General features: G+C 44.8%; 5 protein-coding genes across 7 annotated transcripts; 2 read left to right on the forward strand and 3 right to left on the reverse strand.

Annotated features, from left to right (window-relative positions):
- Positions 1-18,348: 18,348 nt before the first annotated feature.
- On the forward strand, positions 18,349-20,627 carry CAVIN3 (caveolae associated protein 3). The gene is made up of 2 exons (XM_036746000.1): positions 18,349-18,816; positions 19,950-20,627. The coding sequence occupies exons 1-2, from the start codon at positions 18,445-18,447 to the stop codon at positions 20,361-20,363; spliced, it is 786 nt and encodes a 261-aa protein (XP_036601895.1). The 5' UTR covers positions 18,349-18,444; the 3' UTR covers positions 20,364-20,627.
- Positions 20,628-44,968: 24,341 nt separating this feature from the next.
- CCKBR (cholecystokinin B receptor) lies at positions 44,969-59,497 on the reverse strand. The gene is made up of 5 exons (XM_036745936.1): positions 59,347-59,497; positions 48,317-48,568; positions 47,834-48,083; positions 47,022-47,209; positions 44,969-46,422 (listed from the first exon to the last, which is right to left on the reverse strand). The coding sequence occupies exons 1-5, from the start codon at positions 59,495-59,497 to the stop codon at positions 45,857-45,859; spliced, it is 1,407 nt and encodes a 468-aa protein (XP_036601831.1). The 3' UTR covers positions 44,969-45,856.
- A 5,711-nt stretch (positions 59,498-65,208) lies between these two features.
- CNGA4 (cyclic nucleotide gated channel subunit alpha 4) lies at positions 65,209-75,442 on the reverse strand. Its single transcript, XM_036742560.1, has 7 exons — positions 74,641-75,442; positions 71,534-71,671; positions 71,189-71,290; positions 70,891-70,997; positions 69,640-70,285; positions 66,959-67,308; positions 65,209-66,489 (listed from the first exon to the last, which is right to left on the reverse strand). The coding sequence occupies exons 2-7, from the start codon at positions 71,593-71,595 to the stop codon at positions 66,068-66,070; spliced, it is 1,689 nt and encodes a 562-aa protein (XP_036598455.1). The 5' UTR covers positions 71,596-71,671; positions 74,641-75,442; the 3' UTR covers positions 65,209-66,067.
- A 98-nt stretch (positions 75,443-75,540) lies between these two features.
- Positions 75,541-97,267, forward strand: FAM160A2 (family with sequence similarity 160 member A2). Of its 3 annotated transcripts, none has more exons than XM_036747193.1 (12): positions 75,541-75,673; positions 81,167-81,448; positions 81,814-82,452; positions 82,687-82,845; positions 83,125-83,211; positions 83,490-83,657; positions 88,157-88,236; positions 88,600-88,763; positions 89,236-90,057; positions 93,814-93,992; positions 94,407-94,569; positions 96,719-97,267. In XM_036747193.1, exons 2-12 carry the CDS (start codon positions 81,218-81,220, stop codon positions 97,087-97,089), a joined length of 3,063 nt encoding a protein of 1,020 aa, XP_036603088.1. In that variant the 5' UTR covers positions 75,541-75,673; positions 81,167-81,217; the 3' UTR covers positions 97,090-97,267. The 3 variants fall into 3 exon arrangements, with proteins under 3 accessions (XP_036603088.1, XP_036603090.1, XP_036603089.1); XM_036747194.1 differs by having other exon boundaries at positions 75,578-75,678; XM_036747195.1 differs by lacking the exons at positions 83,125-83,211; positions 83,490-83,657 and having other exon boundaries at positions 75,568-75,673.
- Positions 97,268-97,588: 321 nt separating this feature from the next.
- Positions 97,589-99,400, reverse strand: C2H11orf42 (chromosome 2 C11orf42 homolog). Its single transcript, XM_036747197.1, has 3 exons — positions 99,251-99,400; positions 98,303-99,146; positions 97,589-97,719 (listed from the first exon to the last, which is right to left on the reverse strand). The coding sequence occupies exons 1-3, from the start codon at positions 99,398-99,400 to the stop codon at positions 97,589-97,591; spliced, it is 1,125 nt and encodes a 374-aa protein (XP_036603092.1).
- Positions 99,401-117,078: the final 17,678 nt, after the last annotated feature.

A 117,078-nucleotide genomic window follows, 5' to 3' on the forward strand; every position in this document is an offset into this window, starting at 1 on the left:
GTGAGATTATGAGACTATCTTTAAATGATGTCAAGACATTCTTCCTGATATCTAGCTTAAAATTTTTCTTGCTGACTCCCTTATCATGATTCCCATAGATCTCGATGGGCTGCTAATATGGAGTTTTGAATGGAGAACAGGCAAAGAGCTGGTCTTGGGAAGTTCTGGTCTGTGTAGGGGGTCAGTGTGTAGGGCCCTTATTTCTGCATCAGACCCTTGCTATATATAGGGCTGAAGGGCTCCTATATCTGTCTTTACTAACTTCCTACCATGTCATATTTCCCTCCTATCCCCAACATCACCATTAGTCTGCCTTTTTATCTCCCCCATCAGTCAAGATTCATATTTTCCGTTCACCTCTTTCTACCCTTCCATTTTAGAGTAGTCATAAGGACAAGGGTGGGAAGCATTGTGCCCCCGTTGGAGGGGCACAATATTCAATGATATTTCATCATAAGACAGGAGCCATTCAAAAAGTGATACTATAAACGTCTCTCTAGCTTCCTGAAGGACTCAGGGGGCACAAGGCCTGGCCCTTACAGAATTGTCTCTTCTCTACATTGACTGGGGACTTCTAGAGTCCCCAAGGCTATACCAATTACTCATTGTAATCAGTAAATTGTAATGACCCATTCCTGCTAATTGTCTATGACCACAGCTGCAGCCACCAATTTGAAGGGGACCCAAGAGGAGGGGGAAATAGGAGTGAGAATTCCCTTGTCAAAAAGCCTCAGCATTTGCCTCCTTGGGAGTTCTGAGGGGGATAGGGAAGGCTGGCTTGGGGAGCAGTGGGAATTTGCCTAGGTTTCAGTGAAAACAGATGGCCACGTAGCCTCCTGACCCCCAATGCCACTCCTTTCACCTTTCTGACCCCAACTTTACTGGAGCTGACAGTGGTTGGGAATCCTGAATGAAAGAGTACCCTGGTTTATAGATAACCTTAAATGAGGGGGACCTGAACATAGGGATCCCTGAATGGGAGAATTCCCCCAGGAGGGGGGTCCTGAGCTAGGGGTTATTGGCTGTGAGGAGCCCAGAGTTACATGATCTTGGGCATGAGGAACCCTGAGTGAGGGGTCCCTCAATGTGGGCAGCTGTAGAATGTAGGAAGCCCCAGCTATCAACCTTTCTGAGATGGCTTAGGCTATGAACAGCCTTGAATGAGATCCTTGGTAGTGAGAAATGATGGGTGAGAATGAAAAAGCCCTAGTTGTAAGGAGCCCTAAAGGAGGTGATTCTCTGACAGAAGGTCTAAAGTGAAGGATCCCCAGACATGCGCAACCTTGTGACAGGTCACAAGCTGTGTTGCAACTAGGTGGCACATGGATAGAGTTCTGGGCCTAGAGTCAGGGAGAACTGAATTAAAATTCAGCCTCAGACACTTTCTAGCTGTGTGATCTTGGCACTTAAACTCTCTCTGCCTCAATTTCTTCAACTGTAAAATGAAGATAATAATAACACCTACTTCATATGGTTGTTCTGAGGATCAAACGACATAATGTTTTTTAAAGTACTTAGCATAGTGTGTGGCACATAGCAGGCACTTAATAAATGCTTGACCCCTCATCTCCCCTCTTTCCCCTTCCCCTTCATTTAGTAAAGGGACCCTGGCCACAGGGAGTTCTGAGTAAGAGAACTCTGACTGTGGGAAACTCTGAAGTAAGGGGGCACTAAGTGGGTCAGCCCTAGGACAAAGATATCTTGGCTTTAAGGATGCCTGAGAAGCCCCTGGCTTTGTTTAACTCTGATTCAGAGGACTCTGGCTAAGAGAAACCCAAAAAGGAGGGCATCATGAGACTAAGAAGCTCTGACTGACTTGGGAGGGGCTGATCTTAGAGATCCTGCTTAGTGAGGAGGCCTTGACTATGAGGACCCCTGAGTGAAGGGACTCTGGTTTTAGAAAGGCCTTAGTGAGGGCCCTGGCTGTAAGGGCCCCTGAGTAAGGGAACCCTGGTTATAGAAGAACCTTCAGTGAGGGGGGCCTAGCTGTGAGGACCCCTGAGTGAGGGAGCCCTGGTTATACAGGACCCTTCAGTGAGGGGGGCCTGGCCATGAGGGCCCTTGAGTGAGGGAACCCTGGTTATACAGGACCCTTCAGTGAGGCGGGGCCTGGCTGTGAGGAGTCTCTGGTTATAGAGGACCCTCAGTGAGGGGGCCCTGAATGTGAGGACCCCTGAGTGAGGGAGCCCTGGTTATAGAGGACCCTTCAGTGAGGGGGCCTTGGCTGTGAGGAAGCCTTGAGTGAAGAGGTTCTGGTTATAAAGGCCTTAGAGAGGGGGTCCTTACTGTGAGGACCCCTGAGTGAGGAGTCTCTGGTTGTAAAGGCCCTCAGTGAGGAGGCCCTGACTGTGAGGAGGCTCTGATTATAGAGGACCCTCAGTGAGCAGGTCTTGGCTGTGAGGACCCCTGAATCAGTGGGCTCTAGTTATAGAGAGGCCTTAGTGAGAGGGCCTTGGTTATGAGGACACCTGAATGAGGAGGCTCTGGTTACAGGAACTTAGAATGTGGGGATCCTGGTTCTGTGGACTTTAGGGTGGGGGATCCTAGATACAGGGAGCTTTGAGTGAGGGAACCTGACCTTAGGTATTCTGAGGAGGAGGATCTTGGTAATGGGGGGTTCTTAGAAGACCCTTGCCCAAAGGGAATTCTGAGTTAGGGAAGCCCATGTATGTAGAAACCTGCGTGAGGAAACCCTGAACATGGGGAGCTTTGGGTTGGGGGAACCATGGCTATGGGGAGCCAGCACTGAGGGAAAGGAATCTGGCTATGGACAGCATTGACATGAGGGGACCATGGGTGCAGGGCACCTCTCGCCCAACCTGGGTTAGGTAGTATGTTGGGGATGTCAAGTCAAACCCAAAGCTCCTAATCTATGGCTCCCTCTTATTTCCCAATCCACCCCTACCCCACCACCGCCCATGATGAAGTCATGTGCTTTCACTGACAGCAGATGGCATTGCAGTCTAACTTAAAATCTGACTTCTGGCATCAGCGGGCAGGTGGCAGGGGGTCCCAGGGGCTGGGCCAAGTACAGGCCCCAGGTGAGGTGAGAGTCTGCTCAAGGAGAGACCGAGGGGAGGCAGGATTATTGGACTCCTCAACACCCCCTCCCCCCTCCTTCTTAACTTCCACCCACTGGAGTCTCTAGGGGAGGTGGAGCCAGATGGGAAAGCCCAAAGCCCATCTCTTCTGCGCAGTTTCCTAAGCTAGCTATTCATGATACCTGTCATAGCCCCAAACACAGGACATCCCAGACTCCCCACACAGACTTAGGACCCAACTTAGTCCAAATTCTTTCCCACCATACCTTGTCATTATCCTGGCCCGCATGCATGCCCCATCACTACCCAGACCTTATAACCATGGGGATAATGTCACACAGTCCGGGCTCTGTCCATTCCAAACCACATCATTACCCAGATATTGTAATATTTGGAACTGTGACATCTCTAAAATCTCCACCCTACCCTGGGCTCCGTAATCTCTAAGAACATGTCTCAGGCAAGGCCCAATTATTTTCCAAAACATGTCACTTCTCAGGCCCTGTAACTTCTAAGACTATGTCAGAGTCCAGGACTGTTTATTTTCCAAACCCCACTGTTACCCAGGCCCCATAACATCACAACCCAGATTCGACTCAGAAGGCCAGCCTTAGTTTCCAAAAGCACTCAGACCCCAGGACCTCTGAGACCCTACCATGTTTCAGACTCCAGAGCCCAACAGGACTTCAAAGACATTCTAGGGTCTGGTTTGTAGTCCAAATATCAATCTACCAAAAGCCTCACTGCTCCCCGGTTCCTTTCCCCACTCCAGATTCCACCTGCACCAAATCTATGGAACCAATGATCACTAGGATAGAAGAATCTAGTTCAATCACTAATAATCCATAGTTAGGCATTTTGTGGAACATTAATAAGAACCAGATACTATAGGAAATACACAAACCAAGAGAATAAGAAAACAAATTCTCTGATGTCTAGCCTTTCATTCATATAGCACTTACTATGTGCAAAGTGCTGTGCTAAACGCTTTACAATTATAAAAAGACAAATATTCATGAAGCAATGGCTAATACAAGATCACGAGTTAGTGTGATATAGAGAAAAGGAGTTAGAGTTAGAGGAACTGGGTTTGAATTCCAGCTCTATCATGTACTGACTGTGTGACCTTGGGCAAGTTCCTTAACCCTTCTGGGCCTCTGTTTCCTTATCTATCAAATTAGGGAGTCAGACAAGATTGTCTCTAAGGTTCCTCTTATTTTTAAATCTATGATTTTTATCAATGGAAATGGAACTAAGGAATATATATTGCCATCTGATTTGCTGCAGCTACCTAAGGACCCCTGGCCTTTTCCATCTAGTTTGCAACTAAAACCTCCGATATTTGTGGTCTCCCTCTATTAGAATGCAAGTGCCTTGAGAAAAGGGATTATCTCACTTCTCTATTTGCATCCCCATTGCTTTGTACATAGTCAGTGATTAATAAATGGCTTATCACTCATTCATTCATTTTATAACCCTATAAATGTGAACTAAAGGGATGAGCTCTGTGGTTCTGACTCCAAATGCTATCGGCCTAGCCTCTGATAGCTGTGCCCCTTCCCCTGCAGAGACTGACAAGGGTGGGTTTCTTTTTTTTTATTCAAGATCTTCAGAGATGTAGGTGATGCCTCTTTACTCCTTTAGGTCATAGGCAGCACCAGAAGGCAGGATCAAAATCACCATCCAATTCAGCCTCTGCCTTTTCTATTATGTCTGCAAGCCAACTCTCAGAAACATATTTACGTACCCTATTTCTAAAGTCCTTATGGGACGCAGATTCCCTTCAATTTCCCATGGTTATATGCTCTATCATTTGTTCAAGGCCAAATGCAAATCCTTGCTGAGTCTTCCCTGCAATGGAGGCCCAGTCTTATGCCTGATGATAACATCAAAGTCAGCCTATACATAGTTCTTCCCACATCTGTGCTTGTTTAGCTGCTCTAAGTTAGTGTGCCTTTCCTGTACTGGCCCTTCATGAATCTCATCTGTTTTTGTTTACTTCTCAAACCCATTTCCCAAAATGTATATGTGTTAGAGATAGAAAGGACATGAGACAAGCACAGGGCCTTTCTAGATTGAGGTTCCCACGTCTGTAATGGATCACTCAGAATCTGAGGGTTCAAAGAAAAAAATTCATTTAATAAAAATATATTCAAATAATCAGTGTTTTTTTAAACCAATGATATATGTATTGTAACAGATAATTAGGGGGCACTTCTCCCCTTTCCCTGATCCTCTGGATTGAGGACCTTTTCATGGCACTACTCCCTTTTCTACAGGGTATGTGCTTTGCTCCCTTACTAATGACATGAGTGACCCAGAAACAGACAATAAATGGCAGCATTCACACAGTCACAAAATGGCAGTGTATTTACCTGGACTTTTACAATAGCCTCTTAATTAATCTTCCTACTCCCAGTCTTTCCCTTCTCTAATCCATGTTTCATACAAGTTGTAAAATAATTCTCAAATGCACAGGCTTAACTCTATTACTTCCCTGTCACCAAACCTTTGATGGCTTCTGATTGCCTAGAGTTTCAAATACAAGCTCATTAATGTGATATGGTCAGGCCTGTGCTTTAGGAAAATCATTTTGGTGGTTATATGGAAGAAAGATGGGGATGGGGCAAGATGTGAGGGCTTTAAATAGGGTGGTAACCATGTGAGTAGAAAGTAGGGGATGTATGCAAGTGATGTTATGGGGCAGAAATGCTAAGATAAGGTAGCTGATTAGATAGGTGGGATCAGTTAGACTGAGAAGTTTAGTATGATGCATGCGTGGTCCATCTGGGTTACTGAAAGAATCATGGTAATCTCAGTAGTAATAAGAGAAGTTTGGTAGAGAGATGGGCTTTGGGGGAAAGATGGTGAGTTCCATTTTCAAACTGTTGAGTTTGAGATACCTAGGAGACCTCCAATTAAAAATGTCCAATAGGCAGTTAGTGTTATAGGACCGTACCTTAGGAGAGAGTCCAGGGTTGGATGTATAGATCTGGGAGTCATCTTCCTAGAAACGATAAAACTCTTGGGAGCTGATGAGGTCATGAAAAGAGAGTATGTAAAGAGGGAAAATAGGGCCCAAACAGAGCCTTGAAGTATCCTCACAGTTAAGGGGTGAGATAGGGAGAAAATACACTAAAGGAGACTGGGCAGGAACACTCAGAGAGGTGGGAGAAGAACCAAGAGAGCAGAGTGCCGTAAAAACTCAGAGAGGAGATGAAGCCTACCTTCAACAACAGCCTCATGGGTTCGTAGGAATATATGTGTGTGTGCATATATATACATATATATATATATGTATAACTGGAAAGGACCTCAGAGACCATTTAATCCAAACTCATCATTTAACAGATAAGGAAACTGAGGCCCAGGGAGATAAGTGTTAAGCCTAACATCAGACAGGTGGTAGTCATCACAGGTGGGATCTGAATCCAGATCCCCTGATTCTGGAGCCACTGTCCCATAGCTGTACTTGGTTCACTGGAAAAAAATTAATAAAGGGGCTCATTTTTAGCAAAAAGCTTTGTTCCAAAGTGCTGGTATGAACTTTGTCATTCCCAGGTTAGCTCTCAAGGTGATTGAATTTTAAGCTATAGTAACTCTTAAAGACCAGCTGTTAAGTTGTAGAGGGGTAGCCATCTGTATCACTGGAGAATTGCCCACACTCACAAATTCATGGCTCCTTTAAGAAATGAAGTAAATTTGTGCCAACTGTGAATCCAAGAGGGAGGTGTAAAATGAGACTATTTGTGACTGCAGCCATAAAGCCAAGACCATCCACTGAATGTGCAGCACGGAAAAGACTGATCACCATTAGCAACAGGAAACTTAAATAAGGAAGGCAAGCTGGAGTTGGGGGAAGAGTGGAGGGAAGAAAGGGGGAGGGGGATTATTCTGATAGGCTCTCTGCTCCAGGGGCAAATTGTAGGGTACATTCTCAGGTTCCTCTACTTTGAACTGGATGGTCTGAGTCACCCTGTTGGCCTAACTCTCAGGTTTTGCTGGAACAAATGTCTTCATCACAAAAATGGGCAGGGTATGAGAACATACAGGATGGGGGCAGGGTCAGATTGGAAAGAAAAGGCACCTAGTGTATTCCAAAAGGAAAAAGTGAGTCAGTTGAAGGAACAGCTGAATTCCTGTACTGTTTATTCTATTAGAAACCGGGTCCAGCCAAGCTTTAAAAGAACAGGTAGGACCAAAGTGTGAAAGTGGAATATAAAGCTCATATATTCTCTAGCAATTAGTGTATACAGTTGACATTTTTCATAGTGTAACTAAATAGTTGCTGGTCCCAAAAGGACTGAGGCACATGCTTGTTCTTTCTAAAGGGGCTCCTGGCTAGCAGCCAATGCTGTAGACTAGGTTCAGTCATGGAGGAGCCTGGCCTCTGAAGAAAGTCATCAAGCGTTTTCCTCACATTCTCTGGCTCTTTGTGCCTCCACTTCCAAAACTCATGGAAAATCCCTTAAAGCATACGTTTGGTTCATATCTAGGGTCTCTTATAAGTTATTGCTTTACATTTAAGTCTTTGTCAATTTTTTTTTGGTAAGGAAAATAGCTGTCCTATACCTGATCTACATTGTACATTAAGTACCTTCATACACTCTTTTGAGGCAGTTGGTTGTAGTAAACATAGGAGAGGTTGACTTCCAAAGTGTCTGAGCCCCAAGGTCAGTGGAGATTTGGATTTGGAGTAAAGGACAGCGCAGAGCCAAGATGAAATGTGGATGGCCTAATAGGCATTCCCACAACCGATTTACGTTCTGATAAGTTTAGTACCATCCTCCCAGCAGATTGTATCAGTAGTTATACTGAATTTGTTCTGTGATGCATGTTTGTGAGTCTTTAGCATTTCTTGTGTGTCTAGGAATAAACTACCTGTCCTATATCCAATTCATGTTGTTCACTGAACAACTTTTTACTCCCTCTTATTTGAGGAGATCCTAGATATAAGGCCTAAGTAAAACCATCCACCCTGGAGTGCTGGGGTGAGGGATTTAAACTAAAGAGTTTTAGAAAAGAGAGACAATTCACTAGAGTCAGGCTCTCCCCGGATTGAACCTGGTCCAAATGGCACCCCCGAGTACAAGATAGGGAATAGATTTAATATGCCCATCTCCATTGGTGACCAATAGTCTTCCTCAAGGTTAGAGGTATAAAAGGCATGATTTGAACCTGCAATCTATTACTCCAGTTGTACTATGCTATGTCTGGAGGATCTTTCCCACTAACTCATCAATATTCCATTCAGTTCAGCAAATATTTATTAATTGCCACGATATAGTTCCCCAAAACCCTTTTTTCAGAGGGGGGAAGCAAGTCTTTCCTGCAAGATTCTGTCTCTGCTCAAGACCCATCCCTCTCCTTCTGTATGATGTCACCCTTTTCTTGAATCTTTTATGCCTGCAGCCTTCCATGATAGAAATTTCCATCTCCCACATTGGTAATTGGTGCCTCCCTGCCTGAGATGTCAGAAGTGGGAAATCAATCATATATGCCTGCTAGAGCTAACCCCACTCCAGCTTAATCATTGAGCTATCCAGATTTATTAATGACTGTGGACCTAGGAATCCAAACTGGAGGGAATAATGATGAGAGTTTAGTGAAACCTGGATGTAACAAGACCAGAGGGCAACTGTCCACAGAACTATCCAGGGCTCCCTTTTTCTTCTTTCCATGACCTAAAGATCAATGCACCAAGTCCCTGTTGTATCCATAATTCTATCACTTCCCTGGTATGCTTTGGAGCTGCTAGCCTGGCATCTTCCCCTATTTTACTGCACTTGCCTCCCCAGTCTGAGCTCTCACACCTGGACACCCTTTTAAGCCTCAGGCCTTCCTTTGGGCAAATTAAAATGAGTCAAACAAAAGCTTTTTGCTGCAGATTCTGTGACTGGTCTAATTTTTCTGGGAAGCTTTTAAAAATCCCATAGCAACCACAGTAGGCTGGAATATGCCTATGATGTACAAGACAGAACCACTCTAGTGTAGGCCCTTATCACCTCATGCCTGAACTATTGTCATGGACTGCTGGTGGGTCTATCTGCTTGAAGTTTCTCCCCACTCCAATCCATCCTCCATTCCTAGCAACTAAAATGATTTTCCTAAAGCACAGGTTCAACCATGTCACCCTCCTGCTCGATAAACTCAAGTAGCTCCCCATTTTGCCTCCAGGATCAAACACAAAATGCTTTGGCATTCAAAGCACTCTATAACCTAGCCTCTTCCTACCTTCCCAGCAGTCTTCTTACACCCTAATCCTCAATATAAATTTTTTGATCCAGTGACCCTGGCCTCCTTAGTCTTCCATGAACAAGACACTCTGTCTTAGCTCTGGGCATTTTCTCTGGCTGTTCTCCAAGCTTAGAATGCTCTCTCTCCTCCACTCCAACTACTGACCCCCCTGACTTCCTTTAAGTTCTAAATAAAATTCCATTTTTTAATAGAAGCCTTTCCCAGCCCCTTAAATCTAATACCTTCCCTCTGTTAATTATTTCTCATATATCCCACATATATCTTGCTTTGTGTATGTTTGATTGGATGTTGTTTCCCCATTAGATTGTAAGCTCCTTGAGAGCAGGGACTGTCTTTTGCCTCTTTTTGTATCCCCAGTGATTAGCACAGTGCCTGGCACATGGTGGGTTATTAATAAATGTTTCTTGATTGATTGATCCTAGGCACTGGAGAGTTAAAATTTCATTTTTTCAGTATCTCTGATGTGGACATTCCCACCCCCAGTGCATTTTGCAACCCATCTATACTGTCTTATTCTATTTAATTTTCATCCATGATTTCCTGTAGACAATCCACAGAGGATCTAGCTCTTTTCCTCCAATTAAATTCTGGGCCCAGCTCATTGTTGATCTGCAATACCTATCCTAGTTCTATGCACTGATGGACTGATCACCTAAGCATATTTCATAGTCTAGGCCACAATCCATTTGTTATGTTTTGTTTTCTGAATAAATTATCAGGCTAATCTAGTTTGAATAAATATAGATCTTGTTCTGGAGACACTGCAATGTTCCAGGGCTTGATATTATCAGTATAAGGTCGATCATTCACAAAAAGGGTCATTTAGATACGAAGACCAAATAAGATCCAGATTCTTTATAATTTAACGCAAATTAGGGGCTGGGTGATGAGAAACCATTCTTACGGGCATACACAACATGGACTCTGGATCACTTGAGAGTGTTCTATGATCATCTTGCGATTGTTTTCTCTCTGACAACCATGTGGTAAAGAAGTGGGCCTCTTTGAATGGTTGCTGGGTTTGAATTGATCCTACTTTAAAAAGATTTCCACAGGGTTAAATTGCTCCCTTTTTCCTTGTGGTGAGTCAGGCAAGGACTACTGTAAGTGTCTAGGTATGGAGAGAGAACTAGCACCAGTGACCTGCTTTCCCACCCAGGCTGACATGAAGCCATGAGCACATTGCCCTGCTGTTGCTACTGTCTCTCTTGTGTCTATCCTTTCCTGCTCTTAAATTAAGAAGTATTAGAGAAAGGATGGACTAGGCTGTGACTCTGTGAGTTTTAAAAGGTTAGGAGAGTTCTAGAGAACCAGAAACTGGAATCTATGCCAGAGGATACCAGTGGCGTGGCCTGGTAAGGCATGGCCAGCCCAGATGGAGTGTCTTGTCTATTAGATTAGCTGTGCCACATTCAGAAATGAACTTTGTAGAGTCAATGCTTTGTAGTAACCGCTTTAGGTTTGAACACATTTTTCCCCAGTGTCCAAGAAGGTATAGGGGAGAATTTGCCTGCCCCCACTTTTTGAAGGGAAGATTTGCTTTCTACATATTCTCAATAAATATCCTGTTTTGAATAGCTAATTTATATTAAATAGTTAAATTAATACTGGGACACTAATAAATGGTAACAACAATATAAGGGAGATACTAATCATAACTGGTAATTGATGTTGGGGAGAATATATTGGAATAGAGGCATGAGGCAATAACATTAGAAAGACAACCCCTAAGATGGGGTACCCTTAAATCCCTGAGGCAGAAATACAATGATCTGGTTTTGTTTTTTAGGGCCTGACTTATCAGTGTGAGTGGAATTGGGATGAGAACTATGAGACAGAGGGAGAGAGAGGAAGAGAGGGAGAGAGGGGAGGGAGAGAGGGGGAGAGAGGGAGAGAGAGAGAGAGAGAGAGAGAGAGAGGGAGAGAAGCATTGGTAAACTCTGGGGATAGAAATACAAGCAAACAAGATAGCCTCCACCTTCAAGAAGCTCACATTCTAGAAGGGGAAGATGAAAGGGAGCTTCTTTGCAGGGGAGATGACATGGTTTGGAGTTAATGGCCAAGAAGTGCAACAGAGGCCCAGTTCTGGACAAGATAAAGTGAAAATTCACCTATCAAATCCCCAGGTAGTTCCTGGGGCAGAATCCAAGTTTGTGGCAGAGAGTAGGTAAGAATGAAAGCTAGTTTGGAGTTGGTGGCCAAGAAAGGAGGGAGGATAAGACCCAAAAATAAATGATTCTGATAAAGATTAAAATGAACTAAGTGTGTAGGAGAGGTCCAAGCAGAGTGCTATGTGAAATCTGAGGTGGCAGAGAGGACTTTCAGTGGAGGGATAGGAGAGTGGGCAGGGACTGATTAGGGAAAGCACCTTTAAGATAGTAAATATAACCATTTGTTAAACATCAGTACATGTAATGAATGCACCTGAAGAAAGAGGGATTTTTAACATGGAAAGATGACAAGGGGGGTGGGGAGGCACATAATAGTTATGGTGGAAAGTCTGAACAAAGGTCTTAGACCAGAGACAGGAGAGAGCAGGATGACACTTACCACAATGTAGCTCAAATGTTTGAATGGAGATAACATGAGATACACTGGAATGGTGAATTAGAGCTGGCTTGTGGCAGGCCTTGAATATTAGAGTAAGGAGTTCATATTTTATATAGCAGCAGATGACAGATAGTCACCGACACTTTTGAGTAGCACTGTAGAATTATCTCAGCAGTTCATTTGGAAAATTACATAGGCAGCAATGTGAAGGACAGGTTGGAGATGAATAGACAAAAGACCTGTTAGGAGGATTTTACAATAATCCAGTCAAGAGGATCTGACCTAGGCTAGGTGCAGTGGGAATAGAAAAGAGGATGCAGATGTGAGAAATACCTAATGCCACAAAAGTGTTGAGGATGAAGACTGAAAAGAAGTCCACCAGATTTGGCAGTAACGACACTGAGCAGCTGGGAGATAGCTGTTTTGCATGTTTAGCATGGTGATGGGGAGGAGGAAAACCAAATTGATTGAAGGCAGAGTTGGAAGAAAAGTAGGAAATGCAAAGTTTAATTCAAGATTTCAAGCCTGGGTGATTGGGAGGTCAGTGATGCCATCAAATAGAAATAGAGACATTAGGAAGAACAACAGGTCTTGGGGGAAACATTATGAGTTCAGCTGGGGACATATTGGATTTGAGATGCCCATAGGACATTTGGAAATATAGCGGACCTGTTTAGCTGTGTCAGAAGCAAGAGGAAAATCAAAGAAGAGATAAAACTGCCACTGGAGGAGTGTATGAGGTCGTGACAATAGAAAAATCATTTTTTTCAACTTATTTGGCTTCTGTAAATAATAATCATATTACAAAGTTTGTAAATTAAATGGTTAACAGGAAATTGAAGCACAAGGTAATTGAGGAGATGTTGAGACATTTGAATAACACTTTCAGCCTTGCACTTCATATATATTATCTCATTTGCTCCTAACAACAATTCCCATTTTACAGATGAGGGAACTGACATTGAGTGAGGTTAAGTGAATTGCCAAGGATCATACAAGTGGTAAGTGTCTGAGGCCAGACGTGAACTCTCCAAGCTTAGCACTCCATCCACTGCCTCACCTAGCTGTTCAATAATTATTTTTATTATCATGATCAAATGAGATACATTTAGCACAGAACCTGGCACAAGCTTGGTGCGTAATAAATAGCTGTTCCCTTTCCCTTCCTGATTATCATCTTTTACAAAGGGCTTCAAGAAACAGACATTATTATCAATATTGCACATTTCTATTCCAAATTAAGTTCAAACATTTAATAAACATTTATTATTAACAATAGCAATAGCTAACATTTATAAACACTTGCTAAAGTATACCTCGGTGATATTGCAGGTTCAGTTCCAGATCACTGCAATAAAGCAAATAAAGTGAGTCACACAATTTTTTTGGTTTTCCAGTGCATATAAAAGTTATGTTTACACTATACTGTAATCTATTAAGTATGCAATAGTATTATGTCTAAAAAAAAAGTATGTACCTTAATTAAAAATACTTTATTGCTAAAAATAAAAATGCTAACCATCATCTGAGCCTTCATTGAGTCTTAATCTTTTTGCTGGTTGAAGGTCTTGCCTTGATGCTGATGGCTGCTGACTGATCAGGGTGGTGGTTGCTGAAGGATGGAGTGGTTGTGGCAATTTCTTAAAATAAAACAGCAAGGAAGTTTGCCTTATGGATCAACTCTTCCTTTCACTTGAATACTTAGAGACCATTTTAGGGTTATTAATTGGCCTAATTTCAATATTGTTGTCTCAGGGAATAGGGAGGCCCAAGAAGAGGGGAGACAGACAGGGAAGGCCAGTTGGTGGAGCAGTCAGCATACATACATTTATCGATTAAGTCCATCATCTTATATGGGCTCAGTTCGTGGGGCCCGATAGTAACATCAAAGATTATCGGTCACAGATTGCTATAACAGATATAATAATAATGAAAAGTTTAAAATATTGTGATAAAATATTAAATATTAAAATATTGTGGGCTTCAAAGCGCTTTACAATTATGATCAGACTTTATCCTCGTAACAACCCTAGGAGGTATTTTATTGTATTATTTTCATTTTACAGATGAGGAAACTGAGGCATACAGAGGTTAAGTGACTTGCCAAGGTCATACAGCTAGTAAGTGTTTGAGGCTGGATTTGAAGTCAGGTCTTCTGGCTCTACAGTGGATATAGCGCTGGGCCTGAAGTCAGGAAGTCCTGAGTTCCTCCCCAGACACTTATGATCTGTGTGACCCTGAGCAAGTCACTTAACTCTGTTTCTCATCTGTAAAGCTGGAGAAGGAAATGACAAATCACTCTATTATCTTTGCCAAGAAAATCCCAAATTGGGTCATGACGAGTCAGACATGACTGAATAACAACTTCCTAACTCCAGGCCCAGCACTCTAACCACTATACCACCTAGCTGCACCATTAACTTCCGTTACATGCAAGGCACTGAAGTAGGCTCCTGGGACACAAAGAAAATGTTGAACAATCATTTCCCTCAAAGAGCTTACATTCTACAAGGAGGAATAAAGCTCCTAAGGGCATACAAATGCCTACTAAAGGCAGAGAGTGATGACAGAAGGGGTGTATGTGTGTGGGACACAAAGGGTCACAGGAATATCTGAGGAGGGAAAGAGAAAGAATGTGGTCAGTTGAGAGAATCTTGGACAGCTACATGTAGGAGGTGACAAAATAGCTGAGATATGAGGATAAGGATTCTGGAAGCAGAAATGATTCAGTTCGTTCCAGGCACAGGGGACAGCTTGTGCGAACGCATGTACAGAGGTGGGAACATCTAGGAGTCTAGTTTGCCCAGAAAATATAGTATGTTAGAGGGTATAATGTGGAATATGACTGGGAAGGTAGGTTGTAGCCAGATTGTCAAAGGCTTGGAATATCAGACTGAGTGGTTTTACTTGCATCCTACAAACAGTGAGGCTTTTAAACAGCGGAGGGACGTAGCTACCTTGTCCCTTAAGAAGATTACCTTGGCAACGGTGTGAAAGTTGAATTTAAGTGCCTTAAGGTTTGCAAAAACATATTCCTTACCTCCTAGAGCAAATATTATCTTCATTCTACATATAAGGAAACTGAAGTGCAGAGAGGTTAAACAACTCTCACGACACTAAGGGTCTGCTATTTGAAAGGCACCGTGCCAGGCTCTGGAATACACATGATAAAGGCAACAAGCCCAGAAAAACTCTATCCCAAGAAACAGAAAAAAAAAAAAAATAAAAGGGAGGCAAGGGGCTCAGTTCCTTCATTTGTAAAAGGAAGGTGTTCATTCACTAGTTGATCTCTAAACTCCCTGCCAGCTCTAAATCTAGGATACTACATTTGCTGAACCACTGTCGGTAATCTTTGAATAATTTTAAAGAATTACGAGATACCTCAGGACAGAGGCAGGCAACATTTATTCCGATTTTCCAAAAGAGGGAGAATCCTTAAACTATAGGCCAGCGACTTCATTTTCTGACAAATTTCTAGAATCCATTATTAAAGGGATAGTTTACAGACCCTCAGAAAGAGAAGTCGCGACCACCACCAAAGCCAGCATGGGGTTCATCCAGAACAGCTCATGCCAGACTAATCTCATTTCCTTTTTTTGAAAGAGTTACTAGACTGGTAGATGAGGAGAATATAATTAGTCATAGTATAACTGGATTTTAGGAAGGCATCTGACAAAGACTCTCGTGACATCCTTCTGAAAGGATATTGAGAGATAAGGGCTAAGTAATAGCATAATTATAAACCTTTGGAGGCATCTGAACAACCAGACCCAAAGAATGGTGATTAATGATTGAGTTCAACAGGGATGGAGATTTCTAGAATTCTTCAGGGTTGTTATTAATCTTGTCTTGTTTAATATTTTTACTGATTCAGATAAACAAATAGAGGGCATGCTTTATTAAATTTTTAGATATCATGGGAAGCATTGCTAATATATACATGTATGTATACATCTATATAATACAGACATATATCTATATACCTATACATATATCTATAGCTGAGGTAAAAATGAGGCAATGTATGCATATATACACAAACAAAAATACATATATATGTGTATTTGTATGTACACATGCATATGTAATGCATACAGATATGTGTGTGTGTGTGTAACCGAGATCAAAAAGAGGCAATGTAGTTTAGTAAGAAAAACTGCTGGATTTGGAGTTAGAACTTAGCTTCAAATCTCAGTTGACACTCCCTATGTGGTTTTAGGCCAGTTCTTTAACCTCTCTGGGCCTGTTTCCTCATCTATAATATGAAGTTCTTGGATTAGCCCAGAATTACACAGCTAATAAATGTCTGATGTCAGATTTGAACTAAAGAAGATGAATCTTCCTGACTCCAGACCCTGAATTCTACCCACTGCATCATCTAGCTGCCCTGCGATGTCTTGCAGACATCTTAAACTCAATATGTAAAAAAATGGAACTCATTCTCTTCCCCCTAAGCCCTCCACTCCTCACTCCCTTATTACTGTAGAGGGCAACAGAATCCTCTCATTTTCTCCTGATCACAACCTAAGAGTCATCCTGGACTCCTCACTCTTATCCCATCCCCAACATCCAGTCTGTTGCTAAGGCTTGTCAATTTCACCTTTACAACATTTCTCATGTGTGCCCCTTTACTCCTATGACACTGCCAACCCTCTAGTGCAGGCCCTCATCCCCTTACATCTGGACTACTGCAATAGCCTACGGATGGGTCTGCCTGTCTCAGGCCTCTCCCTGCAATAACCCACTCTCCATTCAGCCACTAAAATGATTACATTAAAGCCAAGGTACAGTCACGTCACTCCCTACTCCATAAACTCCAGCGGCTTCCTCTTGCCTCCAAGGTCAAATACAAAATGGTGTTTGTCTCCTTCTACCTTTCCAGTCTTCTTATACCTTTCGGCCCAGTTATACTGGCCTCCTGGCTGTTCCAGGAACAGGTTATTTCATCTCTCTGTTCTGTGCATTTTCTCTGGCCGTTCCTTATGTTTTGAACATTCTCTATTTTCTGTCCTAGCTACTGAACTCCCTGGATTCAAGTCACAACTAAAATCCCGTCTTTTATAGGTAACCTTATTCAACTCTTCTTAAATCCAGTGCCTCCCCTCAATCATCTCTTTTTTTTTTTTTGGAGGGGAGAAGGCAGGGCAATTGGGGTTAAATGACTTGCCCAAGGTTACACAGCTAGTATGTCTCAAGTGTCTGAGGCTGGATTTGAACTCAGGTCCTCCTGACTCCAGGCCCTATGCTCTACTCACTGTGCCACCTAGCCGCCCTAATCACATCTTTCTTATCCTGTATATTGCTTGCTTTCTATAAATTTGTTTGCATGATGTCTCCTCCATTAGATTATAAGCTCTTTGATGGCAAGGACCGTTTGTCTTTTTTTTATCTCCAGTGCCTGGCATAGTAAGTGCTTATTTATTTATTTTTTGATTGACTTTGTTGATTGACTCATCTCCCTTTTCCAATCATCCATTTTCTTCAGGGAGGCTGCCTGGTCACAAGCCTGGGGTCTGGTGGCCCATTTAAGCCATTTTCAGGTGTTGAATAGATCAGAAAGATTGGGGCAACACAGCTGTGAGGCTGTGGTATCAAGGCTGGCTTGTTTCTGTGAAATAAATTATTCCTTTGGCTATAACTGGGCTGGAGATGAGCATTTCAGCAAGCCAATTCCAACCAGAACAGATGAGACTTCAAAAGAAAGACTAAGTAGGGGAACAACCACATTTTAAGGAACGACAACAAATGACAAAGTGCTGAATGGGAGAAGAAATTAGCCTGCTAATCAGGAAATCCCCAGGAGGCCCAAATGGGAAACATGGACCGGGGTCTGAGTGACAGATAAATGAACACATTACACAGTAACCAAACATTAGGAGTGGTGGGAAAACCGCCCTACAGCAACGCCAGCACAGTCTGAGAAAGTCGGAAAATGCCCCACAATGGGCTGGGCCCATAGGATCCTCCCTGGAGGATCGATATTCGGGACAGCTGGTACAAATGCACAGAAGGAATGCCGAGCAGGCGGAGCAGTCAGTTTGGTTGGAATGTTAAGTATGTGAAGACGAATAACGTAAAAATAAATCTGAAGCAGTGGACTGCTGCTCCCTCCCCCCACAAAGGGCTTCCGACTTCGAAGGTGGTCCTTGGGAGTCGGGCCTCAAACAACGCCGTAACCCCGAAGGGTCTGGTCTCCCCGAGCTAGCGTTCCGCTCCTTAGGCAGGCAGAGTTAGAGGGAGATGCTGATGCCCCCGGCGCCCCAGCACGGAGCGAGGGCACAGGCTGTTTCCCAGGGTGTGTCCGCCGGAGGAGGCATGTTGGGGACCAGAGCCCCCCAGCTGCCCGCCTCCCTCTGCAGGAGGAGCCTGCAGGAGGAGGAAGGGAGGGTTGGTTAGGGCGTGGCGGCTGGAGAAGGGGCAGCCCCTAAAGACCCCGGCCCCGCCCGTCTGAGTCACGGACCCCGGCCCTCCAGCTGCGCTCCCCGCCCCCAGCGGGAGGAGCCCAGGAGACCGCTGGGAAGAGCACAAGCAGCGGAGGGTGGAACGGGACTGGACCAGATCCGAGCGGGCTAGGGCGCGGGCATCTCGAGGGGCCATGGGGGAGGGCGTGCTGGCGGCTAAAGCCGCGGAGCCCGGGCCAGTGCACGCGGTGACAGTGGTGACGCTACTGGAGAAGCTGTCCACTATGCTGGAGGCGGTGCGGGAGCGCCAGGGCAGCTTGGCCCGGCGGCAGGGCGGCCTCACGGGCACCGTGCGCCGCATCCAGAGCAGCCTGGGCGCGCTCAGCCGCAGCCACGGGGACACCAGTAACACACTGGCCCAGCTGCTGGACAAGGCCGAGCGCGTCAGCACGCACGCCCACGCCGCCCGCGAGCGCGCCGTCCGCCGCGCGCTCCAGGTGCAGCGGCTCGAGGCCAACCACGCGCTGCTTGTCGCCCGCGGCCAGATGCACGTCCAGCTCTTCAAGGTCAGTGAGGGCCCCTGCGTAGGCCCGCAAACCTAGGCCCTCGGGGCACCCCCTGGTCCCTCCGACCGCGCCTACATTCCTGGCCCCTAATGTGAGGCTTCAAGCCGCACCCGTGCTTACGTCATCCTTCGACGCCACGCCCACAAGCCCTTAACCGAGTAGATGCTCCGGCTTGTCACGGCCCGCCCAGACCCATACTGTAATTCCACGTTGACATAGACGCAGATTGAGTGCTGGAAGGGACTTTAGGGCACTTTGGGGTCCAGCGCCCTCGTCTTACAGATGAGGAAACAGCCCCGAAGAGAGGAAGGGACTTAGCCAGATAGTGGCATTGGTGACACTAGAACCCAAGTCTCTACTCCTTGGCTTAGTGTTTCTCCCTCAGTACCAGGGGTTCTTCTTTACCTGGGGTCCACAGACTCATGGATGGATTTAAGAAGGTCCATGAACTTGGATGGGGAAAAAAATTGCATTACATTAATTGGTTTCCTTTATAATCCTATATATTCTATGAGTTTTAAAACATTCTGAGAATGGGTTTGTGGATTGCGTTTGAATGACAAAGGGATCCGTGAAACACCAAAGGTTAAGAGTCCTGCTCTACAGTGTTGTTCGTTAATGTGGATGATTGGCATCCCCTGGCTTGTAAGGGACATAACCCCCCAACCCTCCTCCTCCCATCCCCATGTGGAAAAAGTTATGGGAAGGATTATTCTTTCTTCTTTCTTAATAAGTCTTCCTGGTTATACCGCTGGGGGTAGCTTTCTACCCAATACAAACCTTCCTGTGACTAATATAGACTCAGCCTTAGTGGAATGACTTGGGCTTGATGACTTCTATAGGCACTACAAGGACTTAACTCGTAAGGCCTAGATTCTTGCTCATAGTTAGCTTCAGTCACCTTTCCCTAGGGCTCTCCCACACATTCCATCTACTTTTGGGACTGTAGAAGGGAGGGGGCAGGCCAAATGATGACAGAAGTATTTCCTAGGCAGGAGTAAGGCTTGGGAGGGTTGCAGAGACATGTTACTGAGTTGGCGGGTAGCCCAGATGGGCAGTATTGCTTCTGGAAGTGACATCTTAACCAAGACATTGTTGCTGGGGAGATAATGTTCATTGTTCTTCACTTTCAGGAGGAGGAAGAAATCCCAGCCAGAGCTTTTCAGAAGGAGCCAGAATCCACAGAGCTAGAAGAGAAGGAACTAGGACCAGAGGCCTTAGAAGAGCTGGAAGAAAGGGAGAGCTCAGATGAGGAGCCAGTGGAATCTCGGGCCAAGCGGCTTCGGCGTACTGGCCTAGAGAAGGTGCAGAGCCTTCGCAGGGCACTGTCCACCCGAAAGAGCAAGGGCCCTGCCCCACCTCCACCCACTCCTACCAAGCCTCCCCGATTGGGCCCTAGCCGGGGCATTGAAAATCATCCTGAGGCAGGGGTAGTTGTTGAAGCAGAGCCAGGGTTGGAGCTAGAGCCACCAAGGAGCCTTGTGGAAGATCCAGAGAGTCCTGAGGCCAGCGAAACTCTGATGCTCCAGGAAGAGGGTGCTGCCTAGTGCTCCATCCTGCTTTCCCACTTCTCTGTGCCTGTATCTTTAATGGCACCACCAGTTGCCAAGCAACAGAGCCCAGTTACCAATAGATCACCTTTACTCAAGCAAAGAAAGTACCCTACCTTTATAGCTCACCTCACTCCCTCTCTTACTCCCAAACTCAGACCTCCACTCCAAAGCCCTCCAATCCACCTCATTCTAAACCTCAAAGACCAACACTATCACCTTCCCAAGTGTACTCAAGATTAATAAACTAATTTCACTAACCACAGGTTTCATGTAATTGAGGAGTAATACTTCATAGAGCAAGGGACCACCTGGAACATATCAGAACAGTTTGTGATATCATCTCCTGAAAGTCTCTGTAGGCTTTTATCTCTCCCAAGTCCCTGGTCAGAACTCCAAACCATCAGAGTGAAAGGGTGGCTCTTTGCATTAAGTTTTGTTCCTGCAAGGGGAGGATAGGGGAAACAACCAAGCAAGCTGTGGGATAGGACCATTACTGAGGGAGTAGGATCATGGAACCAATGTTAGAGTTGGAAGGCCCTGTAGAAGTCATCTAGAACATGTGCCCTCCCCACTGCCCCCCCTCCCCACCATTTTGCACATGAGGAAACAGAGGCCCAGAGGGGTTAAATGACTTGCCCAAGGTAATATAGGCAGAAAGTGGCAGATCCACACTTTGATTCCAGGTCCTCAGACTCTCAAGTCTGGTGGTCTTTCCATTACACTATGCAGGTAAATAAGGAAAGCAGAAATAATAGAAAATACAGGAAGAAAAAACACTTGGAACATATCATCTGGTAAGCAGCAACAGTAGAGGAAGGCTGGCAAATCAAGAAGATTTGGGATATATAAAAATAGCCATGAAAGATAACTCTTATTTGGCAAGTATTTATTAACTGATTATGCTAGACACTGGAGGAGATACAGAAAGACAGCCCTTGTCCTTATGGAGCTTGTGTTCTAGTAGAGAGGTAAGACACAAACAGATAACTAGAGTCCATGATACTACATGGTAAATGGATTAGAGAACTAGAAACACAATACCATGTGAGGTCTGAGGGGGAATATCACTAACAAATGGGGGAGGGGAATCAGAAAAGACTTCATGAGGGAGATGGCATTTGAGTTGGGCTTGTATAATAATTCAACAAATTAAGGAGGGGGGTAGCATTCTAAACACAGGAAATGGGAACAAAGACTAGAATGATCAGAGAGCTTCAACCTGAAAGTCATGAAGAGAAACATCACCTAAAAGAACACTGACCTTAGTTCTAATTACCTTCTCATCTTGGTACACCACACATATTGGATGTTTACAATGGGTTAGTTCATTGCTATGCAAAAGGAAAGATTGGAGAGTGTCCCTAGAGAACAGGGGACAGAAGTAAAGAAAGAAGCCTATGTAGGACCACAGGGGAAGATGATGGAAATGGTCCAAGGGAACAGAAGCAGTTGATGGGACCAGAAGTCTGGCAGGACAGGAGATGAAAGGAGCCAATTTTAAGATTTGAAGACATGCCTCCTAACTCTTTAGCACTCTTGCCATTACACCAAGCTGTTTTTAGAAAACAAGTCCCAAACTAGCAAGGATGGTGAGATTTGTGGATTTCTCTGGGGAAGAGTTTAGAAGGTCCTCAAGTAATTTTAAGTGAGAGCAACTAAGGTCAGGTGATGCAATTTGTGATTCTGACATTACCCTACTTTTGGTAGTTCATTGATAAAATTGGGTATGGAGGCAGAGAGTGAGAGTTTTTTCCCTATCCCTAATCTCCCAGTACATTCCCAATCCTAAAAGACATTTCCCCACCCATAAAAGCTAGCTGACCTTGAGAAAGGTCGAATAAGATTCATGAGATCCCTAAGCATAAGTGGAGGTTTAGTGTGCAGATTTTGTTTCAGACTGTTCCAACTGAACTAAAATATACTATGTTCTAGCCCCACCTAAGAGGCTTGTCCTTACAAAACCACAAAATTCCAGTGATGGATAGGTTGCCTAGGAGTTAGCTAGACTGGTGTGTTCTAACTCAAACTATGCTGTGGTTAAGGAAAAAAGTCTTAAGTATTCTACCAGAGACCCCATCTGCCCTTTCAGCTCTATTTGTCTTCACTGGCAACAGAGAACAAGAGGGAAGTAGGATGGTGTGGTGGAGAACATGTTGGATCCAGGATCAGAAGATGTGGGTTTAAATCCTAGCTCTGCTACTTCCTGTGGGATGGATTAATGGATGTATTGTTGGCATCTACCCTGGGCAGACCACATTCTGAGTTGTGTGTTCAGTTCTGTCCACCACATCTTAGGAAAGACTTGACAAGCTGAAGTGCCCAAGACAGTGAGGAGATGGGACACCATTCCATACAGTGGTTGGTTGAAAGAAGTCAACAAGCATTATTAAGTGTTTACTATACTCCAAGCACTGTATTAAGCACTAGAAATGCAAATACGAGCAAAAAGACAGTATCTGCCCTCAGAACTTACATTCTAATAGTGGAAGATGTGGGGGGTGGAGGCAGGGAAGAAAGAGGAGAGAGGTGCACTAGAGAGAATATCCCAGAGAATCAACTCTGTGGCCTGGAGAGGAATGAAGGGATGGCTTGTCTGGGTTTCCTCCTTCAAATGTAAGTTCTGAGAAGAACCAGCCAATCAGAGAGAGGCCACGGGGGTGAACAGTACTTTTCGAGGTTGGAAGTCCAGAGGTAAAGGAAGTTTCCTGGGATATTCAAAGTGGAGAAAAGATTGGGGTTGGGGGGGAAGACATGAAACCTGTGTTCATACATTTAAAGGAATGTTATGGAATAGGAATTAAACTTTTTTTTTACTTGATCTCAGAAGGCAGAAATAGGGGCAAAGGGTGGAATTCACAAATAGGTTGATTTTTAGCCTGACACAAGAAAAACTTCTTAAGCATTAGAGCTGTCCACAAGTGCAATGGTGGGGTGGGACAGGGTAGGGAGTGATGTTAGTTTTGGAGACAAGAACTGGGTTCAAATACTGACTCTTTTTACTGCCTATACGACTTTGAGCAATCTGCTATCCTCTCTGGGCCTCAATTTCTCCATCTGTAAAATGAAAGTGCTAGGTTAGATGGCAGCTGAGACCCCTTTCAGCTTTAAATCTCCAAAGAGAAGGAAGCACCAGGGAATTTGAACCCAAGGGGTCCCCTTACCCTTAAATGTTCCTCGGAGCCTATCCTAGAATTCTTCTTCAGTGAGGTCTGTTCCAGTTGGGTTTCAGAGCTTGGAGCTCATCGGATCCCAGGATCCCAAAAAGAAAGATCTGGAAATGGAAGGCATAGTTGTTACAGCAGGCACAGATTTATTGCCAGCAGCCATTACCCAATCCAGACTGTTCAGTACAGCCTTCCTTCTTATATGGGGCAAAAAGGAGGCAGCCCTGATTTCCATCATTTCTGGTGCCTAACCACTTAAGTACTTGTCCCTTAGTTTCTTTGGCAGAAAAATATTCTTACGCAATGGAACTTCTCTTGAGTTGGAATTGTCTTTAGGCTTGGGCTCTATTTTGTACAGCAGGAATTCTTAACCTTTTTTGTGTCCTGGACCACTTGGGCAGTCTGGTGCCTATGAACTCTTCTCAGAATAATACTTTTAAATGCATAAAATAAAATATAGAGGATTAAGAAGGAAACCAATTATAATTAAGTACAGTTATCAAAATATTTTTAAAAAGCAATGATGTTGGGGCAGCTAGGTGGCCCAGTGAGTAGAGCACCAGCCCTGGAGTCGGGAGGACCCGAGTTCAAATTTGACCTTGGACACCTGACACACTTACTAGCTGTGTGACTTTGGACAAGTCACTTAACCCCAATTGCCTTGCCTTTCCCCCTCCAAAAAGAAAATCAAAAAACAAAAACAATGATGTAATATAGTTATCAAAATATTAAAGGTCCAATTTCACAATCCCCTGGGCCCTAGGTTAAGAATTTCTGTTCTGCAGGGTGGAGCTGGGAACAAGACAGGCTTTTAACATAAAATTGTGGGGGATGGATGAGCACTATCCTGAGGGTTGGGTTCTATTTTAGGAAGGGGGTGCATGCAATTAATGGGCTTGCCTTACCTCAAAACCAGAAAGCATAACTGGGTCCATAAGAAGATTTTCCTAATACCTAGTTTAGCAGTAATCCCAAAGTTTTCTCAAACAGGGTTCTTTTTCCAAGGTTGCTTTCCCTTGTTTTTTGAAAAGAGTTTAATTTCAAGTCAGACTAAAACCTGAGAAAGACCTTAAGTTAGAAAGGCCAAAGTCACCCACTGCATCCCAGGCAATTGCCAGTCATCTTGACCTCTGTCTTGCCACTGGATTCTGATGACTGTGGAGGAGAGAGTGAGGCTGACGACTTTGCCCAGCTCTGCCTCACTTAAATCCAACTCATGTGCAAGTCAGGATGTGACCCTAGAGATATCATTGGTCTTCTTCAAGAACAAAGGATGAACAACAAAACTCTAGACAAATTGCTGAGAACCTTAACCTTGTAAATTCCTAATCAACAGTTTAATTCAAAAAATATAATTCACAGAGTGATTCTCTGGACTTCTGAGTTTCTCTACAACTGCTCTGAGGATGAAGGGGACACAGGGCAGCCCCTGCATTTTAGGGACATCTATTCACCGAATAAGCACTATTACTTATAGGCTCAAGATTTTCTCTTCAGCCTTACAATGTCGACACCGCATCAAAGTTTCAGATCGTCCCTTTGCTCCTTGCTCAGAGGCAGCTAGGTGGTGAAATGAATAGAGCCCTGGACCTAGAGTCAGAGAGATCTGAGTTCAAATCAGACTTCAGATGCTTATTAGCTGTGTAACCTTGGACAAGTTATTTAACCTCTGGGGGAGGTTAATGGGGACAATAATAGTTCCTCCCTATCTGGTTATTATGAGGACCAAATGAGATAATTTTCATAAGGGCTTAGCACACAGTGCCTGGTACATCATTATCACTATAGGAGTGCTAGCTATTATGATAAAAATAATAATTATTATTATCTTTGTTTCTGAACATTCTTTCTCAAAACTTATCTTTTCCATTCTCATTCAGAGCTTTTCTCGGATTCTTCTTTCTGGAGTCTACCCAGAGAAGGTCTGGGGGAAGATCACACCACCCCCAAACACCTGCTTCAAACAACTGCCTCTCCCCAAAACAAGTCTCCGAAAAAAGAAATAGAAAAGAAGGGAAGGGCAGAAAAATCCAACACTCCCTATACCATATTACATGCGTAGGCACGGTGATGAGCACTTCTGTGATATTTGTAGGCTTGCTTTAACGCACATATGATATCTGTGCTACCTTACGTGAGTCATGGATGTCCCCACATGGATAATAAGAAATGGAGATCAAACTTTTCTATGCAAGAATCTGGAAACTGTGAGGAAACTCTGAGGATATTGGCTCCCATTGAGGTTTTTATTAAAAAACTTAACTCCTAAGTTAAGACATTAAATTAAATAACTCATTGAGGCAGTTAAGCTCTTGACATTCAGGAACTTATTCAGTCTTTACAACAAGCCTGTAAGGTATGTGCTGCAAGTATAATTATTCCTATTTTATAGATGTGGAAACTGAGGCTCAGAGAAGTTAAGTCAATTGTCCATGATCACATAGAGCTAATGAAGGAAGGAAGGAGGGTAACACACATTTAAGCCCCTGTTACGTGCTGGGTGCTCTCCAATATTTTCTCATTTGATCCTCAGAGCCACCTTATGGGATAGGTACTATCACACCCCCATTTTACAGTTGAAAAAGCTGAGTCATACAGAGGTGAAATGGGTTACACAGCTAGGAAGTGTCTGTGGCTAGATTTGATTTCGGGTCTCAGGGTCAGGCCCAGCGCTCTATTCCCTGCACCATACAGCTGCTACAGTGAGTACCAAAGGTAGGAGTCAAACTTCATCTCTCTTGACTCTGAGTCAGGGTTTTTCCGTTAGCCCATGCTGCCTGGCACAGTGGATAGAGTGCCAGACTTGGAGTTAGGAAGATTTATCTTCCTGAGTTCAAATCTAGCCTCAGACACCTACTAGCTGCATGACACTGGGCAAGTCACTTAACCTTGTTTGCCTCAGTCTCCTCATCTGTAAAATGAGCTAGAGAAGGAAATGACAAATCACCCCACTATCTTTGCCAGGAAAGTCCTAAATGGGGTTGTGAAGAGTTGGACATGACTGAAACAACTGAACAACAAAAATACTGCCTTCTAAGCTTTGGGATATTGGTGTTTGAGCTCCCCTGCCATCTGCTACCTGCCACGCTAGGTCACCTTCACTCTACTGACTGTAGAAGAGAGGAAGGAGAGATGAAATGGTAATTGTTCATGTATTTTTTGTGGACCATGGCAAGCAATATGTAGTTGTAATTTTTATTCCTGGGGTCATGGTCAGGGAACCCTTTAAGCAAGGCTTTTTAGCCCTCTTTTGTGCCATATGCCCTTTTGGCAGCCTGGGGAAGCCTAGAGACCCCTTCTCTTAAGATTTTTTTAATTGAAGGAAATAAAATATGCAGGACGACAAAGTAAACTGGTTACATTGCAATATAGTTATCCGAAATACTGAAAAAAAGTTTGTGGGCCCCAGGCTAAGAACCCATAGGTGATGTGAGGTATGTTAAGGAGAAGTTTCTTCTTCAGGAAGAAGAGTGGTCTTGGGAGAAAGGAGGAAGTTGCTGTTATTCACCCAGTTTGGGTGGGTACCCAGTGTGGTAAAGTGACTTGCCCAATTTCTTAGGGGTAAAACTGAGATTCGGACTCAGATCCTGTGACTCAAAGTTCACTCTTTGCGCTGTTACTTTGCCTTCCTGTCACTATTTGATTCATGGAACCTTATGAGGAGACTAGTGATGCTTCAACCCTCCAGACACCAGGTCCCTTGCATCAAGGTCCAAGGTCTGGGACCCCCAGCGTGACTAGAAGCTAAGGTCATGTTCTGTGGGTGATGTGTTTTCTGAGTGTGTGTAATCCCCATCTCTATCCTGGAATAAGTCAGAGAAATCTGGCTCTGATTATGTGTGGATTGTCAACCAGACCAAAATAGTCTCTAACCTGTGGATGGCCCAAGCTAAACAGGGAAGGCTAGAGACAGGAGAGTCAGGAATCAAACAGAAGTTTAATTTCAAAGTGAGGGAAACAACCTTCAAGCAAGGATACATGTACCAGGGTATCACCCCTAGTGGAGGGACCTGCTTTAGTGTGGCCAAATCTCAACATTTATACCAATGGCTGTGCAGTAAGCTGTAGCCCTGACAATGTGGGGTAACAGCAACAATGAGACGAGCTTCATGACTGGAACATGGGTGCTTGTCTGAGCTTGTCCTGTGCTTGTGTAACAAAAATGCTACTTGCACTACTGGGGCTATGTAAGGCCAAATAACACCAGCACACAGGAGGGATGCTAGCACAGATTCTGTGATCTGCTTTTCTAAGGAAAGCAACTTTAAGTGGTTTACAATCTCACTTTATTAAAACATATATATACATACACAGTTACCAGAGAGAGAAGCACCAACATCTGGGTTTTTCAAAGCCCGGGGGCTCCTTAATGGCTACCCAGAGTCTCCACACCAACGCTCTTCCAACAAGTGAGCCCCAAGCAAAAGGCTAACCTCAAAGTATATATATACTTCTTCAGGGTCAGAGTGCTTCACATCTCTCTAGGGTTTCACACCTCTTGAGGGTTTCACAGCTCTCATGACCTAACTAGCAAAAGGGCATGGGCCTTCCTACAGACAAAGGCAAGACTCAGTTAAAGGCATTTGATTGTCTTAGTGCTGAGAAGCACTCCAAAACAAAAGACTGTACAAAAAGTCCCACTTTGTTTGCCCTTACAGCTTGTCCAAGCTCAGAGAACACCTGGTGCTGGTCAAAGCAATACAATACTTACGTGACTTTGAGATCATTCAGAGGGTGAGCACAAAGGATTGTTGTTATGCCAAGTTCAGGGTATAGCTTGTTTGCTGGGTCTAAGCTCTGGAAAACAGGATATCTCCCAGTAGCTTAACAGGATTCAGTCATGCCCTTAGGTGCCTCATATTTTAGTGTTTATCAACTCCAACACTCATCCTGACCTCCTTGTTACCTATATACTCATAAACACTGAACTTTGGAGAAAGAAAGGGCTAATAACAGTCTTCCAATATCATAGGACCAGGGATGGCTAGACTAAACTGATGGCTAGCAAGAAAACACCCTCCCACTTCTACCACCTAGTGGTCTCTTATTCCCATCCCATTCAGCCTTACCCTTGTCCACTTTATATCTGTTTTGACTCTGCCTTTCTATTGTGTCCTCCAGATCCTCATTATTTCATTAAAAAGTTTCCCTTCATTTTATACCTCTTCCTTTCACTCTTTCAGCCACATACATTTGGCTCCTTCCAGAAGGTACTGTATACTTTACCACTGTCTCTGATACTGAATGACCCTTCTACTGGGCTCTCCAACCCATTGGGTAGAGAGAAAAAGAAGATACCCTCCTTGCTCCTCACTACCACTCTCCAGACCTTCCCTCTACAGCCATCACTCAGCAATCCCTCTTCTTTGAAGTTCATTCCATCACTTATATCACCCATTTCAGATCCTTGTTGCTTTAAATTATTGGCCTATGTCTCCTTCAAGCTTTCTCAAGGAGTTCAATATCTGATTCATAGTGCTGCCTTCCAGCTCAACTCCTAATCTCCTACTTGGGCCCTTTGACATATACACTGCTATCTCCTTGAATACCCTAGACTCCCTGACTATCAATGACCTTAACTCCCAGGCCCATCTCAGCTACTCACATGTATGATCATACCTTATATCTCATCATCACACATAAATGAACTATCTTCACAATTCCAAACTCTAAATTTACTGTCTCTGCTTAAAACCTCCCATCCTTTCATTTATCCCTCTGCCAAATTCCTCCTAAACCTATTCATTGTCACTACAACTTCCAGCCCCTCCATCCTTGCCTGTTCTCCTAGTTCGCCATCCTGCTTTGGCCTCACTTTTTTCCCCTCCGTAGCCTCCAGATTCTAGAATTTATAACTATGAAGGACTTTAGGATTTAACTTGTTAAATTGATTCCTTTTGTTAGTTAACTCTGGCCTAGAGAGGTGGTTACTTGCTTAAGGTCATACAGGTAGTAAATAGGAGAGTCAGCCAAACTCAAGTTCACTGCTGCCAGATCAGTTTGTCCCGTATATCATCAATGGATTCAACTCTATGCCTTTTTTCAACTCCTGAAGCCTTTGCCCCCTTGACCTTTTGCTGTCCAACTGGAATTTTAGGCTCCTCTTAATATCTGCTTTCTCCATTCCTCCTTCTATGTCACCAGGTCCCCCTGAAGAATTTCACAGAATTGTACCGACAGCATCAGCTACAAATATACACTACTTAATATTGGTTTTCACTGTTGTACTGAAGTCTTTGTATACTTCCTGATTGATTTTCTATTATATTCCCAGAAATAGATGTTCCAAACATTGTCTTTTCTGAATTCAACTGTTAACAGGATTTTACTGAGCCAGTCTCTAACCTGAGAATGATGAAACAGCAGGCCAGAGACAAAGTGCCAGTAATCAGGTAGCTATTTCAGATTTTGGGAGGTTGTGACCACCCCCACAGGGTACAGAACCAGAGTTCTGTGAGGGAAATAGATTCTACAGTCTTTGATTTGCTTCACTTCAGGTAAACAGGCACAAGAATGCAGTGGTTTTGGGAGAGTTGTCAAGGGTCTGATTGATCATTTCAAGCTACATTGTAAGTCTGACTCAAGCTAGAAAAGGCAATTCTGAGAAATCTAAATTATTAATATGTTCATTACATATATCATATCAATAATTATGAAAATCATAATTCTCTTCACATAACCAAGTAATTTGTAACAGAGTATGAAATTTTAATCCAAGTTCTGCAACTACCAATACAGTTCTCTTTCCAATTTACAATGGCTGTTGATCACATAAAACAAGAAATAGAACATGAACATAACATAGCAAACTATTCAGAAATTGGGAAAGGGAGCTTAGATCCAAAGGATTTTGTTTTTGTTTAAATCTTTGCATTTACCCTAGTGGAATGTGTGAGGTCTTCAGGGAGGACTAGCACGGACGGTGTGAGAGCTTTTCAGGAGCTGTTCATCCACCTTTGGTGTCCATCTGTCACCCAACTCTCACCTGTGGTTCCAAGAAAGCTGTAGCATGCACAGCAGCCACACCCCAGTAAAACCTTCTCTGCAGACAGGACAAACCAGGTTGAGAGTAACTGGTTTCAAACCCATTGGTGAGTTAAAGGGATGTCTATCTCAAGCATGTGAAGACTTCCCCCATCAGAATGGATGGATAAGAACAATTTATTCCAACAGTCATGAAGGTGGTGGAAGCAGGTGCTATGGAGCACTTTGAACTTGGTCAGACAAGAAAGATGCCGAGTTCATCTGTTGCATCCTGAGCCATCGTCAGTTGTCTTGACTTTTGTCTTGCCACTGGACTTTGATGACTCTGGAAGAGAGAGTGAGGCTGACCACTTTGTGCCTCACTTAAATCCAATTTATGTGCAAGTCAAGACATCACCAGTAATGTCATTGGTCCTCCTTGAAAATGAAGGATGAACAATAATAATTCTACCTCCACAACATCCCTTGCATCTATTCCCTTCTCTCTACTCACATATTCACCATCCTGGTTTAGGCCTTTATCACCTCTCACCTCTACTACAGCAGTAATCAGTCCCTTGTAGCTTCCCTAGGGAGACAGGTACAGCAGGAATTGGAAGGTGCACACTCAGAGGAAGGTCTGGATGGTGAAGACTGAGTCAGTCAAAAAGTGTTTATTAAGAACCTACCATCATGTGCTTGGCACTGTGCTAAACTGGGGATACAAAGAGAGGTAAAAGAGAGACCCTGCTCTCCAGGAGCTCAAAGTCTAATGGAAGAGACAACAAGCAAACAAATACACACACAAGCTATCTACAGGATAAATAGGACATTATTAACAGAAGGAAAGCACTAGAATTAAGAGAGATTGGGAAAGGCTTCTTATAGAAGATGAGATTTTAGTTGGATATTGAAGGAAGCCAGGGAAGTCAGGAGGCAGATATGAGGAGGAAGGCGCAAGGAGAGAAAATACCTGGAGTGGAGAGAGGGAGGTAGTACCTTTGAAAGTAATAAGGAAATTTGGAAGGAGGGAGACTTTAAAGGGAAAGATAATGAGTTCATTTTCCTAATTGATCTTATCTCCAGGGTTTCCCCTCTCTAAGCCAATCCTCCACCCAGTTGCCAAAATAAATATCGTAATGCACAGGATCTGCCCATATTAAATCCTTGCTAAAACAAAACAAAACAAAACAATGACATTGTGAGATTTAAAGTCCTTCACAGTCTGGCTCCAATCTATCTTTCCAGACTTATTTCATCTTTCTTCTTTTCACACATTCTAAATTCCAATTGCATTGTCCTATTAAGTGAGGACTGAACTGGCCCATTTTTTCCTCCCATTTTTATGCTTTTGCATAGGCTATTTGTTCCCCCTGGAATATACTGGGTGCTCAGCACTACATCTTAGAATCCTCAGCTTCCTTTATTATTTTTTCCAATTTTTAAACATTTTTATTTAAAGTTTTGAGTTCCAAATATTATTATCCTCCCTCTCTCTCCAACCCCCTCCCTGAGATGGTAAGCAATCAGATATAGGTTATACATGTGCAATTATATAAAATATTTCCATATTATTCATTTTGTAGAAGACAACTCAAATGAAAGGGAAAAAATGAAAAAGAAAGGAAGGAAGGAAGGAAGGAAGAAAGAAAGAAAGAAAGAAAGAAAGAAAGAAAGAAAGAAAGAAAGAAAGAAAGAAAGGAAGGAAGGAAGGAAGGAAGGAAAAAAGAAAGAAAAAGAAAGGAAGGAAGGAAGGAAGAAAAAGAAAAAGAAGAAAAAAGTAAGTAAAAATAGCATGTTTCAGTCTGTATTCAATCAATATTAGTTCTTTCTCTGGAGGTCGATAGTATACTTCATCATTAGTCCTTTGGGATTATCTTGGATCATTGTAATGCTGAGAATAGCTAAGTCCTTCACAATTCTTCATCGAACAATATTGCTGTTACCGTGTACAACATTCTTCTGGTTCTGTTCACTTCACTATGCATCAGTTCATGTAAGTCTTTCCAGGTTTTTCTGAAATCATCCTGCTTGTCATTTCTTATTGTACAATAATATTTCATTACAACCATATACCACAGCTTGTTTAGCCATTCCCCAATTGATGGGCATCCCTTTGATGTCTAACTCTTAGCCACCACAAAAAGAGCTGATACAAATATTCTTGTACAAATAGGTCCTTTTCCCTTTTTTTGATGTCTTTGGGATATAGACCTAGAAGTGGTATTGCTCAGCTTCCTTTAAAGGCCCAGCTCAGGTACCACCTTCTACTTTATGCTTTCCATAATACCCAAGTCATAAGTACTTCCTCAAATTACACTGCATTTATTTATCAGAAAACGTTATATTCTTTCCATTAGACTATAGGATACTGAAGGACCAGGGTTATTCCATTTTGTCCTTGCATCACCAGCACTGAGAAAATGGGGGCAGCTGGATGGTGCAATGGATAGAGTATAGGACTTGGAATCAGAAAGACCAAGTTTGAATCCTGCCTCAGACCCTTACTAGCTGTGTGACCCTGAATAAGTCAAATCCCTGTTCAGTCTCAGTTTCTTTATCTGTAAAAAGTAGGGATAATAATAGCATCTGCTTTATAGATTTGGTACGGGGATCCAATGTGATAGCATGTGAAATGTTTTGCAAACTGTATAAAGAGTTGTATAAATACTATTACTATTAATAGCTGTTCTATAAGTTAGGAAGATCTGGTTTCACATCATTCTTTGACACATACTAGCTGTAGGACCCTGGATAAATCAATTTCTCAGGGCTATACTTAATTCTCTAAGACTAACTCTAAGTTGCAGAGAAGATGCTGACCTACACTGATAGCAGGAGTTTCTTCATCCCAGGAATTCCTTTTGTAAATGAAATCACAGGTCTAGTTCTTGTTCCTTTCCCTAACACCTAGTCCAGTGACTTTCACATAATCAACTACACAAATGGTCCTGGGATTTCCTCAATGTACATACTCTCCAACACCGCAGTTAGAACCCATCCTTATATATTCATCCTGTACAGCACCAGTCCAAGCTCTCCCATATATTAGCTATCATGCTGGAGGCTTTCCTCAATTTCTTTTGACATCGGAAGGATCCTAGCACCTGAGCAGCCCACCAATTATTCCTCATTCTTCTACATAACCAGCCATCTTCTTTTTTGCTCACACATTTTCCTAATGAAACCATTGATTCCAATCCTTCAAAGCTGCCCATTTTTTATATTTTGCAGCCCAATCACACCTACTTACCACGTGTGCCTCTCTATTGCCCTCCATGTGATACTTGTCCATGATCCACAGCCATTTGACAAATACCAGTAGAATATTGTTTTGAAAGATGAGCTTTTGTTTTGGAGAAAAATTTGGAGTCACTAAAAGAGCTTAGCACTTTTCTTTAGGCAATATTGCCTGTTGTCCTCCTACTTGATTCTGGGCCTGCACAATTGAGTGTGTATTTATATTGCCTGTCCAAATATATACACTGATGAACAAGTTGCAAAGATTTTTGTGACAAACTCCCCCCCAGCCCCCATCAGTGACAGGAGAGTCACTACATTTAGACTAGACCATTTGTACTGTTTGTCCCAGATGTAGGTGGCCTCTATAAGTTGTCCTATTAACTGCATATCATAATCTTGACAATAGACATTTTTCATCCATTTGGTTTTTGCAGTGTGGGTGGTTAGGACAAACACTTTTCAGTGTTTGCATGTCTCTTCTGAGTGGCTCTGCAGTGTTCCAACACAACATCTTCTATAAGTAGGACGTTCTGGAGGATCTTATCATTCACAGGGAATCCCTCTTCAATTTGAACTCTACACTAAATCTCCTCCAGGAGAATGGCAAATGCTTTTGGCAAGCATACATCTTCTTGTTATATATCAGAGGATCATCAAACAAGGTTATCTCCATTGCTATATCTCTTAAGGAAGTTTGAATAATTTTAATGTATGAATGGTAGATATGTTGTTGGAAAAAAGTCTTGAAGGTAGCATTTTGCTGTACTCAATCAAATGTTTTTTTTAAAAGCCAAAAAAACAAAAAACATAGTGGAATCTTTCATTCTCTATCAGTCAATCATATAATGGTAAAATTGTGGTCCACTATAGAATTTTGCTGGTGAAAGCCTTCCCATTCCCCATTAATACACTTATCAAGGATTCCCTTGATTCATATGTAGATGATACTTATTAAAATTTTATGCATCGCATAGGTCACTATTTGCTAGTGTTCTTTCAGTCACTTTTTTGGGGGGTGGGAATAAATAAAATCTAAGATCTTTCTTCACCCCTTTGGTATCTTTTCCTTCTGACACCTTGTAGATTGATCCCTCAATACTTTCACAATTATGTTACTTCACTTACACAAAGAAGAGGATCCTAGTCTTGGTTAATTTTAGTGTTGTTTCTACCTCCTTTAGAAGCATATCTATGACTATGACATTCAAGTTCAAGTCTAGGAACTCTACTGTTCTTTTAAAAAGCTTCTTATAAAAATCTGTACAGATCTTTTCTATTTTTCTTCTGCGGTTCTCCTCCCACTTTCATTTAAATGCCCTCAGGATAATTTTGCTTATTTGGGTCTTTTGTCAAGTCTGATTTAATCTGATTTTATCCTCTACAAATTCTGTTTTATAAGATAATGTTACTCATAACTTTTCATCATCCTTCACCATAAAATTTTACAAACAAGTTTATTTTCCAAACAAAGTTGCTCTTGGCTACCATATCTCTTGACTTGGCAAGTAAGTTAACAATTATCTGACTAAAGCCTTGTTATGGCAAGTGATTGACTCTGGGTAAATTATAATACAAAATTATTGTAGTACACATCTACGTCTATATTTAAACAAATTTAAATGGCCTTTTGCAGTTGGAACATTAGAAATATTTATTGAATTAAATGGAATTGAACTTCAGCCTGGAAGCTTTGGTGAGGAAAAAGGGATGATCCCATTTCTTCTGGCCAAAAATAGTGGCCTACTTTTCTGAGCTTGAGACAACTTCTAGATAGGATGAGTCTTATTATTGGCCAGTAAACTATTGAACAGAAGACTTTGAATTCTTATGCCTTTTGTACTCTTTCCTTGTTAACCTTTTACAGCTTTGTCTGTTGCTCTTCCTACCTACACTCATCTTCTGATGAATCCTTTCATTTTTACTGGAACTATTGATTTTCCCCCTGACCTAACCTTCCTGTTTAACTCAGAAATTATATTATTTATAGAAAGCCCATTTGGCTTTACTGACTAAAATTTGTGAGAAAGTTGTTGTACCAAACCAAATTGTAGGGTAGAACTCTAAACCCCTTAGAATTTACATATAAAATGTCATCAGCTGTGTTTGGCTATTTTCTCCTGGCTAGAGCAGTGGAAACAGAAAGAATGGGATAAATGCGAGTGGCATTGTGTGACTTGAATTATAGGGAAGAACCAACAGTCAAGTGCTGCAAGATGATCCTACTGATTAGCCCATGATGGCTGTCCCTTTTTCTGAAGGATGAAACCACTGAAAGAATTAGCATCTGTGGAAAAAGTCTGAAAGAGATCCCTCATGGGAACCTATGGGCTCCTCTTCCACTATTTCTTCTCTAGGCAAAATAATCCTTTTATCTTTTTTCATAATAGAGATCCTATTTTGGAGGGTGGGGGTGGGGAGAGTCAACAGGCCATAATGGTTAGAGTATTGGTCTTAGAGATAGAAGGCCTGGCTCTCAGTCAGCTCTGATGCTAGCTGAATGACTCTGTACAAATCATTTAATTTCCCTACATCTCAGGTTCATCACTATACAATGGGGAAAGGGGAGGGGAGTAATAATACTTGTCTTACCTAGCTTATTTTGAGGGAAACAATTTGTAAACCTAAAGTGTTTCATTGTCTTAAATAAGGTAGTTAACTCTGAACTATCTAAAGGTGATGGATTAGACCCCTAACTCTGGCCTCTCACAAGTGTCACAGGTCCTAAGTGGAAGAATTATAGTAACATTATCCTCATTCTTGGGCAAAAATAATTAAAAATATGTCCAATTGAGGATGAGTTAAAATTATTATATTGGAACATTCACATAGCAGTTCATTTTTAAAATTAAATTTTTCTTTTCAATTAAAAATTTATTTTTTTTTCTTCCCAGCTAGACCTCTACTGAAAAAAAAAAAAAGAAAATTAAAACCCATGTAACAAATGTACCTAGTTAAGCAAAACAAATTCTTGCATTGGTCAAGTCTAAAATTTTAAGTTTCATCCTGTAATGTGAGTCCATTACCTTTCATTATCAGTTTTCTGGAATCATGTTTGATCGTTGTGTTGATCAGAGTTCTTGCATCATTCAGAGTTGTTTGTCTAGGCATTGTTGTTATCTTATAAATTGTTCCCCTGGTTCTGCTCCCTTCATTCTGCATCAGTTCATATAAGCAAGCCTTCCCAGGTTTCTTTGAAACTCCCTTTCATCCTTTCTTATAACACAGTAGTATTCCATTATATTTCTCTAACACAGTTTGTTTACATATTCCCCAGTAGGTGGGTACCCCCTTTACTTTCTTTTACTTTCTCATTCTTTGCCATTACAAAAATAGCGGCTAAAATTATTTTTCTATATATAGAGTTTTTTCTTCTTCCTTTCATTCTAGGGTAGGTCTAGTAATGGCACTTTTAGGTCAAAGAATAAGCAGTTAAGTGCCTTTTTGGGTATAGTTCCAAACTGCTTTCCAGAAGGACAGCACTCCATTATTAAATGTGTTGGTAGCTGGTACTACTCTAGAGGGAATAGGATTCAAATAAGCTTGTGAAAACTTATAAGTTATTGAAAGATCCTTGAGCAAGAGCAAAATGAGAAGCTTAACTAAAGTAACTGGAACAGAGATGAACAGAGTGAGTGACCTGCACGACTAGAGAATCTAGTCTGGAATGGAGAACAGCATGAGAAGCCCTGAGAACAAGGTACCATGAATGGGATTTCTCATAGTAAATTGTTCTTGGTAAAAGAGTTAGGAAGACCTGAGTTAAACTTCTGTCTCCCATACTTACTAGCTGTGTGACCTAAGGCAGCCTCTCTGTGTCAGAGGTTACTTCCTCAGACTTATGTATTGTTATAAAGAAGATGAGGTTCTACATAGGAGGAAGGAATTCCTGGCATGTGTGAATATTTTTTTAAACTGTATTCCAATAGGATTTTTGGTAACTCCATGTATTTTATTTTCTGAATTTTAAAACATAATTAAGAGAAAGTGATCCATAGGCTTAGGAGTGACCCATAGGAATATGGGTCCCAACTCATAAATACTTCTTAGATATCCTTGAGGATATTCCCATGTATACACTGAGGGCATAAGAGGTAACAATAACAGAATAGGAAGGTAAACTGAGTTTTTCTCTTGGGTGTCTTTTCATAGCTTCCCATTCCATAGCTCTTTCTCTGGCCCCTTTTTTGGTATTTGATCCTAAGAGCCAACGGCAATTGAGTAATTTGGACCTGTAAAGAGTCCAACTGCCAATAAATCCACAAATCATATTATATGCACTCCTCACTAAAGGATGCTGATTAGACAAGTGTCTGAAAGAAGAAAGGAAAACTGGATTTCCTCCAAATAGCCTTTGTCTTTTCCTATAGACCTCTACTATAATTCAACTGGTCTCATACAATTATGGAGGCCATACTAGACTTTATAATGCCTAAAATTGTAGGATCATAGAAATAGGGCTGAAAGGGACCTTATAGGTCTAGTGCAACCCTCTCATTTTACAGATAAGGAAATTGTACCCCAAAGAGGTGAAGAGACCTCAGGTCACATAGGCTATAAATGTCAGAGGCAATGATTAAGATTCAACACAGCGAGAGCCAGCACAAGCATAGTCTATTCTGATTTTCACTATGGGTGAACCCACAGAGAGGAAAAGGCTCTTTTACCATGGTTCTTCACCTCCCTCCACCAAGTACTGCCCAATTTAAAGGAAAGTAGGGAGGAGACTGGAGAAATGGAGGCTGTTATCATCATCACCTCATCCCTCCCACCTACTCATATGGCAAACGTGTCTGAGAAAGATGTGGCAGTAACACAATTGAGGTGTGTTGGGGAGGGTGTTGAGGGCTAGAACAGGGAGCTACAAATAGAATTTATCAGCCAGTTTAGAACAGTTTGGAGGGCTCTTTACTTTTTGCCTGTCATGGACCACTTGGCAAGCTAGGGAAGCCTATGGATCACCTTTTCAGAATAATGTTTTTAAAATGCATAAAATAAAATGCATATAATTACCAAAAAAACTTATATTGAAATACAATTTTTAAAAAAAAAAGCACTCATAACATCTTAAGTAAAGAACCCCAGGAAGCAGAGCCCTTCCCTAAGGCAAGACTTGGTTAGCTTTCAAGTCCTAATCTTACATAGGGATCTTAAGTATCTCCAATGGCAGGCATAAATGTGTCAAATTGAAAAACTTAACACTGGCAAATGTCCAAAGGAGGGAAGAGGTGACTACGTCATTTGGAAGGCAGAACAAAGCAAGAATCCTTTAATTTACTGGGATTCTGGTTGTATTTTTTAAGTTGTCATTTGTTTAAAGTAAGATGTTCTGCCTTAGAATGAAGAAATCAAGGGTTACTGCCAGCATATTGGGTAACTCCCCTTGGGGTACTTTATAACGAGGCATGGTTCAGAGCTGCACAAGATATGCAGGCTTGGGTTTGGGTTGGTCTGTATCAATAAGGGGAACTTCCAGATTGGATGAAATCACCAATCCACTTGAGAATCTGAGGAAGATATCCTTTATTAGTTAAACCATTGCAGACAGTTAAAGAAAGATGTGGGCTGCTTGTGGATAGAATGAAAAGATATTAATTCCAATGAGACAGCTAGGTGGCATAAAGGATAGAACACTGGGCCTGGAGTTAGGAAGAGCTGAGTTCAAAACCAGCCTGAGAAACTTACTAGTTGTGTGACCCTGGGCAAGTCACATAACCTCTGTCTCCCTCAATTTCCTGAACTGTCAAATGGCAATAATAGAACCTACCCTCAGAGTTGTTGTGCAGATCAGATGAATCATATTTGTAAAGCACTTACAAGACTGTCTGGCACACAGTAGGAACTTAATAACTGGTTGCTGCATTCTCCCCCATGTCTCCCAAATTTCTCATACCAAAGACTAAGTTTCAGCCAACACTTCTGTGTACTGATAATTCAAGACAACAAATGTTTTATTGAGTGTTTACTACATGCAAAGCACCAGAGGGAATTTTGTTTACAAAGCTTAATGTAACAAATACTTATCTATCTTTCATAAGGGAAATAGTATAACCCAAACTCTGATTCATAAATTTGTTAACTTTTCTTCATCTGATGCAATCATAACATGCATTTTTGTGACTGTAAGGTTATGACACCAATGGGGAAAATATCAGATAGAAAACCAAGATAAATATCTAAAACCTCAATTAAAAGAGGATGAGAACATTGTTCATGATCAAAGTGAAGACAATAACTATCCGAAACAATTTGAATGTGGGGACTGGAGGATAGCTGGAAAGGGAGAGTGGAAAAGGAGGATCATAGATCTAAAGCTGGAAAAAAATTTTATAGTCTACCAATCAGTCAACAAGCATTTATTAAGTGTTTACTCTGTGCCAGGCACTAGGGATACAAAAAAAGGCTAAACATGATTGTAGCCACCCCCACTCCAGGAGTTCAGAATCATTCTAATCTAACCCCTTCTTTTTATAGATAAGGCAACAGAGGCTCACACAAGTCAAGTGATTTGTCCAAGGTCACAATAGTATGAAGAGTCAGATGCAGGAATTGAACTCAGGTCTGGTGACGCCAAGTATAATGTTCTTTTCACTTGGCCATCAAGTGTCACAAGGCAGAGGAGAAATTCAGTCAGCATGTATTTAGTACCTAATATGTACAAGGCACTGTGTCAGGCTCTGGAAAGACAATAATAAAACGAAAGCCCCCCCCCCAAAGAGCTTACATGCTATATGGGGGCAGGGGTGGGAAAAGATACAACACACAGGTAAGTAAACACAAGATATGTATAAAGTGAATACAAAAGAAGAATAAAATACTGCTCCAGAGGAGAACATAATGTCCTGTAGAGGTAGGTGATGGATGTGGTGCCACTGGTCCTTTCTGGTGCCTTGGTAGTGTGTTCCCAATGTCACTGCCAATGACTAGCTGGCAGGGCTGAAATGGGAGAAGGGAGAATCAGACTCCTACCCTTCTGTCTGAGCCAGAAAAATGCTCTAAGTGCTTTCAATAGCTGCTGCCATTTGTTTGTCTCCTAGTGGAAGTATTAATGACAGTGTGGGTTGTGCTCCAGCTGAAGGAAGGGAATCAACAAGCATCGATTATTTGCTTACTATATGCCAGGTGCTGTGCTAAGCTGGGTTGAGTCCATCCAAGTGATTTCTCCACAAAGAGTTGGAAGAATAAGTGACTTTGGCCTGGACCCGTGGTAGTGAAGCTCGGTAGAGTAGTGCCAACCTGTGTGGAAGGGATATCCACCATTTGGCCTCGTCAAGGTATCATCTGCCATTAAAGTGAAGAAATGTCCTTGGCCTGGAGGAAAGATGGACACAATGATGGGACCAAAGAGCAGGAGCTCCTTGTCAGTGGGCATGAAGCCAGGTTTGAGGATAAGAGTTTCAAAGTTGCTAGCCAGGGACTAGGGAGGCTCCTAGCTCCAAGGGTTGGCCTAGAAGACTTCCAACACTGATCAAGTGCCTACTATGTATATGGACTTGTGCATCTTACCCTGTTCTCTGATGCTCCTGTACTGTTTCCCTAGTTACAACTGTAAGCAACTTGAACTGAGAACAGGGTTTACTCATAAAAGGAACTCTGCGTGGAGAAAGGTAGGAACCCACCCACAGCTATTAAGGGAACAAAGGTTAGGTGGGGAAAGGACATAATTATTTGGGCAGAAAGGATATGAAGGAAGTCTCTTCTGTAATGCAGCAAAGTGGCCTGAACTGAGTTCGGGAAGATAGGAGCTAGAATCCTGCCTCTGACACTTACTAGCTGTGTGATCCTGGGCAAGTCAACTAACATCTCTGGGCAGGAGATTCCTCATCTGTAAAATGAATAGGGTTAGTTTGGATAACCTCCATGATGATCCTTTCTAGCACTAAGTCTATGATGCTAAGTTTTTCATGATAGGGCTGTAGGAATTTGGCTAAGGCTGGCACAAAGTACTTAAATGCTATTCTTTCTTTTTCCTTTTTCTTCCTCCCTCCCTCCCTCTCTTTCTCTCCAAAGGCAACTGGTGGTAAAGTGATAGAGCACTGGGCCTTGGAATCTGGAAGACCTGAGTTTAAACTGGGCCTCAGATCCTTACTCCCTGCATGATTCTGGGCAAGTCACTTAACATGTTTGCCTCAGTTTCCTCAATTGTAAACTAGGGGCGTTAGCACTTACCTCCCAGTGTTCTTGTAATCTGTAAAGTGCTTAGCACAGTGCCTGATACATAGCAACTGCTTTCATGTTTCCTATCTACCTACCTATCGCAACATATAGACCTCACAGGAATATGAGTGAGACTTTTCTGATGGTAACCTGATGCTTGAGCAGCCCAAAGATAACCCAGAAGCCACAGTAAACCAACCAGGAGGGTGGTCTGGAAACAAACATCCCATCACAGATGCTACAACACACTTGCACTCACCTGTACCTCATATAAGATTCTCCATTGAGAATACTCAATAACTGCTGTTAACTGACTTTGTATATAACAGGATGAGCTGGACCACCGGATAAAGACCACTCACTCTGCATATCAGATATCTATAGGGAATGAGAGAAATTTGGGGTCTGACGACAGTTATGGGAAGTCTATGCATCACCCACTGCTTAACTCCCCTGCCGTGCTACAATAGAAAATCCATGAGGTCAAATCCTAGGTAGAAGCCTTTCTGTTTTACACTGTCCATCTCTGGCAACAACCATATCACATAAATGAATTCAGAGTTCTCTTTCTCTCTTCCAAACTAGGCTCTGTACTACTAGTTTTGTGACCTTAGGGCAGTTTCTTCTTGGTGATGCAGCTTCATCTCTAAAATGAGTCTCAGAGGTGCTGTGGACCTTATCAAAAAGATATTTAAACACGTACTGGATAGGTAGGAGGAAATGTTTAGTGGAAAAGTGCATTGAAAGTGAAATCAGGAGTGGGTTCAGATTCTATCTCTGACCTTTACTGTCTTGGACAAGTCAATTCTGTTCTCTGACCTTCAATTTCCTCATTGTAAAATGAAGACCTTTTCTAAGAATTCTTTCAACTATAAAATCTTTTGTTCCAGTGAGATCATTGCTTCCGCTATCCCAGAGCACTACTGTTAACAACAGCATCTGGAAGGTCCTTATATGGGATTTACCATGCAATGACGACCTTCCTTCCTGCGGATCAGAAAAAAGAAAATCCAAGCCGTTTACTGGGAACTAGACTTACATCTTCTGAAAACCTTCTCACCCCTAGCGCAGGTCGTTCCCTGACCAAATGTCCTCGGTGGCTCCAGTGGATGGACATACAGTCTTTAATTTACCTCCTCACTCTGACATCACTTTCTGTTCTCTCCTTCCTATTTCCCCTCTTTACCCAGCATGGTACGGTGGTTATAGTATTGGACTTGGACGCAAGAAGACCTGGGTTCAAAACCCACTTTAGACAATTACCACCTGTATAACCCGGGGCAAGTCACTCATCTGTAAAAGGAAAGGGTCGGACTTGATGGCCTCTAAGGTCCCTTTCTTAGCTCAAAGTCTAGCACTTACATTTCTTCCACCCTCCACAGTCCCACATTTATATTTCTACCCTCTCCTCATTTTTCCTAGTCTTCCCACCTTCACTGTCCTCCAGCTTTATTCCCACCCCTCCATCTTCCTACCCCACCAGTCCCTATCTTCCTTCATCCCACTCCTATTCACCCTCATTCATACCTATTTCCAAGTCTTCCTTCTCTCGCTTGCCTTGCTCAGTTGCATCTGCACCCTTTCCCTCATTATTCTTCCCTCTCCCCTTGGTCTTTCTTCCTCTGCCTCCCGAGAGAATGCCACCCATGGGCATGATTCATGATACAACAATAGGTTGTCAAAGCTATAAAGCCTTAGCTGGTGAGCATCTAGTCCAACCCCCTCATTTTAGAGATGGGAAAGCTGAGGCCCAGAGAAGGAGAGATCTGCCTAAGGTTACATAAGGAGCTGGCAGCTAAGCTAGAACCTAAACCCAGATCTCCTGTCCCTCTAGTTCAGAGCCCTTTCCCCTTGCTCCAAGCTGCCTCCATGAGTCTGACTACAGGGCAATCTTGGCTCCCAGAAACCAGGGTACCAGTATCCTCTCCCTTCTCCCCACTAATGCAGATCTCTGTAGAAAGCTTTCTTCACTCCCTAACAGTTGGAGCACTGACCAGCCTTGGAATCTGCACTGCCCTTTCCCCCTTCCCCCACCCAGGCCCTACCTGTCCCTTGATCCCAAGACAAGAAAGCCTAGACTTGGAGTCAGACCATGTTAGATTCCAGTTTCTAACAGCAATGAGATATAGGACCTCATGCAAATCAGTCTCTGAGCATAGGAACATAGTAAACACTTAATAAAGGCTTTTTAATTCATTCTGAGCCCAAACCTGCAGCACATATCCCACACATACCTTTTAAGTACATTGTAAACTCTAAATTATGCTACGGCCATGAGCTCAGACCCCTTTGCCTGGTATTTGAGCTCCTTCTCAGTCTGGCCAGAGCATACCTTTCCAATCTTATTTTTTTTTTTTCTCTTCTACATGGATCTGCTACTGGAGGCATCCCTCTCTGCTTTTGGTCCCCAGGGTACAGGGGTAAGGATACCTCCTGGACACCATGGGGAAAGCGGTCTTGGGCCCCAGATGAGCCTGCCCTGGCACACCATGAACTCCGCTCAGGGTATACAACCTTGGCCCTCGGTTAAATTTGATCCTGGCAGTCTAGTCTCCTGGCAGCTCAAACTGCCACCGCCATCTCCCTTTCACTAAGCCATGGAAGGTTTTAAGCAATAACAATGATTTACTGGGAAAAGAGGAATGCCAGTCATGTTCGTAAGAGACAGCCAAAAAAGCTAACATCTTCTTAATGGGCAAAAGTCCAGAACAAGGGATATTACATTCCAACTGTTGCACTCTGCCTCTCTCAGACCACATCTGGGATATTATGCTGAGTTGTAGGCACACTATTTTTAAGGGCACTGACAAACCAGACAATGTCCAGAAGAGGGCAATTAGGGTGGTGGGAGGACTGGAGATCATACCATTCGAGGACTAGATAAAGGAACAAATAAAGGTAATAGATGCACTTTGTCAACCTTAAAGTGCCACACAAATGGCAGCTCATTATTAGCATGAAAGGACTGGGGATGTTTAGCCTGTAGAGGGCTTGGGAGAAGGAGGATGGGCACAGGCTCATTATATTCAAGTGCTTGAAGGGCTATCGTCTGGTAAAGGGATGCGTATAGCGACTGGGGTATAGAGAGGAAGAGGTAACAGGTATGCACCATGGAAGGTGACTAGAGTATATGAGATGTGTTTGGAATTCTAGAGATGGGGGTCAAGAGGGGTCTGGGGTAGATCTCTGCCCTCCTGAGCCCCTTTCCACCAAAGGCTTGGTTTGGGGCTCAGTTCTCCCCACACTCTAGGCATGAGCCTTCCTGTAGCTTCTGACCCCACAAGGACAGTGCTGTCAGGAACAGAGGCTATTTTTATTCCTACACCTTCCTTGACATCCATGTGTCTTATGTGTCTTCTTGGGCTCTGCAGTAAATGTAAGCTGGGGGTTAGTGACTTGTGGTCTAACAGATAAAGGACCTAAATTCAGGGCCAGGATGCTCAGTGCAGACTGCAGGCACACTGCTAGGGTAGGTGCTGAGTCTGCCTTGTGCACCCCAGGGTCAGTGCTGACTGTGAGCTTCAGTGCTGGGGCAGGTGAGCTCCATTTCCCTGTCCAGAGGAGCTCCAAGTAGGTCAGGGGTCACCTGTGCTACCCTTAGAACCTCCCCAGGTAGGACTATGTCATGATAGGTGCTGTTACCCCTTGTCCAGGGAGGTCTTTTTTGTCTTGGGGTATGTGATCTCTAGAAGTGTATCCATGTAAAGACTGTTAGTCCTGTGTGCCCAGTGACAGTTTACAGTTTCGGTTCAGTGCGAGATTAGGACTTCTATGGTCCACAGGGGAGTGGTGCCTGTGCCACCCTGGGGCAGCAGTGGAGGGAACTGGGCTCCCTATGGTAGGATGCCCATTTTCCCCAAGGTAGAAGGGACTCTTGTTCCCCAAGGCAGGAGGGGCAGTGTATGTATGGGTTGGTTCCATGTCTTCCTAAACAAGACATGGACTGCACGTCTTGGGATGCCCTCAACCAGGACCCAGTGTGCTGACAGTTGTGTAGCTGAGACGAGACAGTGAGGTAGTGGGATGGTCGAGTTCATGATCATCACCCAGCCGGGGCCCAGCTCGAGCAACTCGGGCACGGGGTGGGTGGGGTCGGCATCTAGCACAAGTGGCCATGCAGGCCTGACGGAAACGCCGATGCATGAAACAGTAGACAAGTGGATTGACACAGGCAGAGACGTAGCTGAGCAGGTGGATGAAAGAGATAGGGGCTCCTGAGAGGGCACGGTGAGCACCTTCCCTGTCAAAGGCACGCCATGTGTTGGCACTGTACAAGGGCAGCCAGCACAGGAAAAATAGCCCCACGATCACCAGCAGCATCCGTACTACCCGCTTCTTGGCCTGCAGCTGAGCCTGAGCCTGAGCTGGCCATGAGCTCACCCCAGGTCCAGGGCCTCGGGTGTCCCTTCTAGAGGCAGTGGGGGTCAATGCTGAGAGTTCCATTCCAGATTGTTCTGGGAGAAGATTCACATAGCAGCCATCACCCTCCTGGCCTGCAGATGGTCGGGTACTTGGCCCATTGGAAAGTGCTAAGCAGGGGAGGAAGGATTGAAATTAGAGTTGACATATGGACCCCAAAACCCTACCTAGCCACCTGGTCTCTAGTTCCAAGAACACTGGAGCTTCTGACATTTAACTGTCTTCTGACTCTGCTCTTCCTGTGACCCCTAACCTAATTATGACCTTTGAGTAATTCTGTGCTGTACTGGGAGTCAGAGGAGCTGAGTTCTGGGGTGAATCTGGCTCTGAGACTTACTACCTGTGTGGCCTTGGGTGAGTTACCTATAGCCTCAGTTTCTTAATTTGTGAATGAGATGATTTCTAATGACTTAGAGTTGTGAGCGGAAAGAGCTCTGGATCTGGAGCCAGAGGACCTGGGTTCATGTCTTAGATCTGCCACTCAGTACCCTGAGCAACGTGGGCACTTGCCTCTCTGAGCTACCCTTTCCTCATCTGTAAAATGTCACTGAATGACCTCTAAAGTCTTTTCCAGCTCTATATCTGTGATCTAGTGATTCCTCTTGGGCCTTAGTTCTGACCTGGGTCCCCCCACCTTCCCCCAAAGCTACCTCTGACAGTCTTTCCAACCCCATTCCCTTCCCCACCCCAGCAGCATCCTCCTGCTGACCTGGGCTTGGCCCACCAGGTAATCCATTTTGTCTGTGGTCGCCGTTGTGGCCCTGCTGCCCATGCCCATGCCTCTGGCTCTGGCTCTCGAAGCGGATCCCCAAGTACAGTTCACGGGAGATGAGACCGTAAGCCACGGCCATGACTACGCCAGGCACAAAGAACAGGAACAGCAGCAGCAACACAGACCTGTGGGGCGGGGGAGGGGCCAGGCCATACAGATGATCCTATCAAAGTGCAGCTGACCTAGCCTTGGGCCCCTCCCGCTTGACCTCACCAATCAAAGTGTGCGAGGACACCTGTTTACTGTAGCAACCCCAACCCATTCACCCCCAGCCCTAAGCAATCACGTAACAGGGACACCTGCCACCAGCACTTGGGACCCACACCAAGGGAATTACTGACGAGTTAGGAAACCGCCTGGGGACTAGAACTTGGGGAACTGAAGATCCCTGACCACACCTTCAGTGAGGCCCGCCCTGTGAGGTCTGAAACTTGCAATTTATCTACCTACACAGTGATCCCAACTCAATGGGGGAGGAGGATTGGGGTGTGGAGGGGCAAAGATTGCCTCTGCAATGGGAGCTGAGTTCTCCCGGGCACACAATGAGGCAGCCTCGAGACCCACACGGGGCTGGGTAAATTAGAAGACCAAGGATAAGGGGTCTGCTAGGACATGTTTCAGGGACTAGGGAAAGGGCATCCTCTTGGCCTGCTGGGCACACTCAGAAGCCCACGGAAGAGGGGTACTATGTGAGCTGGTAGAGGGGCGTCTCTAAGGGGAAGAGTTATTCCCAGAGGTTTGAGGCTTACCATGCTTGGCGCGCTCGATTGCTAGGCCAGCTGTGTGTGCACTGCAGTGCTCGGGGGCTCACTGGCCGCACAACGGAGTACACAGGATAGGGTAGCATGAGCAGCCCTGACAGCAGCCACGTGGCCACGATGACACGCACAGCATGGGAGCGTGTCTGCCACACGCGTGCTTGCAAAGGCCGGCAGATGGCGCTGTAGCGCTCCAAGGCGATGGCCACCAGGCTTAGGGTGGACACACTCACAGACACTCCTGGGGAAAAGAGGTGGGCAGGAGAGACATGATCACCATGCCAACAGACGCCAAGGATGACTTCATATGATCTCAAACACTTCCTGTATCCCCAACCCTAAACCCTAGGAAAGATCCTAACATTTGCCCAACCCTGAGAACCCCCAAGTTCCTACATACCCCACTCCATCACCTCCTACACATCCCTCTCCTCTCCTGAAGACAGGTGATGCAGGGCAGGCCCAGGAGCTCACCCATGAGGTAGGCGACAGCCTTGCAGACTACAGTGCCGAAGATGAAGGTGCCCATGAGGTTGGGCAGGAGGGTGAAGGGCATACAGGCCACAGCCAGGAGTAGGTCGCTAACAGCCAGAGAGAGTAGGAAGGCGTTGGTGACCGTGCGCAGACGACGGCTTAGTCCCAGCACTGTGATTATCAGCATGTTTCCTCCCACGCTCAGCAGGAAAATCACGACATACAGGGTCACCCTCACTGCCAACTCCAGCTCTGGGACCCAGGAAAGATGACAAGAGGTTGGTCAGGACCTGCTGAACTTGAGGTCCCTCCATCAGATATCCCCAGCCCAGGAGCCCTTCCCACCAGCTCTAGGGCCCCACTCTGACCCTCTTCATTTTGAGGAAATCCCCATGTACCTCTACTAAAGTGTTGTTCTATTCAACTGAGAATTAAAACATTCTGCAAAAAAATGTGAGGTGTGGGAAGGTGGCATGGTTAAGAAGCAATTGTGGCTGTAGATGAAACAGCAAAGAAATACCTTTCTTGGGAAATTAGGCACTCATAATTATATCATTTATTCAGCGCTTAAAGTTTGCAAAGGACTTTACATATGTCATCTCATTTGATCCTTACAACCTCTCTAAGGTGTAGATGTGATAATCATTCCCATTTTACAGTTGAGGAAAAGAAGTTAAATGAATTGCCCAGGGTCACACAGCTAGGTAAAATGAGGCAGGGTTTGAACCCACGTCTCTCCAGATTCTGGCTCCAGCACTCAATCCAGTGTACTACCTCGCTGTGTCACAGGTAAAGTCTTATTTGAGAGAATCAAAAGCCTAACCATGAAACTTTTATGACTGGCAGGGAGTAGTGACCCTGTCGCAGATTCTCCCCTCTTAAATCTGCCATTTGTAGAACCCCAAGCTAGAAGGGAATGTTTTGAAACCATGTCCTCCAGGAAAGCAAGACAGAGATTAAAAAAAAAAAAGCTTTCTCCCCTTGGGAAGAAATGTGCAGGGAGGCACAGTCCTCACTTCCAGAGCTAAAGAGCAGAGGTGAGAAGGTAAATTATCACCCTGGTGAGTTGCAAAGAGGTAGTTAGTTAATGGCTGGAAGAAAGCCTATTGGGGAAGAGAGTGTGAAGAACTAACTAGAACTAGGAATATGGCTTTTTCTCCACCAGAGGCACTAAAGGTGATGTCACCTTACCTGACAGTAGTTCATATTCTCTTATACACTCATATTCTGCACACAGAGAACAGGACTGAAAGTTCAAAGGGGGCCTTGAGATCCCTCAGTTCAGGGGTGGGCCACATGTGACCTTGAAGTCACAGGTTCCCCAACCCTGAGTCCTAGTTGAATTCCTAATTTTATAGTTGAGGAAAATGAAGCCCAGGGACATGAACTTGCCCATGATCACAAAGGTAGAAAGTATCATAGAGAACGATTCCCGTCTTGTAATAGTTCATTTTTATTTATGTTTCCCCTATTAATGACTTCAGAGGGCAGTGGTCACCTCTCCTTGACCTTATTTCCTCTAGTATCTAGTAGATAGCCCTGGACAAAAGCAGACCCTCACTTTAAAAAAAAATGTTTGCTGAACAAATGAAAGGAATTTGTTTACATTTGAGCATTGGGAAGAAAATGGTACTTAAAATCATAGCTAGGGGTTGGAATTTTGTTGGTCTTGCTTTAAATTTTAGCCCTTGGCTTATATTTAGCCATTAGAGATTAGTAAATCATTTATCCTGTAAGTTTAAGTAACTGCTGTTGTTGTTCAGTCCTGTCTGACTCTGTGATCACATTTGGGTTTTCTTGGCAAAGATACTGGAGTGGTTTGTCATTTTCTTCTCCAGCTCCTTTTACAGATGAAGAAACTGAGGTAAACAGGATTAAGTGACTTGCCCAGGGTCACACAGCTAGTGAGTATCTAAGGTTGGATTTTAACTCATGAAGATGAGCCTTCCTGATTACAAGCCCACCCAGCTGCCCCAAAAGTTTAAGTAAATAATTTTTAATTAGGAAAAAAGTACGGACTATGCATTCCAGCTTTGCTCAACAGAGTAAGTCAAGATGATTGGCCTAATGCTAGGAAGAATAGGAAACCCACTTAAAACTGGTAGCAGCTCCTTGGGTAGACTACAGACATGGGCCCATTCCAAAGGAATAACCATACAAGTATTATACTTTTCTTGGAGCCTTTACCTTGTTTTCTCTCCTCTGTAATCCAAGGGTATGAGTGTGGGCCTTGGATCTGCGTACTCTGAGGTGCAAGCTTGGACAATCTTTCTGTCCACACACTTACTATCCCAGTCAAACAGTTTTCACTAAGTTCAGGTCGCTGGGGACTCTTTCTGCCCTCAGACTAGGGACTGTCCACAGGTAGGCTCGTGTTTCACTCCTCAGACACCAAGGGAGCCAATGCTATTTGTGGAGGGTGTCATTGTGGGATTGAGTACCTATGCTGATGTTCATCCACACTGCAGGGGCTAAGAGGAGCAAGAAGTCTGCATACATGGAGGTCAATGAAGAAAGTGAATTAACTGAATGTATGAAGCGATTGAGAGGATGGATTTGTGGATGGGTCCATGGATGAAGAGATAGATGGATAGTGGATGCATGGGTAGATGGGAGCACAGTTAGAGGTCATTTAGGTCAACCCCTAGGAAAAGCTATGGGGAGTTCCTCGGAAATGGGTGAGGGGATTGTAAAACTCAGTACAAATTAGGATGTTATCCAGTCAAGATGTGTAGTGAGACTGGTTTGTGGGAGCTAAGAATGTAGGCATTAGGTGACCCAGGGCTGGCATTCTGCCATCACATGAAGGACTCTTGGGCAACATCCACTCTTTACCTCCTTTCTTCATCATATGTTGGCACCCTACCCCTCTATTCAATCTGTCTTTTCCTTCTCAGGATGGTTCTACGTAGCACTCTACAGTGAGTCAGCTCTGTTCCAGCACTTAGCATAGTGCCTAGCACATAGTAGGTGCTTAATAAATGCTAGTTGACTGTCTCTACCCAAAAGTAGGGCAAGGGGGACAAGAAAGGCTGAGCAGTAAAGAAAGTTCTAGAAAAAAATAAGGGGAAATTGGTGCAAGGGTAGAAGGGAAAGGAAGAGTGTAGAGGGAGACAAGGATGGAAGGAAAGTGAAAGTGTGAGGGGAGAATAAATAGGAAGTCATGGGGTGGGGGTGAAGAATAAGGGGAGCAGGAAAAGAAATGAAGGTAGCAAAGAGGAAAAATGTGAAGGGAAGAGAACACTCAGTAACTGGTGGTGAAAAGAGGGGAGAACTAAGAAGATATTGGAATCACCCAAACATAGAAGATACTTTCATGGATGAGATCCTGGAGGACAGAAAGGAGAGGGCTGAATATAGAACTCTGAAACCAATCACATTTAATGGCAGGCAGAGAAAGAGGAACCAGGAAAGACAAAGGAAAGTTCACTGAGGTAGGGATACCCAGAAAAGCTGGGAGTTGGGAAGCTGAGCATGAAAGGATCCACAATTAGGGATGGTCCCCAGTGACCAGAAAGGCTTAGAAGGACAGTGAAGCAATATCTGGCTGCTGGAAGAAAGGTATGGACAGGGACAGGGCTCTTTCCCTCATTCCCCACCTCCCAAATTCAACCCCACACACCATGTGTGGAGGATGCTCTGGAGATTGAGAAACTTGTAAGGATGAAAAAAGGAAGAAGACAGATGAGGTGGACAGACCCTTGCCTGGATCAAGCCAAGAAGGGGTTCAGGAGGACAGTTCAGCAAATCCTGAAGAGTAGCATACTCCAGGAGCGGTGACAGACCACTTCGTTCATTCATCCATCCATCCAGAAAAGCTAAAGAGCAAACAGGGTAGTCAGATTGCCACTAAGGGGAGTATAAGGCCTATGGAAAGGCCAGAGAGAGGGTGGAATGTTATGTTGACAGGATCTTCTAGAATCAGAGATAGGCTGAGGACAAAATTACATTAGACTTTAAGTTTCTTCAGAGCAGGGGTTGTAATATATCTCCCTGTATCCATAGCAATGAGCACATAGTAAGTGTTTAATAAATATTTGTTGAATTAAAATGTCAGACCTGGAAGGGAGGCCTAAAGGAGGAAGTTCTTGACCTTTTTGTATCATGGTCCCCTCTGGCAGTTTAGTGATCCCAGTGAAGCCTATGGATCCTTTCTTGGAATAATGTTTTTAAGTGCATAAAATAAAACACCTCTGATTACAAGAAAAAACAATCATATCAAAATACTGAAAGTTCCAAGTTCTCAGACCCCCTGAAATCTATCTGTGAATCTCTTGGGGTCCTTGCACACCAGGTTAAGAACCCATGCCTTGGAGAATATCTCAACCAGTATTTACAAAATTGTTTCTTAGGACCCCACTAGTTTCGTGAAAAGTGAATTAAGGTAATGTAAAAGAATGTAAATATTTGTAGTATTTTCCCTCTACAATATGAATATGAAATGATATATCAAAACAATAATAGCCCTCATTTCTTTAGTACTTTAAAAAGGTTTATAAAGCATTTTCTTAACAACACCCCTGGTAGATTTGGATTTATGGACTACAGCAGAAAATATAGGAATGATAGGCTCTTGGCCAGGGATAAAGTACACCTAATGAGGACTGTTCAAAGTATATTTGCCTGGAGTCTTGTAAATCTAATCAAGATGGTTTTAAATTGAAAAGGGAAGGGGAGAGAGAGCACTGCATGTTTGTCTGAGCTCCAGAGTACACACACACACACACACACACACACACACACACACACACACACACACACACACACAAGTGCGAGCGCGCGCTCTCGCACTCGAGCACATGCACGCACGCACTCACCTACCAAACAACACACCACAGAGAGAGGAAGATGCAAAATAGGAAGATGTATATCAATAGAGAGGAGTAGTAATTAACAGGAGACAATATCCAAGAAAAGGGTCAGCAATAAAACTCATGGCCTTAGATGTCTATATACAAATTCACAAAATATGGGAAACAAACTGAGGGTGATTGAAAGATTCTAATGCAAGGACTGATAGGTATTACTGAGAATTGATTAGGATGGGATTCTTGGCTGGACTATAGCCATGGCAGGGTATATCAGATTCACAATGAATAGAATTAATCAAGGAGGTGGTATGACAGGATTATATATTAAGAGGATACATTCAAGTGAAGAAATCCAGGACTTGGAAAGAACCTGGAAAGGAGAGCATTTGGGTGAGAATCCATGAAAGGAAAGACAGAAGTCACACTGTTATCAGCATTCTACAGACCACCTAGACAGAAGGAGGAAATAGATAAAATGTTTGGAAAACAGGTCACAAACCTGAGAGGGCAGCATAGTATTGTAGTGATAAGAAGATTATTCTAACATTTGCTGGAGTGCTTTTTCCCACGGCAGAAATGGAAAAAAATCATTTTACAACTGGTTGTGGAAGGGAGGAGGGAAACCATTGTTTTGAGTCTAATTCTGACCAATAAGGAGGAAGTAGTCACTTGAAGTAGGAATGACAGGACTCTTTGAGCAAGTGGCTGCTCCACCTATTGCTTGAAATGCACCTGAGATTATGGAAGATTTCAGAGCGTTCAGAGAAAAAAGCAAGGCCTTATTGAGAGCAAGACATGCCACACTAAAAGCATTTTCTTTTTCTTTTTTTTTGATAGAGTTACTAGGATATTAGGAGACTATCATATGCACAATATACCTAGATTTAAGCAAAGCATTTGACAAAGATTCTTAAGCTATATTTCTGACAAGATGGAGATGTGGGTTAGACAACAGTATAGTTAGGTGGATTCAGGAATCTGTTGAATAACAAGACCTGAAAAGTAATTATTAATGGGTTTATGTTAAGGTGGGGGAAGGTCATTAAAAAGAAAAATAAGTATCTATTAAATGTCTACTATGTGCCAGGGAGTGTACCAAGTGCTTTATAAATATTATCTCATTTGATTCTCATAACAATAACTTTGGGAGGCAGGTACTATTGTTATCACCCCCATTTTACAGTTGAGGAAACTGAGGCAAGGTTAGGGGACCTGCCCAGGTTCAGATAGCTAGCAAGTATCTGAGGCTGGATTTTAACTCAGATCTTCCCGACTACAGGCCCAGAACTCTATCCATTGCACAATCTGTTATATTCTTGTCTCTGTGCTGTTCAACATTTTTATCAATAAAACATGGATGAAGGGGTTAGCATGATTATCAGATTTACAAATGACATAAACATATTAGATGACAGAGTAAGGATCTAAAAAGATCTCAACTGATGAGCCAAATCTAACAAGAGGAAGTCTAATAGGGACAAATATAATGCCCTATTCTTGGGTTCAAAAAACCAACTGTATAAGTACAGGATTGGAAAAGGCATAGCTAGATATTGGTTTGTCTAAAAGTGATTCTGGGGATTCCAAGGTCAATATCAGTCAACAGAAGGACACAGAAGCCAAAAAAACTAACGTGAGCTGAGACTGAATTCAGAGAAGTATAATGACCAATACAAGGGACATAACAGGAAGGCTATGGATCTGCATGGACAGACCATGTCTACAGTATTGTACTCAGTTTTGTGTGCCACATTTTAGGAAGAATATTGATAAGTTAGAACAGAGCTGTCAAACGTGCAGCCTGTAGGCCTACAACACTCCTGAGAGTGGTCTGAATCAGATTAAAATGTAATTGGGAAATATTTAATGAAATACATAAAAATACAATAAAACATAGATAATGTTAATATGTGGTTTTCTAAGTCAAGATGTGCCCTTGGGGATCTTTATGTATGGTTTAGTGGCTCTTATTTCTATTTGAGTTTGACAGCACTGAGTCAGTGTCCTAATGAAGTTAATCAGAATGGTAGGGTGATTGGAGACTGTGCCATTAAACAATTGGTTGAAAGAACTGGGGATGTTTAGCTTGGACCAGAGAAAGCTCAGGGGAAACATGATAGCTAAGTGCTTGAAGAGCTGTCACTTGGAAGAGAAATTAGACTCGTTATGCTTAGCTCCAGAGATTAACGTTATGATCAGTGGGTGGAAATTGCTGAGAAGCAAATTTCAATTTGACGTAAGGAAAAATTTTCTACCCATTAGTGCTTTTCAAAAGTAGAATGGGATGCTTTGGGAGGTAATGAATTCCCTCTCAATGGAGGTTTTCAAGTGGAAAGGTTGGTTTTCTACCCATTAGGGATATTACAGAAGGATCGCCCATTCATGCTCAGGTTGGACTAGATGCCTTGGAAAATCCATTTCAATTCCAAGATTCTGTGAGATAAGGAGGGTAAGCATTATATGACGATACATCCACATATGACAGATGAGGAAACTAAGGTTCACGACAGTAAAGTGTCTTGCCCATAGTCACATGACCAGTAAGTATCACAACGCAGAGTATCTAGAGATCATAGATGAACAGCTAGAAAAGATCTCAAAGGTCATCTAGTCCAGACGTCTCATTTCACAGAAAAGGAAACTGAGGCCCAGCAAAGCTAACTGACTTGTAATTGTACGGATACTGACCGTTAACTGTAGGATTTGAATCCAGGACCTGGGATTCCAGTACCATGGCTATTTCATGCTAACCTCCCACGGACCCAGCCACAACTTCAAGTCTAGAGCTTTTTCCATTACACCTCAGTGCAAAAACACTTACTATGGGAGGCAATTTTCTTTTCCGAGACTTCGTTTTCTCATCAATCAATCCGTTAATAAGAATATTTTAAGTGCCTACTATAGGACAGGTACTTCCTGGCTATTCACACAGGAAGTGAAACAATTCCTGCCTACAAGGAGTTTATTTTCTACTGTCATCTGTCCTAGCCATTTTTTAAAATGGCAGTAATCATATTTGACCTATTTACATACTTCTTGTGGGGAAAGTCCTTTGTAAATCTTAAAAACTATAGAAAAGTGATTATGATTTTTGTAATGACATATTTCAAGCCCCAAGTGTCCAATTCCTTTTTCCTTTTTTGAAACGCTGACCTCTTTTTGGAACTCACCGCTTTGTACAAATGAAGAAGTTAAGACCCAAAAGACAGTGACTTGCTCAAGGTCACAGAGAAAGTTAATGACAGTACAGCTGTAAAAGGTTTTAAATTCTTTCTCTAAGGCTTACTTCCTTGTGGCCTTGTGCAAATCATTTGCCCTTGTGAGGAGGCCTCAATTTTCCTATCCACAAGATGGGGACGGTGGTGGACTAGGTGGCCTCTGAGTTCCCTCCCAGATTTGGATCTATGATGCTAAGATCTTTGCAGCAAAGGAAGCAACTGCAATGTAAGTGCAGTGCTCTAGCAGCCAGAAGGGTGGATATGGGGACCAAGTTGGAAAGAACTTCCCTCTGGAGAGGAGAAGGGGATTAGGGAAAGTAGAATGACAAGGCCAAAGGGAAGAAGGAGGTGGGACTGAAGGGGAGGAGTACAGGCTGATCCAAGCACCAGATACAACTGGTGATCTTTGGGACTCCCGGACAGGGCTCAGCCTGAGAAGGGAGAAACTAAGTCTCCCTTGACCCTTCCAGCCCCAACTGTTTTCATCAGGGATGGTGGTCAAAGCAAATTTAAATACCAGGTTGAACTGAGTATGAGCAAAGAGCAGGGAAGCTCCCCTTTGTTCATTATCTGTTCATTATTCAGCTACTGGGTCTTATTTCTAAGTCTGGTTGTCTTCTGGTCACCCACCTCACCCTCTCACTCTCCTGCCCTGACCCCACTCCATCTCCCAAGCTCCCTCCACCCCACACCCTCACACAAATGTATACTCCTCCATCCCTTAGCACACTACCCCCCTTTCTTCTCATACACAAACATACACATTCCCTTAGCTTAGTGTTCCTTTCCTCTCTTTCTCACATACTCCTCCACCTCAGAAACCCTCCCATATGCTCTCATACACACATACTCTCCTAGCTCAGTCCTCTGTCCCTCTTCCTTACATATACTTTTTGGTTCTCTCTCTCTCTCTCTCTCTCTCTCACACACACACACACACACACACACACACACACACACACACACAAACACACATACACATGTGCTCCCATCTCTCTCACATATATTCCTGCCTCTATGTTATTTCATAGGTGGTCCTAGCAATATTCTGGTTCCAAGAGAGAATTACTAATTTACTTCTGATATTGCATAGAAATCAGACATCCTCTCATGAGGTCTTATGAGCACTGTTTCTGCTCTCCAGAGGTACTTTTTTTCTTTTAATCTGGGGAATTCCTATATGTGGAAACTCCCTGGTTTATAACTGATAGTTGTAATAACTGCCTGGGTTACTAAGAGGACAAGTTACTTACTTGCCCCTGGTCATACAGCTAGTTTGATTCCAGGCTGACCTTCTATCCATTAGCCCATGCTAGTACTTAACATTGGAAACACCTTTAAGGCTGGCAAAAATGCTGTAATACAAAAACCTTGCATGACAATCTTCTGAGATGGGCACTGTAGGCTTCCCCCCGCCCCAACACTATTTTAGGTTAATCATTGATTCAGAGCTAGAAGGGACCTTTGAGGGCATCTAGTTCAACTCCCTTATTATGTAGATGAGGAAATTGAGGCCTAGAGTGGCTAAATTACCTGACAAAGATCCTGTATTAGATGGTTTCATAGGCAGGATTCAGATCAGGGCTCCTCTAATTCCAAATCCACCATATTGTACTGGTTAGGGGTTAACAGGGACATGCCAAGGGAATAAGGGAAGTCCTCTGGGGAATCTTTGGCCAAGGTGATTCTTGGACCAAAAAAAGATTGAAAGCTTCCAGTCTGCCTCTATCCATCTCTGTATCGTTCCTCTATCTTCATCTTGCTAAATAACTAATTTATTATTTTTATTTATATCATATGACATATATAGCACTTTATGATTTTCAAAGATTTTTTTTTTTTACCATACATTCATTCATTCAAACATCCATTCAGTGAGAGATACATCTGCCCTGGGAAAGTATACATTCCGGATAGAGAGATAAGAAAACAAGCAAGTACAAATTAATTGCTCAATTTCTATAAGCCCAGAAGAATTCCCAGATGAAGGGCACGAATGAAGTAGAGTCAAATTGGGAAGGCACCTTGGAAAAGGTGACTCAGGTCTTCCAGGAAATGAAGGATGGTGATTGAAGTGAAGGTGAAAGGCACCAGGGGTAGCAAAGAGGCCAGGGGCCTGTGGAAGGTAGAAGGGGGTTCTGAAGGAGAGGGGCAGAGAGGCCAAGAACACAAGGAGAATCAGCTGGCAGAAGGACCAACATCCAGAGGTGGATGAAGGGGTGTGGCAGGGATGCCACAGTGTTCTGTAGAGAGATGAAGAGAATGGTAGTGACAAGGGAGGCCAGGAAGCAAGGCAAGATGATGAAGAAGATATTTTGAATGATGGATTTGAGGGAACTGAGCTCAGAGTAACAGGAGTGTATGTGAGAGGAATGAGCAATCTCGGAATGGAGATGGGGTGAATTAAAGACTTGCTTTTGTAGAGACAGTGTTGCGCAAAGGGACAGAACAGGTCATAGGACAGGGAGTGGGGTCAGTTTCCAGCAGGAGAAATGTTCTGAGGAAAACCCTGGGGAGAAGGGTCCCAGTTCCCAAGAGGAGGGGGTCAGAAACATTTGGAGTTCAGCGAACAGGGGTATCCAATCTTCTCGGCCTCCAGTGCCTCCTCAGCTCTGGCAGCTTCTTAGGCTCAACACCAGATTTAATGTATACTCCATTTGGACCCTACACACAGAAGGTTTCTAAATCTTTGCAGATCAAGAATTTTCCTTAAGGGGTTAGTCCCCTGATCACCAGAGCAATCTCCCCCTTGGGCTCACAAATAGCCCCCTAGTGCTCTCTGCCAGTCTTGCCACCCCACCCCCATGGTCTTGGGCTTTCCATTCTGGAGCTTGTGGTAGGGTCCCTGGGGCACTAAGGGTAAGGGACAGGCAGAGGAAGCTGGAGAAGGGAGAGGTGGGAAATGGGGGTTGGGACCCAGACGGACAGGGTCCTAGATGAAGGAGGCATGGGAATGGGAGAGAGATGGGGCAAAGGGGCATCGAAGAAGGGGAATACTTACCTCGGGGCGTCCTGCTGGCTCCAAAGCCTCCTCGGGGAGATTCGCAGCTACTATTGGCACTGCTGTTAACACTGCTGTTGGGGGACAGGGGACCCGGGCCGCACGGGGACTCTGGCTCCGGCGCGCTCCGATTCAGCCCCAGCAGCTCCATGGCCCCAGGGTAGAGGCGGGCCTGGGACAAGACCCCCTGCTGACCAGGAGCCTAGGGGGCCGCTTCCTACCGGTTCCACCTGCTCTCGCGTCTGCTGCTTCTGTGCCCCTGAACTGGCCCCCTCTGGTGTGTGTCCGCTCCGCCCTCTGCCTCCGGCCGGCACCTTGAGCTCCCACGCGGATTTCTCCCCCTCTCTCCTTCCGTCCCTCCGTCCCTCCCTTTGCGCGTGCCTCTCCTCCCGTTTCTCTACCCCTGGGTCTCTCCTTGACTCCCCGCAAATCTTTTCCCTTGGGATTCTCCCCGTGTCCTCTTGTGCCCTCCTGTTCCCTGTGTCTTTCTGCCTCCGTTCCTCCCAAACCCCTAAAATCTCCCTGCCCCTTTCCAGGGGACTCCCAGCCTCTTTTCCCCCCCGCAGCGGGATCTGCTGCTGGTGGGGCTGGGGTGGCCTGGGGAGCCCCGCCCCTCTCCTCCAGAGCTAAGCAGAGCTGGGGTCCCGCCCCCCTCTCTGCAGCGCGGCCGTTCGGCCTGGGGGTGGGCGTAGGGGGTTGGGGGTGTTCTTTACTGCTGCTCCCACCAGGGTTTCTGGAGGGAGTCAGGCGCGGGGCTGAGGCTGCCACTGCGAATGGAGGCTGGGGGGGTAGGGGAGGCAATGAAGGGGTGGTAGGAGACAAGATCCGACGTTTTAATTGTACTGTACTTCAGCTCATGCTATCGTATTGACCTATGGGGCACCCAAATGTAGAGTGGGACACCAGTGAGTCGTGCTCCATTTGGGAGCAGGTGTGACATGCGAACTAGGGACAGGTAAGGCTCCCAGCCTTTCACTTAGAATCCTCTGTCCCAGCACATCCCTCCTATAACCCCCGGCTCTCCCCAATAGTGCCCCTAGATACACAATAACACCCTAAGTCCCAATAATAACTTGGCCTCAAAGACATCTGACTTAGTAACAGCCCCCAGTGAAACCTCAGTGATAACCTGTTCAGTGACACCTCTGGACTCAGTGATACCTTGGCCCCAATTTCGTAACCAGTCATATTTCTGGTCCCAGTAATACTATAGCCACAGTAACAGGCCAGGCCCCAATGACAGCCCAGGTCACAATGACACTCCGACTCCAATAGCCCTTCACAGTTATTCTCAAATACTCTTCATCAGGGGACGGACTTCAGGGAGCTGAGATGTAGTAAGGACTCTGACCTTAGGAAAGACTCCAACTAGTGGAAATTTCCCAGGGGCAGAGTACCAGTAAAAGAGGAGTCCCTAGCTCCCTTTGGCACCTGGTAGTGCCAGTGCTGCCACCACCACCTCTCCACTCCCTCTGTTTGCTCTTGGGAGCAGGTGGAGATGTAGATAACCAGCTTAGACTTCCCACGGGGAGGGGGGTAGAGCAGAGGGGAGGATAAAGATGAAGCCAAAGTGGGTCAGGGATGGAGGTGATGGGTGAAGTGAGGAGAAGATGGTGACCTCCAGCACCCATCTCACCTCCTCTAGCATCACAGGACCCATCCCGGGCTTGTTCAGGCTCCTCAAAGGTAAGAACGGGTAAGCTATCTTGAAAGAGAGGCATCAGATCCTAGGAACTGAGAAGAGAGGAGCTGCACTGATGAGGAAAATAGGATAATGCCAACGGGATGGAGGTGCTTGCCAGGCCCTTGGCCTCCAGCCCTTCCTGTGAGGGCATCTCCCCCTCCCCACATCTCCCCTTATCTGTCATCTCCTTGGTTCCAGGGATACTGTGTTCTTCTCCCACCACTCCACCCCCATCTTCCAGGGGAAAAAGCCCATTAGTGTCCCTTCCCCCATGATTGATGGCCCCCAAAGGCTGAGGATTGATGCGACTGAAGGGATGGGCAGGGTAGAAGAGAAGAAGGGCAGGGAAGGGAGGATGGGAGCAATTTAGGGATTTTCCATTCAGGAGAAGGGAACTTGTGACCCAGGTATGTTGCAGTAAGGAAGAGCGATCAGGAAGTGAAGAGAGAGCTGGGATGCACCTGGGAGGGCACCTGCTATGTGGGAAAGGTGCCCACCTTACTCCCACCTCTTGTCCTAGGCCTACACAGTCTCCTGACACTGCTACCTCACCCAGCTCTGCTGACTCTCAGATCCTAGGGCCTGCAGCCCTATTTGCTCTAGCTAAGGAGTCCCAGGTGGAAACACTGATAACCAGCTAGTATTTTCCCACTGAGAAGGGGGAAGGGTGATTAGACAGATTAAGGGACCTGGGAATATGGGCTCGAGGGGCTAGGAATGAACAGAAATGAAGGAGACTAGGGTGAAGGTGGGGGGAGAATGAGACAGAGATGGGGAATGATGGGGGGCATGCTATATGTCCACATTCATAATCAAGGAAAATGCCTAGGAGAGAGAAAACAAGAGTTAGAAATTTAGATTTTAGGGACAAGAAATGATGGAACCCCTAAGTCATAGCATAGCATGAGGATCAATCCAATTCCATCCATTTGTTGTGAACTCTATGCAAAGCAGCGTGCCCTAGGCACTAGAGGTTCAATAACTAACACGAGTCTCTCCTCTTAAGGAGCTTATATTTTAAGAGGGAGATCTGACATGTACATAGATAGGTAAATATAATGTAATACAAGGAATGATAGAGCCAGGTCAAGGAATACTTCACTGAGAAAGAGGCACATGAACTGAGACTTGGAAAAAAGATAAGGTGCCTTGAAGATAGACTGAGATGAGAGGCCATTCTGGGTGTCAAATACAGCCTGCAATAATGTACTAATTGGGTATATGGGGATTTAAGGAGAATCTCTGGTGTAAGGGCACCTTTGGTGTCCACCTGGCTGCCAGGTCCACTCAACTCTCACCTGTGGCTCCAAGAAGCTGCAGCATGCAGTGGCCACATTCTAGTAGAACTGTCTCAGCAGATCCATCTAAACCAGGTTTTGAGGATAACCAACAGGCCTCAGGTGTTGTGGGGTGTCTACTTCAAGCATGTGAAGACTTCCCCTGGTGGAATAGGCAGATGAAAACGATTTGTTCCAACGACCATGAAGGTGGCTGAAGCAGGTGCCATGGGGAGCTTAGAGCTTGGGCCATCATTACCAGCCGTCTTGACTTTTGTCTTGCCACTGGACTCCTTTGACTCTGGAAGAAAGAGTGGAGCTGACGACTTTGTACAACTCTATCTCACTTAATGCAATTCTTGCACAAGTCAAGATGTCATCCCATGATGTCATTGGTCCTTTTCAAAAATGAAGGACAAACAACAACAGATAGAGATGACGGAATTGAGAGTATCTACAAGCAACTTTTGTTTCCATGTAGGTTACTACAAACAAGACACTTCAAGTTAAGGGACTCTCTAAATTCACACAAAAACCATAGTTGAGCCCCCTAACGATGTATTTTCTTTTTACTAGTTAGCCAGAGGAAACACTTAAAGCAAAGGCATTTAAAGAAATAGTGCAGGAAGATAAGTAGTAATAGAACATTTCTCCCATAAACCTTGAGCACACAAAAATATGTACTCTTGGTGGGAAGAGTGGACATACCTAGGACACTTGTATGGACAGGGCACACTTATGGAAAGGCTTCTGATGTGTCAATATTGCCAATGTCTTCTGGTGACATCATCAACCTGCTTCCACTGGGCCTGCTTTCCAAATTAGTCCTGTATATCTCTCTCTGTTCAGTGGTACTCCATTGGGCATGTGGTTACTGTTAGGGATCGTTGTACTACTTCTTTCCCTTAAAAGGGAAAGTAGATTTTATCTCTGTTAGCTTACAGCCCAGATAATTAAACTTCCATTTAAGGGAAGGCATCAAGGCCCTTCATACACCTGATATAGATTAGAAAAAAAAACTCTCAGATGCCTCTTCTCCAAAAGGATCCATGAAATCTTTGAGTCTGGGTTGTGCATAGATTTTTTCTGCAGAAGGAAAGACTTTATTTCTAAAGCCCAAGCCTTTTGGAATGCAGAACAGTCAGACAGCTAAGTTACACCTACAGGTACTTGAAAATTCTGCATTTGGAGCTGAATTACAGTCCATTGGCCCAGGAAACTATCTGACTTAGGGTTAGAAATTCTTTGTAACTCCCTGCTCAACTCCTTCTGGAGATACTGTGCCTTCAAATGCCATTTTTGGGTGGAAGAACCTTGCCAAGAAATTTCGCAAGAACTAGGTAGGTCTCAGGCACTGTCATTTTCCCAACCAAGCAAGATCCTTTAGGTTTCCCATGCAAATGAAAGGGGGAAGGAGGGCAGTATTGTGAAAAGGTATTGCCCTCTACTTCAACCTTTCGTGTGTGTGTGTGTGTGTGTGTGTGTGTGTGTGTGTGTGTGTGCATCTAGAAACAAACTTCCTAGGCTTTGAAAACCCAGATGTTGGTGCCTGTCTCTCTGGTAATTATGTATGCTATGGTCAAACATCTAGAGGCCTGTCTGTTGATTTCTGTGTGTTATTTGCTCTGTTTATATAATTTCTGCTTGTAATTTCTGTTTGTTTTTCCCTGAAGTTCAGGGTGCTGACTTTTTCCTCTGAATTAAGTGAATGATATATGTATGTTTAATTAAAGTAAGATTGTTAACCCCTTAATGTTGCTTTCCTTAGAAAAGCAGATCAAAGAACCTGTGCTAGAAGCCCTCCTGTATGCTCTTGCTATTCGTCTTGTTGTTGGTCTTTCACCTCCACAGCAGCTGCTAGGAACATTGTTGTTACATCTAGGAGGGGACAAAATGATTTCTAAGATTCCTTCTAAATCACATACTTATTATTTTAAAAGTTCAGCACCTATTCTTGGGGCAAGGAGAAAAGAGACAGGGAATAGGATTTTGAGACCAGAAACTAGAAGGGAATTCAGTAAAGGTCAAAAAGGTTTCGAGGTCCTTATGGCCAGCCTACAGTTGGGATATGATCCAGGGAACCAGAGAGGAGAATACTTTTCTTTTAAAGGTGCTAGAAGTCAAAAGAAATCTCAAAGAGGGTATTGGTAGAGCAAATACAAGATGTGGTGGGAAGTAGAAAATAAAAAGTAAAGCCCAAAAAGGAGAGAACCTCCACCAGAGATCAGACAAGGGAATGGGCTAACACAGGGTGGGTCAAATGGGAGAAGCTAGTAAACAGGAAGATTTGAAGTCAGAAGACCATTCTAAGACATGGGTGCAAATGGCAAATGGCTGATTTTCTTTAATAGAACCAGGCACCATGAGAAGTATAATACAGTTTTATCATAACCACTGGTCTTAAAAATACTCAAATCTTTTAGGGCCTTTCTAACTCTATAGAACATCTTCCACACCCTGTTTGTCCTAAAATTCCTACTGACTTCTGAGTATTCAGCAGGAATCTCAGAGACAAGGTTGAGAGTCAGAACACCTGACAGTACAAACCATACCATTTCTGAAGTGGCAGGTCTTTGTGCTGGTGTTGAGATATGAAACTTCAAGACCTAGAAGGATTTGGGGCAAAAGGGTCAAAAGTGAAGGGATGTAGCTGGAACAGCTCACTTTGACACCAGTGTTTCATCTACAAGCTTTTACTATGCTGTTGTGCTCTGTGCTATCTCCACCTACTGAATTAGATTGCCTGGAGAAATTTTTATGCCCTCTGGTCTTCATACCTCAATCTCCTCACTTTCCAGACTTAGAGTAGGAGAAGTCCTCCTCTAGGCATACTTTACTACTGCCCCACTACCCCATCTATAAAGGCCCTTCTTTGGCCTAGAGCCATGAAAGACACTTGAAAAGTTTCAAATACTTTATTGGAATGCAACATAGCCATTATACATTCAGTGCCATTTCTGTTACCTTTATGGGAGCCTGGAGTTTCCTAGAAGGCAAGCTTAGTGATGAAGATCTCAGATTGAGCAATGCTGGGGTTGTCTGACTGAGAGAAACATATGCATGAGACTTAGAAGGTTATGCGTGGCCTTTTCATGGAAGTGTTTTCTCCTTCTGCATGGTAGAAACCTATCTGTGGAGGACTATATGTCTTCATGTATGGGGAGGCCAAGAATAAGTAGCTACCTGTCTTTCCCTTGTTATTTATTTTGCTATTCTGCTCTAAATACTTTCCTATTTGGGGAAAAAAAAAGTATATGCATATATAATGTGACTGTGCACATGTGTTCATGTGCACATGTACAAAAAACTGGTCTCTGATTATCTCTGCAAGAGATCTCTGATTATCTCTGCAACCGAGTGAGAAGATTGGCATGAATGTGTGTGAAAACTTCAGTGTGTATCCATGGGTTAGCACATACCTGTGCTTCTGTCAGAATTGTCAGTGGTTCACTGTGTGCTAATGAGTGTGTCTTGGAAACTCAGTTTGTGGCAGTGCATAGAGTGGTTGAGCATATATTTTTTCATCTCACTCCTCTCTTTGGGCAAAGGGGAGTAACTAGGTTCCCACTCTCACTGCTTGTATATTCTGGTTGTTGGGACATGGAGGGTATTTATAGATATGGTTTCCTATATCTCTGGAGTTCCTCTGAGGTTTGTGTCATCCAAAGGTGAGGGTCATAGGGGGACATCCTAAAGCTGAAGTCAAGAGGTAATATGTGTGTGTGTGTGTGTGTGTGTGTGTGTGTGTGTGTCCTTGAGCCTAAGAGGCCTTTCCATCTCCACCACCATCCCCCTCATCATCAGCCCCTGCCTCAGTCTCCTCAGGAGCTGGCCACTCACGGGTTTGCCACTCTAGTCGCTCAATTCGATAGGCTATCTTGAGGGCGCTGGACTCCAGTTCAGCCAGGAGGCGGGCAAACTTGGTCTGCAGATCATCTAGCTGCTGATCTAGACCACGCAGACGACTGTCCACAGCCTCCTGCAGTGCTATCTCAGCTGCCTCTGCATTCACATCCAGCTTGTTCATCTTGAGCAGGATCTCTCGGCCCTTCTCCTCCATGACAGCCTGGGCTTGTGGGTACTCACTCAGCACCTCTCGAAGATCCTCCTTACTCAGGCAGAACAGGTCAGAGTAGCCTAGACTCTTGATGTTTGCAGTCCTACGGTTACCAGACATATTCCCTGTGGTGGAATGGCAAGTAGGACACAGTTGTATAGAGTGACCCAAGGAATGAGCTGTAAGTGTATGGGAAGTAAAGTCCTTTCCCCGCAACTAAGACTCTTTAATTCCTCTAGTCCCTACCTCAAGGTTCAGCCTCCCCTTCACCCATTAAAACCTTTTATCTGATCCTATTCCTGAGGAAAGACTCTTCAACACATTGTTTTATTGGTCAAAATACCTGGAAGACAGATCTGTCTCTTAGGCCTTCCCTCCAAAGGCCACTTCTGGGTTCCTCTTCTTTCCAGATACTGTACCGAGTCCCTTCCTTAGTTCTCTTCACTAAGCCTCACCCAATACACCCTAGGTCTTTGAGCCATGAGCCTTTTTCCCAGGCATCCTTCTAGATTCAGGATCTAGAGCATCCTTAACCCCAGATGGATACAGGAATCCCTTTCCTAGGCTATTATTTGAGCCACCCCCTTCTCTCACCTTTGATATTTATGATGCTGATCTCCCCAAAGTAAAGTCCAGCACCCAGCACTGCATATTGGGTAACACCGTCATCAGCCACCACAGCCAACTGGCCCTCCCGGATGATGTACATTTCTCGGCCAATATCACCCTTACGGCACACATATTCTCCTGGTGAATAGGTCTGGGGCTGCAGCTTTAGTACGAGCTCCTCCAGAAGGCTGGCCTCACAGTTCTGGAAGATCTGCACACGGCTTAGGGTGGGCAGGTGCACAGATACTGCAACTTCAGCCCGTAGGCGCTCAGGCAGGTGCTGTAGAATTGCCACCTCATTTGTCATTTTCTTGTTAATTTGTAGATGTTGGTACCTAGAGTGGTAACAGAGATGGTGGTGGGCCATGGGCAGATGCACTCTTCTCCCTGCCACATGACCCACACCTTGCTGTCTCTGCTCAAGCCCAGATGCTCTGCCTGGCCCAATATTATCTACTCCTTCATGAGGACCCTATCACATCCTAGCTCTTTCAATAATCACATAATCTCAGACTACGGAAGCTAATAGTCTGACCTCATCTAGTCTAACCAATACTTCGATAAGAAACTCTTCTACAGATGGGGTAGTGTGACCCAACCTTACCTGGAAGTCCTCCAGCAATAGAAACTGACACCTCCCAAGGAGCCAATTTCCCTTTGGGTCAGCTCTAACTTTTAGAAAGCTTTTTCTTACCTGGAACTGAATCTGCCTCTGCAGCTTCTATCAATTGCTCCTAAGTCTGCCAAGCAGAACAAATCTGATATTTCTTCTATAATACAGCTGCTCTTCAGATACTTGAAGATATTGATCATGTATCCTCTAAGCATTCTCTTTAAACACATTGAGTTCCTTCAAACAATCCCTCTCTTCCCTGAGGCCTTACTGTTTGTACATGTCAACAAGTTATCAATTTTCTTCAACCCAATGAGATAATTTATGCAGACCACTTTGAAAACTTTAAAGAACTATATCAACATCAGCTATTATTATTATTAATCCACACACAGGTTCTTCTGGGTCTTGCCTTCAATCAGGAAGCTCTCAGTTTAGGTGAGAAGTGAAGCTTCATACATGCATGGGCACGTCTGGTCTACCACATGCCAAAGTCTGGGAACCTAACAGTTCAAGAAACCTGTGCAGGACAACCTCAATGTGGTGGAAGGAGAACTGGATTTGGAGTCAGAAGCCTCTGTTCCAATTTTGGCTCTACTAACTTATCTGTAGGAACTCTGGCAAATCACTTCTCTTCTTGGGCCACAGTCTCTTCATCTATAAAATGCAACAAGCATTAATTAAGAATTTATTATATGCTAGGCACTGTACTTACACTGAGAATACATGGAAAAAGTGAAAAAGGTTCTGGCCCTCAAGGAGCTCAAGTGCTAATGGGATATACATGATTTCTGTGTTCCCTTCCAGTTCTAGATTGTAGCATTCTTTTTGTAGAGGACATTCTGGAAATAATAGGGAGCCAAGAGAGCTTCTTGACCAGGGAAGTAGGTGCAGGCGGAGTTGTATGCTTTAGAAAAGTCACCTCAGGTCACCCTTCCTCTCTGGTCCCTTCCTCCCTTTCCAGCCCTCTTACACCTTCCTTCTTTCCATGAACTCTTCCATCCACCAACATTGGCCTACCTGTAGCCCACTGAAAAACAAACTCCATCTCTCATTGCCATGTCTATGCAAGATCTCTCCCCGACCCCTGCAAGGCTCTGCCTCCTCACCTCTGGTTCTTAGCTCACCTGGCTTCCTTCAGTACTCAGCTCAAATGCCGTCTTCTGCAGGGGGTCTTTCCCAGTCCTCCCAGCCACTAATATCCCCCTTCATCTATTCTGCATATGTTTCCTATGTATCTGATTATTTACATGTTGTCTCCCCCATTAGAATGTGAGTTTTCTGGGGATGAGGATTAGGCTGTGTGCTTTCTTTGTATCCCCGGTGCTTAGCACACTGCCAGACACATAACACATGCTTAATAAATGCTTGTTGACTGATTGACTTGCAGAATTCCAAAATCTCAAAGCTAGAAGGGTTATCTAGTCTAGACCATTCCTAAATAAAAATCTCTTCATTTAGAGTTAGAAGGGACTTGAGTCCAGCCTGCTTTTATAGATGGGGAAATTGAGATCAAGAATAATTCATTTTCTCATTCAAGTTTCTAAGGTCTTAGAAGTAACCAGCACAGCTCAGATTCAAAGCCAGGCACCTCTAATTCCAAATCCAGTGATTTTTTTCCCTCACTACATGACACTGCCTCTCTTTCTCTGACTAGTGGTTATCCAGGTTGATATCTCTTCTCCCATTTTCATGACAAGTCCCTCCACTGTCTTCCTCTCTTGGCATCCTCTCTGCTTTCCTATCCTCTCCCATTTCTTCCCTTGTACTTTCATACTCCTGCCACCATGTCTCCAACAGTCAATGACATGCCCTTTGCTCTCCATCCCCGAGTCCCACTTCCTTGCCACTGACATCTCCCTAGTCTCCTTCTTCCTATGGCTAAATTCTCACCAGTAAAAGATACTCCATATCTTGCAAAGCCTTCCTCCTTCCCAATTAATATGCCCCAGCAAGTAAGTACTCCCCATAAGGCAACAGTCATTGGGTCTTCACGGCCAAGCTCCTCCCCTTGCCCTAATACCTCCCATTTTCTCAGTAGCTAGACCCTCACCAGTCAATGACGCGACGCTCCAGTCGGCGGTTGACATGGTGCAGCTTCATGTATTTCTTGACGAGTGCATGGTCAGGGTAGAAGGCTGCATCAGCTGTGTTCATATTGTAGATGACTGAGCTCATGCTACCCATTATAGTGGCAAAGCCCATGACAGCCAGCAAGAAGTCACCCACCATAAAAAGATATTCCTCTTCACAGGCTGGCATTGGTGTGTCACCTACAGTGGTGAGGATGAGTGTAGAGAAGTAGAAACTGTAGAGGTACTGGCGACGAAGTCGTTCAAAGCCTGGCTGTGCTGGGTCAGGGTATACCCAGACATCACGCCCAAAGCCCAGGTATCGTGACAATGCAAAATACAGACAGCTATTCCAGTGGATGACAACAAAGATATAGAGCATAAGTTTGGCAATTCGGAAGGCATTGGGATATGCTGTCCGTGTCTCTGTTCGGTCAAAGGCCTCAAAAAGGCGTGGAACTCGAAGAAAACGATTGAGCCTCAGTGTAGGTGTATGTGGACCCAAGCGTAAATATGCCAAGTCTGTGGGCACCAGGGACAATATATCCAATAAGAAACCTGATGTCCGCACATAGCGCTGTGAAATCTGGCCCTTGTCCAGTACCAAGATGCCCTGCTCCAGGAACCCTGAGGTTGGAAAGGGGTAGCAGGATTAGCTCCAGTACTGGAAATGCAACAAAGAGCCAGAATGGGGTCTGTACAAGTTTTTAGGGTTGACAGAGGGGTCAGCAGGCTTCAGTGGGATTAATGGGGAAATCATCTGGGTCTTTTTAGCCTTTTGCAGTATTTAACATTTGATCCCATCACCATGCCTTTGCAGGGGTTATCTCCCATGCCTAGAATGTTCCTGCTCTGTAGCTCTGCTTCTTCACATCCCTAGCTTCCCACAGATCTCAGCGGAGGTGCCGCCTTCTACCTGAAGCCTTCTCCAATACACCAAATGCTCAAACTTTACTTTAATATCTGTGCACAAGTTATTCATTGCCGGCTTAACCTCCCTCCCTCCCCCACTTCCCTCCAACAGAATGTATATCTTTGAGGTCTGGGCCTGGTTTTGTATCTCTAACATCTAGAACAATGCCTTATACATAGTAGGTGTTTGATAAATGTTTGTTGAATTGAATCATAGGAGTAGAGGGGTTGGTGGGATAGATCAACAGGAATCAAAAGGTTGGGGGGAAACAGCAAGGAATCTAAGGGATTTGGGAAGCCCAGGCTGGGATATCACTGACCAGTGTGGAAGTGCATGACAATGTCCACTAAGTACAGCAGGTCACTTAAATAGTCCAGGATCAGCCAGGCTACCAAGTAGCCATGCTGGAGGTCGGGGAAGCAGGCTCTGGGGATGGAAGAGAGAATATTTTGAGAGGAACCTGGCTGCAGCTGCTTCTGCTCCAGGGCCTTAATAGTGAAAACCTCTCTATTCCTCCCAGAGTCTGCACAAAGTAGCAAAAGAAAGCCCCCTTCTCCTTCCTCCACACCCTTAGACCTTGCCAAGTGTCTTTCTGTGCCCTTCTTCCCTCTTCTTACCTGCAGACAAGGATTATGATGTTGTACATGACTGGAAACACCATGGTGTTGAGCCACCAATAATACTGGTCCCCTGATGGGTCCAGGACAGGCACTGACTTCCTGGAGATGGCGGAAGGGGAGTTTTAGAGTATGACCACTGAAGAAAGCCTCCAGGAAGAGGGTGTTATGGGACTGAGGGCTCAGTTTCTTAGTAGAAACAACTCTCTTCCATTTTATCATCCCCCAAGTATTTAGACTCTTGAGTATCCTCCCTCCCATTACACTCCTGATTCCTTTGTTCTATCAGAGAATTTCCCATTCACCTTTCCCACATACGTATCTTAGAGTACCCTCTCCTCTCACCTGGGTTTTGAAGGTGCCTGAGGAGTAGACTCTTTGGTGTTCACTTTGGACTCTTGACTCATGGTGCTGGAGTCTGGGCCTGTCTACAGGTATTTGTGGAAGGAGGATGATTCTGGGATGAGAAAGATTCTGCCAGGTCTAGGGAAAGAGAATGATTTTGAGGGGTAGTGGTTAAAGGAAGATTTTGTGGGATGGAGATAAATATTCTGAGGGGATAAGTAGACTAATGATTCTGGGGGGTCCATGGAATGGGGAATTCTGGGGGGAAGTCAATTGGGGGGGAGAATTCTGCAGAGTTAGTGGAGGAGGACTGAATGTGGGGTTGAGGAGGATGAGAGGGAAATCAGTGAGGGAGAAGATATAAGAAGAGTTGGTGGGGAGGGAACAAGGTTTCTGAAGAGTTGATGATGGAGGAACATTTTGGGGTAAGGTATGTAGGGGCAGGATCACTGGGGAAGATTTTGGGGAACCTGTGGTTAGGGAAGGCTGCTGTTTGAGGACTTATGAATGAGGAGGAAGTGCATTTCTGAGGGGGAAGAGGAAAATACTAGAGGCCAGTAAAAGAAGGAAAATTATGGGCTAGGAAGAAAAAGTGTGGGGAATCAGTGAGAGTAGGGATTCTAGGGAAACCGTGTAGAAGGAAGGATTATGAGGCATCTGTGAGAGAAAGTAATTCTTAGTGATGGAGGGCCTGCAAGAAAAAGAAGATTCTGGGCAATTTATGGAGGGTGTGGTATAAGGGGTGAGGACAAAGTAGATCCTGGGGGCCTGTGAGAAGAAAAAAAAATCATGCATGTGAGTGTGTGTGTTTATGTATGTATGCAAGATTCTAGGGGAGGAGGGAGGAAAACAATATCCTGTAGGTTGTTCTGGTAGGGGATAAAGATTCCCAGCGTAGCAGGCTCATAGAGGACATGGGAGGATGATTTTGTGAGTTACTACATGGGGAAGAATTCCAGGCAGTTTATGGTGGTTGTGGGAGGGAAGAAGTTGATCCTAGAGAAGGATCTATGAGAGGCAGAGAATTCTGAATAGGTTTTATGGGAAGAAGGTTGTTGGGAAAGGCAAAAGAACGGGGGAAGGAAGACTGGAAGTATATGAAGGGAAGAAAGATTTAGTGGGGTTGTGTGTGAGGAATTTGGGATGGATCTGGGCAGGAAGAAGAAGAGTCTTAAGTCTAGGAGGTCTGAAAGAGAATATGTGGGACCTAGAAGGGGTAAGTCAGTGTGGCACAGCAGAAAGAGCATAGATTTCAATCAAAGAGACCTGTATTAAATACTAGCTCTATTGTTTTTTACCTGTGTAACCTTGAACAAACCTCAGTTTTCCTCATCTGTAAAATGAAGGGCTTAGACTAGATCAGAGGTGTCAAAGTCATGGTTTGCAAAACTCTTGAGTACAACCTGAGTACAGTAACAAAATAAGTAAAAATAACAACATAGATAATGTTTATTTGTGATTTTCTAAGTCAATACATGACCTGTGGGAATCTGTTTCTATCGGAGTTTGACACCACTGGGCTAAATGACTTAAAATCCCTTCCAATTCTAAATTCTATGAACTTACCATTTTAGGAGGGTTTCCTATAAGAGGCCTGTGGTAGGGAGAAATTTGAGGGCTTTGGTAGGGGGATGGAAAAGGAAAGCCCAGTGAAGTTTGTGAGAACAAAGAGGAAGGACTTAATTGGAAGAGGAAGATTCTTGGAGGGGAAGGGTGTGGGGAAGAGAAAGTTTACCCACATTAATAGGCATAGAAGTATAGCAGATAGAGTGTTAAAGCTGAGTCCCTCATGTATAAATGGTGGAGCACCTGCATCATACCTTATTTGTACAGCTCAAAAAAGTAATGGATGTAAAAAAGAAAAATACTTACAGCAGATTGTTATTAGCTTTTTGAGGGCAGGGACAGCTAGGAAGCATTGTGGAAAGAGTGCTAGATCCAGTGGACAGAGGAAGACCGGAGTTTAAATTCAGCCTCAAGACACTTCCTAGTTGTGTGAACCTAAGCAAGTCACTTAACCTCTGTCCTGCCTCAGTTTCCTCAACTGTAAAATGGGGATAGCACCTACCTCTTCCGACTGTTGTGAGGATCAAATGAAATAGTGCTTAACACAGTGCCTAGCACATAGTGGAAAAAAAAAAAAGCTTATTCCCTTCCCATGTTTGATTCTATATCCCTAGTCCTTGGCACATACTAGGTGCTTGACAAATGTTTGTTGAATTGATTCTAGGGGGTTCTATGCAGAAGAAAATTCTATCCAGGGAAAGACTGAATCTTTGAGTAGGAGAGTGAGGGGGTCCTTGGGGAAGAAGTTTGGGAGATTCTGTGGGGAAGAAGATTCTAGAGGGTTCTTGGGAAAACAGGATTCTGGGGGTGGGGAAATGAAAGTAAGATTAGCCATGTGGATGGTATAAGAGGAAGATTCAGACAGCTTTGTGGATGGGAGAATTCATCTCTATGTGAGGGGAAGAACGTGGTGGGTCATGGGATCTGTGGAGAGATTTTGTGGGTCAAGGGGGTGGAAAAGAAGAGGGTGGAGGGATCAAGAAGAACCGGAGGAGATGCTGTTAATTTCTGAAGAAGATTTTGGGATTTGGTGGGGGAGTAGATGCTGGGGAATTGTAAAGAATGGAAGATTCTGGGATTTCTAGAGGGGGGAGGAAGCTGCTGGAGATTGTGAAGGATAGAAGATTCTGGGATTTCTTGGGGGGGGGAAGAAGATAGTGGGAGGAGAGATGCTGGGGAGGATGGAAGGTTCTGGGATTTCTGCGGGGGGTGGGGAGGGAGAATATGCTGGGAGGGGGAAAGATTCTGGGGACTGTGAAAGATGGAAGATTCTGGGACTTCTGCGGGGGGAGGGAGGAAGGTGCTGGGAGGGGGAAAAGACGCTGGGGATTGTAGATGTAAGATGAAGGATGTAAGATTCTGGGAGTTTGAAATGGGGATGATGATTCTGTGTGTTGGAGGCAGGAGAAAGATTCCAAGAGGTAGAAGTAGAAAGGATTGTGGGTGTGGGTATGGGAGGAGAGGATTCTCTGGCTCCTGGTTATGGGGCTGGGGAGGGGCTGGAGGTAGGGGGAAGGCCGCCCCCCGCCCCGGGCTCTCACTGTGCGCGTATGTTCAGGTGATCCGTGTCTCCGACTCCAGCGTCTCTCCCTCTTAGCTACAGAGATGCTGGAGCTGGAGCCCAAACAGAGCCTAAGCCCTAGGGGCTGAAACCCCAAGTGACGCCACGAGTTCCTACCCACACCTCGCCAACACTGAGAATTCGCTTCTTGCCCTGCCCCTCACCTGTGATATGGGGCTCTGCCTACTGTCCCGTCCCACCCTGTTGAGGCCCCGCCCCCTGCTCTGCCCCTTCAGCTCTAGGACGGAGGCTCCGCCCTCCCCTGCCCCAGAGCTTAAGGAAAAAAAACCCACAGAGAAAGCCCCGCCCATTGCCCAATGCTAGCTATGTTAGGACCGCCTCTTATAGGCTCCACCTATTTACTCCGCCCTCAATGTGCCTTTCCTCTTTTGGAAGCTCCGCCCCTTTCAAGTTCTGGTTTAAAAGGCCCAACCCCATCAGGTTCCGCCCTTCTACTGCCTCACTCCAGGCTCCGCCCAGCATCTCACAGGTCCCGCCCTCAACCAGGCCCACCCCATTCCATTTCTTAGTCCCTTGGGCAGCCTGCCCAGTGTTCTAGGCCCGCCTATCTCCTTTACACCCAGGCTGAGGTGTGAGCTCGGAGGGCTGGGCCGGAAGTGGGGCTGGGAGGGGGGAAGTCTCTCGTCAGGACTTAATTCCTTTCCCACACAGAACCCTTCCTTCCCTCCCCGTTCAGCTCAGCCATTGCCTCCCGTGCACATCCCGCCCCCACACGCCGGCCGTTGCCAAGGGATGCCGGTCGTCTCCCAGGGCACTCGCTCGAGTTCGGAGTCCGACCAATGGGAAGGCGAGCTGCTCCTGATGACGTCAAGAGCGTGAGACGTAAGGCGGTACTGAGCGAGGTGACGTCGGGGGGCGGACTCCCTCCGCCCCGAGGGGCGGGGCGCGGGCGGAGGCGACCGGGCAGCTATGGCGGCGGCCTGAGAGCGCGGGCGGCGGCGGCGGCTGCTACGGAGTCCGCACGGGGTCAGCGGCAGCGCGAGAGTGGAGCGGTGAGGTCCGGCCCGTGGGATGGGGCTCCTGGTGACGGCTTGGGAGGGGGAGGCCCCGTGAGGGGGCTTGAGTGTGTAAAGCACTCCCGGGAAGGGGGGCTGAGTATGTTAGATTCCGGATGGGGGGGGAGGTGTCTGTGTGTGTAAGGCCCAGAGGGGAGGGCTTCTGCACACATGCACACACACACACATCTGCATCTTGGTGAGACAGTTGTGAGGAACACGTGACAGGTGGGGGGAATATTTGGGCCCTGGGAACACATGACAGGTGGGGTGAACATGGGGGACATACATGACAGGTGATAATGATTTGATCAGGGCATATATAAGGAGTGACTGGACCTTGAGGATTGAATGTTCACAACATTGATGAAGGGTGACATGAAAATGTTCCATAGAATACGAAGAAACGTGATCCTGAGCAGAAAAATGTGGACCAGATTCATATCAAGTGGAAGTGGGGGGATGTCTTATTGGTTTACTTTCTCATATTATGCAATCACCTTAGATGAGACTCTCACTCCAAGACCCCTAAAACCATTTAGGTCATGGGTCCTGTGAAATCTTTGTAGCCCCTCAGTAACCCATGCATCTTTTTTCTTTTCCTTGGTTCCAGACTGGGCTATGATGAAGGTTTTAAAAGGCTTTCTCTCACTCCTTAGGAAAATAGGGTAAAATAACAAAGCAACCCTCACAGCCCCAAATTTGTCATGTTAAATAGAGCATGTAAAGTTTATTCTAAGATGTCTCTAATCTGGTCATAGAAGCCAGTACAACTTTGCAGCTAAATAAACCTCCTAGCTTCTGTCTAGGACTGGACTTCACCTGTGGCCAGTTGCCATCCATCACTGGAGCAAACCCTGTTGGCCTTTCTCCAGGCTTACCTAGAACCCAACTCCTGTTTTTTTTTTTTCCTTCATAATTGTTCTCTTCACATTTGCCCTTTCCCCCTTGCTCTCAGGAACTTTTGTTCATTTGGAGCCCTAAGTTGTTCCTTGAGCTTATGGATGGGGCAGGGGTGAGGTGGGCATTAAGACACTAGAACACATATGAATGATCAGTACTTGCCAACAGTTTTCCATGTTAGCTTGACCCACCTAAATTGATTTATTGTCTCAGTTCTGATATTTCCCCATTTTCTGGGAAAATGTCAGATGTACAAGTGTGTGATAGCCTTCAATAAATAATAATTTCTTAGAGAATTCCCACCAGAAGTATAGGAAAGAAGCTTTTCTCTACTGAGGCAACTTGGGAACATGGTATATTCAACATGAGTGAAAGTGAGGAAGGTAGAAAGCCTATTGAATGACCTTTTAGTGGTAGAGTGAGTACAGAGTGATGATAATGTCCTGATGAAGGCAAGGTCATGTTGCAGGTTTATGAGATGAGGCTACGGGACTAAGTTATGTAGTTGTATCAGATCTTTCTGTATATTAGGCATCGATTGTAGCTTGGTTAAATTTTTGTTATTTCAGTAATCTTTATTATTACAGGTTTCAGTAATGATCTAGCTTAGAGAGAAGACTTTCATAGAAACTCAAGAGCTAGGAGGGACCTCAGAAAATCCTCTCGTTCACCCCCTGCCTCCCATTTTATAGATGAGGAAACAGAGACCAGAGAAGTGAGGTGACTTACATAAGGTCACTCTGGTAGAAATAGCAGAAACTGTATTCTAACTTGGCTACTCTCACTTCAAAATCAGTTAGTAAGGTGCCCCTGAAGGGGCTGCTTGCTCCGCTTTCTGAGTGTTGTAGAGAGGACTCCTGCCTTAGGCAAAATTTGAACTAGGTTACCTCTGTGAAGTCTTTTAACTGAGAATCCATGAGAAAAGTGAATTTTGAGACGGGACTTGAAGGATGTGGTAGACATGGATTGTCAGGAAGATCAGGAAGGAGTTTATTGAGGGAGGAGATTGAAGGGGAAGAAGGATGGGACCAAAGTAGATCCCAGACATGGAGGAGTTCTCTCATAGTCTTATAAGATTGTGGAAGCTGGCATCTTAATACAAAAATATTAGTGAATGGGGCAACAGGACTGCTCTTTTCAAGTATTTGAAGACCTTTTTTGTGGAAAAGAGATTAGACTTACTCAGTTTGACCCCGGAGGACAGAACTGGCAGCAGCGGATAGAAGTGGCAGAGAGGCAGATCTCAACGCAATTGAGGAAAACCTTCCTAATAATTAGAACTGTCCAAAAGTGGAATGGGCTGCCTAAGGGAGCATACAATCTAATTAGGGCAACTATAAACCTACACAAAGATGATTAACACTATTAGGCAATATGTATCTACTAAATAAATGGGATATAGACTGTAGGGTTATAGTGGTTCAAAGATCAGTGAGAACTATGCTGAGCAGGCACTGCTTCTGAGGTAAGGTAGGAATTGAGCTGGGATTTAGAGGGGTTAAGAGGAAGAAGGGTGCTGAAGGCTGGCTGAATGGAGCGAACAGAGATGCTGAAGAAGGAAGGGCCAAAGTATATTGGGGGGACAGTGAGACTAGACCAAAGATTGTATGTAAGGGTGAAGTAGGAAATAAGATTGAATACCTGGGATGTCGTCAAACTGTGGAAGGCTTTGGTTGTCTGGCTGTGGAGTTTGTACTTTATCCAGGAAAGAATAGAACAAACAGGGTAAAAAGAAATTGCAGAGTGAGATAGATGAGAAGAAGCAATGATCCATTTCTTTTTTCAAGTGGTAAAGGAAGATCTCTCATAGGCTCATTTGAGATTTCGTTTTGTTTGTGTCCACCACTCTGACTTGATTATTGAAATGAACAATCTTTCCTAGCTACATTTTGTTACATTCCAGACTGAACCTCTTCTTGAAGTAGTACTACCTTTCTCCTCCTAGGCATCTAATCTCAAAACCTCAGAATCATCTTTGACTCATTCTCATCCACTTTTTTGGCTGGTCCTAACTTATTAAAACAGTTACCTAAATTGAATAAGATTAAGTTTTAGGGCAAATATCAATTTCTGCATTTAGATTGAAAACTCACCTGCAGAAGGAAAAGGGAGTCAGTCAGTTAACATTATGAACAAGCACGGTATGTTGAATGCTGGGGATACAAAGAAAAGTAAAAGATTGTCCCTGCTCTCTTGGAAGGTGGGACTTTAGCTGAGACTTGAAAGAAGCCAGGGAAAGAGGCTGGGAGGTGGAGTTGAGGAGGGAGAGCTTTCCATGCATGGGTGACAGCCAATGAAAATGCTTCGAGTGAGGAGGTGTGATAGACAGCAGTACCCTGGGAAGTAGTGGGTTTCCTCTCAATTGAAGTCTTGAGGTAGAGGGGAAAGGAAGGGAAGAAGTATTTATTAAATACCTGCTATGTACCAGGTATTGTGATGAAGGGTCTACAAATATAATATTATTTGATCTTCACAGGTAGGGGCTATTATTATCCCTATTTTATAGTTGAGGAAATTGAGGCAGATAGGGGTTAATTGACTTGTCTAGGGTCACACAGCTTGTGTCTGAGGCCAGATTTGAACTTAGGTCTTCCTGACTCTCTGCCCAGTGCTGTATTCAATGTGCCACCTAGCTAGATGACCACATATTTGGGATGTTACAAGCAGGGTTCTTTACCAGGTTGGTCTTAAGATGGCTTTTGAAATGTCTTCCAATTTGGTAAATTCTCTGATTTCTTAGATTACTTTAGGATTTCCTATGTTCCCTGTCATGGGTGTTATAAAAGAGATAACCTTTTCAGGTTTGAATTGTAATAGATGAGCTCTAAGGTCCTTCCAACTTGGAGATTCCTTGATCTTGTGATATAATGTGACTTAAATAATATTTGGATGAGGAGTAATAGGTAATGGGGAGGAAGTGTACATAACAGGGTAGGGGTTATGGTGTGTGAATGGTGGATAGGGTGGGTGTTGCTATATGTGAGGCATGATGTCTGTGAATTTCTTTATGTGAGGTCATTCAAAGGCTCTTCTAGAGCTAGGTGAGTGAATTCCTGTCCTTGCTCTTCTCTGCAGAGGAGACTTCAGCTCATTTCTGCCATGGGGCATTTTGTTTGGTGTTGTGGTAGGGGGTGTGTGTGTGTGTCAAATTCATAGGCAGTTTCAGGAAGGTGAATTTCCCTGACAAATGCTCTGGGAAGTTTGGGAGTTAGTTCTACTGAAGACGTCCCATCTAGGTGGGGTGAGGCCCACACCCGGAGCAAAGGTTGATGGCTGAAACTGGGCTACTCCCTCCTGCCCCACTGCTAAGGGATAGAATTCAGTGGGCAGGTTGGCATCTTGGTTACTCGGTGCCTATGTGACTTTTGTTGGCACTTCCTGGCCGAGTGCCTGGTTTCAGGTCACTGGTAATCTCTTAAACCTTTTCTCCTGGCTTTTTGGGCCCAGGGTCCTATGATACTGGGCTCTTTCTTCTACCCCAACACGTTTCTCAGAGGGTATGTTTCTGCCTGATTCTTCTCTGGCATTGAACTAGTCTAGCATATGTGGGAGGGGGCACTGCTATTTTGTGCTTGGACAATGGTCAGGGAGAGGAGAGATGGTTAGAAATTTCAGGCCTTGATCTACCTTGGCCCAGGCACTGCCTCCTTCCTCCCAGTCCCACTCCCTACAGATTAACTGGGGAGTAGGATATCTAGTGAGCATTAAGACAATGAATTGTGACTATCCATAGGACAGTTAGCTGGACCTGGACTAGCCTAGATAAAGAGAACTTTGAAGGTTTTTCTCCAGAGTCTTCTCTGGGAAGAGCAGGAGAGGCTTGTTTACCAAGTGGACTATGTAGAGCCTACTCCTCACTCCTGGTTGCTGTGGAGTTCCCTAGGGAGGAGGAGTGGGGGTGGTGGTGATGGAGCCTTACAGTAGAGGCCTAGTCTTGCCAGGATGGCAGGCACCTCCCTGAGTTCCTCTTGCCACTAATCCAGGCCTATGCATGCCCCTCATTCCTCCTCATACTTTGTGTAATTCTGGACTGTGTGGGTGGCTGTTGTGTATAACTGATGGTGACTTTTAAGTGACTTTGATGCTGTGTGTGTATATGTGTATGTGTGTGAGTGCTTAGAAGCCAAGTACCACCTTTACCTCCTTAATGTGACTTCTCTTCAGCTTTTGGTGGGAGAAAGGGTCCACATTTTCCCTTTTCCTATTAGCCATCCTGAGTCTTCTGAATGTTGTATATTCCTGAAGACAGAGAATGTGTTAGTGTGTGTTTATTCTGTATATATGTGTATTTATGTGGCAGAGTGAAAGCATTAGCCTCCATTCAGGCAGCAGACATAAAGAAAATCAGTAGGACAAATAGTCTGTCTGTACTCAACAATACTGGGATGGAAAGGGAGGGAGGTAGATATTGAGAGGCTCAGTTCTAAGAAGGTTTTGGGTATTGATACCTACCTCTATACCATTTTGCTAAGGTGCTCTCCTTCAGTTGGAATGCCAGATTGTCTCTAAACTTTGCCTCAGTTTCTTAACTCTGAGTGGGCCTATGTTGTACTCGGCTCAGCTTTTATATCCATTTTATCCCTATAGTCTGATGTATGTCCCTGCCACCATGGAGGATTGCGGATCCCTCCAAACTGGATGAAGCGAGTGGGAGCCACAAGTGGAGGGAGCCCTCAGTTGGCAAACCCCAAGAGTGTCCCTGGGACTCCAGCCAGCCCACCCTTCTACCCCATGGAGAAGATGAGTTGGCTGAGTAAATTGGCCCCTCGGGGCCCTGGACATCGTGCTCCCCGAACTACAAGTCTACAAGCTCCTGTTACTGCTGATCCAGAGACTTGCCTCATGGTCTTCAAGAACCATTGGTCTCAGGTAGGACCCCACTTGCTCATTTGCCTCCTTCTGGCCTGCTCTTGCTCAGTGACCCTATTCCTGTCCTTACCTTTCTCAGTAAGCACCCTGTACCATTTTTCCCTAGTTTTCTTCCTTGAACTACTCCCTCTACCTGTATTGCGCCCTTCTTTAGTGAGTCTTTCCCTAAATCTGGGGTTAGGGAGCCAAAGAAGACATGAGTGGTTATCTGTGGTAGGGGTGGGGAAAAAGGGAGTCTGGTTTTGGTTTCCGAGATTGTGCCTTGTTCTTGTATAAGTGAAGAGGGTATCATGAGGTAGCGCCTGCGGGATGAGTTCCTGAGAAGGTCCCAGAAACTACACCCATGGCTCTTCTCTGTTTTGTAGGTAGTCAGGATCCTAGAGCGGAGGGCCCCCCAAGCAGCCCCTGGAGGGTCAGATGACCTCAGTGCTGTGCACAATCACATGTACCAGATGTTGACGCTGCTGGTGGAGGACCGTGCGACTCCTTCAGCTCCCACAGCCCCAGGCCCCCTTCTGGAGTTTGCCCTTCATGAGGACCTTCTAGCAAGGGTGCTGGCCTGGCAGCTGCAGTGGGATGGGCCTGGGGATGGGCTAGGGGCTGAGGAAAGGCGGGCTGAGCAGTTGAAGCTGTTTGAGATGCTGGTGAGTGAGGCCCGGCAGCCACTACTGCATCACCGGCCAGTTCGAGAGGCCTTGCTGACCTTGCTGGAAGCTTGTGGTCCTCCCACTAGTCCTGCACTGGATGCTGGCCTTGTGCTCTTGCTTAGCCAGCTGTGTGTGTGTGTGGCTCGGGAGCCTGCACTACTTGAGCTCTTCTTACAGCCTCCTCCTGAGCCAGGAGCTGCACCTCGTCTGCTGCTCTTCTCCCGCCTTGTCCCTTTTGTGCACCGAGAAGGGACGCTGGGTCAGCAAGCCCGAGATGCGCTGCTGCTACTCATGGCACTGTCGGCTGGCAGCCCCACCGTGGGCCAATACATCGCTGACCACTCCTACTTCTGCCCGGTCAGACCCTTCTTCCCCCACGGTGGGCGAGGGGAAGGACTTAATATGTGATGGCCCAGCCCCAAGGGTAGTAGAAAAGGCAAGGGTGAGCCCTGGGTTCCTGTTCCTCCTCCTCCCTCCTTTGCCCTCCACCTTAGACATCTCCCAGGGAGCTAGCCACCTAGGTTGGGAAGGCTTTGATGGGGTGTGAATCATCTGGTAACCAGGTTGTCCCCCCATTTGCTATGGCCCCAGGTGCTGGCTACAGGACTGAGCGCTCTGTACTCATCTTTACCTCGAAAGATAGAGGTTCGAGGGGACGACTGGCACTGCCTGAGACGGGAAGACTGGCTGGGTGTGCCAGCCCTTGCACTCTTTATGAGCTCCCTAGAGTTCTGCAATGCTGTCATTCAGGTAAGGGGAATCAAGAAGCAGCAGGGGGATGAGGGACAGTGGGAAACTTGCCTGAAGTTGTCTATCTCAGCTATCCAAGTGGAAGGTGGTTTATTAGGGAGCTTTGTGTGTGAATGTGTACTTTAGGGTGGTAGGGAGGGATTGGAATGCTTCCTGGGAGATCTTCATTCAGAGTGTGTGTGTGTGTGGGGGGGGGTCTCTGGAGGTCTCTGTAATCACTTTACTTGTCAGTGTCCTGGGGGCCAGATTGCCTCCTCCCTCACCATCAATCCCCTGCAGGTGGCTCACCCAATGGTTCAGAAGCAGCTGGTCGATTACATTCACAATGGGTTCCTGGTGCCCGTTATGGGCCCCGCCTTGCACAAGGTGTGGAGCAGGACAGGAGGTGGGGACTGGTTGGGAGTGGGGTTGGGTATGTCTTTAAATCTTATCTCGACTCCACTGGCCCTGGGGATGGTGGTGGTGGAAGATTATCCTCTTTTCCTCTTCCCTTCTCTTCTCCCTCCCCCTATACACACACTCTCCTTCCATCTTCCCCTAGTACTCAGTCTGGGGAATAGTTGTCAACTTGGGATATGTGTGTGTAGTGGGGGGGGTCCTGATTCCCTTCCCGTCCCCCTCACCGCCCCCCTCCCCACTCCCAGAGCTCTGTGGAGGAGATGATTGCCAGCACAGCGTACCTGGAGCTATTCCTTCGCAGCGTATCCGAACCTGCCCTACTCCGAACCTTCCTGCGCTTCCTGCTGCTCCACCGGCATGATGCTCACACCATCCTTGACACCCTCGTCTCACGAATCAGCAGTAACTCACGGGTACAACTCCTGTCCTTGGTCATGGCTACTGCCCCTAGGTCAGGGTGCTTCTTGATTTTTGTCTGCTCCCATATCCTTACTGCTGTCCTTTGACCCACCTTGCATCATCTCATCTCTGAACAAGGCTTGTGTCCTCCTTGGGCCATGGATTTTCCACTTTGGCTTCATGCCTGCACTGATTTTCCAAATGCGTTTGCTGGTTACTGTCCTCAGGAGATAATTATTCTCTCCAGTTTTTTCCCCTCATCCTGATAAGATCCTATAGTCTCTAAAGTATCTGGATATTCTGTCCTCATTTGTCTTATGCATGCTTAATAGCCACTTCTAATGGCAATGGCTTAGATGTATTCAGGTTTTCTTACCTTTTGTTATAAGCTGATAACTCATTTAGGCTCAGTCTCCTGTGTGGCCTTTTGGTCCAAGGGATAGCCATCAGGCTTCTTTTAGTTTTCCATGTTCATGAACAAACACCTACTGAACATCTACTGTGTTAGCAGCCTTTGTGCAAGATATGAAGTTGATTAAGTTACTGGTCCTACTCTTATAGGAGTTAAAACCTAAGAGGGGAGTTAGGAGTGCAAAGCAGTGATGCTAAGAAGGAGGGGGCTGACACTTAGAACCAGACCCTGGGACTAATATTTTCCTTTCTCTAAGGAACCATACCATACAGCTGATGGGTATGAGGTTGAACTCTGCTTTTCTTGTTGCTAACAATCTATACTTGACCTCCAGGATACCTTCATACTGTTTATGCATGGTTATAGACACCAGTCCTTCCTCTTAGGTCACCTGAGATAGAGTTTAGATGTTGGGGACAAGCACACAACAGGCCTTCTGGGGAGGAAGCATCTCAAGAGCAGGCCTACTACCACTTCCTTCCTTGAAGCAGATGTGTTTTTTTTTAATTATTAATTTGTTTCTTCTATGATTTTGTCAGTGTTGGGTACTCTATCCATAAACACAGAACACAATCTTTCTTTACCTCAATAGACAGCTTTTACCAATTGTGGCCAAAAATTTCATCACACTTTGGTCAACCTGGTGATTAGCCTTCCTAAACTTTGTTAGGTTGGCCCTAGTATGAAAAATGTAGGGCTCCTCACCAGGCCCCTGTTATAATAACTCACATGCCATGGTCCTTTATCATTTATAAAATGCTTTCCTCATAGTATGCTGGAGAGGTAGGGAGTGCTGTCACCCCCTTTACTGATGAGTAACCTGAAGTTAAACTTTCTCATAGCCATATGGCCACTAATAGCTGCTGGTGGTTTTAGTAACAGTTGACATTTATATAGGAGTATAAGGTTTACAAAGAGCTTTCCCAACTTTCCCAGCTTTCATGTGAACCGAACCTCACAACTCTGAGGTTTTGGTATTGAATTCCTTGTAGATAAGGAAACTGAGGTTCAAAAAGGTTGATAACTTTGCTGCTGCTAGGAAGTGGTAGAGCCAGGCCTTAACCTCCTGCTCTCAAAGTCCAGTATTCTTCCCAGGCTGGTTGGCATTAGAAGGTGGTCTTCCCAAGACCATCTTAGAATTTTCTCTCCAAGATCTGTTACTTTACTATGTATGTTCTCAGTTTTTTCTTTTTTGCTTTAACTTCTTTCCCTTAAAGCTGGAAGGAATCATAGAGTTCTTCTAATCCAATTGTCTCATTTTTATAAATAAGGAAACCTGGACCCAGGCTGGTCAAGTGGTTTCCCTTAGGTCCAGAAGTAGTAAGTGACCCCCCCAAAGCTGAGATTTGGACCAGGTCTTCTGACCCCAGAGCTAATGATCTTTCTACTGCTTCACACTTTGGGTAACCTCTAACCTCTGCTGTTGAGCTAAGGGGAAGGACAGTAGGTATAGATCAGTTTTGGGCACCACACTTTAGGTAAGGCATTGCAATTGGAGAGTGTCTAGAGGAAGGCAACGAAGATGGTGATGGACCTCGGTTTCATGCCCTATGAGGATTGGTGGGAGGGGCTGGAGTTTGCCTGGAGAAGCAAAGATTTAGGAATGGCATGGTACCTTTCTTCATTTATGTGCTGGGCTCTCATGTAGAAGGGAGATTGGATTTTTCCTTGCAAGAACGATAAGGGGAAGTTATAGAGGGAGGTTTTACTTAGAAAGTTTTGCCTTACACCAAACAATTAAAATTTTTCTAAAGTGGAATGACCTGCCTCAGGAGGTCTTCAAGTGACAGCTGGCTGCCTATAGGTGTCTTGTAGAGGGGATTCCTGTACAGGGGCCTGTTAGATTAGCTGACCTCAGAGGTCTCATGCAACTGAGATTCTGTGTCCATACCTAGCAGAGAGAATCTGGGGGAAGTGAGGAACCCCAGAACCTAAAGATAAATTGGCAGCTGCAGCTACAGAGGTTCTCTTGCTTCCAAAGATCTTGGGAGAGGGGGTTCTTCAGGAGTAAAGAAAATATCAGGCAGTCCTGAGCCTTGTGCCCATCTGTAAAGGAACTATGTCTCCCTCCATCCTGGGTCAGTGCTTCTTAAGGACATCTGCACACATAATTATACTTCATGGCACAGCCTTTCCATTCCTTTGTGTGCTGCCCTGCTTCCCCTCCCCTTTCCCCCTCCTCTCCCTCTTCCTACTCAAAACTCTTAGGGCTTCCTAGTTTCTGCTCCCCAGCCTCCTTTTCCTGACTCTCCCCTTTGTACTTTTCCTGAGTGATACCTCTAGAAAGGAGGTTCTTAACCTGTGCTTCATAACCCCGCCCCTCCACCTTTACCACAAAGGATCCATGGATAGATGTTAGGGATGCCCATAAACTTGGAAAGGAAAAAAAAAATACATCTTAGTTTTCAATAACCTTGAATGGAAATTTAGCATTTCCTTCAATTATGATTTAAAAAGCACACACATTATGGTGAGGAAGGGTCCATTGGCTTTACCGGATAGCCAAAAGGACCCCATGACACAGAAGGTTAAGCAGCTGTGCTGTAGAGAAGCAAGATGACTCAGAATCTCTCCTTGTCTGAAGCTCCTCCTACTTCCTAGGGCAAACCTTTCTGGTTACCTAATCTCTCCACAGACAGATATTCAGCTACATTGTCACTGAATAGTTTGACACACTTAGTTACAGTGTTTAAGAATAGTCTTTGCAGATATTCAGGGATACAGTTCAACATTCTACAGACAAACCATGTGCACAGCCCTGTGTTTGGCACTGTGCTGCTTTACAATTTAGATAAGGGTCAAGATCTCTATCTGGAAGAAAGCTTAGAGGTCATTTAGCCCAGTCCTCTCATAGAGGAGGAAGCTGGGTCCTAGAGAGGTTAATGATTTGCTCACGGTCACCCCGGCAGTAAATGGCAAAGCCAGGATTTGAACTTAGGTCTTACAGCTAACTCTAAGCTTCCCATTCTTTTGGCTGTGCTGTGCTGGCCTTGAGACTCTGCTAGATAGCTAGAATGTCCAGTGAGTCTGAAAGGGTAGGTCATTGCCAATTTGGGGTGAAGGAGGGCTTTGTGGGGAAGGGGGCATATGAACTGGGTTTTAAAGGATTGATAAAAACTCACCAGAATAAGAGGAGGAAAGAGAAGAGATTCCAGGCATAGAGAACAGTTGAACAAAGGCACTCATAGGATGCTAGAGAATGGTCCATTTTATGCTAGAATTCAGAGTGTGTGGAGGGGACTGTGCATGGGAAAAGATCAGAAAGGTGGTAGGGAGTACAAAATTGTGAAGAGCCTTGAATACCAACAAGAGAGAGTCATTTCAACTTTCCTCAGTAGGGAGCCATTAATGATTTTTGAGGAAAGGACAGAGCAGATAGATTACTCTGGCAGTTTGTGAAAGATGTATTGGTGTGGGAAGACCCATTAAGATGCTATTCCAGTAGTCCAGAGATGAATGGTAACGAAGGTCTGTGTTGGGGTTGAGAGTGGCACTAGAGAGGACTAGAGACGTTTTTTGCAGACATCCAGTTTGTCACATCACAGCTAATGAGACAAAAATTCAAACCGATAAGTAGATTGCCCCTTGGAAGGAAAGAATGGGTCTTTCATCGTTGATCCTGTGGTCCCTGCTGCCTTCCTTTACTCACATGTGCGTGGGTTGTCTCTTTGTGCCCTGCTGAGTATGAGACTCCATGCAAATTATCCCTTGAAAGATCACTAGACATTTATAGTCAGACCACCTGGGTTCAAATATTGGCTCCAGCATTTGCAAGCTGTGTGACCTTAGGTAGTTACTTCATCTGTAAGATAAGGATAACATTACTTACCAGTGTCATGGGACTCTTGTGGGGAAAGTATTTGTAAACCCTAAAGTGCTATAGAAATGTGAGTTATTTTTAGCTGATGGGAGGGAGAGTTGTAGGTGATTATGGCTTTACCCATATCAACATGGTTTCTACTGAAAGGTGGTAGAGGTTAGCAGGGAATGAGAATTTTATGCAGATGACCTCTTCCTCCTAGCTCTCTGCTGTTGCCCTGAGCCTGGGGACTGGTGGGAGGTGGGGACTCTTGGTTAAGTGACCCCTTCCTTCCCCTTTAGCTCTGCATGGTCTCTCTGAGCCTCTTCAGGACCCTTCTGAACCTCAACTGTGAGGATGTGGTGCTGCAGCTGGTGCTTAGGTACTGTGAGTGGAAGCATAGCTAAACTACTTGAGAGTATCCCTTGTACCCCCAAGAGGGCTTGGTGAAGGGAGGGCACTGTTTGGGAGACCTCAGTAGGCTCAGCTGTGCATTTTCCCTAGCTAGGTGTGAGAAGGTTGTGAGAGAGGGTTCCAACATAGTCTTCCTCTTGACATCAGCTACTTACTTCCCCCCTTCATCCCCCCACCCCAATCCATGGTTACCTCTCTGCCTTCCCTGATTCCCATATTTGATTTCCTGGGCCCTAACCCCCCAAGCACCCTGAGCCTTAGTTTCTGTGTCTCCAGACTCCTTTTCTCCCAAGTATCTGACCCCAGGCTGCTGCTCCTCCATTTTCCTCAGGTATCTGGTCCCGTGTAACCATGTTATGTTGAGCCAGAAGCGAGCCGTACGTGACCTGGACCTATACGGGCGGGCAGCTGACAAGTTCCTATCCTTGATCCCTCGCTGCTGCCGGCATCGGGCCCCAAGTCCACCCCACCTGGAGCAGACTTCTTGGGCTCGAGGTAGGGATAGCCACTGGCAAATATGGGCTGGCTTCCTGGGAGGGAACTTGTAATGGAGTATGTCTAATCCCACATACAAAGTCTAGGGTGGAAAGGATTTGGGCCAACCCCTGCCTCTGAATATTGCTCTCTCTAGCTCCTAATCCCATTTTAACTCTATCTTCCTCCTGTCCCCTCCCAGCTCCCTCCTTGTTATTTTTGGTCTATACCCCCATCAGCTTTTCCATCCTTTTTCCCATTTGGAACCCAGGGAATGGAGGGGTGGGGCTAGAATGATGATTTGAAAGGTGAAGGGAGGTGGAAGAAGATTCACTTATCCTGATCTGTTCTGACTATCTGTCTTCTTATCTCTAATATTCCCTCATCCTGACTCTGCTTCCTCTGCCTTGCCCTGACCTATCCCATGATCAGTTTGCCCTCATTCCACAGTGATTCCTTTGATGACCCTTATTTTCCTCATTTGTGTCCATAGGCCCTGGCAGCCCCAATTTAGATTCTTCATCAGTGGTGACAGTAACCCGGCCCTCCACACCATCTCGCCTTGCTCTTTTCCTTCGGCAGCAGAGCCTGGGTGGCACTGAGCCCCCTAGCCCCGCTCCTCGCTCTCCCAGCCTGGCCCCATCACCGGCCTCCAGCCCTGGCCACCGGCCTGGCCCTGTGGAAGAGCCAGGCGAGCTGGAAGACAACTACCTAGAGTATCTTCGGGAGGCTCGGCACTGTGTGGACCATTGTGTTCATGCCTGCCGTTTCTGGTCTGCCCCCTATGATGGGGAGCAGCCCCCTGCTGACCCTAGCCCTGTGGACCCTGGCTCTGGCCCCATTGGCCTTCGGACTAAGAAACGGAGCCTACAGCCAGAGGAAGAGGATGGGGAGGATGGGGGGGAGGGGGAGGAAGAAGAACTAGGAGGTGGGGGCCATGGGGGGGTACGGATGTTGTCTCTGGGGGAGGGAGAGGGCTCTGGCCTGCTGACCTCCCTCCAGGTCAATGGCGCATTAGGGCCTTGGCCTGAGGGGGTCAAGAAAGTACGTCGGGGGCCAGGTGAGGGAGTAGGGGAACAGAAGGGGGGGATTGGAGGGTTGGTTGGGCTGGAGGGCTTTGGGAGGGAACTAAGAGAGTTGGAGGTAGCACTGAGTAATGGGGGTGCTGGGCCAGATTCTGGGCATGAATCCCCATTGCTTCCTGAAGAGGAGGAGGCAGCCTACGAGAGCTTCAGCTGCCCACCTGAGCCCCTTGGCCCTCTCCTCAGCAGCCCTCTTCGGATTCCCAGTCAGCTGCCCAGCCAACCCTTCACAGGTGAGCCCTTCACCCTGGTGTTTTGTGTGCCTTTGGGCAGTGTCCCATGTGTGCTCTTATTGCTATTGCCCATTTCTCCCATTTTCATCCTGTATGGCGGGGTTCCCTGGCCTCTGTGCACCTTAGCTTATATTCATACTGGGTTGGATGAGACCACAGTAATCATAAGACCTCACATTTATCTAGGGATTTAAGGTTTGCCAAGTACTTTACATACATTGTCTCATTTGTTCCTTATAACAACCCTAAAGTATTTGCTATTTTTAGCCCCACTTTATTAATGATGGAATTCCAAGAAGTTAAGGGATTTGCTGCCTGGGGTCACACAGGTAGCAAGGATTGAAGGAGGGATTCAAACTGTCTTCCGGACAGTCCAGAGCTGTATTAATTCTGACACTATCATGTGTCTCTTGGCTCATGTTGTTTCTGTGTGTGTCATTTCATGTATGTTTGCCCTCCCTGATTTCTCATGCTTTCTTTATGCTTTGCTGAGTAAGTCTTGGCCCATGTTTTGCATTCATGCCATGTCATATCATGTCATGTGTGTTCCAAGGCGCACTCTCTGGTCATGAGTTTCCCCTTTGTAAATGGTCTTCTGTGTTCCAGGTCATGGACAGAAAAGTACCTTTGTTCTTTCTCCTGAGGAGACTGTGTTGTTTCAGGTTTACCAGTGGTCTTTCACTGTACTGTGATCTTGTTCTATTTAGAAGGCACGTAGATGTGGTTTCATTTATGTAAGGCTTATCTATGTCCTGTCACCTGTAGGAATCATGCGCCATGTGTTGTGTTGGAGGCCTGTGTGTGTGCTCTAATATACATGTGGGAGGCATGTATGTAACATATCCTGGATTAGAGCTGAAGCCCCATATCCCTGGTGCTGAAGCAGTCCCTTGGTCCTTCAGCTCCAGAATTTAACTGTTTTCTCTAGGACCAAAGCAAAGGGTCTGCCACCCTACCCTTCTGATTAGCTGCCACCTTCAGGAAGTTCCACCAGGGGGCACCCCGGCCACTGTATGCTTCCATAGTCATCAACAAATTAATCCCTCCCTCCCCCCAAGTCTGAGCTTTTCTAAGTGTTTCCTGCTACTGAACTGAAGAGCATGGGGGAAACATATCCTGGAAAAGACTACCTTAGCTAGTGTAGAGTTGGAGATTAACCTGTTGTCACTTCTGGGTTAAAGAGGAGAGGCCGTCTGATCTTTTTCAGGTTTCTTCTCTCCCATCTTTGCACTCCTGCTTTAGTTACATTTCTGGTTTTCACTGAGCTCTGAATTGTTTTCCTCATTGTTTGAATTTTGGTTGGTCTTGGATTCTTAGTTCTGGACAGAGGTGGCTCAAACCAGCATCTCCTTACCTCTTCCATGTCTTATGTGAGTCAGGCATTTATTTTCCTTTGGCTTTAGGACTGCTCATTTATTCTGCAGCCTACACTATGCCTTCTTGGGAGTCCTCAGGAGAAAGAACAAAGGTACTTTTCTGTCCATGACCTTGAACTTTTCTCTCTTGGCTTTAGTCTGTCCTGATCTTACTTTGTGGTCATCTCCTTCAGCTACAAATTTTTCTGATTCTTGGCCACAGGAAATGCTATTCTCTTCTGATGTTCCTTGGCCTGAGTCTAGATCTTGTAGTTACCTTAGCACATCCTGTTTCTTCTGTCCTGATTGGTCTGGTGTAATCACACTTAGTAGTCCAGTCTTACTACTAGTTCCCTGTCTAGTGTAACAAGTGTTGGCATCTTGGTCTAGTTTCCTGGGTGGCCATGCTGCCTAGAGGGTAGTAGTGTCCTGTAATCCTCACCTTCCCTTTCTCGCCACCTATTTGGTGGCAAGAGTCAGAGTGCTTGAACTGAAAGGAACTTAGAGATGGTCTAAGATCTCTCATTCTGGTCAGTGATCCTGCAGTTGTTCACGTATGACATCTCAGGTCCCTTCTAACTCTTATTCTTTGACTTCTCTTTCTTACACCCTTCATTTTACAAATAGGGACACTTACTTGATGCTTAGTGAGATCCAGTGCGTAAGACCACAGAGCTAATAAATGGCAGAGTCAGAACCTGAATCTGGGTTTCTTGAGTCCTTATATTACTTCCTTTTCTCCTTCCTGTTCTGAAACCAAGAGCTCTCTTTATTTGGTTCTTTGACTACCTTGACTTTCCTTTGTTAGCTCTCTTTGTTTTCTATTCTGTGCCCTGATTAACACCTTGAGCTGAATTGAGGACTTACCTGGGTGCTTCTGGGTCTTCTGACTCATCTCTATTGGGAAAGCTGATTGACACATCTGAAGCTAAATAATGATTCCCACTGTGAAGATTTGGTAGCCATGTCAGGAAGATGACCGGCTGGCCAGACTCTGTCCCATTTTATCTACTGTCTCGCTCAACCTTTATAAACCAGTTCCCCATAGATGCTTGGGTGGAGGCCCCTTCCCCTCTCCTTCTGCCACCTGGATGCTTAGGCTGCCAGAATTTTCCAGGTCCTGTGGATTTGCCTCATCTTGGCCTGGATGCCTGCTTTCCTCCCAGAGTTAGAGGCAAGGTTTCTCAAAATGATTTTACTAACACTTCAGGAAATAGGGTAGAATGCAGCTGACTCCTAGAGCTCAGAAATGCTGAGTTAAAGAGCCTTGGACTCTTACCCCAATATGTGCTCAATCTAGTTATAGAGACTGCTACAGTTTCTTGTGGCTACTGTCCCTGCTTGAAACAGTGGAAAAAGGATTGGGTTGGGAGTCAGAAGACCTGGGTATGTGTCTAGTTCTGCCCCTTATTTCTTGTGTGATCTTGGGAAAATCATTTGGCCTCTCTTGGTACAATTTCCTCATCTATAAAAAGGGGTTGGACTAGATGACCTCTAAGATCCGGCTCTTAATTCTCTGATTGCATATATCACAGAATCAGTTGGAAGAAGCATAGAATTTAGAGTTTGTAGAGACCTTACTGATAAATCAGTCAGTCAGTCAACAAGTATTAAGTGCTTACTGTTTGCCAGACACTGTTAAGCATTGAGGACTCAAGCAATCCCTGTTCTTAAGGAGCTTATGGTGCAGTCCAGCTACCTCTTTTTTTTATAGAAGACATAACTTCAGGCTAAGAGTGTTTAAGCTCTTTGGCCAAAATCACCCAAGTGCTAAAGTAGCAGAGTTAGGATTCTCACCCAGGTTCTTAAGACTACAAATAGAGTGCCCTTTCTGCCATGCTGGGATGACTTCAAATTACATATTCCTGTACAGGAATCCTGTCATTAGCATCCCTAATGAGTAGTGCCTGGCCAGAAGTGTGTATGTGTGTGTGTGTGTGTGTATATGTGTGTATATGTGTGTGTGTGTGTGTGTGTGTGTGTGTGTGTGTGTGTGTGTTGGGGGGGGGGCGGGGTGGTTCAGACTTTGGGAGTTTTTCTTTACATTGACTGGAAATCTTCCTCTGCAACTTGTACCTATTACTCCTAGTTTTACCCTGAGGTGCTAGGCAGAACAAGTTAACCTCTTTTTCCACGTGACATCCCTTAATATATACCTAAAGATAACTTTCACATTCCACTAATAGTAGAGTTATTCTGCTCGCCTGTAGTATACTGTAAACCAATCATTCCCCTCAGTAATACATAGTTCTAGTAAACTTACACAGCAGAGGATATAAGGTATCATTAAGGGAAAGGAGAGTTCTCTGAAGCTTATGTGTGTCCTCTGTCTCATATGTTAGAAATATGAGCCAAATGAGAAGTGTGTGCAAGCCTTGTGTCTTGTGTACCATGTTCCCAGGCCCCTTCATGGCTGTGCTCTTTGCCAAACTGGAGAACATGCTGCAGAATTCACTTTATGTCAACTTCTTGCTGACGGGGCTGGTGGCTCAGTTGGCCTGTTATCCCCAGCCCTTGCTTCGTTCTTTCCTGCTCAACACCAACATGGTCTTCCAGCCCAGTGTCAAGTCCCTGCTTCAGGTAAGAAAGGAGAGTCATCCTTCTTAGGAAGGGGGGAGATGCAAGAGTCAGGAGACCCACATTCAAGGCTTGGCTCTACTATTTAACTGACTGTGTGCTGGTGAGCACTCAGCTTTGCTGAGTGTTGAGTTTCTTCATTCGTGTTCATGATAGAGATGAATCCTGGGTAGCGGAATGGGGTTGTTTAGGAGAGGGCTGTTTGTGTACAGGGGATGAATATTCATGTGTATTGTGTCAAGTGAGGAAAAATGGGGGTAAGGGCATGCATCTGGGCTCATCCAAAGAACCCAGAGTTAGGAACATATGTCAGTTTTGGGGCATGGAGTAGGAATTGGGGAATTGGAAGAGCCTGGCCTTTGGGGTATGGGAACAGCCTGGAATGTGCAAAAGCTATCATTAAGTTCTGCTGCACAGGTGCTGGGTTCAGTGAAGAACAAGATTGAGAACTTTGCAGCCTCCCAGGAGGACTTTCCAGCATTACTCTCCAAAGCCAAGAAGTACCTCATTGCCCGGGGCAAGCTGGACTGGTCTGAGGGTCCTGGGACTGGATCTGTCCCACGACGCCCAGATACCCTTGGTGAGGTCCTTTCCCCTCAATCCTTTTGAATTCCTTAGTAAGACCTCTTGACTCAATCTCTCTGACCCCTTCTGAGAGGCTTCTCACTCTCCACCCCCAAACCTCTAGTTCTGATTTCCTTATTGTTCTCAAAGACCCAGTTCATACTTCCTAAGGTGTTATACCCCAGGCCCTTTGCCCTATGGAATTCTTAATTCCTCTGAACTCTTCATTTGATTTCCTATTCCTCTGATCCTTCTGTCAGTGAAGTCTTACCTGGAATCTCTAATCCCAGTGACCTCCTGGGTTAGTCCTCCATCTTCCTAGCATCTCCACCTCCCTTGGTGAAGTCTAGACTCTCCAATCCTCATGTTGAGGACTACAACTTCTAAATAATAATAATGAAAATAGCTAACATTTATATAGCACCTACTATGTACCAGGCATAGTGCTAAGTGCTAAGTGCTTTACGATGATCTCATCTGATCCTTAACTCTGGGATATAGATATTATCATCCCCCTTTTTATAGGTGAGGAGACTGAAGCAACAGAGGTTAAGTGAACCCAGTCACATCAATCATTTCTATATTTTATTAAGGACTGCTGAATGTGAAGCTCTGTGCTATTCTCTGAGGACACATAGAACTAGAAAATGGAGTTGCTGCCCTCATGGAGCTCATATTCATGTGTTCAAAAGTACCACCAGGTGGTGTCTGATCACTTTGTAATACTTGCTACAGACAGCTTGAGCTATTTGAATTTAGAGGAGGGAGAGGTCTCTTCGGGTGGACAGAGAAGGCTTTAGGGAGCAGATGAGGTTAGAACTGGACCTTGAAGGATGGGGTAGGATTTGGAGATATGGAAAGGTAGGGCATTCTAGGAAGGGAAAACAACTTCAGCAGAGGTTTGGAGTCAGAAAGATTGGGGAGTTTTCAGGAGATGGGAGAGAGGAGACCAGCTGGATAGAAATGGAGAATTTGGGAAAATGGAAATAAGGCTAGGAAGTTTTGGAGTAGAGAATTTCTATGAAAGAGTAGTAGGTGGCCAGGGATAATTGGGGTGCATGTGGATAGTTGAGCCTTTATCCTGTAGTTTATGGGGAGCCATTGAAGATTTTTGAGAAGCAAACTAGTGATGGACATGCTCAAGTTGCGTTTGGCTGGACTGGACTGGGAGAGGTGGGAGGTAGGCAGATGAACTAAGAGGCTGCAGGCATAGTTCAAGGGTGTGATAATGAGGGCTTGAGTTACAGAAGTGAGAGGGAGCCATAATAGTAAGGATTTAGAATTGGAAGGAACTCTTAGAGGTGATCTAGTCCAAACCCTCCCCCACACCCTTCTTTTATAGATGGAGAAATGAGACCAGAGAGGTTAAATGATTTGGCCGTAGATACATAGGTTGTGTCAGAGCCAGAATTTGAACCCAACATCTCTGACTCCAAACCAAGTACTCTTTACACTGCACCATGCTAGAGGGAGATGGGGAGAAGTGACAGGACTCAACAGCCCTGGAATTCACAGATGTCTATGAGACTTTAAGAGTAACTGTTATATGGCAGTTTTTTGAGGGAGCAATGGCCTGGAGGAGGCGATAAGAGATCATGGAGGGCGCAGGTAGACAGGCGAGCCTTGGCAAAGTTGAAGACTCGTCTTTGCCAGAAGAAAGGATGAGAATGTTGGGGTAGGAAATAGATAACTAAAGATGAGGAGAAACATTGAGGGATCTCATGGCAGTGGCCCACCTACTGATGAAAGGAGATGGCAAGTTTGATCCAGGGGCAAGAATGGATATTGGCTTAGCAGATATGACTGCAGAAACATTGAGTACTTATAGTGGGACAGTACACTGGAGGGTTAATGGAGAGCAAAGTGCTGTCTCCTTGTTTCTGCTGGCCTTGAGTGCAACAGTACTTGTGAAAGATTGGGTCTGCTGGAATTATAGCAATAGAGAAAGGTGAAAAGTGTCCCAGGAAAGCACTTTACCTCTACCTATGTTCCTCCTACTCCCATTCCCCTTCCAGTCCTGGGCATATTCTTGGGGAATAGATGGAGCCCATCTTCCAGATGTGTCCTAAGTCTGGCTTTCCCTGAGAGTGAATGTGTGGGGCTATGATCTCCAGCTCAACCTTGGCCCCTCTATAATCCCCTCTCTCATTTCTCCTGCTTCCTAGTGAAGGCCCGGAAGCCATCCTTGGGAGAGCTGCTCCTTCGTCATGCACACAGTCCAACACGTTCCCGGCAGGCAGCCCAAGTAGTCCCACAACTGGGCCGTGAAGGCCCTGGCCCGGCCCTTGGCTTGGGTGGGAGTTTGGGTTCCCATTCAGCTCTGGGAACCTCACCCTTGCCCCTCCGGAGTAGCCCTGCTGAGCGTCAGGGTGAGGCTTTGCGCATCAAGAATGCTGTCTATTGTGCAGTGGTCTTCCCTGAGTTCCTCAAGGAGCTGGCGGCCATTTCCCAGGCCCATGCAGTCACCTCACCCTTTCTGCTGGAGGCCTTTGAAGAAGGGCCCAGGACCCCTGCCAGGCCCAGCCCTGAACCCTAGTCCTTCCTTCTCCATCCCCCTTGCCCATTGGACAATCAGGAGCCCAGGGAGGGGGGCTGGATATGAGGTGGGCTCCGTTTTTAGATGCCAAGGAGGCAGAAGGATAACTTTTTAATTTATTTGAGATGAATGTTTTATGGAGAACTTGTTGCAATATGTATAAAAGGGAAATGTCTAAGCAGTTCTGATGCCTCCTTTGTGCTTCCCAAGGCTCATGGGTGGCTGAGTGGGGTTGCATGGACACAAAGGCTTGCTTGGGAGTGGGCAGCCTCATTCCTTCTCCCAGGCCCCTAGCCTGGGATGTCAGGCCTGGAAGGGCTAATTAGAACTGGACCCTGGGCTTCCTGGGGCTCTGGCCCACCCACCCAGCACCCAGAAGGAAGAGGCAGTATTGGTCTGGGGTGGTTTTGGGGAGTAGCAGCTGGTATTTATTGGGGACTAGGCTCCTTGCACCAAGCCCTTGGGGCTGAGCCCCTCTCCTCCTGCCTCCCCCTCCCCCTTAGTCATCACTGTCGAATTCCGCTGATAGGCCCTGTAGCAGAGGCAGGGACATGGAGTGCCGGTCCGGGTCCCCTGGGCCCCCGCCCTGGTTCCCTGATGAGGGGTTTCGAGGGCTGAAGAGCCAGTTCTCTGTTGGGGTGGGGGGGAAATACTGTCACAGCTTGCCTGACCTGTGATCCCTCAGGACCCATCTACTGGGTCCTCTTGCCCAACCTATGTACCCTATTCAAATGAGATAATATTTGTAAAGTGCTTAGCACAGTGCCTGGCACATAGTAGTTGCTTAATAAAATGCTTATTCCCTTATTCCCTCCCCCCTGATGATCTCATGCCTGGAACCTTACATTGTAGCCCTATCCATCTTTTAGATTCTGGACTTAATGCTCCTCTGGTCACCTGCTATACATGTTCCCCCAAAGCTCTCTCCCTCCCATCCTAGGCCTCATACAGTAGTCCTGTTCCTCAAGGCTCCAGGGACTCTGTTCTTAAGGGCCTGGGCTCCATTCACATCCTGACCCTTATACCTTTGTCCTGTCTCCAAAGATTTGAGGTCCCACAACACAGTCTCAGTATTGTATGCACTCTGTATCCTGTCCTGTCCTCTAAGGACTCAGATCCCATAGCTTAGTTCTGTTGCCCCAGTCTTGTGCCCCAGCCCTATCCCCCAAGGCCTTGTGACCTGACTACTCAGTACCTTTTTTTTTCCCGGTACCCGACAGCGTGTTTGGCCCCCTGCGGAAGGGGTTTCGGCCCTTATAGGAGAACCTGCTTGTCTGTCCTTCTGGGGGACCCTGCCCGGGTGGTGTGGGTGGCTGTTGGGAGGGTGGGGCATCAGTATCAGGAAGGGTATTGGTTAGGGTTGAGGACAGGGATGGGGTCAACACTGAGTTCACTGTGGGCTCTGGACCTGGCCGGGCCCAGCTGGTTTCCCTAGGCAGTTTGTCCCCAGTCAGGGGCCTCTGTGGGCCCAGCATGCCCTTGGGCTGAAGTGCAAACTTGAGGCAAGAAAAGGCCACTGGCAAGGGGTACTGAAGATGCAGCTGGCGGGGCTCACAGGCTGTGGGTGCAAGGACCAGCTGCAGCCAGGAGCAAGAGAAGACTTGGTAGATGACATAGATGCTGTGGGTGCCACGGAGCCAGGGCAGGGCTGGCTGGAGGCCCACTTGACCTGGTGGGAGTAGTAGAAAGGCCACACGTTTGCGCAAGCCCCCCAGCTTCAGGGTGATGCGGCAGGGCTGCCCATCTACCAGTCTTGTTTCCTCATAGCCTACCTCGGCCCTGCCCTTGGGTGAGTACTCCCTTGTACAGTGGGCAAAGGCACCTTCAGGTCCTGTACGCTCCAGCAGCCCTGGCAGTGGTCCCACAGGTAGCAGAGCCCGCCGACTCCGGCGTGGCAGACCTAGCCCAAGGGGCAAGGGTAGGCCTAGGCGGGCACGGATGAGCCATGGAGATGGCTTTGACTTTTGCTTCACCAGCACTCCGAGTAGGTCATAGCATGCTGCATCTGCCAGGAAGGGAACAGCTACCACACTGGGTCCAAAGCGCTCCTCGATGACCTGTGGAGCAGTTGGGTAAAGGTCAGAGCTGGGAGGCATCCCTTGACCTGTCCCTCCCCAAACTGTCCAAGATCCAGTCCCATTTACAGGCTCAGTTCCCCCACCTTGTCTTTGATGAGGGCCCAGGTGGAGTCAGCCTCAAAGAGTGACAAAGGCTGGGGGGTGCTGGCTGCCATGATCAGTGAGGGCAGCCCCCAGAGGGCAGGGGAACTGGGCCTGCAAGCCTCTGCTCTAGGCCCTGGGCCTGAGGTCATAGAGCTGTTGCCAGGCACCAGGTCCTGGAGGGAGGACTTCTGGGTTCTGTTTCTGGAGCCCCAGGGGGAGAGAAGAACTACTTGGGCTTTATGTCTAACTTTGGGGTTCCTTGGGAGGCAAGACTCCTGGGTTCTTAGTTCAGTTTGGGAACTCCAATGGATTTAGGGCTCTTGGTTTTTGCTCAGATTTGGAGTTAATATTCTCAGTTGTCTGAGATCTTCTCAGCCTGTTTACTCCATGCTGCTATTATGTCAATAAGGAACCTAGACTGCAGGGTTCAGGGAGCTGGTGGTGGCATGCTGAGATAACATGCTTCCAGAAGGAAGAGGCAGTTGAGATCAGTGACTGGAGAGGGTAGCCCTGCTTATCCCCTTGTCTCAGGAAAAGGAAGCACAGGTAATATAGGAGAACCTATAGTGGATTCAGCCCCCTGGATGAACCCAGTCTTGTTTCAGTATGGAAGCAAGGAACTCTGCCCAGGTCCAGAAGTGCCTTGGACGACCCAGACAGATTCCGGGTCCGTGGAGAGAACTGGGGGAACGAGACACATTGTGTCCTGGGATGACCAGGAAAAGGGGAATAAAGCCCCAGACTTGGGCTCCTGTGTTGCCGTGGAAACCAGAGCCGCAGAGCCCCGGGAATCGCTGCGGCGGGGGCGGGAAACTGAAGCGGGGCTGGAGAAGGGGGTGTCGTGGCCATGGTAACCTAGAAGAAAGAACGTGTGCCAGGCTCACGCCGCTGTTGGCAGGGTAACTGCATTTTGAAGTGGCTCTGGCTGCCCGCTCCCTGCTTTTTGCCTCGACCCTCACTCGCTCCTGGCCCTCACCCCAACCACGCTTTGCCGACCCCGCCCCCAGATTGGTACTGCGAGGAGAGCGCCACCTTCCAGATTTTTTTGCTCCTGGGGAGAATACCTCGAGCCTGCCCTGTGGTTCCTTCTGCAGACTTAGGATGGATTAAAATCATCAAAGAAGATCCTTACAAAGCGCTTAGCACTGTGCCAGGCACATAGTAGGCTCTTAATAAATGCTTGGCCCCTCCCTCCTTTCTTTCTTCAAGTATTTAACGATTGTCACATGAAAGAGGGATTAGTCGTGTTGTGCTTGGTCCAGGAGATCACTCGCAATTCAACAAACATTATCAGGCCTATACTGTTTGCCAGGCACTGAGGAATAAGGGATGGGGAAGAGGTGGAGGAGCAAAGACAAGAAGGAAATAGTCCCTGCTCTCAAGGAGCTTACATTCAACTGGGATCAAGTGTAGGAAGGCGGATTTCAGTTCTGTGTCAGGAAAAACCCCAACACAAAACTTGCCACTGCCCGAGTTGTACCTGACGGTAATGAATTTCCCCTCGTGGGAGGTCTTCAAGCACAGGGTGGATGAATAAATGTCTATTGCCTCACCACTTATTGGGGATATCTTAGAGAATTCTGGTTCAGGCTAGAATAAATGGCCTCTCCGGCCCTTCCAACCCTGAGATTCGGCAAAAAGCGGCACTTTGGTACAGGATAAGGAGACCTGGCTTCAACTCTGGGTTCTTATGCTTATTAGGTATGTGGTCTTTGATGATGACAGCTAGCATTTATATAACACTTTAAAGTTTACAAAGTGTCGTAAATACATTAACTCCATTAAGCCTCAAAACAACCCTGGGAGTTGAGTGGCGTTACTATTCCATTTTACAGATGAGGAAACTGGGGCAAACATTGAAGTGACTTGCCCAGAGTCCCACAGCTGGTGTGTCTGAGGCAGGATTTAAATGGAGGTTTTCTCACTCCCAAGTCCAGCACTCTGTGCACTATGCCATCTATCTTTTACTTAACCTCTCTGAACCTCAATTTTCTCATAAAGGGGGAAAATAAATAAGGCAGGCAGCTCCTTCAGAGGGATGTTGTGAGGGCTTCCGGGGAGGGAAAGAGACACCATTCCATTAAACATTGGTCTCCACAGCTACAGACTGGAGTGACAGAGAGATGCCATTCCATCCTGCTTCCTTCCTTGCCTGGCCTAGCCTGCCTCCGGGGGAAGGGGGAAACATCATCTACTCCTCCACTGGTCCATGTTTGAACTAACACCCTAAGAGGAATCTACCTTGAGGCCAAACTCCTAGGGATTTTGATAACCTACCTGAACTCATTATTCAGTGATTAACAAATTTGGGCCTACTCATAGCCTCCACATCCCAGTGATTCTGAACTCCCTGTCCCCCATGGCCTGCTTCCTTATTTCCATTCCACCCAACCCTTTCTCTCTGCAGTTTCCCATTCTAAAGCTATCCATTCCTGTTACTGTGCTCTCTGGAATGCTTGTTCCATAGGTAACAAACTCGCTTTCATCTTAAATCTCTTTTCCTACTCTTTCCATATTCTTTTTCAGGCTCTCACTGAAACCTGGCTCCCCATGATGACATAATCTCATTGTCCACTCTTTGCAGCACTTGGGGCACTTTCATTCATTTCTCCTTTCCCCTCCCCCATTCACTGGTTGAAATGGAGGAGTTGGAATGTTTCTTACTCCTAATTGCTACTTCCAAGCTCTCCCTCTACTGCCATCCCTCAGTAACCTCTCCTTTGGGATTCATTCAAACCCTATTTACTACCCAATTAAGATCCTGGTAGCTATAGTCTATTGACCTCCAGGACACTCCCCTTCTTTCCTCAATGAATTCAGTGCCTTGCTCAGTTTTTCTCACCTTCACAACTCTTGCCCTCACATGAGGATTTCGACATACATAATGATGTTCCCTCAAAAACCTCAATCTCCCAGTTTACTGGCTCATTTCCCATGACCTACTTCCTCTTCTCCATCTCAGTTACACAGAGATAGTTTATCGTGCTATCACCCATAAATGAACTACTTCCTTGTTCATGAACAATGAAATTTCCTTATCTAATCACAATCTGTGGTCATTCCACCTGTCTCTTTGCCTTGCAACTCCAGACTCAGTCCTTAATTCTCACCATGACCTCGAATTCCTAAACCCCTCAGTCCTTCCCCAGGTTATCATCTCTGTGCCTGTTATACTCTCTTTACTTCACTATCTTGACTTCATGGTCACCAGTTCAACTCTACCTTGTTCTTTTCTCTTGAGTCCCTTCTCTCTTTGAGTCCCTAGCTCCCTTATCCTATCATCAATCTTGCTCTGCTAAGCCTCAGCCTTGGATTACTCCCACCTTCTGCTGCCCTTGTTCCTTCTCACGGGCTGCTCACTGAAGCTGGAGAAAACCAAGAAACCATGCTGACTCTATCCACTACAATTTATATTACATAATCCCAACTGGGCCCTCACTGTAGCAAGGCTGTAGTGTTATGTCTTCCTAACTGATTTACTGTCTCACCACAGAAGTTTTTCTAAGTCTTTTCATCTCTCTTCAAATTTCCCTTAATAACTCTTTCCACCTACACCCTCAGCTGAGAACCTTGCCTCATATTTTACCAAAAAATATTAAGACCGTTTGCTGAGGGCTCCCTCGTTTCCGCTCTTCTTTACCTCACTTCACTCAGTTTCTTGCCACTCTATCTCTACTGTCATTCTTACATGGTAAGGCTATCCTTGCCAAGGCAAATTCCTCTGCATTAGAAGTGGGGAACCTGTAGCTTCAAGGTCACATGTGGCCCCCTAGGTCTTCAAGTGTGGCCCTTTGATTGAATCCATGTGGCCTCAAGGCTGCAGGTTCTCCACCGGTGCTCTACAAGGACAAGTGATCTCATTCCACCCATTTTCTCTGGGAAATTGCCCCTTCCATCATCTATACTCTCTCTTATCTTCAATCTCTCCCTATGTACTGGCTGCCTCCCTACTGCTTAGAAAACTGCCCACGTCTCCCTTTCAAAAAAACTGTTATTTGATCCATCCATCCCTGCTAGCTATTGTCCTACATCACACCTCCTTTTTGAGGCTAAAGTCCTTGGGAAGTTTTATCTCCCTGAAAAGCTAAACTCCTGCTATAATTGATGTTTCTACTTCCTTTCCTCTTTCAACTCTACAATTTGGCTCCCAACCTCATCATTCAATTAAAACTGCTCTTTCCAAAGTTACTAATGATCTCTTAATTGCCAAATCTAATGGCCCCCTTTCAATCCTCATCCTTCCTGACCTCTCTGCTGCCTTTGTCACTATTAATCATTCTCTTCTTGAAACTCCCTCTTTGGACATTTTCTTTGACACTACTATCTTCTTGTTCATCTACCTATCCAACCACTCTTCAGTTTATTTTGCTAGATCTTCATATATGTCATATCTATTAATCGTAGGTGCCCCACATGGCTCTATCCTGGGTTCTTTTCTCCCTCCATACTATTGATTTGGTCCCATTTCTCTTGGCAATCTCATCATCTCCCATGGATTCAATGATCATGCCTATGTTGATGAATCTCAAATCTACTTAACCAGCCTTAACCTCTCTCCTAATCTTTGGATTATCTCTGGAAGCACATACTTAGCTGTCCATCTGACATCTCATACTGGATGTTTCCATAGACATCTCAAATATATGTCCCAAACAAATCTCATTATTTTTCTCCCCAAATCTTCTTCTCTTTCTAACAACCCTTTAACATAAAGAGTTGTCGATTTTACCTTCACACACACACACACACACACACACACACACACACACACACACGCACGCACGCACGCATATATATATCCCTTCTCTTCTCTGACAATGCCCAGCCATGCTGCTGTAGGTCCTTATCACTCACCCTTGGACTGCTATAATAGTCTTTTGGTTGGTCTTCCTACTTCAAGTCTGTCCCTATTCCAGTCTGTCCTCCACTCAGATGTCAAATTGATTTTCTCAAAGCACAGATCTAACCATGTCACCCACTCCATTCAATGAACTTCACTGACTCCCTATCATCTCCAGAATGGTAGTAAATCCTCTGTTTATCTATCAAAGCACTCTTTCCTACTTTTCTAGTCCTCCTCCATGCACTCCATGATCCAGTGACACCGGCTTCCTTGCTGCTCCTTGATAATTATTTAAGATCATTTGAACCTCAATAAAAGCCAGAGCCTGAACTAATCAACCAGAAGAAGCACCTTAGCCTAACAGATATTCCCTTTTTTGTTCTCTGAGTAAACCCAGAATGTCTCTTCCTATGTCAACACTACAAGGCCAGGTGAAGCCGACCAGAGCATGCTTTTGTTAATGACTACCAAGGACAAGGTGCCTTGACCAGATACTAACCTGAATAATGGGACTTTTCTTATCTTAATATTTTATGGACATATATTATGTTATGTCATGTTAATGGCAAAAGAAACACAGATATCCTGGGTTGTAATTTCAATTGACACTTTGTCAACTCTCTTATCTTATTGTATTTACAACCTATTCAATTAAGAAAATTCCTTTCTCATACTATGGTTAAACATATACGGAGATCACAAATTTGAGTGACACAGATGTCCTGAGTTGGGATTGTTCTAAAACATATTTAAGGCTTCTCATTCTTTTATCAGACAGTCAAAACTTAAGTTTTGGCTCCGTGTATACATGTATCTGCTAACCTTAAGGGAATAAAACAATATGAATGTATATATCACGTAGCCTGTTGGGTTAAACAAAATTTTAGCTCAACATCTTCAGATAGAACATCCCATTTTCCATCTCTGTGCATTTTCACTGGTTGCCCCCCATGTCAGGAAATCCTCCTTATCTCAATCTTCTTTCTTCTCTGCCTGCCTTCAGACTTCAACTTAAGTTCCACCTTCTAGAGGAAGTCTTTTCTGGTGCTCCTTAATCTTAATGCCTTCTCTTTGAAAGGACTCCCAATGTATCCTTTATACATCATATATATGTAGTTGTTTGAGTGTTGCCTACCCAATTAGACTGAGCTTCTCCAGTACAGGGACTGTTTTTTGCCTTTCTTTGCATTCTCAACACTTAACACAGTGCCTTGCACATAGTAGGTACTTTATCAAGTGCTTACTAGGTGCCTAATTGTGCTAAGTGCAAGGGATTTGAATAGAAAATGGAGACAATAGCCCTCACTCTCAAGGAGCTCCCAATAGAATTAGGGGAGACACCACGTATAATAGGGGTTCCATTTCAGGGTTAATGCAAAGGCTCAGGAGTCAGGAGGGCAGATGATAAGTCGTTTTGGACACTGGCAAGACAGATGACTCCTGACCAATGAGTATTGGGAAAGGAGTATTGGGTCCAAAGGTTGGAATGTATCAGAGTTCTGTGTCACCTTAGGGACCGGAAAGATTAGAGGATTCAGCCTCTAGCTGAGAGGGGGCATCCAGTGCCTGGTGGGAACTTGATGGTGGGGGTGGAGAGATGGTCTCCATGAAGGCTGTCCCTCGTTGGCCCCTTGAGCTGCTGTTTGTCAAAGTGCTTTGTAGGCTGTGAAGTACTATAGAAAAGGGAGCTGCTTTTAATAATCAAGAAAAGTTTATTAAGCATCACTGGTGTTTAGAATACTGTTCTGTATCCTGGAGGAGATGCAGAGCCAAACTGATAGCATTGCTGTCTTCATGAAGCTCACAACTTAGTAGGGGCCTATGGTAATTCAGGAACAGAATATTTGTTTGTTCCTGTTATGTTCCAAGACTTGTGTTCTTGCCAGGGATACAAAGATAGCTCTGAGGAAGAGATGCTATTCTCAAAGTGCTTTTAGTCTAAAAGACAAGTACAGAAACAACTATTGATACAAAGAGTGAGAAATATGAAAAATCCAGGCAAAGTGCTGGGAGAAATCTGAGCAGTGAGTGATCACTTTTACCTGGGATTGAAATCCTGACTATTTGGTAATCCTAAATTGGAGAGCACAGAATAGCGTGTTCTGGGAGGGACTTCAGAAGCTTAGATGGTCAAAATTAGATGAAGGCACTTAGGTGTTGAGTGAGGAAGTGTCTGGCTGAAATCCTGGGGAAACTGGAGCTATTGAGTTGATATTCATGCTCTTCTCACAGAGCTGTGTGAGTTTGGGGGAGGGGAATGTTAGTGTGAAAGCACCAGAGACCCCTCCCTGGACCAAGAAGCTGAGGCCTGCCTTCTCCTGCTCTGTATTGTCTCTGGGGTGTGTGATTTTGTTTAAGTGTGGGACCCTAAGTCTTTCAGGCTTATGTCTAGAGTACAGATTCCTCCCTTATAACCCGAGACACTCCCATCCTGCTTTTCCAACAGCAAGGTTTTCATTTTCCTTTTCCAATTCTATCTCCTGGGCTGAGGGGGAGGGGGAAACAGGGAGAAGAGGGAGCACCTTTATATGAGTAAAAAGTGAAACATGGCCACTCCCAAAAAGCTAATGCAACCATAAACTACACTGAGAAGGCATCATACCCAGGACAAAGGAGACAATCATTTTGTTATCCTTTGCTCTGGTGAGACTATATCTGGAATATTATGTTCTAGGTACAACATTTTAGGGAAGACTTTGAAAACTTGGAGTTTTATACCATCCAATGGACTAGGGTGACCTTTATGGTGAGGGGCCTTGAGATCATGCTGTTTGTGGATTGGTTGAAGGAATGGGACAAGTTTAGTCTAGAGAAAAAAATTAGGGAGGATAGAATAGTCATCTTCAAGCATTTGAAGGTCTGTCATAAGCAAGAGGAATTAGATTTCATCTGCTTATGAGCTCCTTGAGGACAGGGATGGTGTTTATACTTTTCTTTGTTTCTCTGGTGCTTAGCACAATAGGGGTATGTGTGTCTGAAGGGAGGGTTGTTGAGGGCTGCATAGCCCTTTTCATGGCTGCTCCTCCACCTTGGTGTCCACCAGATTCACCTAATTTTCACTGGTGGCTCCAAGAAGTAGTAGCATGCACAGCGGCCACACCCTGGTAAAACTGTCTAGGCAGATGGCTAAGTCATGTTGAGGGCAACTGATGAGCCTCAGACCTATCAGTGAGTTAGGGGGATGTCTACCCTAACCATGTAAAGACTTGGCCTGGTTGTGGAATGGGTGGATATGAACAATTTGTTCTGATGGTCATGAAAGCTAGTCATCAAAGTCACCAAGGTCATTCACTGAGTCCTGGGCCATCACCAGTCATCTTGATTTTTGTTCTGCCGCTGGACTTTGATGAGTCAGGGAGAGACAGAGACAGAGACAAACAGAGAGAGAGAGAGAGAGAGAGAGAGAGAGAGAGAGAGAGAGAGAGAGAGAGAGAGAGGGGGGAGGGAGGGAGGGAGAGGGAGAGAGGGAGAGGGAAGGAGGGAAGGAAGGAAGCTGATGACTTTGTGCAACTCTGCCTCATTTAAATCCAACTCATGAACAAGGCACGACATCACCCTGCAATATCATTTGTCCTCTTCAAAAACAAAGGACAAGGGGCAGCTAGATGGCGCAGTGAGTAGAGCACCGGCCCTGGAGTCAGGAGGACCTGAGTTCAAATCCGGCCTCAGACACTTGACACATGTACTAGCTGTGTGACCTTGGGCAAGTCACTTAACCCCAATTGCCCTGCCTTCCCCCCTCAAAAAACAAAACAAAACAAAAAAAAAAGGACAAACAACTAGTTGTATGACCCTGGGCAAGTCACTTAACCTCTGTCTGCCTCAGTTTGCTACTTTGTAAAAGGATGATAATAATAGCCCCTACCTGCCAGGATTGTTGTGAGGATCAAATGAGATATTTGTAAAGTGCTTAGCACAGCATCTGGCACATAATATTGTTGCTGTTGTTCCTCCTTCATTTACAAAGAAGAACAATGACATCATGAGGTAATGTCAGAGTGAATTGGATAAATCGAGGCAGAGTTTCAGGAAGTTATCAGCTTCACTTTTTCTTCTGGAGTCATCAAAGTCCAGTAACAAAGCAAAAGTCAGAAGCCTGGCACATGATAAGCACTACATTAATCAAACAATAAACATTTATTAAACACCTACTGTGTGCCAGGTACTGCGCTAAGGGCTGGGGATACAAAAAGAGGCAAAGGACAGTCCCTGCCCTCAAGGAGCTTACAATTCAATGGAGGAATACAACACACAATCAAATATATACAAAACAGGCTATATACAGGATAAAAAGGAAGTAATTAACAGAGGGAATTAAGAGGGGTGGGTTTCCTGTAGAAGGTGGGATTTTAGTTGGAACTTAAAGGAAGTCAGGGAGGTTAGTAGTTGGAGCAGAGGAGGGAGAGCGTTCCAGGCATGAAGGAGAACCAGAGAGAATTCCGGGAGCTGGGAGATGGTGTCTTGTTGGGGAAAGAAAAGAGGTCATTGTCACTGGATTGAAGAGTAAGTGTTGGGGAGAAAGGTGTTGAGAAGACTGGAAAGGTAGGAGGGAACTAGGTTATAGAGGGCTTTGAATGCCAAACAGAGCATTTTGTATTTGTTCCTGAAAGCAAAAGGAAGCCACTGGAGTTTATTGAGTAGAGGGGTGGCATGATCAGATGTGTGCTTTAGGAAAAGTGGCTGAATACAGAGTAGCTTGGAATTGGGAGAAATTTGAGGCAGGCCAATCCACCTTTAGCCTATTGTAATAGTCCAGGCATGGAGTGATAAGGGCCTGCACTAGAATGGTGGCATTGTCAGAGGAGAGAAGGGCTTATTTGAGAGAGGTTTCAAAGGTGAAATTGAAAGGCTTTGGCAAGAGATTGGTTGTGCGTGTGTGTGTGTGAAAGGGAGAGAGAGAGAGAGAAAGGGAGAGAGAGAGAGAGAGAGAGAGAGAGAGAGAGAGAGAGAGATCTAGAATGACTTCTAGGCTATAAGTGAGTCTGAGGGATTGGGAGGATCATGTTGCCCACTACAGTAATACAGAAGGTATCACTACAGTAATAGGGAAGGTATAAACGTTAGCTATTCTTATTAATAAACGCTTGCTGCTGCTTCTGCTGCTTGCTCCAGAGAGCAGAATTAGGAACAGTGGGTAGTGTTGAGGAGCAGATTTTAATTTCATATTAAGAAGAAAAATCCTATTAATTTGAGCTGTCAAAACGGGAATCTACAACCTTGGGAGCAATAGAACTTTTCTTTATTGGAGTCCTTTAATAAGAGGCTGGATAACCGTTTTCTGGGTATGTTATAAATGGTATTGTTATTCATATTCAAATTGGACTAGGTGATCTCTGAGGTTTCACTGAAATCTGAGTCTCAGATTCTGTGACTTTGTTCTGTGGGCCCTTGGGAGCCATCAGAGGTTCTTAAAAGGGGAGAGAATGAAAATGGTGGTTTCGAACAGTTAGAATGCAGAAGAATCCTCCTTTCATCCCCAAAGAGAGGCTGGTTGGCCCAGGTGGTGTTAGAATTGAGGGCAGTCTCTTTCTCCAGCCCTAGATCACCAATGTTTTCCTTAATTTTCCATTCTGGTATGTGAATCTTGTATCCTCCACATGGCATGAGATCCCCTATCAGGTGCCAATCATCATAGTGATGATTGCCCACCATATTGTCCCAGTTAGGACACACACACAGAGCTAGATATAACCAGCTGTTGTTTATCACCTCCATTGCTGTGGTCACTACTTTGTGAGTTGCTTGATGGTTCACATGGAATTTGAAATAGGAAGGATGCAGACTACATGGAAAAAGGAATAGAATGTAAACCACCCATCCCCCTAGACTACAAACTCCTTGAGTCCAGGGCCTATTTCATTTATGTCTTTGTTGTAGAACATAGCCCCTTGCATTGAGGTTGAGGTTGTTGTCCTTTGTTCTGGAAGAGGACCAGAATGACATCAATATGCTAGAGTAAAGTTTCAATGTGTGTCTGACTGTGGCTGAGCAGACCAATACGAGCTTGGAATGCTCTCCATAGGTCGAGTACAAATAGTCTGTGTGAACATTTGGGATGGATTCTCTAAATTTGCGCATCCTGAGTTTCCTTTGAGTCGTTTCAATTCTGCTTTACTCATAGAACACAGTACCTTCTCTGATGAGGGCACACCATGCTGAACGGTCCTGTGCCAGTGTCTCCCAAGTCACACAATCAATTCCAAAGTTCTTAAGAGAGACCTTGAGAGTGTCCTTGTATCGCTTCTTCTGACCACCATGTAAACACTTTCCTAGAGTGAGTTCTCCATAAAAGTCTTTTTAGCAAGCATACATTTTGCATTCAAAAGTCCCTAGCATATAGCAGGTATTTAATAAATTTAAATAATAATACATTTATTTAATAAATATTTGTCAAATTGAGTTTTTGAGAAAGCTAAGTCGAGGTGTTTTTGTTCTTGTGGGATCTCAGGAGAGGAAAGGGCATTAGGGAGGGGCCATCCGCTATGATGTAGGGGGCGGGGTATGGATAAAATGACCTCTAATGAACCCCATCGGACTTGGGAACTGAAGCTTTCTTTGGGAATCTCTTTCCCCAGCTGCCTGCAGTTGAAGAGACAGCGCCACCTGGTGGATATACTAGAGATGAGAGCTTTGTGTCTGAGAGACAAATGACTTAATGCTTTTGCTGAACTGTTTATTTCTGTGTCTTTTTAATAGAGTTAGGTCAGGACAGAATGGGGTACAATGCTAGCCTTATGATATGGGAATCAATAGTAGAATAAAAGAACTATACTCACTCAGAGTGAGGCAGTGTGGGGTGTGGATAGAGAGAGCTGGGTTGTCCCAGGCTTTGATACAGACCGAGTGATCCTGGGTAAGTACGTAATCTCTTAGTCCCCAGGCAATTCTCTGAGACTTTAAGTTGCAGAGGTCCTGTCAAATATGTTAGGGGAGACAATACATATGGGTTCTCATATGCATGCATGTGCACACATATTTACTATACATATTTAGGCATGTGCAATATATGTTATAGAATCTTCATAAAGCTGCTCCCAACCCCAACATTCTAACTTCCTCGTGGGTCCCACTGAACAACAGGCAGGTCCTGATTTAACCACACAATTTGGCTTTGACCACTCCACAGGCCCCCAGACTCAATATAGCCACTGCCTCTAGCTAGCCCCTGCCCCCACATCCAATTCACATGTTTGAACAGGTGTATTCTTGTACTTAACCACGACCACATCATCCATTTAGCCCAAGACAGGTCCACAATCCCTACCTATCCATCTTGACCAGACAGGACCTCTATAGCTAGCAAATCAGAAAGCAGCGTGATCAAGATGTTTGACCCCTGAACCGTAGAAGAACCATTACCTAATCCCTTAACAAATCCCTCCTGCCTTTTTAATATTTGTAATTTCTGTTGTGTAATTAGTATCATTACATTATAAATGTGCCTGTGTTGTTTTACTAAGTTGCTGGTTCCTCTTGGAAACTAGCCTGCTTCTGAGGAGGGTCAATCCTCAATAAATGCCTATGCTTGGATTAGAGGTGGTCTGATTTGAATTTTTTGAAAAGGTGCTGCCACAACCATGAAACTGCAACATATGTATGCACACTCATATACATTTATGTACATTTACATACATGTGTATATCTGTGAGAATATGTACACACACATATATCATATATATGCACATATAATTGGGTTGGGGTAGGAGGGAGTACAATAATTAGGAGGAGCAGGAAGTCTTCACATAGAATGTCTGAGCCTCAGAGAGAAGGAGAACATTCCAGCCACGGAGGACAGTCTTTAAAAAGTTAAAGATGTGGGAGTGGAATGTTTTGTATGGAGAACAGCAAGTGGGCCAAGTTGGCATGAAAGTAGAGTTTATGAGGGGGAGTGATGTGAAATGAGTCTGGAAAGATGGGTTTGAACAAGATTGTGAAGGGACTTAAAAGCCAAACAAAGGAATTTGTTCTTTATGCTAGAGGCCATGGGAAGTGGTTGATGCTTCTTGGGCAGGGGAATGATTTGGTCGGGGATATTAATTTGATATCCTCGTGGAAAGTAGATTGGTGAAGAGGGAGACAAGAGACAGTAGGACCAATTAGGAAGTGATTGATTTGGTTTTGAACTAGAGTTGGGGCAGAGTAGAAATACGAGAGACGGGTCATGGAGCTACAACTGGTGAAATTTGGCAGTTGATTGGATATATTGGATGAGGGAGAGTGTAGAGTTGGGGATGATTCCAAGGTCAGGAACCTAGGTGACTGGAAGAATGGTGGTGCCTTAGACAGAAAAAGGGATGTTAGGCAGAGGGGTGGGCTTCTTACTGCAGGTCTTCAAGTACAGGCTGGATATCTTTGGCCAGGGATGCTCTAAGTAGAGGCGGTTACTGCCTAGAGGAAGAAAGTTGATCTTGGTGATTCTGTAGGCACTTTTAGATCTGGATTCTAAATCAGGTACTGCCTGGGGAGACCCCTCCATCAACTTAATTTTTAGTATATGGAAAAATGTGTGGCAAGGGTCCCATTGGTCCCCTTCACACACACATGAATGGCCTTTTACCCCCCAGGCTTTGATGCTTTTCCTTCTAGATCTTTTAGTTAGATGAGCCCCTTTTCTGGGATCCTCCTCTCTTGGCCTCTCCTAAGCAGACACCCAAATCATCTCATGTCCTTTAGGTCCTGCTATGGGATTTCTTGCAAGTAATTACAGGAGACAGATAGATTTTAAGTTAACAAAACAATTTGGCAATGGTTAAAACATATAGAGAGGTCAAACAGTGAAACAGATTAAGTACTCGACATATAGAAAAAAAAACTACCATAGTAGCATAGTGTTGGATAAATATAGAGACCCCAACTTTTGACAAAAATGGCTAAAATTAGAAAACAGTCCGATAGAAATTAGACATAGTGTATATCTGACTCACACCGTATTCTAAGATAATCCCCAAGTAGATACATGACTTACATTTAAAGGTCACATAATAAATAAATTAAATGATCAAGGAAGAAAATATTTTCACAACTAAGCAAAGGAGAAAAATTTACAACTAAATTTATAACAAAACCAATGTAGCTAAAATTAGAAGGGCAACAGTTAACAGGGGAAAAAATCTTTGCAACAAATTTCTCTGATAAAGATCTAATGTCCATGATATATAAAGAACTGATTAAAAAATTTAAGAATTAGAGCCATTTTCCAATAGACAAACTGTCAAAAGAACATAAACAGGAAAAAGAAATCTTCCAAAAAATGTAAGATATCTTCACGGGAAGAAATCAAAGATAAATCACCAATAATTGGCAAAATACAAATTAAAGCAATCCTTAGGTTCCACCGTAACAAAATAGGAAAATGACGATTATTGGAGGGGTTAAGGAGAGACATGTTGGTGGGTCTGCGAATTGGTCCAGCCATCTAGAAAGCAATTTGAAACTATACCTTATAAGTCACCAAACTGTGCAGAGCCTTTAACCTAATAATACCACTACAAGGCCTGAACCTGGAAGAGAGAAAGGGAAAAGGAAATAGATTTACAGGAATGTTTATAGCAGTTCTTTTTATAGTAGCAAAGGACTGGAAAATAAGAAGTATTCATCATTTGGATTCATGGTTGAACAAGCCATGTGAATGTAATGGAATATTATTGTACCATAATAAATTATGAAAAGGATGTTTCAGACAGACCTAGGAAGGCTTGAATAAACTGATGGGGAGTCAAATGAGTATTGCCAGAAGAACTATTCATAAAGTAATAACATTGTGCAGCAAACTAACTTGGAAAGACTTAAAATCTTTGATCAATGCAATGACCAGCCACAGCACTAGAGGAATGATGATGAGGCAAGCTGTCCACATTCTGACAGGTGATAGACTCAAAACGCAGAATGAAATATATACTTTTGGACTTGGCCAGTGTGAAAATTTGTTTTGTTAGACAGTGTGTATTTTTACAAGCATTTTATTTTTTCCCTTCTTAATGAGGAGGTGGGTAGGAAGGAGAGTGGGGCTAGCTACAGGGTGCCTCCTACCCCCGGAAAAAAAAAAAAACCTGGAGCAAAAAAAAAAAAGGAATCACAGATAATGTGGACAACTTTGAAAGTTACATGTTGAATTTATTATATGCTTTAAAAGAAAAGCAAGATCTACATCAGAGCTGTCAAACACATGACCCAATGCACTGGCAACACTTACAGGGAAATATTTAACAAAATAAATAAAAATATACTTGAACATAGATAATGTTAATACGTAGTTTTCTAAGTTAACATATGGCCTTCAGGGACCCTTATGTATGGTTTATTGGCCCTTCTTTCTATCTGAGTTAGACACTATTGGTATACAGAATAGGGATTTATAGATTCATGTATAATCCCTCTACTATAAGTTCAGAATTAAAAAAAGAATGAATAAAAAAAATAATAGTGAGAAACAAAGGAGAAAGAGACACAAATCAGCATGCATCTTAGAAGTTCTCAGGAGTAGGTAACGTAGTTTTCACAGAATCCAGTCAGTGGGGCCTGGCCTGTTGGTTCTTAGGCCTTTTCACTGGAGCATCATGGCGTTCGATCTTATTTTGTTTAACCTGAATCTGCCTCTGTTCCTGTTCTTCATCTTTCCCTGCCTGGGCTAGCCCAGATATATCCATCAGGGGTATGCTGGAGCTAGCTTGAACCAGCTCTGGACACCCAGTTGTTAAATTGTCAGTGTAAGCATTTACATCTTGGAAATCAGCAACTGCAAATCAGTGCTTGATTTATTGTTTTGCGGATTGTCTAGACTTAAGAAAGTGATAGTGTGTGTTCAGTCCGTTTTCAGTTGTGTCTGACTCTTCATGACCTCATTTGGGGTTTTCTTGGCAAAGATACTAGTGTGGTTTGCCATTTTCTTCTCCACCTTACTTTCAGATGAGGAAACTCAGGCAAACCGGGTTAAGTGACTTGTCCAGAGTCACACAGCCAGTAAGTGTCTGAGGTCACATTTGAATTCAGGATGACAAGTCTTCCAGACTCCAGGCCTGGCACTCTATCTACTGTACCACCTGTGTTAAAAGTGTATGCAGCATCCTTTTTTTTTTCTGGAGAGCTGATTGTTAAGTATTTACTGGCACACCCCTGATATCAATTCCTACTAAGCTCTTTAGTTCCTCACCTGAGAGATATTGGGTTTGGCACTACTACCTGGTGTGGGGTGTGTGTGTGTGTGTGTGTGTGTGTGTGTGTGTGTATGAGTGATACCTTCAGTCCTTTTCAAAACCTGCCTCCGTGTATGAGAGTATGACCGTTCTCCACTTTGGTCTTGGCTTCCATTCTATAGCTACCATCACTCTATGAGTTCATGTCTGGGCTCTTTCAGGTCCTGGGAATGATAACTTTTCTCTTTCTGTCCCTAAAGACTCCCTGGGGCTTTAGGGAACTTGACCCTGACCTGGAGGCCTGCTCTTCTCCTCTATGAGGTTTCCATGGTTTGGTGTGACCACAGGGGAAGCCTGGGCTTGTTCTGGCTCACCTTCTGTATGGGGTTTGGCTCTTCCATCACTTGCCTATATTTAAGGTTGATTTTGCCTTTGGAGACCCTCAGCTCTGGGCTCAGGCTCCTGGCCTCGGTCGTAGGACTGTTAGCCACCTCCTACAACCTCCTCAGATGCTGTCTTGCTCCAGCCCCTGTGAGGCAGCCCATTCTATTTCTGCATCTGGTCTTAAGGGTGCTCTCAACTCACTGGTGTTGAATAAATGAATGAATGAATGGTAGTAGTGATGGTAAACATTTTTAACATCACAAGACCCTACATTTAGAGCTGGAATGGACCTTAGGAAACAGTTCCAAATTGAGTTATTAGGAAGCCATGTCTCCTAGTGAGGTCTAAATCTTCTCTCTCAGTAGCTTGTGCCTGGGGAGGAGCATCCAAAGACTGGATTGATAGTGGAATCATCCCTTAAGCATTTTGATCTGAAAGGGCAGCCTTTCTTTGTGTTGGCCCATCACATTTGCCTCCCTAAATCTGGCTTGAGTGGAACCCTGTGGTGAGCTCATGGGAATGATTCGGTTTTGGGGGGAGTATTCTGGAACCCCTCAAGTACTGGATAGGGTCATCTGGAATGAATTCATGGACTCAGTTCTTTAAGTCAAGGTGGCAAAGATTTATTGTTACACTTTTCAGTGGGTAAGAGTTCTTTTTTTCCCTTTTTATTAATTTATTTCTAATTTTCAACATTCACTTCCACAAGATTTCGAGTTCCAAATTTTCTCCCCATCTCTCCCCTCCCCCCATCCCAAGATGGAATGCATTCTGATTACCCCTTCCCCTAATCTGCCCTTTCTTCTATCACACTCCCCCACCTTCTCTTATCCCGTTCCCTTCTATATTCCTGTGGGGCAAGATAGATTTCTATACCCCAATTGCCTGTAGATCTTATTTCCCAATTGCATGTAAAAAACAATTTTTAACAATTGTTTTTAAAACTTTGAGCTTTACATTCTCTCCCTTCCTCCCTCCCCATCCATCCTCATTGAGAAGGCAAGCAATTAAATATAGGTTATACATGTGTAGTCATGCAAAACATTTCCATAACAGTCACGTTGTGGAAGACTAACTATATTTCCCTCCATCCTATCCCGCCCCCCAACTTATTCTATTCTCTCTTTTAACCCTGTTCCTCCTCAAAAGTGTTTGCTTCTGGTTATCCCCTCTTCCCATTTGCCCTCTCTTCTATCATCCTTCCCTCTCTTATCCTCTTCCCCCTACTTTCCTGTAGGGTAAGATAGATTTTCATACTCAATTGAGTATGTATGTTATTCCCTCCTTAAGCCAAATCCGATGAAAATAAGGTTCATTCATTCCCTCTCACCTCCCCCATCTTCAAGGGCAAGAGTTCTTAAGAAACCTGCAACTTAACAAGAATGATGCTAAAGCTTATGTAGGAAAAGTAGTGGATTATCTGGCAGATATGGTAATTAGGTGATAACTTACCACCTTGGTCACTGGT

This window comes from Trichosurus vulpecula, chromosome 2, assembly GCF_011100635.1.
Source record: "Trichosurus vulpecula isolate mTriVul1 chromosome 2, mTriVul1.pri, whole genome shotgun sequence".
NCBI lineage: Eukaryota > Metazoa > Chordata > Mammalia > Diprotodontia > Phalangeridae > Trichosurus > Trichosurus vulpecula.

Bases quoted from the DNA above. Each gene is read 5' to 3' on its own strand.
- CAVIN3 (XM_036746000.1), top strand. From the start codon at position 18,445: ATGGGGGAGGGCGTGCTGGCGGCTAAAGCCGCGGAGCCCGGGCCAGTG. The intron at 18,817-19,949 runs GTCAGTGAGGGC...CTTCACTTTCAG, and splicing joins TGCACGTCCAGCTCTTCAAG to GAGGAGGAAGAAATCCCAGC.
- CCKBR (XM_036745936.1), bottom strand. From the start codon at position 59,497: ATGGAGCTGCTGGGGCTGAATCGGAGCGCGCCGGAGCCAGAGTCCCCG. The intron at 47,210-47,833 runs GTAAGCCTCAAA...CCCGCCCCACAG, and splicing joins AATCGAGCGCGCCAAGCATG to GTCTGTGTTGCTGCTGCTGT. The intron at 46,423-47,021 runs GTCAGCAGGAGG...TCCCCTGCTTAG, and splicing joins ACCTGGTGGGCCAAGCCCAG to CACTTTCCAATGGGCCAAGT.
- CNGA4 (XM_036742560.1), bottom strand. From the start codon at position 71,595: ATGAGTCAAGAGTCCAAAGTGAACACCAAAGAGTCTACTCCTCAGGCA. The intron at 70,998-71,188 runs GTAAGAAGAGGG...TTCCATCCCCAG, and splicing joins ATCATAATCCTTGTCTGCAG to AGCCTGCTTCCCCGACCTCC. The intron at 70,286-70,890 runs GTCAGTGATATC...TTCCAACCTCAG, and splicing joins TGTCATGCACTTCCACACTG to GGTTCCTGGAGCAGGGCATC.
- FAM160A2 (XM_036747193.1), top strand. From the start codon at position 81,218: ATGAAGCGAGTGGGAGCCACAAGTGGAGGGAGCCCTCAGTTGGCAAAC. The intron at 83,212-83,489 runs GTGTGGAGCAGG...CCCCACTCCCAG, and splicing joins TGGGCCCCGCCTTGCACAAG to AGCTCTGTGGAGGAGATGAT. The intron at 93,993-94,406 runs GTAAGAAAGGAG...TCTGCTGCACAG, and splicing joins GTGTCAAGTCCCTGCTTCAG to GTGCTGGGTTCAGTGAAGAA.
- C2H11orf42 (XM_036747197.1), bottom strand. From the start codon at position 99,400: ATGACCTCAGGCCCAGGGCCTAGAGCAGAGGCTTGCAGGCCCAGTTCC. The intron at 99,147-99,250 runs GTGGGGGAACTG...ACTGCTCCACAG, and splicing joins GGGCCCTCATCAAAGACAAG to GTCATCGAGGAGCGCTTTGG. The intron at 97,720-98,302 runs GTACCGGGAAAA...CCACCCCAACAG, and splicing joins GGGGCCAAACACGCTGTCGG to AGAACTGGCTCTTCAGCCCT.